General features: G+C 37.8%; 1 protein-coding gene across 2 annotated transcripts; it reads left to right on the top strand.

The window, feature by feature from the left end:
- Positions 1-46,980: 46,980 nt before the first annotated feature.
- LOC135482050 (cGMP-inhibited 3',5'-cyclic phosphodiesterase 3A-like) lies at positions 46,981-111,629 on the top strand. Of its 2 annotated transcripts, none has more exons than XM_064761879.1 (3): positions 46,981-47,151; positions 55,948-56,950; positions 111,527-111,629. In XM_064761879.1, exons 2-3 carry the CDS (start codon positions 56,081-56,083, stop codon positions 111,581-111,583), a joined length of 927 nt encoding a protein of 308 aa, XP_064617949.1. In that variant the 5' UTR covers positions 46,981-47,151; positions 55,948-56,080; the 3' UTR covers positions 111,584-111,629. The 2 variants fall into 2 exon arrangements, with proteins under 2 accessions (XP_064617949.1, XP_064617946.1); XM_064761876.1 differs by lacking the exon at positions 111,527-111,629 and adding an exon at positions 70,972-71,265.
- Positions 111,630-144,179: the final 32,550 nt, after the last annotated feature.

The following is a 144,179-nucleotide window of genomic DNA, read 5'->3' on the forward strand; positions in this document are numbered from 1 at the left end:
TTCAATCCTGAATAAAATGATTAGATACAGACTGACACGGTGTCAGGTTATATTCGCCTACGGTTTCTGTCTTTCATTCGTGTTTCAGACAAACGTACGCAACTGAGCGCGCAGGTTTGGTAATGTAAGCAAACTAGAGTCTGTTCTGTTACCTTCTTTAAGAGACAAAAAGACAAAAAATCGAAAATAAAATATAAAACACACGAAACTCTGATAACGAAAGTTCAAGCCGTTAATAACGACTTCTTCCTTTCTTCGAGCCGCACAATTATCTTGTCTATTTATTTCAAATCAATTAATTTGTCTACTTATTTCAAACCACATTCATCACGTGAATGTTTGCCTAAGCCCCCAGCAAATATCAGTCTGTTACAAGGGATTCCTGTGTCCTTGCCGTTGCGGCTATGCGCTTTTTACAGTCACAGAACTGTCTGTGGAGATGAGTAAATTGATAAGTTCCTTTCACGTCACTTTACGTCTGTTTCTCCTTACTCAGACGGGTAACGTTATGATGCTAAAAAGAAACTGACAAATACTCCACATTTGTACCGTGCCGTCAATTTTAAGGCAGAAAACTCACTCTTACCTGACGGCGAAATCATCTCCTTCATGTAGGAAGACATACATGTTGGAAATATGATGTATTACACACATTATGACATAAATCATTAACTGATAAATTCTCTGTCTCATTTCTGACCGTGGAAATTCGAAAAATCAAATCATCCTTAAGTTTTTACAAATATTGCACTTCTTGTTTCATCTTGTCAGTATCAAGCAGAAAAATATCGTAATTTATACCGAAAATAATCTTCCTCGTATGAGTACAAAACATAGGATAAATGAGGTATTACCCAAATTATGATATTAACGATTTATTACAAAACCACAATCACACGGTCATATATTATTCTCTGACTTACGACACTTTCTGACTGAAGAAAATCGGAAAACCATATAATCGTTATACCCCTGACAATCTCTCCAATGACAAACATTCAACCTTCATTGATCCTGTGTTGAATGAAAATTCTCCATTGCCATAAACATTAAATCTGACAGTTTCATCACTGTTAAAGAATAAAAAAAACTCTATTGTTAAGGCGAAAGATAGAAAATTTGTAGCCAATGGCGGACAACCCATGTCAAATGAACGACGTGATCTGATCTGAGTTTAGCTCATCTTAAATATCATTTTTGGCAATCCACCAGTTACGATGAAGTGATCGACTAATCATCACCGTGTTTAAAGTCTTTCTACAAAAAAGGTGGCCGGTAGCTATGGCGCAGTGGATAGAGTGTAGTCAGGAACCCTGATTTAATTCAGTGAGCAAGATTTTCGTAAGGAAAAAACGGCACTTTCCTTGCAAGACTCTCTCAGCCTTTGTATGAATCCATCCATCATTCATTTACAGCATGTCATCAGACTGTATAAATATGACCGTTCATTTACCACAGTTTTCTCATTAACCCTGTTTGTGTTTCCTAGAAACACCTATAAAAATCCATGGTTAAGAAGCTGACGGTCATATTCACAGATCTACAAGCAGTTACCATTGAATACCATATCAGCGACTTTCCAATCGATGACAAAAAACATTTTTTTCCTCCTTTAATTAAATCCCAAACACAAGGCCTTTCCTCACTTCGGTTTCTACTCATTTCTTATTCGTTCTAGTCAAAACTATAACTGTCATGCATAGAATACCAACTTAAATTATTTATTTATTTTATTTATTTGATTGGTATTTTACGAAGTACTGAAGAATATTTTACTTATACGACGGCCGCCAGCATTATGGTGGGATGAAACCGGGCAGAGCTTGAGGGAAACCTACAACCATCCGCAGGCTGCTGACAGACCTTCCCCCGTACGGCCGGAGAGGAAGCCAGCATGAGCTGGACTTGAACTCACAGCGACACCATTGGTGGAGGCTCCCGAGTTATTGCGCCGTGCTCGCAGAGCACATAGGCGTCTTCAGAGCACATAGGTTACGAGTCCACACAAGCAAACTCAACTGATTCGTCACGCAGAATGGCACAATGTCACATTTATTGTGCACCTATCTTAGTTAACTTATCTAGACACAAAATCCATTGTCTCCGTAAAATGGCAAACATATGTGACTTACACACTCTAAATTGTGCTCTAAACTGCTCCTAGACGAGACAAACTTAATTCATTAAACCCTAGACATGCTGTAAATGTGGTGCATCGATGAGATATTGGTGCAGACAGAAGCATAACAAATAATAAAATGACAGCATTTTTCATGTTAATCTGACACAGTATATTGACTGCAGTAAATTATGAGTGCCAATATTTTAAACTGTTACTCTGTGTAATAATGTTTTCCTCTGGCAACATCATGTTAGATTACAATAGTATGAACATAAGTGTCAGTTAGATCTAGTGCTAGATTACAACATTTTCTTGGCATTTTGTGTTAATCTAATATTATAAATGCTTCCCTTCCTTCACCACGTCTGAAATGTTTGTACACAATTCAAAAACCTTTGTTCATTCCTAGATCTTCCAAAACCACACTATCAACAGTCCACGCAGTAGAAACTTACAAGGTTGATGCCATACAAAAACGGAGACAATCTTGAGTGGTTTAAATTGGTTTTGTACAAGACAAAATGCTCTCAGAAAGTCTGGGGTCTTGCATGAGTGACTTTTCTTCACAACCCAGACGGAACAATAAAAGTGGAAAATTTCATTAATTCCTTGGCCCTTCTGACCCGTGCCTTTTGTACAGGACACAGGCAATGGCACAAACGCACTTTACATTTCTGCTTAACTCATAGCAGCTCCCGGTGGCGCTAAGACTAAGTGGTATGGACGAACGCCTTTTACAAGTAGCTCTGTCCCTCGGAAATACGGTATCGCCAATCATTTGCGTCACTCGTCCGGAATTATTGCTTTCACGGCTACTTCAGCAGCCAGTGGAGTGAATGCCGAGGACCAAAATTGAGCCTATTTGGTAAATCAAGGGAGTAGAAAACCAAGTATACCTCTAATGACGTTGACGTCACGTGTTACGCAACCAAGTAACACAGACTAACAGTGGTTTCAGGATTTCGATCTAGACAGGCTTCTACTGCCGTAGGCCGGAATAAACGACCGTTAGTGGAGGTATTGAGTCTAGTGGAAGCTAGCTGGGGAGTATCTCTTTCGTAGGAGACACACCAATATGTCAACCGTAATTGAGTTCCCATATTGCAACATACTTGGCTGCTCGCCCTTGTATCTCACTGTGAATTGTAAGCATGGTGAATTGCCATCAGAACTCAAACAGCTAATTCCCCAAATTTAGACGTCCGCCGATGATCTTTTCCTCCGATTTCATTGAGGGGAAAAATAAGTGCGAGGAGGAACAAACAGAACGGCTCATCCATAACTCCACTTTCGTGTTACGTCTAAGGAAAGAATCTACGCTGTCATGACCATGAAAAAACTATTGAGGAGGAAGACGTTCTTTCGGTTTATTTATGGGAACGTTCCGTCATCGTAATTCTTTAGAACACTCAGTTGACGTCTAGTATGGATTAGTGTAAACTGCGGAAGAGACAATTGTCTGCTCTCTGAAAAAAGGCAGTCCCAGTGGAAGTGGACAGCATTGTCGGTTTTATACACGTTATTGGAAAGCATTTTTCACAATCTGTTTCTTTCCTATCTCCCCAAAAAGAAAAATTCGCCAACAATGCCTAGTTTGTTAGTCTCGTTAAAATAAATTTCTTGTCAGAGATTTTTGGATAGTGACCGATAGGTGCCAACAAAACCAAAAGCCGTTGTTTTCCACTAATACACAAAAGAATAGTGGTAAATTAAAAGGTTAAAGGATAATGTAAGAAAACATAACTTTCCAATGTACTGATTCAGGATCTGAACGTGGGCAAATGTTCGGATGTATGGTGTGATTGTTTTAACATAATCTTGAACTGATAAGTTCATATATATCAATCTTTCCGGTTTATTTATTTATGCATTATCCTTTCTACTACTTGAAAATTTCCGCCTCGTGTGGTAATAAATATTTCTGGTTCACCACCTGTACACACATCACTTCCTCTGACCTTGGATGCAGAGAGAAATAACGCCAAGCAAATACAGGTAGCAGGTGCAAAGCAACTGGGCTACCATGCACAGGATTATTGGTTTCGTGTATACCGATCGTTTCTTGCAGTGGCGGGTGACAGCTTGTACAGCAATATGTCCATATGCATGCTCCATCTCTTCGTCCTTAGTCCATTTTTTGACATCATCTGAGGTTTACTGTCTGCTGTGGACGTAACAGGCGCCGACCTGACGTACTTTCCTCATTACAAACCAGTAAATCAACACACGGAACAAAATCGCTCCATTTACCAAGGCCATTTGTGTTTCTGAAGGGTTTTTAAAGAGAGGACATCATTTCATCTCGTTTCATATCCGTGTCATATAATCTCACACAAACTACTATTCAGGACAATTGAGTCTGAGGGTGATATTGTGTGTATATAGCATAAATAATCGTTATGTCATCACGCTAGAGCGGATGTGTTAGATCAGTGGTAAGATGCCCCCTTCGCATATTCTTACTTCAAGGTTGAGAGATCTAGCGTGACTCCTCGTAAGCCCTTTGAATGGTATCATTTCTACATGACCAAATTACACCACTGAATAAATGAGAATATCTGTGAAGTCTGCGCTAAACCTACCATAGTCGTCATAGTGTCTCCGTCTTTCAGCTAAGCAATTGTCATTTTCGTTAATTATTTGTGAACATGCTGTCTACTATCCACTTCATGCCCTGTCCAAGCTGTAAATAAGAAATTGTTACTCTTGGTTTGCTGACTGCTGCTCATTGATTTAGCGTAATATGTCATTCAGATCTATTTTGATTCGATATCTTCATACATTCTGGCATTTATAGGCATATCTGGAAGTTTTGCACCTCACAGGCTTATAGACTTCTCATGGTCAATTTGGTTTTTATTTTCTACAACATGACATTAAAAAAGTCAATTAATAAGCTTTTTAATGAGTACATTGTATATGGATTCAGTGCATTCTACTCTATCCCACGCGCCAAGACCTCTGTAATTTTTTGACTAATATTTCATACCGTTTCCTTTATGACTTAAGACATCTTCCAGACACTTGGAAACCCAAAGGTATGTAGTATCATTTAAGTTATTTTTTTTGTGTGTGTTTTTTTTCTTGTTAGGTTGAATTAACATATAAATTTCAATGCTACAATGCCAATAGCAGTTACATTACCACTGATAACGTCAGTCAAAATATCCCTGATTATACGCCAGCTGCAGTTATCATACCGCTCTCGCAGCTTTGTTCTTCCAGCTTACCACAGCTAGCGTGCTTACACATTGTGAGGAAACAGACGATATACAGAGCTTCAGATGTAGTTTTATTTCAGGCATTTCTAGATATCTGTTAAAAAAAGAGTGAAACATTAAATTTTGTACAACAAGTATATGTTGAATTTTCTTGAATTCTCCATGTATTGTTGCCAGTCGTGATTTACGTAATCGTAACCATTATAAAATGGCCCGCAGTTCGCAACTGATAAATCGTTAATTTTTGGGAAGATTCCTTTTAGATAGCTTACCAAATGTCGATGTCAAGGAAGGCTTTTCCTATCATCCATCAGGCTAACGACTTAATATAACAGTTATCTACACAGACCGTCTTCCGTAACTTTTTAGTAGTTCTTATGCCCCTGAGTTGTTACTTGCAATTAAAATACTTCACACAGACTGGCATTAAGTTATTTTTTTATCAATCAGTCCAAATGCAATGCAATTTAGATTTGTTCATACCCAACAGTCTTATAACTGCCTGGCACCTCCATTGAGGTTTTACCGTGGTTAGCCTGTTCGGTGTTTCAGCTTCATACGTTTTCGTGTTGGCCTGTTTTACCTGTGCCTTAGTCTCTGTCAAGAATATTGCACACACACCCACAAACAGATGCACACACACCCAGAAACAGATGCACACACATCCGCAAACAGATGCACACACCCACAAACAGATGCACACACACCCACAAACAGATGCACACCCACCCACAAAAATGATGCACACACATCCGCAAACAGATGCACACACCCACAAACAGATGCACACACACCCACAAACAGATGCACACCCACCCACAAAAATGATGCACACCCACCCACAAACAGATGGAGGGACATACACCCACAAACAGATGCACACATACCAGCAAACTTGCTGGCGTTTAGACTACACTTTCCGTTAGCATGCAAAACCATAAACTTCGCCCGACGTTTTCCTTGCTCAGGCAAACATGCGCAGCAGCTGTAATAGTGTATAGCAGGTAATATCAGCTATTACTTGAAGGCTAGTATGAGCTAGCTAATAAATTGAGAACGAGAAAATATCTCTTGATGCTGATTGAAAGACGCCAATCTCTTATACTGAAAAAAGTGTTGAAGCTGTTTATAACGATTTCTTCATTTTCCAGAGGTGTACAATTATAGTAACTTCTTACGTCAAATCATTACGTGACTGTCTGCATAAGACCGAAGCAAATGTCAATCAATTCAAACGGATTCCTGTGTTTTTGCAGTCATGGATTTCCGCTCTGTACGGTAACGTGCTTGCTTTTGGCAATGGCTCAATTTTTGACTTCACGTATACGTCACGTTGACGTCTGTTTGAGCTTTTGGAGATAAGCAAAATTCTAGTTCTGGATAACAATGAAAGGCTGATAAATACTGCACTTTTTGTGTAATGTCAATAGTTTTAAGGCAGAAAAATTGAAAGGCAAGGTTACCTCCCTCATAAACGTATGGTAAGAAAATAAGTGTTGAAAAAACTGGGATACATGATGTATTACACAAATTATGACATAAACGTATACTTTCTTGTCTCATTTTCTGACTGGAAATTCGGAAAATCATATTATTGTCACTGGCCTAACAAGCTGTCCAGTGGCAAAATTATATCTTTTTTTATGTTTTAAGCAACGCCCTATTTTGCCCAGTATCTTAAGAATAAGGTTGATCCCGTATTGCATGTGTCGATTTTCCAAGGCTTAAATCAGCCATGCTATTCATCTCTATTAAATACTAATTAATTTTCTACTTTATGCCAGTGCCATACAGCGCATGTTAAATGAACCAAGAAAGGTAGATCAAGCCTTTAAGCAGAACCAATGATCAGACCTGACGTCAACTCTGCTTGAAGATCATTTTCTCGCTTCATGTTGATGAAGACAACTAATCAACGCCATGTTCAAAGTGTTTCTATAAAAAGGCATTGGAGCTGTAATCGGTAGCGATGACAAAGTGTTTAGGGTGTCGCCAGGATCTCAAATATGGAACATTTTGTTGTGGGGAAAATGGCACTTATGTTTTCTTCTCACAGAAGCCAGAATAGGACCTTTCGCTACTTCGCTGTTTCGTTACCTTCATACCTTGCTACCTCGGCCTGTATTAAAAAGGTCGAGGGAGCGAGGCAGGTCGGTAGCGAGACAGCGAGGTAGCGAGGCAGCAATATAGCAAGGAAGCGAGGAAGGTAAGTATACATGTAGCTATGTCGCTTCGCCTACCTCACAGTCTCGCTATGTTACAACCTCGACGCGTGGCTATATTCGTATAATCTTTCTAATTAGAAGCAGCACTATCTAAGAGAGTAAGAGAGCACCAATTCTGCAATCTTTATTCCCCTGCTGTTACATGATATTGTCAGATAATATGATGTATATATGTATACTTGGGGTTTAACGTCGTAGTTATCAAGTTTTCAGTCATATGACGTTGAAGAGTCATTAAGTGTGTGTACATATATTGTGACATCAGACATGACAGCCCCACCCAGTCACATTACAGGCCTACTGACACCGGGTCAACCAATCCTTGCTCTAACCTCTCAGTGTTCAGTGCCAAACGAGGCAGCTGCCTGCGACAGTTTTGAAGTCTTTGGTTTGACTCGACCCAGGTTTGATCCCGGGATCTGCCGATCTCGAGCAAAAGTCGTAACAAGCAATCCTCAAGTGTTCTGGCCTAATATACCAGCAGTCCATAGACACGAGTGGATGGCAAATATGAATTCATCAAGTTGTCATCTACTTTTTGACTCATGTACAAAGAATTCTCTAAAAATCAGATAGTCCTAGCTAGACTGGAGAATTCCTTTATTTTGTCGGACAAAAAGGCTTGTGGTTTTATACCATATGTGGCAGACTCAGTTCTGCAGCTGGACACGGCAATAAATGTTTTTCTTGGGAGGACGCCCTGTAGTTCCTCTGACCCTCCCCCCCACCCTCCACCCGCCTGAGTAATGAATATCAAATACATGCGACAGGTCTGAACTATATTAACCTAATTTTTTCTCTTTTTGGGGTAAGTGGGAATGTTGATGAAACGCAATCTTGGTGCGAATAGCCTTAAAGTTGCATGTACACCAACAAACAACAAGCTCTTGTGGCATCGATCCTGTGGGTAGTATGGACGTCAACTCCAGCAATTATTAAGAGATTCCACCGAAAGCAGATATGCCTTCGGTCTTGGACATCCATCTATGAGCTTTTCTTCCGATTTGATTGAAGAAAAAATAAGTGCGAAGAGGAACAAACAGAAGAGGCCTATCGATAAATCTGCTTCGCCGAAGCATTCCTTGGGTTGTGTCTGAAGAAAGAATGTACGCTGTTGTCACCTAGCAAAAATAACAGAGGATGAAGACGTACTTTCAGCTTTAGTTATGGGTTCATTCCTTCATCTTAATTCTGTACAACATTCAGTCGACGTCTAGTACGGATTAATAGTGTAAACTGCGGAAGACACCCTTGTCTGCTGTTTGAATAAATGTAGCCAATCCCAATTGATGTGGACAGCATTGTCGGTTCTATGCTTGTTATTGGAAACTGTTTTTCTTCCGTCTCACCCAAAATAAATTTTTAGCTACAAACACGCCAATAATACTTAATTTGTCAGTCTTGTTAATTTAAAGTAATTTTTATTCCACATAGATAATTGTCAAATAAGTGCCAAACAAGGCCGTAGTTTTGAAGCTGTTGAGCCTGCGGAATATAAGCAAAATCTTACTCTCGGATAATGATCTTACTGTTTTTTGATAAACAAAAGTATTGTGGTAGATTAAAAGGTTCCATGCTGTAAATCCAAAAGCGTTCTAATTTATTAATTCAGAGCCTGAACATAGCAAAATGTTCTTATGCTCAGCCGTGATTGTTTTAATTTAACATGAGCTTGAGCTGTTAAGGTCACCTTGTCACACTGCTGTGTGTATTCGTGAAGACACATAGCAATATGATAACATCCGATAACACAATAAAGTTCCTAGTCGTGTTGTGTATGTATAAATTGTACACCTTTATTTAGTCATTATCCTTTCCAGTCCTGGGGTACTTCTATATTATGTAATCTTTCTGGTTCAATAACTGTACACACATCACTTCCTCTGACGTTGGATACAGAGAGAAATAACGTCAACCAAATTGCAACTGCAAAGCAACCTGGTGGCTTATTGCTTGCTTGTATACCGATCGTGTCTTCAAATGTCAGCTTACTACTTTTGCAGCAATATTTCCCTATATATCCTCAATCTCTTCGACCTTAGTCAGTTTTTTTTTGTTGGTTTTTTTGTTTTGTTTTGTTTTTTTCTTTTGTTATCATATCTGAGATTTATAGTCCGCTGTGGACGATACAGGCGCCGACCTGACGTACTGTCCTCATAACAAACCCGTAAATCAACACACGGAACAAAACTGCTGCATTTACCATTTGTGTTTCTGAAGCGTTTTTATTTAAAGAGAGGACATCATTTCATCTCGTTTCAAATCCGTGTCATATAATCTCACACAAACTACTATTCAGGACAATTGAGTTTGAGGCTGATATTGTGTGTATATAACATGAATAATCGTTATGTCATCACGCTATAGCGGATGTGTTAGATCAGTGGTAAGATGCCCCCTTCGCATACTCTTGCTTCAAGGTTGAGAGATCTAGCGTGACTCCTCGTAAGCCCTTTGAATGGTATCATTTCTACATGACCAAATTACACCACTGAATAAATGCGTATATCTGTGAAGTCTGCCAGAGGACATCATTCCGTCTCGTCTTATATCTGTGTCATATAATCCTACGTAAGTCATTATGTACGACAGTTACAGGTGGACAGGTGGACATCATATATTACATGAATAATGATTATATCATAATTGATAGAGTGGATAAGTGATTTGCCAATATTGAGAATGCGAGCACGACTGCTGTAGAGCCTTATAAGTGAATGCATTCATGCTTTTTATGCATTTCACGCATTCGTGTATTTCGCCGAAATTTGCAATAAAACTGTACGTTATCAGTCACAAAGCTTGGATAATCCGGTTTCTCTTTGTATCTTTCTTAACTGGTGTCGTCCAGCATAAGATGAATAAAAAAATACAAGATGCAAAGTGTAGATTGACAGAAGGCTGAAAAATAATGGGCAAAAGGGAGGTATGAAATACATAATGGTATAAATCATAGCTAAATTAAAGCAACATATTTAACAGACAAGCGAGACTAAATTAACGGCCTTATTTCTTAATACGCAGTACTTAATACGTTTAATACGGAGAACACTGGATATAATGTAAACCAAATCATCACTACCTTACAATTACCATTTCCAAGTTTTGACCACTTAAGACAGAAGAAAAAATTTAAAATGCATTACATGAATAAAGTGGAACGTCAACTTGAAACACAAGATGGCAAGATGGTCATGGGACTAACATGTTGCTGCTTAGAAATACACATCTTGTAGTCACTACTTCTAGAGCATATTGAGATCCCATAGTGGCCAAAACTTCACCCGAAGCACTCCCGAAAGGCAGCTCATGCTTGGAAACATACAATTACATCAGATTATTTGGGGTTATTCATCTGGAAGACTAGTTTTCACGGGGAATCTTCCTTCTTTTCTAATTAGTCTGTAAATATTTGTATTTCACGCGCAAATCAGACTATACCCTGCGGATTCTCTCTCCATGTGCAAATTATACACATGGATGCTGACCAGCTAATTTTCACCACACACGCAAGAGATGTTTGAAAACCAATGAAGACTAGAAGCGTACAGCGTGCGGTATAAAGTATATTAACCCTCTTCATTCAGGCTATTAGATACAGAGGGAGAGATATGAAGAAACATTTGTCGACGGGGAGAGTGTGTGACAAGATAAGATGGTTGCGAGCATCGTTTGTACTTAAGAATGTTTTCATTCTGGAATGGCGGCGGAGTCTGTCTTGCTTCAACAGAAATACCAGCTCGTCAACAAAACGGATCGCCATAAATACCAAAAAAAAAATAGATCAGATTGGGGAAATGTGACACAGACCTCTGAAAAACCACCGCACTTCGGGAGGCACCAGCAAAACCTTTCCACGCAGTGCCGCTCCCGCACCACTGCTAAGGACACTTAATTTATATAAGTGTGTATAGGCCTATAAGTGGCGTATAAATCAGCGCTACGGTCTTCAAGGCTGAAAGAACTAAATGGCCTGTTTCGTTTATTGACCAATAATTATATATATACCTTTGCCGCTTCGGAATCCAATAAACGTAATCTTTACACTTTCCACATCAGATGTAATGTGCCTCTTCCTGGGATATTACACCATACAAGGAGTGTTTATTACCGAATTGCACGTCTTATAATTGTATTATATCAAGATGCAGTGGAGAATTGTATGAACGAACACGGCAGTTTGAAGAAAGAAACGGAGTAGTATTGCCATTCGAATTATTTGGTATGTCAGTTAAGTGTAGTTTGAGGTTTGGTATAGAATATTCTTGCGCATGAACATTTCTGAACGTTTTAATAAACACACATGCACAATTAATACATAACTGAGCCTCTTTCTTATATTATTGGATCGCTGTGAGAAAGGAGTTCAACTTTGTGGTGTATAAACATGAACATTGGATTACCTAAACGAATTTGTATTTGGCACTTCTCCTTCAGCCGGAGATATATTGAATTACTTGCAAATTTCAAATTTAATGCAGTTTTTCAGATTGTAAATTGAATGCTAATTCTACTTATAACTACGGTTTACTACACCAATAATTGTTCATTAAAAGCGTTTCAAGACCTGTCTATGGACGATAACACATATAAAACGACTGTTCTGATAAATTTGCAACAGTTTGATAAGAGTCTTGAATGTCTTTGTTATAAATGACAGACATCGTCAAATACGGATTCAACCAACCCTCCCTTGCCGTTCCAGTTGACTCTATCAGCCCCGATCTCCGCTTAACTTCAAAGGACATCTTCAGACTGTCTCTTCCATTTATATCCGAAATTTAACTGACCTCCCCTTTGTTCGCGCCAATCACGAAAGCAGTCGGCGTTTGGTTTTATCAGGCACATCATGCCTTTAGCTACGTTTAACGAGGAGTGCCGAACAGTGGTTGTTCTGGTCATACGGACAAAGGCCGTCTCAGTTACCAGCATGTCAACCAGAGGCGAGTCAGGAAGTGGTCAGTTGGAGCTGAAGTATAAAGAGAATCGATGGTTGATAAATCGATGGCGGTAGGGGACGATCGGGAGCCAGACATGGAACCAGACACGTAGTGACCCTGTCTAAATTGTAATAAATTGTGACCCACTGGATTTCCCTAAGCTTCTTGGGGTTTCGCGATTGTCGGCGTATTATTGGACTCTCAAATTACCATGATAATTTAAAACCTTAAATTCACTATAATCTGCAGTAAATGAGCTCGACCGTAGTGGCATTAGCTCGTGTCGTGGAAGAACAGTTTAAGATAAAATTAGAGATAGGAAATTGGCATTTACGGTGAATCTAGCATTTACCAATTGATCCAGTTGTTCTACATTGATTGCTCTATTTTACATTGCTTTACCCACTTCCGCACTGAGTGACTGATATTCACGGACATTGATTCATAAGTTTTATTCGAAAATACCACCTTCGATTTTGGGGGATTTTTTCCTGCTCCACATATATCATGCACTTTTCTTACTATCAAAGTGGGGGGGCCTGCGTAGATGAGTGGTTTGCGAGCTTACGCAGCACAATGACTCAGCAGTCTCCCACCAGTGCAGTCGCTGAGAGTTCAAGTCCAGCTCATGCCGGCATCCGATCGGGTATTATACGTGGAAAGGTCTTCCAGGAACCTGGTTTTCCCCCGCTCTCTGTTCGGTTGCTTCCCATCATAATGCTGGCAGCCACTGAATAATAAATACTATGATACTGGTTATATTTAGTTTATTTATTTGATTTTAGTTTACGCCGTGATATAGAATTTTTCATACATCCAGTGTTGGTCAGGTTTGTTAATAGAGGAAGTCGGAACTCCCAAAGTAAACCACCGATCTTTCACAAGTTTCTGGTGACTTTTCCTAAGATTGAGGTACAGACTTGTACCTCATATTCATGTAAGACAAGTGGTCTTCAGCTGCCCATGAACCCTGAGAGCGGGAGAATCTCGAAATTCCCCGCGCATACCAGGCCATAGTCGAGTCTCGTACATGGCTCATCGTTTGTGAGCCTGACATCTTATCACTGAGGCCTGCTCAGTTCGAGAGTACTTGGGCTGTGTCGTCCGATCAAGCAGTGGTCAGCCGTGGATTTATATTGATGCTTTCTGCAAGTATATAGCAGACATAACATGAGAAAGAAAGAAATCTGTTAAATCTTTTCGAGCTTTATCTTCTTTTTCCACAATTGTTATGTTAAAAATCGTCTGACCAACGTTTTATAAACTCATTTAATTCTGACTGACTGACTGCTTCATTGATTCAGTCATTCATTTATTACTTGATTATGTTTAACCAATAGTTTCTCTTTGTAAAACCACCGACCTTCGCTAAGTACCTGGAGACCTATATGATGATGTTGGCATACTTGGCGTGAATTTGTTGTGGTATAAGGGAGAATACCTACGTGCACTCTTTACTTGGGAAGTGTATTATTCACATAGATTTTGAACCTGTTTGACGAAAAGTTATGGCGTTTTAATTAGGTGTTATATATTTTACCTTGTAGACTCTGTAAAATCTCTCATCAGTATAAGATATATCCGGTATTTGCTTTTGGCTATTCTTGGCTGTGAAGGAAGTGTTTAAGTCTTTTAGGTGGACAAGAGGATTACCAAATATCAAAGACAGTCATGGTTTTAATCGAGCGTCTTGTTATAAGTATTTTAAGAGTATCAAGTTTTGTAACTGATCAAACGGTTTTTGACATCCTCTGATGTTTAAGTAGCAAATTTACAAGTGAATAAGAGAATCATTTTCATTGCCATTGACGTCATCAGTTCTTCCCGTTGACGTCACTACAGCACGTGAGAGTCGCAGATGTCTTGCCGTTGCCGTATGTCGATTGAAACTGCTGTAGTGAAATGGTAAAGTATATTGATTATAGCTTCTGCTGTATAAACACTCGAGCCTCCGGTGCAGCAGATGAGCGCTGTCCATTTGTTCCATCATTTGCGGAATCAGGAACAGAATAATTGTTGATTTTTTGTCAGTGAGTGTTATCGAATATCCGCTTGGCCGAAAAAGCCGTAAAAATTGTGACTTTCAACATTTCGGAGTTTAGGAAGTTGAGCACTAAATTAATGATCCGTTACTGTTGCGTTGCCTTAACAACGGCACTTTCACTTTCAAGGTAGCACACTTTCGTGTAACTGCCACAGAGTTAAAGATGGGTGCTTTGGTTTTATTGTGTTGAAATCCTCCTGTTCAGGTTTAATGATGTTTTATCCCCCATGCCTAGATGTCGTGCCACCGTGGCATTTCTTGGAATGTTGTCATACTACCGTAGTACCGTGTCACGTCACTATATGCCATCTTGTGGGGCATTATTATGAATCCCTGCTACGATGTTACTTGCCCTTATGCCTCTCTCTAACGCTTAACACTATACCATTTCACTATGCCAACTTACAGTGCCTTTCATGGTTTTGTTCCCAGCCGATACCACTGTGCCAATTTAAGGTATCTTGTTTCCTTTTGTACCACGATGTCATGTCACGCTGTCTTCTTATCTTTAAGGAATGCAATATGATAAAAGACTTACAGCATAAAGAGTAAAATCAAAGCTGTGACGACAGCGTGATACTTGGCAAATGGCCACACGTATTACCGGTGAAATCTAGCCACGTCCTTTCTACAGATGTCTTATTTCTGTGTATGATGTTGATATTTATTTCTTCGTCTATTTGAGTCGAGTTTCACTCCGTACTCAAAAATACTTCACTTATACGACGAGGGATAAGATTATGTTGTTAATACTATGTCACATTAACTTTTCACAATCAAGAGTCAACTTGGAGTTAATTCATCCAGTTGCCTTTTCCTAACCATTAATATTTGCATCGATGCCTTTGATGCCCTTCCTTCAGTGGTGTCTGACGATACCATGATGACCACAGGTATTAAGAGTTGGAAATCCCATGCGGCTGAACGGCTGGGCTAATGGTCTAATGTATACACATGACCAGCAGCACAAGGGCACGGCTCTGTTTACCCCTTTCTCTCCGATAAAAATAAACAGTGGCGGATTATGGTTTTATGTATAATGGCCCATTCATCAGTTATACGATCTAGTGTAAATATTTATGCATTATCTGAGGGTTTATCGCAGCCTCTGGTCGTATAGTATGTGTGTAAAGTGCAAGAGAGACGGCGGTGTCGATGGACCTGTTAAACGACGCCCTCCTTACATCGTTTCGTGAGATTCCATTCCAAGCTCCATTTATCTTTCCCTCTTGGACACTTTGCACTGATTTTACCGAGAGGCTAAATTCGTCTGTTGGCATAAAAACAGACCAGCTTAAGTGGCCCTCCAAAATACCTCTCGTTAACTGGTGTTTGGTTTTCCATACATGTCCTCATGTGTCCTCAGACGTCACAAACATATAACATTTATTACACTGTGACTTTCACCAACACGGAAATCAAAAAACAACGGGGCTTTTAACAATGGAGTGACTAAAGGACTTTGCCCTGAAAATAGCCACGGAGTGGTCGACTTAATCCTACGCGGTCAACAGAATGTTTTGTGCATTTAAAGATCGCCTTATATATAGAGCTTATAAGCATGGATGGATGATCCACTGAGTGTCAAGTCTTGAACATTTGTAGTATTTAGGTTGTATTGAGATCCCAAACTATATTGATCACATTTCAAGTCAGAAAATATTGGGGAAAGACGAGCTTTGGACGTTTGTTACATGGAGAGTATGGTACAAGACTCCGTGGCGAATAGTTAAATTCGATTATTTGATTTCCTATAGTTTTCTTGGTTAGTGTCTTCAGTGAGTCAGATGAAGAAACCACATTATACTTCGTGGATTCTATCCATTGTCGAACAGAATACTGGCCACATCAAGAGATGTTAATTATGTAATATATTTTCTTATTTGTTTGTTTTTATTATTTCGGCTATTTCATGGCGTTATCGCCTGGTGGCAGGCCCAACATTTATATTGCTGCCTCACTACAACATAATGCAGAGGACGCCAGACAGTTTTCGATTATGCAGACAAGACGTTCGATATTCTAAGAGTAACATTCAATTCAAATTTAACACTCGTAGCCCATGAATAATGTCCAAGTTGGTTGCAAATATAGGTGTCTCAGTTGCGTTTTGACTGTAATTGTTCAAAAAAATGTCATGTTAATCTAATAATCATGGGTAGTTATACTGCCCCTAGCACCAGGTTATGTGGAATTAGACACAGCTGTGACACAGAGCGCCGGGATCCTGAACGCTCTGTCCATATTTGCCAACAAGAGTGCTATGCTCACTGTAAAAAGCATTCAGTCTCTTAATAGCATATAAGCCATAAAATTTGCAAATGTAGAAACAACTATGTGACACAGAGCATGGATTTTTCTTTTATGATAACCTTTATTTTCTTCGGAAAAATAATTATCATATCGTCAAGTACAGATAGCAATTGTGGAACGACCAGTCAAATGACACAGAACCGAAAGTATTTGACACATATATACTGAAGTGTGTACTGTCGGAAAGCAATGTATAGGTGACGAGATCTGACAATATTTAATAAGGTTGCATATCGAGGATGATGGTTCGGACTTCCGCATTTTAATTGTTCACATGGCAACAACCACAGGCTCATTTATGTTCTTTAAAATGTAAACCACATCTTACTGCCTCATGGGTTCAATTTGGATGATGGTGAATATCCTGACAAACTTGGATGATGCTGAATATCCTGACAAATTTGGATGATGCTGAATATCCTGACAAATTTGGATGATGATGAATATCCTGACAAATTTGGATGATGCTGAATATCCTGACAAATTTAGATGATGCTGAATATCCTGACAAATTTGGATGATGCTGAATATCCTGACAAATTTGGATGATGCTAAACATCCTGACAAATTTAGATGATGCTGAATATCCTGACAAATTTGGATGATGATGAATATCCTGACAAATTTGGATGATGGTGAATATCCTGACAAACTTGGATGATGCTGAATATCCTGACAAATTTGGATGATGCTAAACATCCTGACAAATTTAGATGATGGTGAATATCCTGACAAATTTGGAAGATGCTGAATATCCTGACAAATTTGGAAGATGCTGAACATCCTGACAAATTTAGATGATGGTGAATATCCTGACAAATTTGGAAGATGCTGAATATCCTGACAAATTTAGATGATGGTGAATATCCTGACAAATTTGGAAGATGGTGAATATCCTGACAAATTTAGATGATGGTGAATATCCTGACAAACTTGGATGATGCTGAATATCCTGGTAAATTTGGATGATGCTGAATATCCTGGTAAATTTGGATGATGCTGAATATCCTGACAAACTTGGATGATGCTGAATATCCTGACAAATTTGGATGATGCTAAACATCCTGACATAACGGTTTCCTAAAAACCTGTTAAATCTGAAATATCTGCCACCGAAGGACATCCGCATTATCAGCACCCAAATGTCTGCCGAGCAGATTTCGTCGTGAAAGGCATAGATCATTTTTATCACTGACAGATTCATTCCTACTCAAAGCAAATCCACAAGATAAAGACCAAAATTCACAAGAAGAAATCGTTATAAAGACAAAAAAATAGTTGAGTTCGAACAAGTTTTTTTGATATTTGAATCGTTAGAAATGAACAAGTATGGCTTCATCATGAGAGCATTGGGATCGTGTGCAATCAACTATAACTCCACCGTGACTGACACTGACATTTACTAATGTATTTGACATATCGTTTCACACAAAAAATCTTTAAAGATACCAAGTGACAGATTAATGACATTGATGGAAAGCTAGCACTGGTCAAATTGTTAATGTTCTAGGGCTTTATAAAACCTTGTTAATGTTGTGAAAGATGATTACAGATTTTTAAACTTGATAAAAAAAAACCATGAAAATGGCAAAATGTCCCAGTAAAGTAACCCAGCAAGGTTCTGTCTTGACTTATAGTCCATGTCGCTTGGTTGCATTGTGCCGACTCACAGCATTTATTTATTTATCTCTGATTGGTGTCAAAAATTGTTCACTCATAAGATAGCGGTCAATAGGAGGGAGCATCAACCTTCGGCAAAGTTACGGACGAACCACAAATGGCGTAAATATATGCAGACCATATTGGCTCTAATGAAAGTATGAAGGGCTCATTATGACTTAAGTCCACTTGGCACATTGGTGGAGGGCAAGTGGTCTTCAACTAACGCATATTGATCAAACGGCTAAATGCCAACTATGACCATGAACACTGAGTTTAGGGGAATGTGCAAATTCCCTGTCCAGAGACGGGATTTAAACCTTCGCCTGTGAACGTTAGGAGCAGTTGATTTGTTTTATCTCATTGTTCTTTAACGCCATGCATACTAAAGAACTTTTCACATATACGCTGGCGATCGCTTTTATGGGTGGAAGAAATTGGAGTGCCGGGGTAAACCTCCGACCTTTGTTACGATACTGATGAACTTATCCACATGTAATGCACAGACTATGCTGATGAACATCATACTGGCGAAGGACAAGTGGACTTCAATGGTTTCCACGGTACCAAGAATCGAGAAATTCCCTGCCCAACCGCCCACGAATGGAGACATTCCTTACCAAAGGCCGACCAATTATTGTGTACAACGTCCCACGAATCGAGAAATTCCCTACACGTGGCCCACCACTTAGTTTCTCTAAGGTTCAACAAAGGGAGAAGTTCCCTACCCAATATAATTAAAGACGCACAGCATAGGCAGTAAAACCAAAGAAACGACAATGTAATAGCTAGCACACTTAACCAGTGGAAAACGACCTCTTGTCAATTTACCTCAATCAAGGTTGTATTCTAAATGTAAATTCATAAATAGTAACAAGTTACACGCCGCCTAGCACCATGGCTTAAGCAAAATTAGGTAAAAAAAATTGCAGTGATTTCAATTTCAAGTTATTAGACGTCACTGGTCAAGAACTACTCAAAATGCTGTGTAGTGATCACATTTAGCATACAATCACATTGAAACAATGCAAAGGGATCAAGCATCGGCGATGCTTAGTCCACCAGCAGCACCAGTATTGCGTCCAACGCCCAACGGATCGAGAAGTTCTCTCCCCAGGCCAACACGTTCCTGTGTCCAACAATCCACGAATCGAGAAATTCCCTACCCAATACCAACGACTTATTGCATCCAACTTCCCACAAATCGAGGAGTTCGGTTGACGGTCGTGCATGTTATCCCGTTATAAAACAGATGATTATTCTAGACTAATAAATTGTTGTTATCATCACTGAATTTTTTTCTCACTAATTCTACTGAAGTCATGATTCAAAACAGCGCGTAAGTTGCTACATTTTGAGCATCTATATGAATAGTTAGGGCAAAACCCTAAGGTAACTGACAACAGGCCGTAATTTATTAGTTATATGTATCACCATTTTTCAACTCCCCAATCTTCACTATTCTGTTTATACTTCCCATGGTGTTGTCTGCTATATTGGTACGGTTAAGATCACTATACACATTTTCAATGTCCAGTTTGGGTTCTGGTGGGCAAAGTCTATGTTTTACTCGTTTATATGCGGAATCGGCAAACGGGATTTTCTCTTTAAGCTGTCCTGGAGCTTAAATAACGAATTAATGTATAGTATCTCAGTTGAAATGGGATTGTCTAAATCAGAAGGTGACAATTTTACGGAAATTGTTTTATTCTAGTCGTTAATTAATTAAATAAAAATGTCATTTACTGTTTTGCTCTGTAAAGTCGCCTGGGACTAGATCCCAACTTTCATCGAATTTACATCTACAGAACCAAAAATCGCCTTTCTTGAGCTAAAATCTTTATGATGGTGGATGACAGTGTTGCACCCACTCTCGCCTCGTATAGTTAATTGGAACGCAACTAGTTAATTTCGCCCAACCAAATTGTGTACATTGGGGTACGGTACTTTCCCCACTTAGTTAATTTGGATCCGAAATAAAGTGTACATCAATGAATTTATCGTATAGCGTAACCACCAACTCGAAAAAAGCGGGAATAATCAAAAGAAAATATCAACAGAGCTTGGAATATAAAAGCTTTAGACACTTCGTCAAGTTGCAAAATTTGTGGGACGTTTTAACCAATCTGAAAGGCGTGGACATAATATGAAATCGACAACTTGAATTTATGATTTACAACGTGCTAGTTTATTTTCTGTGTCTACACCTGTGACGGATGAATTCGTTTTCTTATTTCAAATGTACATATCAAATTTAACCAGAGTGTACGTTTCATTTACACCTTAGATATATATCCAACGAGATCTTCTGGATATTTTGATAAACACTTAATTTTTTTGTCCACTGACTAGGCTGTTGAAACATAAATAACTCAAACTTCCCCTACTTGACAATTTATATACCCATGTCTTGTTCTGGTTTAATAGGGAAGTTTCGAGTTTTATCGCTATAGGTTAAAAAATCCTACTGTATTGTGTAACCTGTCAAAAAAGTACAGCAACTATATTCCATTACATATACCGTACTACTGGAGTCTGCAAAAAAAAAGATTGCAAAAAGTTATTTGCTGTATTTGCGAAAACTGAGAAGCTGAACATTTGTGAATTAAGAAGTTCCCGCAGGAAAGAAGTCTCGTTTGTGTCTCCGCAACACCTAAAGACAGGTGATCAGTAAATGTCAACAAAAGTTACGTGATATAGTAAGACTTAACCTTTAGCTGCAATAGAGGTTGATCTCAAAATACCCCCAGTTAGACGGACAGAACCGTTACTCTGTAGAGGAGGGTTTCAATGTGTTAGTACAGGCCAGGTGTTGATGACGTCACCAATATGAGTAGACTTGGTTATTGTATAACACTAGACGACCACAGTATACATACCACCTTTGATATATATATCAAAGGTGGTACCTCGCATATCATCAATATCCCACGTAAGCTGCCAACGCCTTGTATAGTGGATAAAATCTTCTCTTCCCTTCCCATACTCCTCACAGTGCATACGCCGCTCCTTACGCTAGATTTAAATCACTGGCACCACTGTAAAAACATGAGGCCATGGTGATGATGTAAGAAATAATGTCACAAACATGCCACAAGGGGTCGAAAGATCAAACTGGTTACTTGTGGCTGTGGTGTGAGCCCGAGCTTGGAGCTGTGAGGAGTGTGGCAAACTAATTCAATTCCACAGCTCTCTTCCTGTGTTTCTAAATTGAAAGCAGCTTTGACCGAGCCAGACTTTTCGCCTCTTCGGGTGCAGTATTCAAACAGGGCTGTGAATTATGAGGAAAGTGCCGGGGTGATTGACGTCATACCATGATTACTGACGTCATAAGCACGTGCAAAGGTTAAGAGGTCTACCATGACGGTTCCTAGTCCAAAGCCCCAGACACAGGACTAGTGTATGACTGGGCTAACCGCAGGGCACACTGACCTACCGTATAACCGGGTACACAGGAAGTCTCTTTTAACATTTGTATTGATAACATACAACATACATGTAAGACATCATGAGATAATTAACAGGGTTTAATTCACACTGCAGGTACAGTTAGACACGCATAGGTAAATACTTAGATGTTAAAATCTATATTTTTTCATCAAATCAAATTTTCCGTATTTACCAAGAGTAATTTAAATTATTGCCTTTCAGTAAAAATCAGACTTGTACCTGAATTATTTATATTGTTACAATGATTCTGAAGTTTAAAAAAGTTGCAATGCTATCCACTTTATACATTTTAGGAGCTTTATTACTGATTCTGAACGGTGAGACTGATATTTTGTAAAAGGTAATTATTTGCGATATTCTGTATAGCAACGATTCTATTAGATTTCGCTGGCTGATTTTTTACTAAAAATCTCCGATATGCCTCTTTAACATATGATCTCACTGGAGTCTGCCTAAACATGCAAGCTGTACTCCGGGGTGGATGATCCGCGTCCTCTAACATAACTAAACTCAGTTCCTGTTAATGGTTGAATGTTTGACAACCAGCGGAAAAAGGTCAATAGAAAATGTAACTAAAAATTACAGGGAACTACATTACCGACCCGAAGGCATGAATTGTTGACTATAGGCCTACCCAAAGAGATGCGTGGTCGGCATTTCTGGAAGCAAAGTAAGACAAAGGGAAGTAAGCCAGTCATTCAAGCATAGTCCATAACGGAATCGCGATCACGTGGGGAGGTGTGTGAACTTTATTCATCCCAGACAACCTGCATTGAACTTTGTGTGTCTTCCTGTTCTTACTACAAGGTTTCCTTGATTGGCGTTTTGTCGATATCCCGCCATTTAATATCCGATTGGGTGAATATCTTTCCAGGTAACCTGAGATTAAACAAGCCATCCATGTGTTCACAGAACTCTCAAAGTAAACCTTATCATTCTTTCGGTCACGTTTTAACTACGTCTGTAACCTTTATCTGGCTGAGTGAACAGGGCGCACTGTCCACACTCAGACTGTCTCCAAAAAATATGGTCAAGAAAACAAAAAACAGGGTAACAATCGCCTTATTAACTAACAACTCATTTCACTAACAATTAGTGTGACTGTTTTCATTGATGCGCTGGAATTTAGCTTTATAGTGTAAAATCCAGACTATAAATGGTGGCATTCAAGCCTAGATCTAGCTCATATGGCCAACTGTATCAAAAGGTAGCGATTCTGAACGAATGGTATAGGGACTAAAAATGTGTAGGCCTACAGTTTACAGTATGTATAGACCTTCCCCAGCCGAACTCTGAAGATTTTCGCAAACAGCCAACTGTTTACGTCAGTATCCCGTACTTAATATCCGGTCTGATCTGTTGACACACACCAGAACGGATTTTAGTTGTCGTCTCTATCAAAATGTTCTATTTGGTTACGTCATTCACCTCTCCAGGTTACACACTTCAGGTAAACAGTTAGAGCGATGGTGTAAACAGTTGTGATGATAACGCGCGAGGGATACATTCCGTTAACCGACATTGTTTGCTGAGGTCACCAGTGGGATATAAAACGCCGCTGGATGTAGGTATTTCGTGCATTGGAGTTTAAAATTCACACGTATGATATATTAAATTATAATTTACCTGTAATTTGTGCCTCTCGTTCGTCATTCAGCTATAGCGCATTATATAAAACTAGGATTGCTAATGACACGCGTCCAAGTCCAGCATTCTCCCATGTTCAAACCAAGATGACCAAAATCAAACATTTGTAGGCCTAGAGTCCATACCGTATGCTTTCTTTTCATACCGTTACTATTATATACTCTCAGCTGTGGTCGTTCGGGATATCGCCATCAAATGTTTTCAACCGTTTTGACTTCAAATTTTTCACTTTAATGCATGTGTTTACTTCATGATGTGTATGTCGTAAGGTATTTCCCAGACTCTTCGTTGTTCCATTCCTTTGACACAAGAGAATACGAATATAAAGTTTCAATAACCACTTCTAACTGTAAGCCATCATTTGGTTTCAAGGACGAGAATAACTCCCTGATATAAGGGGTTTCAAAATGACTTTATTGTGCCCCTTACTCTACTGGGTTGAAATAAATTCAAACTGGTAGATTATCTTAATGTTACTTACCTGTCTCGCACAAGTATATCTTACCGGCGTTCTGCTTGGTTATTTTATTCAATAATGCGAATGCGAACTGGACCGTGACAATGTGGTATTTGTATGGATATTAGTATTGGTAGTGATACTTAAAAGTTTCTATTCTATTGTAGTTGTTTGTTTTTTTGTATATCTTAAAGGTCATTAATCGTTGTCTTTATTTCCTCACCCAGTCCAATAACTATTTTCTCCATTCTGTTCTCTAATAAATAAATTACTATTATATCCGAAGGGATGAAACAAGCACCTCGGGGTTTTATTGTGGTTATCTCAAGCAATACTGTAAAACTATCAAAATTGCACGCTGAAACAAACAATAATAATAACAAAAATACAACTTCCTCGATATCAGTAAGGCTTGTATACTTGCGACGATCAGTTTTAAGGGTAACGGGAAACTCGGACGGAGTCACAGCTTCTTGTCATGTACGTGACAAGTTCCTTGTCCGTAAGATGGTAGATGTGCCAATATGAGCCAGACTTGACCACTTAAGCTCATTGGTTAGCCCACGTACACTGCATGCGCGGCTAACAAGGACCCTCTTATCAGTGATCACAAATCTTAAACTCCACCGTTGCCCTCAATATTCAAATGTCCTCATCAACCGCTGACGGGCCCAGAGGATATAATCAGCACGTCTCCGTTCTCGTTGTCCAAAGTGTAAAGGCATGTACAATAGCTACTCTCTTCAAGTTGCTTGGGTGAAGGCTTGTAAGTGAAAAAACATCCCTTTCACGAAAACGCATGTCGGCATCATTAAGGAGTGCTGCTGATCTGCCTGAGACTATTCAGGCATTTTAAACTCGCCCATGCAAGGGATATTAAAAATTCATTTTAATTTCAGCGCTTTGTTTGTTTCTAACACGCTATTCGAGTAAGTGTATCCCTTGGGCATCATTTTTCGCCAGGGTTTGGTATTTTTCTGCAATGGCTACTTAGGCAATGAATGTGCGGGAAATAGTATGTATACAAACTACAAAATACTGGGAATGTTTCAAGATGGTGGTAACAATACAGCATCAACTGACGTAATTCCACATATCTACATCTATAGGAGTTTAGCTTTTCCAACATTTACATGTATACATATATGAGGATTTATATAGTTTAACCTTTCCTATATGTACATCTATATATCAAGATTTATATAATTTAACTTTTCGTGTATTTGCATCTATATTCCAGGACTTACAGTGCTGAGATCAAGGACACAACTGCTGGCTTAAGTATATAAAAATGGTCCCTGACAGGTGATGTAATGTGGGTCACCGGAATGTGCGTTTTTTGAGGTTTAGTTTTCATTTTAACCCAGTGTACAGACTACTCAAGATATGATTTTGGAAATTGGTCAGTATATTAACAAAATCATGCCATTTTAATGTCTAAAGTTTGAAGGGGTTTTAACAAAGGATAATGGAGCAATACAGCATCAAAGTACAGCCCAATTTTTATGCCCACCCGATATATCACAGATTTGTTCTGTTCGGTGGCCTGATAGTTAGAGCGTCCGCCTCGAAGTCGCGAAACCCAGGATAAAACCCGGGTCGGCTCATACTAAAGATTTTAAATATAGTACTTGTTGTTGCCTCACTATTCAGTGAGATGTTAGAGCAAGGAAACAGGACTGGTTGGCCTGAGGTCAGTATAAAGTGACCGGATGGGGTGTCATGTTTGGTATCTTGGTCATGATACTTCAGTGGCAGCAGCACTTTGGCGGCATGGACTCACAAGAAGCCACAGTATATTTACACACACCCACTGACTCCTCGTCGTCATATGACGAACAATTGTTAGGTGACGTTAAACATACATACATACAGGTTTGTTCTGTTATTCGAACAGAATATTTTTGTTGGTGTAACGGGGTACTGTGTTGTCCATGACATAATACTATAAGTTGCAATAACATAGCGCATTCCAGCATCACTCCGAAAACAAAGCATGATGTTGAATGTAATAGATTATTTTATAGTGTACTTCGATAAATCATGTATCTGGTAACATTCTGTCATTGTTACACATCATCCAGGGCGTGGGTTGCGTGTTCCAGACGAGTAAACCCAAGACGAGCTGGAAAAGATAAACCTAAGGGGTTAAAAATGCATGAATCTCTGCCTCTTGTATGGTCTACTCGGGATTCAATGTTCCGTTAATCTGTGGCCACCAAATCCTCACGGTTCTTTATCCAGAAATCAGCCTAGACATTTCCCTCCAGCAGATTAACAGCTAGTATGCACGACTTTACAAAGGACGGTACTCGAGAAATGCCTCAGTTTTGAATAGAACGGATTAGTTATTTGACATCTGTTACGTGCTTAATGCTATATACAAGGACAAAAAATCAATTGAATGTCACTGGTTATATAATCATTTCAACAACAAAGCATCTCAAAAAGCTTCAGTTCGTCGCGTTATTGAATTTCACGATACTTACTCCTTTTTTTTTCAACATTAGTTGACAATTTTTCAATCTATTCAGTGAGTCTGGTTTTCATTCATCACGATGACAGGAATCGATTTCAGCAAATAAACACTGTTTGGAAGTTTATGGCTCGTAAATACCGCAGCTTTGTCCGTCTATCCGAGTCATTCTACAAGATGCTGCGTGATTTATCCTGTTTCTGGGTAAAATCGATCGTCTGCATCAAAACAGCCGGGTCTCGCTCCAGTCTTATCGGATATAAGCTGTTTTTGATGGTTGATATTTTACCTGCGGTTTCACAAATATAGTTTTTTGTATACCAATGAATCTGAGACAAAAAAGCCCGTCTTCTGCCTTCAATGCACCCTGTATGACATAGACATATGAATATTTCATGGTTGACAGTGGCTCTTTCTCATGTCCTCTTCGTTATCGTGTTTGTTTCCTTAGGCTACACACCGATCAATGGTAACCTCAGCCGATTCTGGTGGAGTGTGGATTTTATCTCAGTCTGATTTCTTAACACGATTGTTGAGTTTACCGCAGGCTAGCAGACACTATATGAATGTCAAGGTACAGGTTTGGTCGATGGAGTGCCGGCGTGCAACATCTCTGTGTGTCAACCTGAACCACCTGGAATCTTGCAGAGTTATTACACAAACCTCTGTGCCAAGGCAAAAGTTTTATGATATATGGATGGCCGTGCACTGGAAACAAGACTGTGAGATCTGCCCAGTGAAACCTTTGATAAGGACGTCACTTTGAATTTGGCTTTAGTATGAATTTGGCTCTAGTTAACCCTCTAGTGCTTTCCTGTTAGCCCCGCCATCTTTGTCTAACAATTCTATTGCGATTTACCATAACAATTAAAAATAAATTAACAAAATTGCATTCCATTACTGAAAGAAAGGACAAAGAAAGTAGACTTGCCGGCCAGCAATGTTGCTTTTACAATATTGTAGGCAAGAGCACATCAATCTCAAATACATATACCTAGCTGCAGTAAGATGAGCGCCGTATAGTTTACCAATGTTAATCTCTCTATATCATTCCAGTCATTGAGTGCTCTATGCCACTGGGATTTAGGTACTCCGCTAGGGACATTCGATCAGATATACAAGCATGCGTACTTGAGATCGCTTTGTTAATTGCTTCTCTACATGGAATTTATCCACATAATGGATGACTGGCCACAGGTTGCAGAGCATTGCTTCATCCTTTCACAATCAACAGATTCTCTCTGTTCTGAGATCGTTTCATAATTATTTTATATACACATTTCCTTGCTTTGAAGTTTTCATATTTCATCAGTTGGACAAAGAACGATGAAAACCAGATTGAAAACATATGTGAAATTATAATCCCTTAGGATTCCTTTGGCTTACGGAGTTATTGACGTAGACATTTCCGTGTAGGGATCACCGGGACGCCTAGAATGGTACTCTAAATGGAATTAGGCGTATTTTTGACTAATTATCGCCCGTGTCTGTCATCAGCTCTTGTCAAACATTATACACATGCATACCTGATTCACTGAAACATGAATCTCGTTAAATTAGCTCAAATATTAGATTCCATTAGTGTTAAGAAAATATTTCGCTTCACACGACCGAATTTTAAGCGAATACATTTATTTGTAGATTGCCAATTTAATTCATCAAATGAAGGCTTTCTATGGAGTATGGAGAACCTGTTTTAGGATATATTCATATATCTGCTGTAAAATGTATTTTACTGAAAAACGTCATGATGACGAACATAAGCTATAAAACTGACGTCATCGCAATTCGCCCCGAAACAAGATACAACTGATCTTAAGAAAAGACGTACACTGAACCGATTTTTCACCGCAGATGTTGGAATGCAACTCGTGTGCCAATCATGTGTGGTAACTTCCAAATAAAACTTCACCTTGATCGATCACACCGTGTAATTGGAGAGAAAATCTAGAGATACTGAGAAACGTAATCAATCTTAATCAAACGCGGCCTTTAGCTCCTCGCAGATACGTCTTCAAGGTAACATCCACCGTTTCTTTCTCTGGAATCTACACAGACAGAACCAGCAAGGCTTCCGCTATCGCTTGTTAACATTAATTTCAGATCATATTGTTCTGACAAAGCCTTCCATTTTGTTGATATTTTCGATAGATAAACGTGCGCGGACTATGCAACGCAGGCAAATTCGTGTTATCATTTATCCATAACAAACTTCTAAAAACGATTGGACGATTTAATGATCAGGGCATTCTGCATGGCTTCCCCATAGTCTAGTCCTTCAGCAGAATGATGGATTTACCAATGAAGAAGAAAAAAAATTTAAAACTAAGAAAAAATCAAAATCATTAGCGTAAAGAATTGACACTGGCGACAAATGGCGAACGTAAAGCAGACGGTATATGGTGAAATCGCAAAGCCAACAAACTAGCCATTTTAAGCCTTTCACACAGGATGAAAAAAGACCTAGCATTGATGTGCAAAAGACGCGTAATTTCGCGTTGGCTCATCACCAGCAATTGTCAGTAATATTATGAACACCTTCACTGGGCAAAACGAACCGTCCAAGGCAGTTGTTTTACCTAATGATTTTGCCTCCGAAGCCCTTCTCCAGTTTTAAAGGTGTCAGTATTTCTCAACACATATAGCGCCTGAACGAGATGGTGTGAACAAAACATCTTAAAGGACGGGTCGAATCTTTCATGGCACTTTCTTTCAACATTGATAAATACAAACGTTTCATGAAATTGATTTTGAGGAAGAGAATATCGAGTTCAACTACTGCTGAAAGAGCAACTGTCTCCGTTCTGGGGTTACAATTTATTGTCATCATAGAAATGAAGTTAGAAAAAAACGAAATGTACGATCTTTGGGGTTCTAGAGGGTAATTACACTGCTTTGTTCTGATGATTATCTCAGGGAGGGACACTTCAATACTTTGTTAGAAAAAACAACAAAAGATTTTTGAAGATGTCGACTTAGTATACTTACTAAGATGACGGCCCGGAGTGAGATTTGATTCACTGCTAACGTGGCTGACTTTATCCACAGAGCACAAGACGCACGAGAGCAATGGTGAACTTGGAAAGTGAATTTGACGTTCTTCCGCAACACCTAATGACTTATCGTCGTCATATCACTGGAAAAATTATTAAGTGCGACATTAAACCCCATGTATAGATACATGCTCTCCATTACAGCTTAAAAGCAGAAAATGTCGTTCTTACACAACTTGTTTAGGCGGGAAGTAGTTCCCCGATACGAAGTACAAGCCTCTGGGTCACAAGTGGGAAAAATAATTTGCCAAATGCCGATGATTTAAAACTGAAGCTACCGTATAAGTGAAATCATTTCATGTACTGCTTTGAAAAACAATGAAATAAACAAATCAAACTATGTACTAAGGCCCTTTTTTTGATTTGGCCATTTTATACACTGACATTATCTTTCCTAAATACACATGAGACAGTCTCCATAAACTGACTGTTAAAAATCTAGTTTTATCTTTGTCAGAAACAATAAGAGATTTCCAACAAAATTGAAATCCGCATAACTTAAATCATATCCAACATTTCACCAAAAAGGCACCTGTATACCACAAAAAGCTAGAACCTTAGCACGGTTCCGGCGGCCAGGGTCAAGGGTGCAGTTACATAAAGTCATCCCAGCATTTGCCTTTGAGGACCCATGTTTATTTGGAAAGGCTACAATTCACTACGTTTTTATGGTTAACGTGGGGAGCTGTGCGCTTATAAGCTGAGTTTGTTCCTTTTAACTCCATGTTCAATTACTGCTGTATGTGCATCCCGAATGACACTTTTATATGAAGCTATTTTCATGCCTCTTAGGAACCACTATCTTTATGTCTTCAGACAGACGATTGACTTGCCAGCGGAACCTATCGTGTTATGAAGAAATCGAACATGATAATCGAGATCTCAGTAAGACAAATATGTAAGGTGTTTATCATCATTTACATCGAGTGGATGTCTATGAGAGATTGCAAGACCATTAGAGGGTAAATAAAATCTATACACTACTTCTTGGTGTCTTCATAATGGCTGGGTAACAGGAATGTGGCGTGCAGGCATCAGGAGTCGATCAGAAATCAATAGTAACAAACCACCAGGCGTGCCAGAGACAGCGAGAGAGAAAGAGAAAGAAAAGACAAATTGGAAAAGGTGGGAGAGCTGGCAGTTCAAAGGAAACCTTGTATGTCTTCATTCTACCATCAGCCCACTGTGTCGAAGGTTTGTCGCTAGGCGAACATGGCGCTGGGAAAATGGTTGAATGCATGGTGAGAGTTGATCACTATTAACAGATGCTGTCTTCCCAGTGGTACCTCACAGGCTCACACAACCAATTAGAATAGCAAGCACTCGACTGGAGACTTCGTCTTCGACCAATCTAATCATCCCATCAACCTGGCTGATTTACTAAAACCATTCAACTGTGGTTAATACATCTGTGTTATTCGCCACCAGCTGTTCCGCAAGGATTATTACCAGCCATTAGTCATATTCAATCTTACATACTTTTCGCACGCCTCTGTTCAGCTATGTAATTGGTAAATCTCACAAATGTAATTTTACATTATTCTCATCCCGTACATTTGTATCGAGCGTTCTACTCCAGTTTCCGATGGATAGGCTACGGCTTTACGCCAGGCTTATCAGATACCTGCCTTTTTTTTCTCGGGCTCTCCCCACCTTGTTCTAAACATATAACTGAGTGTATTTGCATGACTCAGAACTGTTCAAATCCACAAAAGTATGAATATATGAATGAATACATATACATTCATACCTTCCTTTCACAGGCGAAATGCTGTGTATTTGGGCAAAATCTGAATAACTGACCGAAGGCAGAATAAAAAGGTGACATTACTTTTCTTTGATGTAATGCTATAAAAATAGATGTAAGGCTAAACGCGGACAAACGTCTTGTCGTAAAGGTGGTCGGAAGAAGCTAAGCAATTGATTGGAACTTCTTTCGCATGTACCACCAACAAATTTGCAATCACTCAAGCTTTTCAGGCTGGCTAAGAAAAGAAAACAATGTCTACCGATTTAAAATGCAAAAAATTGCTGTTATTTATCCATTTGCTTGTCCTCGAAGTAGATTAAATCCAGGCAGCGAAACAGACACATCGTATAAAATTACCAGCCATCAGCTATAACACAGATCATTTCCAAAACAATGACCAACACAAACGACGAAAGAAGGTTTATACTTATTTATTTATTTATTTGAATGGTGTTTTACGCCGTACTCAAGAATATTTCACTCATACGACGGCGGCCAGCATTATGGTGGGAGGAAACCGGGCAGAGCCCGGCTAAAATCCACGACAATCTGCAGGCTGCTGACAGACCATCCCACTTACGGCCGGAGAGGAAGCCAGCATGAGCTGGAAGAAGGTTTATAAGATAAAGACTTAGCACAGATTCAACAACCATTAAGCAAAGACCATTAGCCAGTTTTAACATGCGATCTTAGCATGCACGTAACTGCCATGGCGAACCGTGATGAAGACGTGACGTCGCCAAGGTAGTTATGTGCACTTTACATTGTGAGAAGTTGAATGCCACCTGTTACGCGTTTAGTAAAATAAAATCTATTCCGGGGTGCCTACTTTATATGGTTGAATCTTATACACAAAATGCCATGGTATAGCAATGCGAACGACACAACACGAAAACAGGCTGCTCAAATTTTCTGTTCGGTGAGGCCGAGGGGGTTAACACGCGAACAGGGCGCAATGACCCAGGAGCCTCCCACCAATGCGGTCGCTGTGAGTTCAAGTCCAGCCCATGCTGGCTCCCTCTTGAGCAGTATGTGGGAAGGTCTGCCAGCAACCTCTGGCCACTTTCCTCTCACCATATTGCTGGCCACCGTATAAGTGAAATATTCTCGCGCAAGGCGTAAAACAGCAATCAAATGAATAAATAAATAAATGAATCTTTTCTGTGAAAGGGCAAAACATCAGACCCTTCGTGGACTGTACGTAGGAAGCTCTGTCAGCAACATGCCGATGATCGTGGGTTTCCCCGGGCTTTATCAGGTTTCCTCCCACCATAATGCTGGCTGCCGTCGTATAAGTGAAATATTCTTGAGTACGGCGTAAAACACCAATCAAATCAAATCTATAAAATCACTGATGTATCAGAACATTAAAAACGCTTATGGGAAAAAAGAAAATTTTCTAGTCTGACAAATAGCGTGAAAATTCATTTCTTTGAGTGCCTTTCTTGACTTCATATGCTGAAAGTCTCTTTTTGGATCTTCACAACGTTTGATATCAATTTATTCTCTTCATTTCAAACCATGATAGGCCACTTCGGTGGCCTAATGGTTAGAGCATCCTCCTCGAATTCGGGAGACCCAGGATCAAACCAGAGTCAGATCATACCAGAGACTTGTTACTTGATGCTGCCTCGCTGTGAGGTTATAGCTATGAAACAGATCTGGTTGACCCGGTCTCAGCATAATATGACTTGGTGCGGTGTCATGTCTGGTGTCTTCGACATGATACCTCAGAGCCTGCAGCGCTTTGGCGACATGTCCTGCCAAAAGGAGTCACAGTATATGTACACACACCTAATGATTCCTCATCGTTAACTACGACATAAACCCCAAACATTCATTCATTCAGTTAAACAACGGTAATCAAAATTGATACACAATATTTAAATAAATATGGTTAAGGATTGCTTGAGAATTTTCATTTCTGACGTTACATGATGGATAGACATAGACTAGCATGCTAGACTAGCAGTGACGTTAACAGGAAAGCAGAGCCAACATGCACACAAAATTATGAGCAGATAAGGCAGGCGCTAAGAGCCTGTATCTGTGCGAAGCGCACAGATGAAAAACTTCCGCAATTCAGTCCTAATTGAAAGTTATCTGCACTGTCTTTGTAGGACGAATCCCAAAACTTCGGTATAAACCATGCAGTCAGAATCAAGGGACCATTGATTTTCGCCTACATGCATACAGTACAGCATGAAGACTAGAACCCAAGCAGCGATGACAGAGTTATAGTTGGTAATGATCACACATAACAGGTGAAATCCAACCTCTTTTCAGTTGTCCTGACCTTGGTCCACACCTGTTGGACACCTGGTTGGCAACTGCTCAGCACTGTGTAAACTTATCGCACCGGTATCACACAGTATCATGTAACAGTTATGTCATAAAGTTGGCAGTTTTGAAAAGAAGTCGCACGAACGACAACGTCATTTCAGGATAAGCTTATCCTCAAAATATACTAGCTTATTTACTGTGTCCAGGCCGCCGTGGTATAAGTGAAAAATTCTTGAGCACGGCGTAAAACATCAACCAAATAAATAAATAAATAAATATGTTCATCTCGTTCCTTAATAATGTGACGGAAAAATTAGTTCTGTAGTTTCTTTCCCTGGCAACGTACTATCAAATAGCAACCATTGTAGTAACATAATGCCTTACCAAGATATCCGTCAATTTGTAGCCGCACGGTGCCGGTAAACTATATGTTATATCAATCTGGAGTAAGTTTAATTTTCCGTTACCTTCTGTCATCAACAGATTGTCAAAAGAAAGACGTCTGGTAAACTTTGCCAATCCGTTTTGATCAGATTACAATATAGAACTACTTGACGATCTGGTGGATTGGTTATGACAAGATTCCAATGCTAGACGTTGATCTGAAAGCATTAATCAAAATCTGTCCGTTAAATTTGAGGAGACCGTTCAATATATTGTTATACAGACACAGTTGGACAGACCAGTCGACTGGTTAAGCCAATGCTATTGTCCACTGACCACACACAAGGCTTTAGATCACATGAGATATTGACAGGGCTAGACCAACTTGTCAAGGCATGTCGTTTCATTATACGCCAGATTCTGATTGATCTGAAGTCTTTTCTTTTGCAAACCCACTCTCGGTAACCGTATACGATACAAAGACATATAAAGGATCAAAACAGGGCCAGCACGGAGAAACCGCCCAGGTTTACCTCCATATTAAAAACATATGATCTCAATGGAAAAATATTACAAACAGGTTTTATTTAGTGAGAGTTATATTTATGTATGAACAATGTCTTTATTTTAATGACTGAGCTGGTAGTCCCAAACCCCATGTTATTTAGCGCAACAGTGATTTGAAACGGTTTATTTTTTTTTCTTTTCATATCGCCATATACTCAAAAAATTTTCATTAATACGATGACAGTTTTATGAGAGGAGGAAGCCGCGGTACCTGGAGGTAAACCATCGACCTCTGATAAGTGAACGATGAACTTTCCGATTTGTGATATACACATATGCTTGCCATATTGATGGAAGACAAACGAACGTTGGACGGCGCAAACGGACACACGGGCGTGGTCGATCGGTTATTGTCAATATAACAGCTTCTAGTAACTAAGTACGGTTTATAGGAAAACACAGAAAGGAAGATTCAAATGTAGGTGATACCATATTGTTGATTTCTTACAGCAACAAAGTATTAATTTTACACACAGCATGCGTGGAAAACACGTACTCTCGACTGAGCTCCATACATCACTGCTTATTGACGCAGTTTTGTTTACATCGACCTTCAGGTAGCTATAATGTCTGAAGTGTTCATCCCAACCGTTCCATCTCTTCCCATCCTTCCCTTTAACACTTTAGTAGCAAAGGGCTTTGTTGTTGAATTTATGCGAAACTGTTACGTAACTCACATCGACCCCGCTGCGATGCTGCTCCATAAATTGGTCTCCTGGCAAGTCCGTGTCGTTATTGATAAAGGTGAGGTTTTTACCAATACCCGTTGAGGAAAGGAAGCTGAGCGTCAGGGCTTCTGTTCCCTGAAGCTGGGCAGCTCCAGGCTGTATTGATGGTCTATCGATCTCGCTCAGGTGTTGTCGTAGGATTGCTTTCGCCAAGGTCGGCCAAATCTTGGAGACGCAGCTCTGTTAATCTGCTTCACGTCTCTATACTGCTTCAGAATGCCCCGGGCAATGACTTCTCTGTGCTGATTACCTATACATGTTAAAACTGTCCGTATCTTATTGACTGATGCATCAAACGCCAGCAGGATAAGAGTGATCTTTAATAGTGTACCCAAGCAGTAGCGGTGCGTAACGACCCGTTCACCAACTAGGACTTGTATGTGCACCTGTCTTGACCAAAAAGACCTATTTACTTTATGACACGATGAAGCCAATAGCGTCCAATCGCTATCTCCAGTCCCATTTCTTCAGCCTCCTTCCCAGGCTATGTACTCTGTATATTAAAATATTACTTGGGTGCCCACGAGATGCTTTCACCAGCGCCATTGTTTTTACTCCCTATGGTGGAGTCTTTCATAATGGACGGGGATCTCAATGTTCTCAGGGCCTTGCTCGCAATAAGTGGACAACGACGACGATGGCGTGACCGTTGGAGCAATCAAATATTTTGTTGAAGGCCAATTGTCTTCAACCAATATCTGTAACTTGCCAAAGGTCGACGGTTCATTTCCATAATATCTGTGGTAAAGTTATATGAGTGATCGTACAATGTGTCATTCGTTTGCCAAAGGTCAAATGCTACCGAGTGAACAAATTTATTTGGCTCACACATTGACAACAGTTCATTGTCATTCGGAAGATTGTTTGCTTGATGTTGACTTTTAGTATTATAAAGTGCTACAATGAGTCACAGTATACAAACACCGGACATATGCCTATGTTCTGAGCGGTAAGACAAAATGATCATGTAAGGCTGCCGAATTTTAAGGCATGGCTTGACGACCACTTGAATTTGCACTTGTACGATCCCATTCACGAGGCTTATATGCGGATGCTCTGACCCGTAGCCAATGATTGGGAAAATTGTAGATTAAAGGTGTAAAAAAAAAAAGCTTCAAGTTCAGATGAAACAGTTCGAAAATTTTGAAAAGATCTTCAATAATTTGCTCGATTTTCCATTGAAGAGAAAAAGACACTTGAAAATAACTTTTGTGGAGTGGATATTTGGGACCAACATTTGGTATACCTTGTCTTTTCGTAATTATTTTATAAATGAGGATATAACATATGATTAATAGATATATTTGCCCTAGAATTTGGACTTTTGAGCCAACAAATGCGTTCAGCCAGTATTTTGATCGTATTTACATTTTAATACCAGATATTTAGACCATTATTATTCAAAGACGATATAAACCAAGAGGTGGTCCCAAATACCCACCATACAAAAATATTTTCAAATACCCTTTTCTCCTGGAAAAAAAAGTATTGAAGACCATATTTGCAATTGAGTTTTCACTCTCCTTCATATGATTTTGGAATCATTTTTTATGTTTTCTTCTCCTTTAAATCAATATGATTGATATTGCACACGAAGATTCCACTCTTAACAGTCATTGTGTGTTAACATCTGTTAACAAACAGGAATAAACCGGCTTAGCTCGAAACTTAAAGCCACTAAGCCACAAGACCGAAACATTTTATAGACTTACATGAGCCTTCATCACTCCAAATTATACCATAAATATAGGCGTTGAAAAATACGTCCACAAACAAACCCTCAACCATAATGAACGTTCCACGTGACTAGCCCCAAGACCAACTTCCAAAACTACGTTCAACATAGTTAAAAAAAAGAAGAAAGTATATAAGGTAAGAAATTAGGGCGGATTTATGCAAGGAAAGGCAGTTAACAGTTTACTATGATGATGAGTGCTAGTAATGTTCTGTAGGTGAATGAATTAGATTAGTCGTGTGCCGCTTTAGTTCAAACATTATCCAACATAGTGATCTTAATCTACAATATCATTATACAGCCCCAGGCCACTGTAATTTAATTTCTTTATATCGTTTGTTTCTTTGACGTATGAGCGGGACAATGTCAAATATGGCAGTTTAGGTAACTGGTCTCAACGTCCGTCAAAACTGAGTGTAGGCGATTTTGATAGAGAGTGTGACTGATTTTACAGATAGCTGAATATAGGCCACAGGCTAAATGAAATAGGCTATAGTAACAAAATGTATGCACTATAATGCACCACGTCACTTGTCGTAAGGACGACGACACGACGACTTGAAGCTATGCTAGCATCGTACAGTCGCTTAGTGCCTTCATCCGATTTTCATTGCTCGACCATTGTTTGTTTCGCACACTGGTTTCTTTATAATTATCAAGTAAGTTGAAGCATCAAGGTTCAGATTTAGAACGTCAACCAAATCAGCAATGTGATACCCAGTTCCACGACATGTTATAAAAGGCCTGTTAACGTTATTGTCTCCTTACAACCCATTGTCCGCATGCCTTTCAAACAGAAAAATGTTTATGCATCCAGAAAGCAATTTGCTTTAGAACACCATAAATGTGTTGAACCCAGAACTATTCAACAAAATTGCCATACTACAAACTGTATAATAATATTAGTAGTTTACGGTCTGTCAGCAACCTGCGGATGGTCGTGGGTTCACCGGGGCTCTGCCCGGTTTCCAAGACATTTACGGGCTGTATACAAATTTTCTACATACATATTCTTGAGTACGGCGTAAAACACCAATCAAATAAATAAATGAATATTTTGTTCAGTGTTCCAAGCCTTCTTGAAGAAAATTGTTCCACCTCGTTTTGTTAGTGGGTCTACTTTTTCTCGCGCATTGGCGACTCGGGTACAAGCTCTAGTCATTGCTCTGTATTAATACAACTTTCGTAGGAATTACTCCAGGCGGGTAAGATGTCTCATTGTCTGACTAGATTAGATGGATATGTATCAGAGTGAACAATAAACAGTGGTTTTGTAAGTATAATGCATTCGATTACTCCCATGTGATTGCTTACTTATATAGTGTCTAATATCACAGTTCAATATCACCTAATTTACAGCAGTGATATTGTCGTGATAATTGAGAATACAGAGCCGTATCATACAGTTATACACCAATCTATATAGGGTTACGAAAATCATGACACAGGTAATCTAACCTGCGTTAAAGAGTAGAATTCTATGCCCCTTTCACTGAAAACTGACTTGAATTGAGTCGTTGACGATATCAGTATCTATCTTGGGTGAATGTCAAAATTCTGAATTAAGTCTTATACCATCTCATGGTCATTTCGCTCAAATCGTACAGTTATGCTTTGGTTTTAATTACCACGCCGTATGGTGTGGCACTCTCAAAAAAAATCTGTTAAATGTAACAAACATTCTGTTGTCTGAGTGATGCTAGAATGTTTTCTGTTATTATAATACTATGTCATATTCAACATGTTATCCTGTTATTCTAATAGTCCTTGAATTAATAGAATAACTGTGCTACATTTAACAGCATTATCTGCCACATTAACAGAATACATTCTACCATCACTCACACAATAGACTTTCTGTTAAAACTAACAGATTATTTTTTTGTGACATAACAATAAATCAGGTGTGTTTAATGTGGCCTCATGTTTTTGGTCTATACACCAGTGTACAGTCTAATCCAGCCAATTATAAGGCAGTCATTAAATTTGATTGATTTCTGTATCTGCTGTTCATTTAACTTCATGGGTAGAGGGCCCGAAGTAAGTCACTTGCGCCTGGCAGGTCATTGAGGAACGGAGAAGTCTTTCACATGTTCATCTAATTTAAACTTTTGAAGAGCTTTTTTGCGGGAACTACACATATAAGACTCCTTATAAGGCTTACTGTCATAAGAATGTCGTGACGATTATTCTCTGCCCATAAACTGCCGTCATTTTAATCGATCAATCATTGGATCAGTCAGTCAGTCAATATATACTGATGCACCTGGTAAGTATACTACTCTTGCATAGTGTGTAAAACACCAGTAAATTAAAAATGAATATCTATCTTGCAAAGGTAATTATGATAATTACTATGATAATTTGGGGTGTATCCAGGGCTGTGAATATTGTCTGTAGCCTGAAAGGCCCCTAGGCACACAAGCAAAGATACTCTTTTATCTGATATGATTGCATGCTCAGTGCAGAACCTTACACATTTCCTGGTTAACACGGTTACGTAATACTAGATCCGTGTGTAGCTTTTTTCTGTACATTTCCAGGCGGCAGTAAAAACCGCAATATTCCAAAACAAAGTACCGATCCAAATTTCCCTTTTGCTTGAAGGAATTCATTGATTGTACCATCCAAATAAAGTGTGATATTTGAACAGCGGTTCCTCATCCAGGATTCGTGTGCATGGCTAGTTGAGTGTTTTGTATAGTTTAATCAGCCACATCTCCACAGTTCGGATATGCCCGGATCTGTTGCCTTGACGTAGGGCCTGTCCTGTCCACCCGTATGTGCATTATGCTTGATCATGACAGTTACGGGTATCAATTCGCCCGTGACGTCAGTGTCGGTCATACAAAACGCATTTTGTATGGATATCAATAACGGGTCCGACCACAGCCGAGCTAAACCAATACTTTAATGATCGTGGTGGGTAAAGGGGCCTCCAGATGATGCGTTACAGAGTATATTATGTGCATATCTGCAGAACGCATTGGCCTATACAGACGTTCTCGTGCTTTCCTGCCAATATTTTTCCAAATGGCTTATTTTAATTCAAAACCAGCCATTTATGACCTAAGCTGATTGCATTTCTTGACACGGGCCATGCGTCTTTGGAGTTGTCTCGTTTATCTTTAATTCATAACAATTCACAACAGGAATAAGTGTAAATATCTTATTTATGTATTGGGGGTATAACATGTATAATCATCCTAAGTTATACGAAAAGGGGAATGTATACTGCGACGAAGGAAAAAGAGGATGTGGCGATTCGTGATATTTCGCAAAAAAAAAAAACACAACTATATAAATATGAATAGGGAGACATACCGATATGTAGCACACGGTGGTGACACCAGGCGCTGAGACGAACCTCTGCTTGTGGCCTAACGTCCAGTAAAACCAGTCTAAACTGCATATTTGTAAGGATTTACTGCATACTTCTACATGTACTAATAAACATGAAATTAACATGAATCTATTGATATCAGAACACAATGATGTACAAATGAATCAATCTGAATCTATCCCTCGTCTCTTGCTGTCTCTACCCGGGGGTTCGTGTAAAACGCGTTCATCTGAAACCGTAATCTACAGAGGTTTTCACTTTATTCTTTCAGGTATGAATAACTGTAATGAAGCCAGCCGAGAGACACAAAAAATCAGTGAAAGGGTGCCACACGGCCTGTTTGTCGGAAGACAAGAGTTGAAGTCATGCAGTCCAAATCTTTCTTTTGATTATTTTCTGTTTGTTGGTGTCGGAGAGGAAAACCATTCTCTAGAAGCAACTTTCAACTCAGGCGTGTTAGTAAATAACTTTCGTCGTGGTCATTTTGTAATCACGTACATTTTTAGTCTAGTTTTATAGATACGTTTTCAGGGACATTCTTAGATCCATCCGTTAAATTCCAGTCTTGTTAGCGATTTCCCATAAGGGAGAATTCAACCAGATGTGCGAAATAAGTGCACAATATATTGCCCGACAATGGTCACCTCATGTTGAAGCATAAGGGAGAAAGATCAATGATTTGTCTCGTCGTCAGTGACCATGCAATAGCCTCTGGTCATACAAAAAACGTCAAGTAAGAAATACTTTTCGCACCCTCTGAAAGCTGAAGATCATACAAATGTAATGAATGCAATATGAATACAATGACACGATTCATAACTAAGCATTTTCCTATGCTGTCATTTTACGAGGATATTTTGTCTTTGCCCACGTCGTCTGTTACTGCTGAGATCACGTGGTTTAGCTTCCGGCCTGTCTTATAGAATCGATTGGGTCGAGGGCAGCGCCATAGTTCAGTGAGCCAGCGAGGACCTTACTAATTACTCTTTTACGTCGGTAACGACATTTCCTACACCCTTATGTCATAATCATAAACAAAGGACAAGGCTAAACGTTCAAGAAAGGAAGTTCGAATAAGCGATGACGTCAGACGGTTATTTGATGCCTGGTCACACGTTATGAATGAACAACGCTCACCTAATCAGTGGCAAAACACTTGTACATATCCATAATTCATACATAAATATCAATAGTCATTTATCGATGCTGATAAACTCGACGATATCTCGACGATTATATCAATAATTCATTTAGAAAGAGTTTATCTACATTAATAATTCAGTTGGTGATATCGACATATCAACAATTCAGCATTTGTCGCAAAACATCTGCATTATAATCACCCTGTTGTCAAATCATTAAAGACTAACCTCAAGACATATGCAGGCAGACGTTGTCCAGATTTCCACTTGCTTTGTTTTTCAAGATAAAGTGGGGGGAAAACATGCATCGTCTATGCACGAATTAATTGATAAATTGATAAATAAATTACCGCATCGATAAAATGAAACAGATATTGTAAAATATTTATGTATACCCACGTCAAATGTTGGAAGTGGGTAGTTTGCAGATCGGTTAGATAGGGTATCTACCTTTCATTCACTAAGAGGATGGGTTCTCCAGCATCCTCAGGTGAAAACTAGGGAATTTTCAAGATACCCTTGATTCCATTGTCATCGGTGACTGCATGCCTTTCGCGAATAATAACATGAGGTGTCATTTTACGTTTCCTATTGTTTATTCCGAGCACTCCGATTTCCTCCCCGAATAATATACGATCACTATCGTATGAGTGAAAAATTCTCAAATATAGCCAAAAACAACAATCAATCAAACGATCCAGATCAAAGTTAATTTGTTCCGTCTTCCAACTACTCCACAACGTTAAACACCAAGCACTCACACACTCATTCACTCCAACTACTCCATCCCAATCCTCTAGGATAAGAAATGATTTAATTCTGACCGTTCATGTCGAGATTTGACATGCAAGTGCAGCATTCAGCATATAAAAAGGAAAAGCTACTCAAACTCATATAAGGATATAAGTATTGCAGGAAACACGCCTTGGTGCCATAGAGTACTTCGCTTTCGTCGCATATCAGGGAAGTTTGTGTTACGCAACTGGTGCACAGTAGAGGCTCAAGGATTCAGTTGTGTATATCTCTAGTGCAAAAACATGACATATGCCAACGGTAAAATGTGGTATCTCTGGTCTGCAAAAGCTCAGGTCACTTTGAAGTCAACATTAATTGCGTCATCAACAATGAAAACAGTTTGCGAAGAGGTTAGGCCTTCCCGAGTCTTATTCCACTAGAATAACATTGTTGTTATTTGTGAATAACATATACCAGTACAGAATGGACAAAACGGATTGCCGATCTGTTTTATTTCTTGTTCAGACAGCTTTCAAGTTCAAAATACAATAGTTTTCTTACCATGACTGCAATGCCTATCTATTGTAACGAATGAATTTTGACCATCCTACTGTGAATCGAAGTTGTAATTTTGACACCTCATTTATTGGGGTACAAATTCTAGTTTTCTGTTTTGCTGTTCTCTTTGGTAGCCACACTGAGAGTAGGCATCCGGAATACGAAATCAAGTTATCGATATTTTTGACGATCAAACTCTAGAGTAAACTTTCACCAAACTTTTCAGTCGCAATGTCTAAACTCCCAGTTCTAAAATGGAGATAGAAAACAATCTGGTATATGTTGAGTAAAGTGAAAGAATGTAACCATGATGAAATAGTAACTCTTTACGAATAAGCCTGAAGTCCTTGTTATCTTACATGGCTAACTACCTAAGCTACCATGTTTCTATGACAAAGAATCCTTGGCTCCTAATAGCATGAATTGTATACGTATTTGGCTTATTTTTATGTATTTATTTGATTAACATTTTACGCCGTTCTCAAGAGTATTTCTCTTACATGTAAACGACAGCGGCCGGCACTATTGTGGAAGGAAACCGGGCAGGACCCGGGGGAAACCCACAAACATCCGTAGGTTGCTGTCAGATGTTCCCACGTGTGATCGGTGAGGAAGCCAGCATGAGCTTGGCCGCATTAGCGAGAGACTGCTGATATACATATTTGTATTCGCGGTTTATTAACACATAGGCAATCTGTGGTTAACGCCTGTGGCACGTTTTGCCGTTACAATGACGAAATGAATTATTCATTTCCCTTTCAGGCCTGTGATACTGCTCTGTCGTGGTATCACAGGCGCTCTAGTTTGTAACCGGCAATTCAAGAAAAATCCTTCCTAAACTGTAGTTGTGAGAGTTATAGTTGCCAAGGCGACAGACCTATTACGGAGGCTTTGTAAGTAACGAGACAATATTAACTTGGAACGTGGGTGACGTGTATACAGGCTTCATTTTACCTGGTCGTATATACATGAACAAGACAAATGTCTAAGCAAGCGAATGGAGCGGTGGGGATTATTCCTATCTGATAGATATGCGGAGTGTGGAGCCTTGTATCCATGTATGTTTCATCTAATAAATTATAATTAACATCACTGCATTTTTTTTACCTTATTCCACTTAGGCCGCGGAGATACAGGAATATATATGTTGTTACTTTTTATTCCTATGTGTTATAGAATATAACTGAGGTATATATGTAACTATGTTATCAAGTCCAGCTCAAGCTGGCTTCCTCTCCAGTCGTACGCTGGAAGGTCTGTCAGCATCCCGCGGATGGTCATGGATTTTCCCGCGCTCTGCCCAGTTTCCTCCCATCATAATTCTGGCCGCCATCGTGTAAGTGAAATATTTGAGTACAAAGTGAAACACCACTCATATAAATAAATGAATAATAATAACTGATGTAAATTAATCGTGTTTCACCTTTTATGTATGACCATTTCCCAATTGTCGTATGCATTAAAAATTAATCTGTTAATTTTAACAGAAAGTCTGTTGTCCTAATGATAAAAGAATATATTCTGTTATTATAACACTATTTTATGTCATATCAAACACAATATCCCGTTAGTCTAATAGAATCGCTATGTTGAATTAATAGAATATGTGTGTTATAACACATTAACAGAATAATCTGCCTCAATAGCAGGATATATTCTAGCATCACTCAAATAACAGACGCTCTGTTAAATTTAACAAATTATCTTTTGAGAGTACACTTTTCTTTTAAAAAGTACACTGAAGAGTCTGGGTTCAATACTGAGTCATACCTAAGGTCTTAATATCCACAATATTGGCACTTCACTGATTTGGTACTCAGGATATAAGGTCAGGCCAGGTACTGATTGGTGTAGTGTTGGAATAAATTGACTGAATGGGACATTATGTCTGGTGTCTTTGAAATGCTTCCCCAATGATGCAGCATGCACACATTGCAATTACGTCGGCTTTGGGGCGGGCTTATCTCGAACGACGCCGTGGTAAAATGACCGAAATAATGTTGTAATCGTCGTTGAATTTCACACAGGCAATCAAACAACCTATACATACGTACACAACCTTGTCACGATGCTTGTTTGGAAAATTATGTTTAACTATTTGATATATTAATGGTGTGGGTTTTGAGAGAGACTTTCATATCACAACGAATCTCTAAAAATGTGTGAGCGTAAACTAAAGTATTCACTGCAGTCTCTATCCTTGCAACTGTTAAATTGAAAAAAATACAACCACGCGGTTGCATTCATGTCGGATATAATGTGAATGACAACAGCATAGAAAGTAAAACCAGAAGAGCGACGTACATTATACGTGATATAGCTTGAAATTGGTCAAAAGTAACCTCTGAAACCCCTACGCACAATGACTTAAGCGGAATGAGGGTAAAAAAAAAAACACACGCAGTGATGTTAACTGCAATGTATTAGACATCACTGGTCTAGAATTACTCAAAATGCTGAGTTGAAACCGTTGACAATAGATCTTTTGATACAAAAGCCATATTCTACGTCATTTCAGACTTGCAGGTCGAATTTCAGAGGGACCATACAAGTAGTTTCCGCTTGGAAAATAACAAATCACGTTCATTGTATCTACTACATGTGCTTTTAAAGTCTTGTACGCAGTGCAATCGCTTAAAGCTATTATGCACAGGTAGTGAAACGGAGATAAATTGTTATTATCTATGTCTTACCTCCGAACTCAAAATGAAGTTAAGTAAAAGCTACAAATCTATTTTATCAGTGTTTTACACCCTTCTTTCTTTTACACCCATTATTTCCATTATGCGACGGCCATTAGGTTATCTGTCCCAGAGAAATTAAACGTAAATAGCCAAGTTCGTGACAACATTTCCAAGCCACCTACCAACCACTGAAAGTCGGATTCGAACTCTCTATGTTATTATAGTGTTGGCTAATAATACATAGAGAGGAAATGATGGGTGTCATATTTAAAGACCAGTGACGTCTAATGAATTGCAATTAACATCACTTTTACATGTTTTACCTAATTCTGCTTAACCGTAGTGTTAGCGTAGTCGCTATAGTAAATTGCCATCATTTATGCATTTACATGGACAGTTACAGTAAAACCCTGACTGAGGTAAACTGACAAGGGGCTGTGTTTTACCGACTACGTGTGACCATTTGCCAGCGTTGACATTGTCTTCGCTGCTCTGGTTTTACTCTCTGTGCTGTACGTCTTTAATTATATATGGTTAGAACTGCTATACAGCACTGTTACAGTAATGCATCTCATATTTCCCACATTCGTTTAGCTGAAAGCTTTCCACATGAATAAGGTTCAAAAGTGTTCCGTGATAGGACCAGGAACCCATTTGTCGTGGAAGTTCCCAGCTGAATTTGATGATAGCCCTAATATGCTGTGTACATGGTATACGTATTTGAGCTTTTATTATGTAAAAAGCTGAAATTATTATTATTCATAAAAAATACATTTACACAGGTGTATAGTGGTAATTTGGGGTCCAGGAAAAAACACTCCTCGATGTGGCTCCTTCCTTTAGGCTACAGACTGACGTCAAAAGTAATACGTAAAGACGCCTGAGTGGCAAAACAATCGAATGCCCCATAAATTGAATGCTTGCATAGAAGGTGCAATCACAGTGACTGCACCCTTTGTATTATAGTATCTTACACGACTCCTTATGATATTCAGGCGGAATATACACATTTGTACATGTATACGTAGCTATCACAGTTAGACACGCGGCTATAGGCCTACACAAGGGAACAAGGTGCTACTGACCGAGATCCCCACGGTTCGGTTGTTTAATGATTTCCCCGGCACAACTAGAGCCAAGACTTCATAGTCAGGGTACGAAACACACGATCCCGTTTTCGAGCCGATAATGCCTCATAATTGTTGTGTGTTTAACATATATGTACTTATCAACACACGCTGACGGCGGGGATTCGTTTACATTTCCTCTGGTGACGCACAATCTGACGTTACCTTTGACCCAGTTGACTGTTCAAACAGTTTTCGGGCCGGCGAAAGAATTCTAGGGTTGATATACCGAGACGGACTTGGGAGAAACATCAGCTGTAATTCGGCTGAACACGTGACTGGCCCACTGCCACGCACAGCCTGTGTCTTATACACTCTGTGCGGGAACGATAACCGTGGAATTTACCTCTTCGTTTAAGTCCACATCAAAAACTGTGCCTATTGGATATGATACCAGTTGGATCTTCACACTTAGACCATACTATGGTTAAACTCAATCTCAAGCTTTCATTTTCAGTTCCCTTGAAACACCGTTTGTGCCTGGTGGTCAAAATTGTGGAAACATTTGGTAAGTGATGACAGGCAGACTTGTCATTTCTTTTTAACGCGGAAGAAAGAGGAGCATAGCTCTGTGTGACTCAACACAACATGCGGTTGTTTAAAGTTTGCTGATAAGTGGTTTATGTTTATCTAAGCGCTCTGGGGTAGACAAAGAAACAAACTATCGGATCTTCGGTAGACTGGTTCCATCAACGTGGTAGATAGTTCATTCCCAGATACTTCTTCAGTTCTGCCCATGATGTTTATTTTGTTATCTTCCTTACTTACATTTTTATCTTGATTAACACAACTTTTTTATTACCCTGCACGGTAAAATGACGACCGATAATGGAATTTGCCGTCATTGATCGACAATATCTCTTACATAATACATGCTGGAGTATATTTTAATTTTATTTTTTAATCATTTCAGTCAGTAACTTGACCCTAAAATTGACGTTAATGTTTATTTAGTAGGCTTAGGCTTTGTGGTCGCGGGGGGACCTTGTTACCTGACATCCCGAGGACTGCATGTAGACTAAATCTGTATGCAGAATTAACCAAGAAAACCATTTTCCTGCGACAAAAACAGCCTGGAAGTGTCTGTGACGTTGACGAGACCATATGGTAGCTTCAACAATAGCTTGCGGTGCCAGTTAGGTATGTCTTCATAGAGAAATTCTGAAAGACTGAACATATATGGACTAAAACTAGTCAATACATAAGCAGCCTAGCTTTTATAATACTATTCTTTGTAACGATATATTTCTTAACATCAATAATAATGTTTCGGAGTTCTGTTGTTACGTTGGGGACAATATTATATATATTGTGTTAAGTCCCTAACGAGATAATAATCCAATCATGACGCAATTTCCCATTATTGAAAACCATTCGGTGTAAAATTTATCACTATAATGAAGTATATAAATTCCGGGAAATGAACGTTATTATATGTTGGATGTATAACGAGTGGCAAGCCCCTTAACATTATATCCCTGCTCGCCTAGCGAAACTAAAAAAAAAAATAAAAACATATAATGTATTGGTAAATCACACCACCAGGGATAATGGGTGACGGATGTAAAACATTTCATAATATACTACTATATATTTGTTCCAAAGATGGCAGACACTTAATACAGCTATATACATGAGCATGCCTGTATTTATAAACACAGGTTCATCATGTACAAAACGGAAAATGCAGGTTATAAAGCTCTGATAATCATATGAGATGAGTTCATTATAACCCTGCGGGATAAATGTCGCCATAACAAGTGATATCAGATTATATACATATGGTTAGAAAGAAAATATTATTTTTTTGTTATATATATTTACACATCAAATATAGCTTTGACTAGGTACGAAGTATAACTATTACCGCCGTATGTTTTGTTACATGTATATACGTTTTGTGGATGTCCCTTGCGAGATAGGGGACCTATCACAACAAGCCACATGAACCTGTGCCATTGTCTGATCCGCATAACGGAAAATGGAGCGTGATGTATACGCTCGTATCTCTTTGTATCGGAATATATTGTGCAAAGCATCCTGAACCATTACCCGATATACCTTCAGGTGAATTGGCACCAGCACGCTAACCGGCAGTTAAGCCGTGCAACTCAAAACGACGAAATTTCATCTGGTGCATCCCCTAAATTATCTGAATTGCCTCACAAACGTACCCGTAATTCAGCTACGCTTGGTAAATGTTTGTGTTGACATTCTAACACTGCAGCTATTTGATGTGGCATTTTTTGAAATCGACTTTTATGTTGAAACATTCTGAAAAAGAGGCACTCCCATGATTATAGTGTAGGAATATAGCATCCCATTCAAGACCGAAAGAACAGATGTGTCTCTTGCGGACATTTTGGTTCCATTCTTTGGTTGATTATGAGCTATAGTTATACCATTTCGTAGTACATATGTTTTTGTAAGGACGCGTGAACAAGAAAACGGCAAACTTCAATAAATTAGTTTAGCTATCTAGTAGCTATGGCTTACTCGATTACCAAATTTTTGGCCTGGGTTATATAATCAAAACTTTCCCGTGTAGTCATTTTAAATAAAGTAGAGATCTCTCTCTGTATATATATATATATATATATATATATATATATATATATATATATATATATACTAACAGCAAACGTTTTGTTGCCATACACCATTCGGGTCAAATCTATAGCGTGTAAATTCCCGACCTGACCACGTCCCGAGATTTGCTTTCAACTTCATTTTAAAGCGGTTCACTTGTAACTTAGCATATCTTCTCCCACGAAGTGAAGTGTGGAAGTGAGTATCTATAAGCGTAGCCACTATTGTTTGATTGCGTGAATTCTTTATTTCTGTATATGTACTTATTTGTTTGACGCTTATAGTCATGGATTTTTCACTATTACCATGTAGGGTGATCAGATTTATGGGTTGAAGAAAACGAGAAGTGGAAATCCGTCCTGCAACAAGTAGGTACATTACACGTACGTGCACTCTGAGACTCTTTCGTCGTCATATGACTGAAAAATTGCTAAGCACGACGTCAAACCCTAAGCACTCATGCACCCACTTTTTGACAGAGCTTTCGCAGTCACCAATTTTGAGAGACCGTGGTAATTTGTGACTTCTTATTTAACCCATGGTTGTATATCAAAACAAAATGAAGGCGTTACAAGTCTCCACCCTATAATTATATTGGTATTCGGTGAATTGAGAAACAGAAATGATGTTTTAAAGTATGGCCGTAGATAAACACATATTCGTTGAACAGAGACCAGATACTCCACATATAAAATCACATTTACAAATAGATGTCGTACCATGTTAATAGACTGCGATCTGCAAAAGCCACAGAATCATACCCATAACAGCGTACAATATAATGTGTTAGATTTGTGAGCTTCAATTGAAACATACTGACGCTCTACCAGTCTAGATGGCATTGGGGAGTTCTTGGATCGTTTGCCCATCTAGGCCTATTTACCATACCAAGGTTAGGGAAGCGATTTATTGCAGTTGACCACGCTTACATACGGAAAGAAAATTATTCCCCAGCTGTTGGGGAATACATTCGGCATCTATGAAAACTGAAAAGTGTCTAGTACCTTCGACGGAAGGTCTAAGCCAAGCGTTTACCAAACCGGTTTCTGTTCAGCTCTGCATGGCTTGTGCATCTGAGGGTTAATTGCAAGGCTGTTGTGAGATGTGTTCCACAGTGAAGGAGAGTCATTAAGTGGTCAGGCAGCTATGTACAGGTCGAACCCTTGCCCGTAGATTGCAGTTCCCTTGACAGTGGGCGTTTGTTCTGGTGTGTATATAGCGGTCACGCAGAGAGGTTACGTATTGATATAATGACTGTAGAGTCGTCGTATCGCGTTACAAGGGAAAAATCTCACGGCTCTGCCAGAACTGACGGAACCCGGAATAAAACATGTGGAGCGTTTCCACCAGAAAGCATGACGGATGGGAAACATGCGTCCATGGCGGATAGATGCTTACTGCTGAGTAGACTTGGCTGGATACCTTTGTGCCTGTTAGAAAAGCCGACTGGCAAGACGGAAGGCTCAGGGTCGTTATTCTCAGAGGCGTCCTAATTGAAAAGCCGTGTATAGTGCTGGGGTTCAGGTATATACCGGTTTGTGCGGTCTGCATGGTCACTGCGAAGGCGGATCGAAGCCGTATTGATATGATTGCCGACTACTTGGTTTGGACAATTAGTGAAATTCGAAGCGCTGGTCAAGCTTTGTATGAACACACCACTGCTGGATTATAACCGTGTTCTAATTTGCCTACCATCAAATTACATATATATCCCTCCGGACGCCATGCAGTAGATATAATGTACAATCCTTCCATCCGTACAACCTAATATCATATCGTGTGGGCATGTTTAGATTTCAGGAGATTTGTATAGCTTATATATATTTGACTGGTGTTTTACGCCGTACTCACACTTCACTTATACGACGGCGGCCAGCCTTATGGTGGGAGGAAACCGAGGGAAAAAAAATATATATATATATATATAGGGCCTACATATAAATCCACGCCCTTCAAAATATATCTCACGCAGTCCATGGCACTGTCCAGTCATCCTTATATAGCTGACACCTATGGTCAAGTGGTTTACCCAGTTATTAACGGATTAACCCTGCCCGTGACCAACTGCAAAGGTGAACCGTCTGAGAGCGAGATCAACCTTTTGTAACAGATTTCGGAGGGTATTTAAGCGGTAAACCTCAGTCGGATTCAGTATAAAAACGCCATGGTATTCAACTCAGCTATAGCTATATGCTTACTCCACTAAAGTTAACTATTTCCTTAGCTGCTCGCCATTGTGACAAAGCTTAGCTGTGAAGATTTTAACATTTGTATCTGTCTCCGAAAGAGAGAAAGTTTATTAGCTTTATTAACAGCAAAATAAATATATACAGGTGGTATTTTGTTTCAGTATTATTTTGTTTGACATAAAGGTCAACCCTGGCCGCATACAACCACTTTTCTGCATACTGGCATATTAAAATCACCATGCATGTTGCGCTAAACCATCCACTATCTGCCAAACACCCTCATGCATGTTGCATCAACCCATCCACTAAGTGAAGAACACCCTTATGCATGTTGCATGAACCCATCCACTAAGTGAAGAACACCCACATGCATGTTGCATCAACCCATCCACTACGTGAAGAACACCCTCATGCATGTTGCATCATCCCATTCACTAAGTAAAGAAGATCCTCATGCATGTTGCATCAAATCATCCACTATTCGAGCCCATCACCCTCATGCATGTTGCATCCACCCAATCAGTATGTGCAAACCACCACCAAGCATTCTGCTCCCAATCCTCCATCTATATATGACCCACTCTTTTGTTTATTGAACGCCACCACCAGTTATAGGCCTATTCAATTGTCATATTCAATCATCATCAAAGCACCAACCCACCCACTCTGTATACTGACTACCCCCGTGCATGTTGCATAAACCCATCCACTATGCACATAACACTTTAATAGATATTTCGTCAACCCATCCACTATGTGAAGAACACCCTCATGCATGTTACATCAATCCCTCCGCTATGTGAAGAACACCCTCATGCATGTTGCATCAAGCAACCAACTAACCAACTAAAGGAAGAACACCCTCATGCATGTTACATCAAACCATCCACTATGCGAAGAACACGCTCATATATGTTGCATCAACCCATTCACTATGTACGAAGCAAACATGCATATTGCATCAACCCATCCACTATGTGGAGAACACCCTTATGCATGTTACATCAATCCATCCACTATGTGAAGGACATCCTCATGCATGTAGCACCACCCCATTTACTATGTACGAAGCAAACTCATGCATATTGCATCAACCTAGCCACCATGTGAAGAACACCCTCATGCATGTTACATCAACCCATCCACTATGTGAAGAACACCTTTACGCATGTTACATCAACCTAACCACTATGTGAAGAACACCCTCATGCATGTTGCACCACCCCATTCACTATGTACGAAACAAACTCATGCATATTGCATCAACCTAACCAGTATGTGAAGAACACCCTCATGCATGTTGCATCAACCCATCCACTATGTGAAGAACACCCTCATGCATGTTGCATCAACCAATTCACCATGTACGAAGCAAATTCATGCATATTGCATCAACCTAACCACTATGTGAAGAACACCCTCATGCATGTTGCATCACCCCATTCACTATGTATGAAGCAAACTCATGCCTATTGCATCAACCTAACCACTATGTGAAGAACACCCTCTTGCATGTTGCATCACCCCATTCACCATGTACGAACAAACCCATGCATATTGCATCAACCTAACCACTATGTGAAGACCACCCTCATGCATGTTGCATCAACCCATCCACTATGTGAAGAACACCCTCATGCATGTTGCATCAACCAATTCACCGTGTACGAAGCAAATTCATGCATATTGCATCAACCTAACCAGTATGTGAAGAACACCCTCATGCATGTTGCATCACCCCATTCACTATGTACGAACAAACTCATGCATATTGCATCAACCTAACCACTATGTGAAGAACACCCTCATGCATGTTGCATCAACCCATCCACTATGTGAAGAATACCTCATACATGTTGCATCAACCTAGCCACTATGAGAAGAACACCCCATGCATGTTGCATCAACCTAGCCACTATGTGAAGAACGCCCTCATACATGTTGCATCAACCAATTCACTGTGTACAAAGCAAATTCATGCATATTGCATCAACCTAACCACTATGTGAAGAATACCTCATACATGTTGCATCAACCTAGCCACTATGAGAAGAACACTCTCATGCATGTTGCATCACCCCATTCACTATGTACGAACAAACCCATGCATATTGCATCAACCTAACCACTGTGTGAAGAACACCCTCATGCATGTTGCATCAACCCATCCACTATGTGAAGAATACCTCATACATGTTGCATCAACCTAGCCACTATGAGAAGAACACCCCATGCATGTTGCATCAACCTAACCAGTATGTGAAGAACACCCTCATGCATGTTACATCAACCTAACCACTATGTGAAGAACGCCCTCATGCATGTTGCATCACCCCATTCACTATGTACGAAGCAAACTCATGCATATTGCATCAACCTAACCAAAATGTAAAGAACACCCTCATGCATGTTGCATCAACCCATCCACTATGTGAAGAATACCTCATACATGTTGCATCAACCTAGCCACTATGAGAAGAACACCCTCATGCATGTTGCATCACCCCATTCACTATGTACGAACAAACCCATGCATATTGCATCAACCTAACCACTATGTGAAGAACACCCTCATGCATGTTGCATCAACCCATCCACTATGTGAAGAATACCTCATACATGTTGCATCAACCTAGCCACTATGAGAAGAACACCCCATGCATGTTGCATCAACCTAACCAGTATGTGAAGAACACCTTCATGCATGTTACATCAACCTAACCAGTATGTGAAGAACACCTTCATGCATGTTACATCAACCTAACCACTATGTGAAGAACACCCTCATGCATGTTGCATCACTCCATTCACTATGTACGAAGCAAACTCATGCATATTGCATCAACCTAACCACTATGTGAAGAACACCCTCATGCATGTTGCATCAACCCATCCACTATGTGAAGAATACCTCATACATGTTGCATCAACCTAGCCACTATGAGAAGAACACCCCATGCATGTTGCATCAACCTAACCAGTATGTGAAGAACACCTTCTGCATGTTACATCAACCTAACCACTATGTGAAGAACACCCTCATGCATGTTGCATCACCCCATTCACTATGTACGAAGCAAACTCATGCATATTGCATCAACCTAACCACTATGTAAAGAACACCCTCTTGCATGTTGCATCAAAAAGAACATCCTCGTGCATGTTGCATCACACTAACCACTACCCTTGCTATATTTCACCAACCCATTATTCACAGGACACTATTACGCTTATTACATCTGCTCCTCTATACGCAGAACGCCCCCACCTCTACTGCACCCAGTAAAATTTATTTTGACCTCACAGTGTTTATCGGCACATTGATGAATGCTCCAATATATTTATTTATTTATTTTGACCCAGTCCATGCTGACTTCTTCTCTGGTCGAATTAGGGAAGGCCTGTCAGCAACCTGCGGATGTTTGTGGGTTTCCCCGCGCTCTGCCCGGTTTCCTCCCACCATAGTGCTGGCCGCCGTCGTATAAGTGAAACATTCCTTAATATGGTGTTAGACATCAGTCAGAATAAATCATGTATTTCCTTATTTAGTTGACTGGCGTTTTACGCCGTGCTCAAGAATATTTCACCTATACAAATACTATCAGTTTTGTAGATGGAGGCGTCACCACTGACCTTGGCAAGTTACTTCTAGTGACGTAGGGCCTATGCTACTGACATTCGCGCCATAATGGTAGAAGACGTACAACTAGTCTTCAAGGATCGCCGTCACAACTGCAAACTGTTTGTAAAAAGGTCTTAAGGACAATAAGAGAGTGGGTACACAAGTTCCCTGTACACGGCCGGAACTGAACCCCATGTGCCTCTTGGTAGGGAGTTTCACGTCTACGATATCTGTCCCTGAGTGATGACGGTTTGCATTTTCGTTGATCTAACAGATTAATCCCTTCTTGATGACGAATTAATCCGTAATGAGGAACGGATTAATCCATAATGTAATATATTACTTAATCCTACAGTATTCACCATTCACCCTTATCAATGTATAAACCTTTATCTTTTAAATATAACATCTTTTATTCCTGCTTATCCTTCGTTTCAACGCAAATCTTGTACATGGTACCGATAGTGTTATTTTTTATGTAACACATGTTGTGGGAGTGTAGGAGTGGACCTACATGTTTGCTCACTGCTGTTACAGTATTGGCGTAGGCCTAGGACATATTTTTTAGGCTGTATATCTGCGTGCATTAATTTAGAACCGGTACCGTCTAGTAAATAGTCAGCGAAATCGGGCGATTAATCGTGTTCGGTAATGCTAGCTATAACAATTTATGTGTTTACATGTTGTTAAAATCACTTCACATTTCAAGATCAAACACATGGACACTTTATCACCTGCCGACGTACGTAGCCTATGTTAAAGTGGCAACACATCATAGGCCTTCGACAATTCGTATAGGCATGTTTCTCTTTGTGCTTGCCTCGAATGTCGTTCATGTGTGTACATAAGCGGGCTATAAGTCCATACAGCTTTGATCTGACGACAATCATTTTCATCTTTACAGGTTGTACCGATGCCAATTTTGTGTGGTCTTCGAATCAGTGAAGGGTGACCTTTGACCTCGTGGCTCACGACGTCGCGCGCATTACCCAGAATTCTCGCGCTAACACACACAGAGCCACAGGCTGGGAAACAAGATGGCTCAACCACGGTCTTCGGTGTCGCGGAGGGGCTCGAAAAATGATGCAGATAAAGACGACGAAGACACAGAAAACAATGGCTACGTGCAGATCTTCGTGAAACCACTGGAACAGGGCAGCTGCAATTTAATTCTAAACTGGCTCGGCGTTGGAAGCGTGAATTTCACTTCGCAGCAGGTCGGAGCATTGTACGGTCTAGGGGCTGTTGTAAGTTGTGTGTGTGTTTATCAGCTTCTGAGGTGGGATTTGGCGTTACTGTTTCAGAAGATCTGCAGTCTTGTCGTCCCCACGTTCAGCATTGTCTGTGCTTTTTATTGGCTGTCTTTATATTTTCGAAAAACGTGGAGCACCACAAGTATTTATTTGTTATTCTCCTCTTGCTATGTAGGGGAGACGGTCTCTCGGCTGTTTGTGAGCCCGCCAGCTGTCAGCGAGCTCTCGGCCAGCCTAAACTCCGAGCCGGTCGACCGTACGTTCGACCCCTCCACAAACTATGTTCTCCAACCCATAGTTTTATTCATCCTTCTCTTCGTGGTCAGCATTGCCAGTTTATTTTCATCTTTGGAAACTGCTCACAGCGCTATTGTGATACTTTTGGTGAGTGTCAGTAGATTTTTAGCTTGCACCACATTGACAGTTTTACCACAGGGTCTACGACCGTACGTTGCCTACTCGTGTGGCTTCCTCGGAATTTTAGTTTTCAAATACATGGAAACCGTTCTCAGGCCTCCCATAAACAACTTTATGACTCAGGATGGAAAAATCCCTGTCATCAAGAGACGAAGATCTAGTTCGTCAAGTGCTCATGGATTTTCCCACAGATCTGCTAGAAGGACGTCTCTGCCTGCTCTCATACAGAAGTCTCAGGTAGGTGGAATGATTGGTTTGTTTTCATCCCCAATGGTGTTGATTTCCTGTCACCATCCCTGATGGACATATACAATTGGGCTTTGAAATTCGAATGTCCCATTTGTACATTTTTCTCAAATTTCATTGTGTCCCTTCATGTCAAATTCTTAAGAATAGGCTGCTGGTGTGTCTTCTTGACACTTGAGATATCCCCCACCCTGCCCCTCCTACACATAACCTGACTAAACCTGTGCACAAGGCATTTAAACACCCAAGCTAGGTGTTATCAGATTGTTAATTTCCAAGTGTTAGTTCAGCTGATAAAACATATTAAAGGCATTTCAGAGTAGTTCCCAGTATTACATAGATTTAGCCAGAATTTGAAATCAGGCTGTTTCATTTCCAATTTTCTGCTATTTTCCCTCTCTGTCCCATGTTAATTTTGTCAGAATAAGATGTTTCAAAGACACTGAGACACCTTGCCCCTCCCCCACCTCCACCTGGCTAAAATTATGCAGTATTGGCAGTTGCATACCAATATGGAATTATGGCCATCTTGATATGCTTAAATTCATTAAACTTCAGAATCTTTAAATTGCCTTACATTCTGTAAGAAGTGACTGCGAGTCCAATAGGTTTTCCAAGATTAAAGGAACTGTCAGTTGCCAATGTGCGATTTTTTTTTTTTTTTTTTCGTGAAGAAAGTTTTGAAAGTTGATATCTGGCACATGAATATCCTGGTTGACTGCATATATATGACAAATTTCAGATATACTTGATTGCTGTTTTCTAATACATTTATATGATCAGGATCAGGATGTAATTACAATTTTGCATATGAAAGATTGCACGTGCATCTTTAATGCACGAAGCTCGTCTATTTCGTTACATACATGTAGAACAAGTACATGTACTAGTAAGTATATAGATATATCTGTGTATTTGTTAGAGTATGAAATAATTTGGATGCAGATAGGTATTACTTTTTATGCTCCAGGGACAAATCATGTGTTTTTCATTTTCAAATGTTTTGAGTATCGATCAGTATTAGGCTAGAACCTGCAGGGTTGATGACATTGTGACACCCAGGTATGAAGTGATATATTTTAATCTGTTCATTTTTTTCCTGTCTCATTGCTGGAGGCCTTTACAACATTTCGCACTGATAAACCAATGGCTGAGATGGATTTGCTGTGGTCTGTTAATGCCATGTTCTGTTTGTTTTCTAATTCTTGTCAGCTTAACAGTAGGCACATGTATGAGGATACAATTGTATGGTTTTGTAATTTATATATATATATATATATATATATATATATATATATATATATATATATATATATATATTGTCTTTTGTGACAGGTATTGATCTTGTGTAACTTCCTGCAATATACAGGGTTAGTAAATGGTTCTGTATTACCTGAGGGATGAGTGCATGGCTACCACATAAACACTGTGTTAATTGTTAATGTGGCTAGGCCATGGATTTGACATGTAAAGCACTGATCCATTTATTACACCACAACACACACAATACAGCATTGGACAGCATTATACATGTATGTGTATGTCAACTTTGGTCGAATCATTAGTCCTGTGGAAACTTACATGTATGTGCTAAATAATTATTCATTTTCATTATTTTTTTATTATTATACAATACAGCCATATTGTATTGTCTGAGCCTACCTGAGCAATACATATATTGTGACCACCCTTGTGTGTTTGTATGAACAAAAGTAATATTGAATGCTGTATGCAGTTATAGAAAGTGGAGAATCTTTTTATTCATGAAAATATTACAAAATGATGGAAGGATGGGATTGCCTGCATATAAATAAAGTAATTATCACTACCTGTATATGAACTCAAGCTGGCCCCCTAATTGATATTACCAAACTGATAATTGGCACACATTGCAGTTATTGTTACAAGTATTTCAGGGACCTGGTCCAGTGAAGTGTGAGGACCTGTCCAGAAAGCATACAACCTAAAGCATCAGTCTAGATCGACTGAAACTCACATAAGCAATTGGTCTTGCCATCACCTTTAAAGATTTGTCAACACGCATTCATGAGGACAGAATGGTCATTAATGGCTTATGGAATATGTGGTTGTCACTTTCAGTCTGTAAAAGGACCTGTCAAAAATAAAACAAAAATATCAGAAACTAACCTGAAGAGTGCATCCTAATGAATGCTCTATGCATTATCAACAAAGATTTCAATCAACAAAAGCAGTTCAAAACAAAGATTGATTTGATACATTGACAGAGTACTAATGACATGAAATTTACCGCATAAATCAGCTACCGGTAATGAGAAAATTAGAAAAAATGAGACCCACAAGCACTGATTTACCCCATGGAGTATTAACTATAATGAACTTTAAATAGAGAGGCTACATATATAGACAGATAAAGGACATTGCTACTTTATGTATCAAGAATTGCCACTTTTTCCATGACGAATGCAGCTGGATCTCAACAGCCTTAACGGCTGAAGTCCGGTCTGCCACAATTCTCCATGTTCAGTCTTTGAACAAAAAACCTGCCTTTAAAGTGAATCGATGCCGCTGGTAAATGTTCATATCTGGCAAACAAGATTTTAATTTCGTACTGTAATAAGCCATTCATCAAAATTCAGACTCCCAGAAATGAAACGAGGCAAACTGCGTGCTTGCCTTGAAAGGAGCTGAAGATATTAGCAGCACCTGACGTCACGGGGAGGAAACCAGTTAGACCGCGTGCATTCACGTGCACTCACTCGGGCTACACTAATATCAAAACCAGAACGATGGGAAGCCAAGTAGGTCAGATTATTCGTTAGGACCAATTTGATTTCATACTTCCCTCCACTTCCAAAAATTGCCTTCTTAAATCTAATCAACGCAGAGGGGATTGGTGATTTCTGTTAAAGGGAGATAACTCCTAACGCGAACAAATTGCTTTGCGGAACTTTGGCGGTATTCAAATTGAGTTTATATAAAATTTCGAATATTTCTTTGAAAAAAATAACAACCTCAAATTGAATAAATATAACAAGCCATTGAGTTTTTTTATTCAGTCGACGGACGGAATACAGGCTCGTCCGGATTACTTCTATGTATCCCTGCCTTTTTGAGACGGATTCACATTTGACTAAAGTTATGATTTATACTTTTTGTATGGAGCCTTTTTTGTATTGGTTTTACTTAAATGCATAAATGTGTAAGTGTTGGAGCAAAAAACCATGCTAAAAATGAAATGGGCATCTGGAGAAAGGACAAGGAAAACTCTCTCTGAAAAGAACTGAACTTACTCTGTTAGATTTTTTTATTGAATGCACTGCAAGTCAAATGTGTGAATTCTAAGGTGGGCTTTATGAACCGTACTGCCCGTGGCTAGGCACTCTGACGTCACATCACCTTTGTTCTTTTTATTTATCTATAGGGGAATTTTTTTAAAACAGGTAGTTTAGTGTAGATATACATGTAAAATGTCAACAACAGGAAAAAATCCCACTTCATGAATATAGACCGTAATAAAGCAACAATGAAAGTATTCCACAGATATCCCCAATTATTCAGGAGTGAAGCCCTGGAACAGAAAATATTGAGCTACATGCAGTTTGAGTGAGTGAGTGATTGCTTAGGGTTTAACGTCGTACTCATGCAATTTGAGACTGTATGTTTGACCACATTTATGTGAATACTTTGTGGTCAAATATTATTCCTTCAGGAAATAGTCTAGCATTAGGAAATCTGATCTATGCAGGATTCCATTCATTTTTGATGAGAAAATCCAGTATAACGGGAAAGCAGCGATATTGATGGCTACTGTCACGTGGGACATATTTAGTCATTACCAGTTACCACTAAACAAAGGAGAAATCACTCAGTATGTACATGTAGATGGACACCATGTTTGGAGACTGGTGTCTACCAGTGCATTTGCACACACAGCAACATATCCTATACATGTGTCCACGTTCTAGTCAGAATGTTGCTGACACTTGTCCATCACGTGACAGAGTCTGTATTAGGAAGGGCCATTTTAGTAAAATCTCCTGATTTTAAACTATGCTCTGATTGGCTAACTAAACAACAAATCAAAGTAGCATGACTATTTGTCACATTATATGCTAACCTAGGATCATGATTTTTGTTTTCAAAGTATATGTACTACAGGATTTGATAGTTTTATCATGTGTTGATCCCTGTTCTTGTTCATCACACACAAAGAAGTCTGGATATTTAATATTTTTGGTTTTATTTTATATTAACAAAATATATTATTTCTAGTTAGAAAACAGAATCACACACACAAAAATATATTTTTCATTATTAAAAATAACTGATTATGTGAATTTGAATCAAAAAATGTCTTCCTTGTTTATTAGCTGAGAAATAACTGCACCAAATCCCTTTAACTTCTAGCGTAAAATTTTACCCTTGCTATTTGTTAACATACTGTTATTCTTAATCTGTCATCATGCTGTATTGATTTAAACTTTATTTTGCCTTCCGAAAAAAGGGCTAAATTCTACCTCTTTGCAGAGGCACAGAGAAAGTTGTTAATTTCTTTTCTGATTGACTTGTTGTTCCTCTGACAGAAATTAATCCAAGATGCCATGTTTAAGAGGACTGATATGCCAGAGCCAAACAGTCTTAACACCAGATGGTGATGCATGGAACATGATACATGTAGTTGTTGACTGTAGAACAGGTATCCAAACAAAGAGGGGCAGATTATTGCTTCATCCAGCCTCTCGTTCTGTCATTAGTTATCAATCTGACTAGATATCAGACCAGCTTGTGCAGTGCCCACAGCTGTGTCAATCCAATGTGGCCATCATTCACTTTAAGCAATAATCTAACAGGATTCCAGTCCAGGGAATCTTGTAATATTGAACCAGTGGAATTGTAATCAAGATAATGACTGACAGCATTCGTTCACTAAGGAAATCCTAGTTTTCTAAAGATACATTGTACATGTAAAACTGAGATCATATGGACAGCGTGAATGCTCAAGGGTTTAAATTTATTTATTTTATTGGTGTTTTATGCTGTACTCAAGAATATTTCACTTATACAACGGTGGCCAGAATTATGGTGAAAGGAAACCGAGCAGAGCCCGGGCGAAACTCACTACCATCCACAGGTTGCTGCAAGACCTTCCCATGTATGGATGGAGAGGAAGCCAGTATAAAGTGGACTTGAACTCACAGCCACCGCATTGATGAGAAGCTCCTGGGTCATTACTCTGCACTAGCACGCTAACCAACTGAACCACAGAGGCCCCCATAGTAGAAGAAACTTAAGTAGAACTTGACAGTTTCTCCCATCATGGATAGCTCCTATACATGGAGTTGCACAACATGTAGCTACAGTAGTATACGAGATTATGTGGTCTTCTGACAAGAGAATTTTCTCTTTGCTGTGAAATTAGAAGTATGAAATTTGTTTCTATGTGTGCTGAGAATTTCATTATTCACAAAATCATAATGATACACACATATATTGTAGCCGTGCAAGAGTTATTAAAAGCACATTGGGCTACCATAAGTAAAGTACTTGAAGTTATATTAATGTATTGGTGAAATTTGCTAGGGTTTGATGCACATGTAGACAATCTTCATTTTTTTTCTTTCATTCTTTCTTGTTACCTTGCTTGCTTAGTTCTGTGCACTTGTGTGGAAGTCATTTGCCAGAGATAGCTGGTGTTGGCTGCTAGTCTGCTTAGCAAATGTAGACAATCTTAATTTTTTTCTTTCGTTCATTCTTTCTTTTCCTTTCTTGTTACCTTGCAAATTTAATTTCATGCATTTGTGTGCATTTGAGTGGACAGAGATGCTGGTCTGTCATTCCTGGTAATATGTCAACTGGAAACTCTCTCCTGGTCACTGGTCCAGAGACTAGCCAAGCCTCTCTAATTGATTTTGGGCAGATGAGATTATGCAGGAGCAGTCAGGCTGGTTATCTGATTGGCTGATTGAGCAGAAAGGTCAGCCTGGCTTGTGGTTCTAATTAATAGAAGAGCGAACAGAGAATTCTATCTGATAAACACTCTGACTCTAGGTAGGGGACAAATTTAATGTCAGGAGACAGAGCCCATGGGGATTATCTTTGTGTCAGAATGAGTGCAGATGTCAGTTATGTAATGATGCAGTTATAACACAGAATCCCACAAGTAGGCACTTAATTCATGTTTCACATGGCAATCAGACAGTGCACATTCAATGTTACAGATTGAAATTGGTACCAGGTGACTAATGGATAATTCCCTGCTTCATCTCCCTGTTTTCTGTTCTGTCCCACTATACTATATAAACATCCATGTGTACAATAATTCCATATAATAAACTACATGTATAACATATGATTGATTTATTTATTTGATTAGTATTTTACGCTGCACACAAAAATATTTCACCTATACAACGCCTACCCGCATTATGGTGGGAGGAAACTGGGCAGAGTCCGGGGAAACCCACAACCATCAGCAGGTTGCTGACAGAATTTCCAGTGGTCAACCAGAGAGGAAACCAGCATAAGCTTGATTTGAACTCACATCAACCATATTGGTGAGAGACTCTCCTGGGTCATTGTGTATAAGGTATGAAGTAGTCAGTTAGCTTCCACACTACACCATATTACATGATGTAATCAGTTTGCGTGTATGTAGTATTAATCGCTTCGGCAGAAGGTCGCATGATAGAAATATTAATAGCTGGAGTACTAGATGCCTCCTTTATAAAACTGTTTTCTGCTTTGATTGAGATTGCAAATGGGCCAAGTGATAAATGAAGAACTCAGGGAATGCATGATTAAGGGTTAACATAACATTGCAGTGCTCAAGGAAGATTGTATATACATGTGAACCAATTTAGTCTCCATTCCTTTTGCATGTCCTCTGTAAGTGAAGATTGTTAATATTAAATAAATCTGCCTTAAAATATTATGTGTTCAAAGAGATGGGATTACACCAGTAAAAATTTTGTTCAACTTTTTGTGAAATTTTCATTTATTTTCTCATTGTGTCAGTGTCTGTGAAACATGTGAAAAAATAATTTTATTGCCAGTGAAGATGCTTTATAAAATTTATTTTAAGAAAGTGGTGCACTATCCGATACGCATACATGTTGAAGTGGCTTTATGTTAATCAGTATTAAAAGTTATGAAACTTTTGTAAACTAAAATTCATGTTTTTTTTTCTTTGATTTTTATGCTTATGTTTGGAGACCCAGAGGCTTACTGGATTTAAAAATAAACCTAGGATAAACAAATTTAGCTTTCTGAAAGAACATGTTATTCCTGAAGCTTAGGGTATATTGTTATTTTTAAATTAAATGCGAAAGATTTCTGTACTATCAATAACACACTTGTCAAGAACATCAGTAAGATTTTTGCTCTTGGCAACATGTCTCTTTTAATTTTTGCCTTCTTAATGACTTAACAGATGAAAAAGGGGTCTTTTTATCTGTGAACAGAAATGTATCTAACATTTCTTTTGCACTCAAGTTTTTATGTTTCTCAGCCTGTAGGCCAGTGTGGTATTTTTTTTTTTTTTTGCCTTAACGATGCTAGGCATGACTGTTTGTATGACTACAGATTTGTTATGGGAAAAACGATTGTTGAAAACTATGAAGGCTGGTGAAAAGTGTTTTGTATTACCATTTTTTTTTCTTGCAGATTTTGTATTTGGTGAAAATGTTGGACTTTTTATTAATTTCGACTTTATTTAGAGCATATTACTTCTTGAAGTAAGTTGATATGGTTTAAAATAGCAGTGGCCTTGTGGAACATAATGCCAAAAACTAGACAGGACACTGCACCCAACCACAAGGTGCTGTCACAGTGGAATATGCCAAAAACTAGACAGGACACTGCACCCAACCACAAGGTGCTGTCCCAGTGGAATATGCCAAAAACTAGACAGGACACTGCACCCAACCACAAGGTGCTGTCACAGTGGAATATGCCAAAAACTAGACAGGACACTGCACCCAACCACAAGGTGCTGTCACAGTGGAATATGCCAAAAACTAGACAAGACGCTGCACCCAACCACAAGGTGCTGTCACAGTGGAATATGTCGAATACCAAACATGACACCTGACCCACTCACTTGGTGCTGCATTAGTGGAACATGTCAAATACTAGACATGACACTTGACTCACTCATTTTGTGCTGTCTTAGTGGAATTTACCAAAGACTAGACATAACACTTGACTCACTCAGATTGTGCTGTCTTAGTGGAATATGCCAAAGACTAGACATGACACTTGACTCACTCAGATTGTGCTGTCTTAGTGGAATATGCCAAAGACTACACTTGACTGACTCAGATTGTGCTGTCTTAGTGGGATATGCCAAAAACTAGACAGGACACTTGACTGATTCAGATTGTGCTGTCTTAGTGGGATATGCCAAAAACTAGATATGATAGTAGATTCACTCAGGTTGTGTCTGTCTCCCTGGAATAAACCAAACACTAGTGTTCAGCTGTCATCAGATGCTGACTATTGTTTTCTGTCCAAACTCACTGCGTCACATTGACAGGTAGGCAGATTATATATGTATGTGCATGTACTGGCTGTAAGTACAATGTATGAGTGTCTTATATGATGGTAGGCTGTATTTTTGCAGGCAGTCGCAGGTGCAGTGTGGCTGAGATTCTGACGCTCCTGTCAGCTGTACACTACAACATACAACACACTCATATCTATGTTCAATATGAAGAAAGTAATCAATATGGCAGCTAACACCTGAGACATTAACGTCACAAAGTTTAGTTAGAAATTAATATCGCTTGGATTACAGTAACCTAAGAATAAATATATACCTGTGCAGCAGGGCTTGAAAGGTTTTTTTTTTTTGTTTTCTGTGGGAAAATGGTTTAGCTGTTGGCAGTAGATCTTAAAGTATTGATCTTCTCTTCCTGACTGTGCCTCTGTACCTTTTAAGTTTTATTTATTCTAAGAAAGAAATTTACTCTAAGAAAGATTCTTATTTGTAGACAGATATGTCAGTCACAATAAGGGATATGTTTTCCTGTGGCAATGAAAAGTACATTCAAGAGGAATGCAGACATTATCATTTAGCTTTCGAAAATTGGAACGTACATGTGAATATGGTATAAAGAGTTAATTAATGGCATCAATTGATTTAGCAACCCACTAGATGAATTATTTGTCGTGGAACGGACTGAAAAGGCAATCCGAGCTTAACATGCTCTATGTGTTATAGGAAAGCAGAATTGTCAGTGATGTGATTGTCTGACAGGGCAGGTTAAGGGTACCAGGTTAACACCACTGGTCACCTTGGTCATGCCTGTGTGTGCACTGTATTCTGATTGCATTGGGCAGCTTATTTAATTAATATAATTTTATGAACCATCCAGTCTTTTTTCATTTTAAAATGTCCATTACATACATGTACATTTTATACGTACTGCATTACTGCAGCAAATATAATAGAGAAATGTAACATTCTTGCAGAGTAAACTCAGTCCTCCGCATGCTTTTCTTATAAATACGAGACTGAGGTTGATGCTGCAAGAAGTTAATATAATTACAGCAGAATATTGTATATGCTATTTTAGAAGCAGTAGTGTTCAAGATATTATATTTGTGCCTTGCGCATGTCAAGATTGATATTTTTAGGCATTAATATGCAGTGTTAAACAAGATGTAAGTGCAATTGTCCCCAATCCATTCCTTTTTTTCTTCTCCTGTGAAATCATAGCTGTTGATTTCAAGAATTGCTTTCTAACAGAAAATCTTCTTTAATGTATGTTTACAAAGTTTGATAGAGAGTATACATGAACTGTGCATGTATGTACATACACACCTTTCATATGATTTAATACTCTTCTGAGAGGGCCTCCGTGGCTCAGTTGGTTAGTGCGCAGCGTAATGACCCAGGAGCCATTCACCTATGCGGCCGCTGTGAGTTCAAGTCCAGCTCATGCTGGCTTCCTGTCCGGCCTTATGTGGAAAGGTCTGGCAGCAACCTGCAGATGGTCGTGGGTTTTCCCTGGGTTCTGCTGCCGTCATATAAGTGAAATATTCTTGAGTACGGTGTAAAACACCAATCAAATTATATAATTTCTGTGAAATTCATATGTTCCCAAATCTGAACAATACATTTTACGTGTCAAAATCTAATGAATTTTATTTTCAAATTGAATCAGAAGGTGTGCATGTACTTCACTGGTCGAATTTGTTGAGGATTTAGGGTATTACCCAGCTGCAGTGCTCACAAATGGCTAGCAATGTTTATTGTGACGCAAAGTTTGATACAGAGAGGTGTCAGAGAGATACAGAGAGAGATAGTTTACGGATGAATGGCCTGTGTTCTGTTGAATTTCTGCCCATCATTAACAATAACCTGTAGTTGTGGTAACTTCATATGTGAAAAATTAGATCCGCGGCATACTTTCCTGGAAGTTACAATGGGAACAGTCAATCTTTGAAATCAATAAGTCTTTGATGTGTTGTTTATAATAATCAATATTACTGCACTGTAATAGTAAACTTTTCCAACTTGATAGCGATTTATGAGTGTTGAAATGAATGATCAATTTGGAAATGTTCCATTGCTACATGCAGCTGCCTGTTTTCAAAGAGTAGAGATTTTTTTCCAGGTACAAGAAATTGAAATGAATTGTGTGATTATGACGCTACTGAAACTAAAGCTCGTTCTTAGAAAATGTATTATATGTACGCACTCAAGATGTACTTCTATTTGTTTGCACAATTGTGCAATTTCAGGACTGTGTTACTGTCATCTGTTAAACCCATAGCCAATTTCCTCTGGTAATCATCAAGCAACCCAGGTCTGTGTTGAAAAATTTTTTTTTTGTTTTCGTTCATTGTGTTTTGCTTTTGTTAATGTTTACTGCAGGGTAAAAATTTTGAGTAGAATTGTTGAAGGTTATGCTATTACTTTTGCTTTCTCTTAAGGTTTTTTTTATGTGGAAAGCAGTCTTCATACAGGATGATGTGGCGGTAAAGTTGGAATGCAGGTGAACAGTTATAATAGTTGTGAAGGGCTGCATTCTGTTGGCTGGGAACACAGTATTTTTTACTCTGATGTGACAGATAAATACTGTAAATGTAAGGGTTGTATTGTGTGGAAATTTGAGCAGATAAAACTGTCTTTCAGCTAGGCTGGGTGACAGTCGTGTCAGGTGCAGTAGTGTGTAATGGAACTTCCTGTTTGTCATTTAGCCTGTATTCATCTTAGTGTGCTACAGTAGTGTTTGGGTACTTTGTGTTTTGCCTCAAAGGTGTTTTTCTGTTCTTTTGCACTTTTTCCCTGTTGCTCATTATTTGCCAGTATTTTTGGTTGGTTGTCCTCCTGCAACCTTGTAAAAAGCTGCAATAATTTGTTGTTGAGTGCATGTAACAAGTACATGTTTGTGATACACATACATTATACTTCCATGTGTTAGCCTGCACAAGTCTTAAGAGCAGTACTGCGCAGCTGTGTTTTGCCCTTCTGCCTGGTGAGGTACTTGGCGCCAGATGTAAACTTATATGGTATGATGTGGTTTCGGGCTCATGTGAAACTGCTTGAATAGCACAACATTCGCTGAAGCGTGACATAAGCATCACCTATTTATAGTGTATGTATTACATAAATCTGTCTGGCAGTGCCTGGAATCCTTCATGTTGGGAGACACAGATTTCATAAAAGACTGAAGTGAAGCCACCATCTTACACATGTAGTTTGAGCTTAGTTTGAGGTACTCCTAACTATGCTGGATTACTTAGACTTGAGGTAAAGTCTAGAGACATTGTGCATTATATTTATGCAACAAATCTTTGACAAAAACTTTAACAGACACAATAGATGGGATAACTTTCATCCATCTCTTATACAGAATTGGTTTTCATCAGTAGCTGGCAAAACGGTTTCTCATTTCTTTTCAGCCATAAACTTGCACATGTACACCTAACCACCATCTTGATAGAGAGCTATTCTTGAGATCAGCATAAAGCTTAAATCAGTCAAATAATACAAATCTTGAAAAAAAAAAAAAGTTCCTTCACATCTTTTCCGCTGTATCTTGACCGCACATGTTCATTTCTCCCATAAGTTCCCTGTGGTTTTCCATGATTTTTTACTCATCCATGTGGAGAAGAAGGAAAGGTCTGAAGTTCTATGATTTGCATTGAATACATTTGGAAACTGTTAAGAGATACGGTAACATTGTCATACGCTGAAACTAGAGCTCTTCTTGTTGACACTATACCTTGTTATAATACCATTATTTTGTTTTCCATTTATTTTAGATGATCCATACACAACTCTATGTTGATGTATTCACCATAAAGCTCTCTGCTGTTGCATATGGGACATATTCTTGAGTACAGTGTGAAACTCCAGTCAAATAAATAAATAAGCTAAAACTATATTGGTGTACACATCACTCTTTGGTGGTGTCTTGGGCTGAGCAAGTTTTTGACAAGTGGATCAGCATGAATAAAATCAAACATTACATTAATATAGCATGAATTCTATTACATCTTTGTGTTATTTGTGGCACATGTACTACATATCATATTCTTCATTCCCAGCTTGTCTTCTGAATCTGATTATACTTTTGTGTCGTTGTTGGTTTTGTATGCTCTGTTACACTGCGCACTTTAGCTTCCGTGTGTATATTCACTACATATAAATGTGTGGTCATCACTTTTATGAGCTTGTTCTCAGCCAAGTTTCTGGTTTGGTTGCTAAAGCATCTATTTACATTGTCTTTATCACTCATTCTTATTACATGTGCTGATTATTTTCGCCTGTATACTGGATATATGTACACCAGGGTCAGTGTTCATACACAGTCATAAATGAGCATAGATACTGTCATTCACCTTCAAGTATGTTCCCATTAACTTCTGGAGTAGCTGTAAATGACATGTACATTGTACATCAGTACCAGAACAATACATAAATGCATAATATGTATACACACATAAAAACTTTAGCTGCTAAGATGTAATTATCTACTTGTAATGTGTTTATATCTTCATTTCTTCACCCCCACTGTTCTTGTTTTGCCTAATTCAGTTAACGTTCTCGTTAATGACTTGTCGTTTTTGTCTGCTTCAATTCACAGTTCAAGAGATAATACCTCATAAATTTCTAGTGTTGTAATGTTCTTGACACCTCAGCACCAATACAGATTATTCTACTTGACAGCAACTTTTGCCCAAAATAACACACCTTTCCTATGGTCCATTCTCGTCACTGATAACACTGCTCATGTACATGACAGAATGCTGGGAAAACACATTGATACAAGTAGGCTAATTGAGATCATTTAGCACCAGACTCAACGGTATGTGCAGGTAGACAGTTGTGCACACTGCATGCAGATGCTCTTTGCTGATATATCCCAATTCTTCAATCTTTTCAGCCGCGTGTGCAACGGATATTTTGAAGTGTTTTTAGAGAACTATGGGGTGTAGAGAAATAGTTTGGACAGTTTTAAGAAGCTTGCATCTTTAGTGACACAAACAAAGCATTGTAGCATCATTTTTCTTATTGCGTGTAATTATTTGTGTCAATTCCAGTTAAAACCTGCTTTAAAGGTCAAAAAGGTTGAAGATTTATAGTAACTGTACTTACGTGTTGTGTGAAATGCCCGTAGCTTACCATTTACCACCTACTTGCCATGTAAATCTGGCAGTTTGTACAATTTTAGTAATATTCAGCAAGAAAATCTAACAACATGTCTGATTTTCTGGACTGATTTCTCAGAAAATATTTATTATCCTTAGATCACATGTTAAAGCTAAATGCATGCATATATATGTACATACAACTGTGCATCTACTGTGATGGCGATATGTGTACTTACAGCTGTGCATCTACTGTAATGATGATATGTGTACATACAGCTGTGCTTTTACTGTAATGATGATATGTGTACATACAGCTGTGCATTTACTGTAATGGTGATATGTGTACTTACAGCTGTACATCTGCTGTGATGATGAAATGTGTACTTAGAGCTGTGCATCTAATGTGATGATATGTGTACTTACAGCTGTGCATCTACTGTGATGATGTGTGTACTTACAGCTGTGCATCAACTCTAATGATGATATGTGTACATACAGCTGTGCATCTACTGTGATGATGATATGTGTACATACAACTGTGCATCTACTGTGATGATGAAATGTGTACATACAACTGTGCATCTACTGTGATGGTGAAATGTGTCCATACAAGTGTGTGTCTACTGTGATGATGTGTGTTCATACAACTGTGCATCTACTGTGATGATGTGTGTTCATACAACTGTGCATCTGCTGTGATGATGAAGTGTGTACGTAGAACTGTGCATTTACTGTGATGGTGAAATGTGTCCATACAAGTGTATGTCTACTGTGATGATGTGTGTTCATACAACTGTGCATCTACTGTGATGATGATATGTGTACATACAGCTGTGCATCTACTGTGATGATGATATGTGTACATACAACTGTGCATCTACTGTGATGATGATGTGATTTGTACATACATATACATCATTCTTCAATTCCACAAATTACAGCTTACACATTTAAGGCTGGTAAAATTAATAAATGCTGGAAATTGGACACTGTAATTTATTGCTTTTTCATTTTATACATTTAGTTACTGTTTGTTAATGTCTTCATTATGTTAAGCGGTGTATATGACTAATCAAATAGCAGTCAAGCATGTTAGTGCATATATACAGTAGTACGTAAGGTTTAGTGTATCTCTTTCATGTACATAATACATGTACATGTTAGATTATACTGTAAGATGTTAAACTTCAAGAAGGAACATCCTAAAGTAAACACTCATATACATACAAGTACATGCAAGAAGTTCAACCTTAATTTATATGTATCTTCATGCAGAGTACATACATGTAGTATGTTTTATTCCCCCAGGCTCTGCCCGCTTTCCTCCCATCATAATGCTGGCCCACCTTGTATAAGTGAAATATTCGTAAGTATGGCATACAGTGCCAATCAAATAAATAAATAACTAAATGTTTTATTGCTCTGATGGTTTAAATGTACACATATGGATCAATATTTGGTAATGTCAAGTTTTTAAAGGTGCAAACATGTTTTTTTCTACTTCAAATTTGACGGGTATTTTTGGTTTCGTGATCAAGGCATAGCATTAAACTAAATGATTTTAATATTGTACACAAATTACTTACTTAATTTTAATGAATTTTTCCACCTTTAAGAGCTACTAATTGGCATAAAATGTCATCTCCATCACTAAATGGATACACATATTGTGGTCATCTGAAATCCAAATATCTTTATTCTGTGTTTTAGATATCTATGCAGTTTTATGTTTAGTTTCACTATAAACATTTGAACGTCAAATCTGGCTTCCAAAACCTAATTAAAAGTTAAAAAGTAAAACTCTGGAGATATTTTCTGTTGCAAAATGACAACAAGCTCTAAAATAATCGACTTGACTACTGACTGTCACTCCAGACATGTGCAATGATCAGCCTCATGCTTAATTTTCAAAAGCTTGCTGACATGTCCATCTGGAAAAGGTTAGATGTTGCTTTATTTGCAGAACATAGTTTTTATATCAAGAACGACAAGATGACAAACTGTGATGTCGATGAAAGTTAATAACAAATGACAGTCTCAGTAGTTATTTGAACTAGCTTTATAATACTTTGGAATGAAATTAAGTACCGGTTGCAAGAACGATGGTGGTATGAATTTCTCTTGCAGATGTATGTGGATCATAACTTTCTTAAGTGTACATATGTATGTGAAACCTCAGGAAAAGAGGCAGCGGTAATACATTGCTGTTATCAGACAACAAAATGAACATGTCCAATGGAAGTCCGTAGATGTGCTCTTTATAATCTCGTCAACCATTATGAGGTCAAGGGAGAAGTCAGAAAGAAGAAATCTGTTGTGGTTCTTTGTTTTGTTTTTGGTGTCTAGCAGCGAAGCGATCTAGTGAGGTCATATGAGGTCATTTCGGAGGAGGTGAAAACTGTCATCAGTTTACCATTGTAGTTCCAGTCTACTGTCGCAGTGTGTTTTAGCGCCCTCGTAAAGTTTTCGCCTATTTGGGAACGTATACCCATCCTAGAGCATCGTTGCTGTGAAGCACAATACTTAATTTATTAAATACCACTCAAAAGATGTTTTTCTTATAACAAAATTTTAGTGGTGTCTGTTTGCACTCAAGCTGTCTGCATGATATATATAATCTCTTTTCCATTGATTCGACCAAGCCATGATTTAGAGAAAATGTCTCTTGTGGGTAAGGTGACTTGAGTCGCTGAATTTAGGCCGACTCAATTTTTTCCCCCAGAAGTGTAAGAATTTCTTTCTTCAGGAGACAAACATTGCCTAACATGAACCACTACACTGCTCCGATTTACAGAAATTAGGTTCAGTATCAAGGGTTTGCTCTCACTGGAGTCAGAAGACAATTCATTTCATCCACTACATTACAGCACATTCTTCTTCACACCATGAATGTAGGTCCCAAAAATCTAATAATGGCATCGTTTAAAACCTAATGCTTTGCAGCCGATGGTCACAGATCCGTTGCACCTACCGTTTAATATCACTATTATTAATATCATAACAGTCAGTGCAGCTCAGTGCTTCGTTAGATCAGTTGACCCACATTCATGTGGATAATACATTATAATCCCGCTCTTGCACTGCACAATAACCGAACCTGTTTTACACCCATGGGTTCTAGGTTTTTTAAGTTGTTCTCTATCGGAAACTAAACTTTCTTCAAAAAAATTCTTTGAGATATTGATTAAAACATATCTAGTTTAAAGACGTATACTGAATATTTTTGGCAAAAATCCAATTTGCTGAAAATCAAAATCAAATCAGATTTTCTCCATTTATCAAGTACAGTGCAAATTATAGGTTTTCAGTAAGTATCAGACTTGTACCTGTACTATTTATAGTGTTAAAATCAACACGTTTTATAAATGTTAGGCACTTAAATATTACCACTTTGTAAGGGTAACATGTGCAAAATGGAGGTTGACATTTTTTGTAAGGTAATTATTTGGACTATCGGTGTTCTAATTGAAAGTTATAATTCAATAAGATTTAAACTGATTGATTTTTTCCAAAAAATTTCATGTATAGTGTGAATTCAAAATAAGGTGTCATGTATAGTGTGAATTCAAAATAAGGTGTATTGTATAGTGTGAATTCAAAATAAGGTGTCATGTATAGTGTGAATTCAAAATAAGGTGTCATGTATAGTGTGAATTCAAAATAAGGTGTATTGTATAGTGTGAATTCAAAATAAGGTGTCATGTATAGTGTGAATTCAAAATAAGGTGTCATGTATAGTGTGAATTCAAAATAAGGTGTATTGTATAGTGTGAATTCAAAATAAGGTGTATTGTATAGTGTGAATTCAAAATAAGGTGTCATGTATAGTGTGAATTCAAAATAAGGTGTCATGTATAGTGTGAATTCAAAATAAGGTGTATTGTATAGTGTGAATTCAAAATAAGGTGTATTGTATAGTGTGAATTCAAAATAAGGTGTCATGTATAGTGTGAATTCAAAAGAAGGTGTCATGTATGGTGTGAATTCAAAATAAGGTGTTGTGTATACATATACATATGACAACAAATTTTATAAACAAAAGGCAGATTTTATTCAAAAGTGTAAATATAATTGATGTTTTTTCAGTGCAGAAATAAAGTTTTTATCATAGTTCATTTCTATAAGCGCATTTTTATAATGAAATGGGCATAATCAAAATTATATCAGTGCGCAAATGACATACACGAGTTACTTTCAAGGCATAAAAAAATAATTGTTACAGTGATATTCCAATGTGTAAGTATGTATTTAGTCCTGTATCTGTATTAGCTTGTTAATCAGGTTAAAAAAATGATCCAGATCTGAATATTGACCCATGTATACATTAATATGTTATATATACTAGTACATGTATTGTAAACCACCAAATGTAGCTTGCCATTTCAGACATAAAGCAATATTGTGATGATGTGGGGACAGTTAGGCGTATACAAGATGCTTATTTCTGCATTGTATGTTGATGTGTATGATTGCATGTAATTGTTGTTTCTTGTTTTCCAGGTTAGAGGTATATCTTGAGGGCTGCGTTACTCTTTTTGTCCATCAACCTGTAAACTAGCCGTTTTTTTGTTTAGCAGATGCTATCATTTTCTGACAACTCTAACGGGCACGCTATATATCCTCAGGTTCTCATAACCCTTGTTTTTAAACAGAATATCCTGGAACATTTTGCCGAGCTGCAACCATTCATTATTTTTTCATTCAGTCCCTAGATTGGTAGGTGGAAGATACATCTGCTGTTTTCTGCGCCTCTTCCCCAATGTGCTTGTGGAAAAACAGAAATGCGATCCCAAATGTGACAGCGTGTGCTCATTATCAAAAGACGTCATGGTACTAGCTAGGTTTCCATGGTAATTACCTGTAAAAGCAAAGACGTCATAATGGTAGCACATGTGCAATTAGCTGTGGATCCATGATGACTGGCCCAGGGACTCTACCTGGCTCACAGTCTGCCCTCCCCAGGCTTTACACTGCCAACCGACAAGCATTTATTGCCATGCTATTACTATCCATTTACCCAGTGTTTGCCTTCCTGAAATTTACAACACTGCCGTATTCTCTCCACAGGCTTCCTCCGCTTACACGTTTTCCTATTTCGTCCACCTTTTGGCAAGAAAAAGGGCAGTTTAAAATGCAATATGTGCGTGGAAATTCTGCCATCAAATCGACAAGAATTCTATGTTGCGAATCTTCTGCAAGGACAGAAATATTGAGTATATTAGTGTACAGGTAATAGGTAATTGTGTCATATATATTTACATATTCGACGTAATTAACAAAGTGCACAAAGGTTAAACATGTGAAGCATTGGAGGCAAATAAACCATACTTCTGCATTTCATAATGCATGCAAAAGTATACATATACATGTATGCACATGTACAAGGGCTTATGAATTGCATGTGTCTATATCCAAACTCTTACACATGTACCTGAAGTTCAAGATCTTATAATTTCAAATGTGGAAAAGACAATGAAATATTTATACTCTCCTATATTTCTTCCTGTACCAGAATCAAAAGTCATTGAGGACTGATGATGTTTTTACTTGCTTAGTGTGCAATAATTTGGCTCTCCTGTTTTTGTTTTTTTTTTTTAATTTTTATTTTTTGTTTTTTGTGTGCATGTGTGCTGTTTTGAAATTAAATGCAAAAAAAAAGGAGAAACAACCTTGTCTTGAAACTTTTATTTCCACTTGTGTTTGTAGATTTTTGGTTAACATAATTTCTATAGTTTGAATTGGTCTGGATGATTAGTTTCTGTCGTCATCATTTGCCAAATATATTAATTTTATTACTTTTTCTAAAAGTATGATGAGTACTTTGTAGTAGTCAGTAGAAGCTCACAGGACAGGTTTGTTCTTATTGGCTCTATTCCAGATAAATAATTTTTGCTGAAGTATCATTAATATGTAAGCAATAGTCTGTGAATGGACAAAATATTGTCAAAAAAAACAAACTAGCTCTAAATCTGGGTCATGGGTTCTACTTTATTCGTCCATTATAAAGATAACAACTCTGTTGACTAAAGCCTGATAAAAAGGTCTGGAATGATTAGTATTGGCTGTTATCTGTTGAAATTGACTGAGAGATAGCAGTATTTTCTATGACTATATTAACGGCTGACTGGTCTCAAAGCCACATTTGTAATTAAATTTCTGCAGCAGCATTAATGTTGCTTGCGGATATGAGCTATTGGGCGGTGGATACCCTGTTTTTAATGACCCATGTATGGGGATAGGCAGTTTGACGGCCTGTATTTACTAAGTAGTCGGGTCATTACAACAGTCCTGGGCATTTTCTGGTTGGATATTGATGCAGGCTAAAGACACTATAATTCCCACTTGTCCCCCCTCTTCCCCCCTCTGCCGCAATGCTTACACCCATCAACAGTGTAGCCCACATAATTATTCCCAGCCTATTGAGTTGTACTCATTTTATCTTCACTTACCAAACTGTCAGTTTTAATAAATCTTCTCAATTGGTGTTACGTACATCATTAAGCAACAATCAATTAGATATATGGCTACATGTACATGTATATATGGCTTACTGTTTCTCATGCTTGTACCAGCTAGCACGTTTGTAGTGGGATGCAATAATACATCATTCACATGTCATAGCTGTACATGGATACCTGGATGTTCACACATGCATTACTGTTGTAGCCATTTTCAGCCTTGAGCTACAGGCATCTACTGCATGTATGGATGTGCATACATACCTGTATAACCTCTAACGATGCTGACACCTTATCTTGCATCAGGTAGCGTTATTTTTGATAATTGAACAACTTCTCAATGTGATGGCATCCCTGAAATACATGGTAGAAAATTACAAACTTTTCGACTATTGAGAACAGGACATAAATCACACAAGTTTCTTGCTTGTAGATTGTTTTGTTGTCACTCCATGTGTAGGTACTGTATGCACACATGCTTGAATAGATGTGTACATTTATAGATGTATTTTTCTAATAATTAACAAATCTGTCATTTGATTTACACAAAATCTGAAAGTCAGTTGAAAATCTACCTATACAGATGAGCATTGTATTGGCTATGATTTATGCCATATGTTGACTAGGTTGGCCTTGTATTGGTTTCAACTGTGTATTTTAGCGCAACATTAGCGAATGTTGAGTAGAGGATTGCCCTAATACGGTACACATACATGCGTGTTCGCCATATATGTAAGTATGTGCGCAGTATTGCAGTACATGGTGTATCGCACTGAGAGTAGGACAAGCCCAGCATGTTGCACCTGGACAGTAGATGTGGCTGCTTGCACATTGATCATCCGCGCTGCCACTTCTCTGACGTAAATTGAACATATATGGAGTATTTTATCTCCCACTAGAATTCTCGACTTGTCAGATTTTCCATGCTGAGCTGAGCCCTGACAGATTGTCTGGATTTTTGTTCAGGTGCACTGCACAGTTTTGCCTTACCGGTGATTATTTCACGTCCGCATTGTTTGGCACAGTTTCTGTGTCACCCTGCATGTATGTTGTGCGAATGTTAGCTGATGCAAGGCAGCCTGTAAATGATTCAACTCCATTCCCTGTTGCTCATTGACACAGGCGTGAATGAGGTCAAAGGTGAACGTGTTCCTTTGGGATCAGTCGCAGGACACCTTAGCTACCTGAACAAATGACCAAAACACACACTGTCATTATAATAAACACCGCTCTGGGTGCCTCATGCTGGATAATGCAGATCTACTTGTGTGTACTTACCGTGCATTTACTTTGCAATACTAGTACAGGTATGTGATTATACATCAGATACCTATACAGTAGGGCATGTGGATATGTAAATACCTTCTTGTAGTATGGATTGACTATGCATTGTACTTCACACCTTCACGCAGTTGAAGATACACAAGGGCATGCAATTCTTACTTTTACCACTGACACGTTTTGAAAGCTATGGAAAGCATAGTAATCCTGTTCAGTTGACAGTTGTGTGATACATCAACTCCATGACATTTACTACTAGATTTAGGGTGAAATACCTTAGCTTTGGTGTATCTGCCAGGTATGCATATTCTACCTGTTAAAAAAGGCCTTTTGTATACAGAAATGTACATCCCCATACATGTATATGCAAATTTATCTAGTCACTTGTTTGATGTTTAAATGTACCGGGTAATTACAAAAGAGTGTTTGGAGATACATTTCATGTCTTTTTCACATGCATATTGTAATTAATTACCTGTAATGTTTTTGTCACTAACAGTAACACTTTTTTAAAATGTATTCTCACATGGACTCGTGACATTATCATGAAAGCTTTCTTTTCTCTCTAGGCTATGCCAGCAGGGTGTTGTGCCATACCAAATAAGTACTTATGTTGATGGACTTTTTTTTTTAACCTGTGAGCTTGTGTACCCACTTCAACCATCTTTACCAATATAAAATCTATGTAAACATTTTTTTTTTACCAACACCAAAAACTGTCCTCTTCACTGTAAATGTGTGAAACCCCCCATGATTGTCATGATTTGTCTGTTGGCTGACTTATAACCTCATTACATTGATGAAATCATACCAGATAAAACATTGTTTTATTAATTTATTAGCAAAATACAAAACAACTTGTTTTGATAATTTCTATAATATCAGTGCCTTGTCCAGTGCTTGCATTTAACATCGGTCAGAAATTTTTTAAAATGTTTTACCATATGCGCATTAATTCCGCTTGTAATTGTTTTCTCTGTGACTGGAAAAATACAAGAGAGTATGGTGGGACGGTTGTCGATTTCCCCCCCAGGCTCTGCTCAGTTTCCTTCATAATGCTGGCTGCTGTCATATAATGGAAATATTCTTGAGTACTGAGTAAAACAGCAATTAAATAAATTAATCAGGGACATAAACAAATAATGTCGTGGCAAACAGCACAAGGACAGGGCTGTACATGTACATGCAGATGTTTGCGTTGTTTAGAGTTCCAGTTCAGGGATATCATTCCTTTCGGTTTACATGGATATAGTAATATTGCGTTGTTCTAGTGTGTGGAATAAAACAAAGAACCAATTCCAGTGTAATGTTGATATGCATGTGCTGTGAGCTGGAACTATATGGTATGCTGACTGCCTGTCATGCCATTGTCGGGATAAGCCTGTTGATTGTTCCATTTATCCAAATGAACATAAACATTTTTATTCATTTATAGACAGTTCAAGATTGATCATGTCCATGATTTGAATGTATGCCCTTTGAATCACCTGCCACTGAGTTTCATGTATTCCTAAGTCCAAAAAAAATTATTGGTTTTGTTTGCTGATCGTATCAGCACACTGGTTGCGTGCATATGTAAATGCACACGTATGATTTGTTATTTTAATTGACGTGCCTACATTTGCTTACGTCCATAAAAGGCGTTGATTGCATCATTAATGGTTCATCATCAGGATACCAGTGATTTGCTAATCAATTGTGTCTCAAGTTCCCACTTTACATGACTTCTATAATTTTGGCCTCAGCAGGGAAATGGAGACAGGTGATCTCGGCTTGGCTCGTCCAAATGGTTCGGAGCACTATTGACTTATTACACCTCATTGCCGCTGCTGCGCCTTGAAGTGAGTTGTCTGCCAACTTTACCAGAGGTCTCGAAATGAACAGGTTATCCCCGCATGACAAGCATCGGCTGGCTATTAATGTGTAATGAACTCTGCGGCGACCATACCAAGCCTTTCTGGCTGCCCCTCTCTTCATTCTAATTCGTTGGTTTCAGGCCATGGGCTGATAAAGAGGGCATCTCACCAGCAGAATTCCGCATACAATTAATGAAGACGTTTATGGAATTGCAGCATTAGTGAATATGGAAATTGTTCTATTTTGATACATCCAGATTTTTCCAATAAAGCTCTCAGTGTAAGATGTTTCGCAGTGGTATTTTGTACATGGAGCTGGCGTAGTATTGATTTAGCTTCAGAAAAGGTGCGATGGGCGTTTCTTGCAGGGTTTCATCCTGCAAATGAAGAACTTGAGCCTAGGAGCAGACGACACGATCTCTGTAGATCATCTGACTCGATGTTCTTCCATGATACTGACAGTAACAACCTTGTTGAGTCATCTGTACCACCCGCAGGTTAAGCTGACGTGTCTTCATTAGACAGCTTTCTGTGACACATAGACTTACAGGTGTTCAGCACAAATCATGTGGTGTCATGTCATTAGGGCATTTGGAGAACCTTTTTTCTGGGAGGGAATAAATGCTTTTAACTGACACAGTTGGCAAAACTTGTTACATGTATTTATGTTCAGTGTTGTATCAGAAAGTAAAGTGACTATGGGAAAGTACCAGTGTACACCGGTGTAGAAGAAGATGGCACCATAATTCAGTTTAGAAATACAGGTAGAGTGGAAAGTTAAAACAAGACGAAAACTCAGGAGCAAATTCGTTTTGGTAGACTGAGAACTTCTTTCCATTGTATTTAGAAGCTGAGTTGAATAACGTAACAAATTTATGGATCACAACTGTATATTCAGTGAACGACGTTTCGGTATAGATTTCATGCGTGATAACGGCTTTAGTATTTACTGTAATTCTTCAACCTTTTCGCATGTTTGCAAGTTGTTTATTCAAGCATATTCTGAAGGCATTATTCAGTGTGGAGTGATACAATTATACTTTTTGTGAAGACCTGAAATAGGCCTATCCAAACAATGTTGTTTCGTCTCCAAAATCAAATTGTAAGTGTGCATAAATTGCACTAAAGCTGGTCTTTCATGTGCAAAATGGTTCAGGAAGTAGGGTATGCTGAAACATTGCTCACTGAATGAATAGAAGTTGTAATGCATATATTTGTTATGTAGGCTGAGAAACCAGGGTTATTCGGATGAAATTAATATTCGAGATAGTGGAAATGTTAAGACTGGGCCTGTAAGTGATACATACAGATTGCAAAAGCTGACTAAATCTGTGCTTCCAGGTGATTTAAGGCCTTTTTTTATAGCAAGATAAAATAATATGGCATATGCATTAATCAAACCCCTGTATGTTTACTTCCAAGTGTGTCTTGAAGTTAAGAACTTCATTTCAGAGTTATTTTTGACTTTACCATGGTAACTGTTTGTATGGCCTTGTGGAAACATCAGTGCCAAGTATTGATGTTGTCTTGTCTGGAGGGTTGAAGGTAGCCTATAGTAGAACATTAGCAAACAAATGTACAGCCTACAGGTGGTCTGTCCTGGATTTCTCGCACATTATCACACATTATTCACCATTTACAGCATTTACCCACTTCATGTCAGTTACTGCTGAAGGTTGTGTGCTTAGTTCATGTGCACTAGATTACGTGACTTACAATATACATGCTTTAAGCAATCCAAAACACGTGTGATAATGCTTTCAGATACTTATAGGTACCCTGATTATACACTGTCTTAATGTGTTTGTATAGTTTTTGTAATGTATATGTATGATTAGCATGTGTGTAAATTTTATCTACATATAAATAAAGACTGTTTTATGTGAGTACAGTTTATTGGTTTAACACCCAGTGTGTTAATTACTGGTACAATATTGGTCATGGAAAAGGTACTTTAGTGCTATGCGATTTCAACATGTATATTTGCACTACAGGTTTGGATGTGGATATAAATTGAGTTGTGCGAAGCACTGTGACAATGGGATTTTAATTTAATTCCTCGTAGAGATAGCCTCATTTTTCTCATTTTAGATGCACTTGTTTTGACAATTTTTGAAAAGAAATCGATATCATGAAATTTTAGCACTAAGGATTCATACAGGAGCTGCATCTGATAGAATGTTGCATGTGAATATTGTTCAGCCCATAGCTGTTGATAGAATGTCTTCAGACTTTTTGAAAACAGTGAGATGACTTAAACTTCATTTCCTGTTGAAATTTGTACAGCTTCTGCTATTTCATGTGACCTCTCTTGTCAGCCATCTTGGAATTATCCATCTTCTTGACATTTTGCATTTTACAGAATATAGAATTATACGCTGGAAATTTGATATTGTTAAATACGTGAAGCGAATTATTTTTTTTTTACACACAAAGATATGTTCGCCCGTTAACTTTGGCATTTTCCATCATCTTATCATCATCCTCCCACGAGACAAGCTGAGTACTTTACTCCCTTTTCTTCATCTAACTATTTGCCCAATTTTGGTGTAATGAGTTTCCAGGTATAGGTCTGTGGCTGCCCACCGTAATGCCGTGGACTAGACTTAATTAGGCTGGATTGGCGTGAAATAATTAGACAAGTCTGATGAGACTGGCTGATAAGACGATGGGCTTTTGTCTGAGCACTGGCTGTAATTTGCTCACCTGCCAGGTGGTTATACAGCCTGCTGCTTTTTACAGCAGCTTATTTCCTTCATGGCCTTTATCATGGAGATATGAAAAGCCATACATGTTTACTGAAGTTTTTGCTACATTTGCTTCTTTGTCTGATCACCAGAAGTAATCGAGATTGATTCCTGTTAAGTTTGCACAGTGTTCCTAATCTAAGAGGGTTTTTTTCTCACTTTGCCTCATCTCTTGTACATGGTTCGATGTCATCTGAAGTATTGCTCAAATTGCCTTATTTGTTGCCATGCTTTTTTTTTTTTGTTTTTTTTTTTTTTTTTTCGTAGCTATAGGGTTGGCTCTGTGGTTTTTCCTCTGCACATTCTGCACATACTAACTTCCCCCAATTTACAGTGACCATTGTAATCAACAGCGAAATACTAGAGGTGCCATTAGGTTAATTCATCTCCAAACCCTGTGGTTACTGCCGTACCATGACGCTGACAGATTGTCAGCTTTACTGGGCAAAGACATCGTGTCATATATGACAGGAAATTGGCCTTTCAGTAAAAACATCAGGATCTGAGCAATTGCTTTTACGGTAATGCCTAGTGTGTGAGGCAATGTTTAACCCAGGGACATTCCTGTTAGCCTGTAGCACATTAAACATGGACACTTTACAACAGGGTTCTTTTGTTGTTGTTGTATTTGTTTGTTTTTTGGAAACAAAGATCTAGTAGCAGATGAATGTGATGTATCTTAACTGTTTCACCTTTTACTTTATCTATATTTATTTTGCTGTACGTATGCTTGTAGTGCCACCAAGATATGTTCATACAGGATTTAATGGATAAAACTGTGATGTCATCTCATTATTTGAGAAATTTTATAATCCAGTATAGAAGACAAGTCGTAAGCTGGCACAAATAATCTTTTTTTTCTGCCGCCATTCCTCAGTTTCCCCTCCCTACTTATGTATAATGCTGTTTACCACAACCCAGCTTTTTAAGTTTGAGAATATATTTGGAGTATTGTGTGACATTCTGCTTCTCACAAGATGACATGAAAGCATACAGATTATTATTAAATATTTAATGTACTGTGGATTTGATTTGAATTCTGAAAAGGTACAAATCCTGGTTTAATACAAATTACAAATTGAGACTGACCATAACATTTTGTGTCTGGTAAAGTTTACCAGAATTAGTTATCTGATACATATAATCTAAAAATTTTGTCTTTCTTAGTGGAATGAAAGCTTCAAATTGCTGAACTTCAACCATTTGCATGAAAGTTTTTACATTAAAATACATGTATAGGCTCATTGCATATAGAGATTACAAGTATACCGTATTTGTCCTATGCCTTTTTTATCCCACCATAATGCTGGCTGCCATCGTACAAGTGAAATATTCTTGAGTACGGCGTAAAACACAAATGAAATAAATAAAAATACATTATTGTATGAATGTCTAGCAATCTCAATACCCTATAAAAGTCGACAGCTTAGCCTTTGTGTTGTGATACACTGAGGCCTGTCTTTAAGTGAATAGCCCATGTTAAAAGATGGGGATATCAAAAATTTGACTGAATAACCAATAGAGAGTCGTAAAGAACTGCTGGGTGTAGTTAAAAATTGGGCATGTTTTTTGTTTGTACAGAATTACCTCAGACCTCACTCGGTTATCAGAATTCTCATACGAGACAGATACATGTAATAGATCAGGCAGCTAATGTATTGCTCATTTGTATAAGCTTTCAATGCCCTGTCATTATACAATATCTTTGTCCTAACTGTATCAGGTACATACATGAATGTGCTACTGTTACACATCAGTGCATCACCTGGTTCGTGTCAGCAAGAGATTTAATAGAAGCATATAAAAAAAATGCAAGCAAAACTAAGTAATTAATTACTTCTGACTCTGCATTCTATTCAGTTAAGGACGGGGCCTCTGTGGCTCAGTTGGTTAGGTAACTAGAGCAGCGTAATGACCCAGGAGCCTCAAGTCCAGTTCATCCTGTCTTCCCCTCCGGCCATACGTGGGAAGGTCTGGCATCAACATGCAGATGGTCGTGGGTTTCCTCCGGGCTCTGCCTGGTTTCCTCCCACCATAATTCTGGCTGTTGACATATATGTGAAATATTCTTGAAAGAAAAGTCCATACGCATCAGTCTGGTTGTCAAATATTTTGAGTACTTTAAAATTTTAAAACATCTTGTTATGTTCTGCCGGGGTGCATGATCTTTTCATGTATATTAGAATAAGTAACATGTATGCAAGATTTCAGGATTTCTTTACTTAAAAAATGTAGCAGACAATATGCTAAAAGGTATTTGTTGTTAAACATAAATTCACCACAACTACTTTAGTGAAAATTCTCTTAGAAAGTGTAGTATGTAAATAGCCTGAGGATGATGTAAGTTTAGAATGATACAAGCATTTACATGTGTCTGCAAGTAGAATAGGTTGTTTTCTTTTGAAAGTACATTTTGTTATGAAACTTTGGAACAAGAGAAAAAACCTGAAATCATCAAGGAATTCAACCTATAACTACATGTGTAGACTAATATCCATTGATCTTTTTATGACAAAGTATGGCAAAATATCTACCATGTAGATGGTAAAATTTGGCACAGAGTTAGAGAATCCTGTAGAAGCACTGGTTTGGCCAGCCTTCAGTGCTGATTGGCTTAGCAGTCACAAAAAGATGGCAAAACCAGCCTTACTGAATATGTCATTGTCAGTCCTATTAATTTTCATACCTTGCATGCTTTGTCAATAGCTACATGTACATATTATTTATATCTTTAGTGCTTGTATTGATTGTGTTTGTCTTTTTATTTTTTAAAACTGTTATTACATGTTTGGTAAATATACATGAAAACTGCACGCTTTTAATAATAAAGGTTGCGATGATGGTTGTCATATTTGCACTTTGGAATTTTCACATATTGTGACCATATTATTCCCGTGCTAGGGTTTACACGTGCTATAATAATGAAGCAGAAATGACTGGTATTAATACAGCATTCGCATCATCTTTATCAGTCTAAGAGGATTTCTGTGAGAAAGCTCCGTTAAAGGTAACTGAAATGAATGAAAAGGAACGTGTTAACTGGCATTCATGAGATACATGTACATGTATCTGTAGGATCCAGCTTTTACTTTGATCTTTTTTATCAGGGTTGAGGAAGTAGTAAAATAGCAAACTTGTGTGTCTTAAATTTCTGTCCAGGTAAGGTGTAAGCTTTCCTTTGTTGTGATTTTTCTACAAGAATATTGCATGTTACTTGTATGTGTATAGCTATGCTTGTTTGGCTTGCACGTCACATATGTTATGTACCACAGTCAGATGAAGTGTTTCCGTGTTTATCTTATGTTCAGAAACATCAATCACTGTTAAAAGAAGAAAAAAAAAAAAACCCTTTCAAAACATGCAATATATTTAAGCTTGCTGAAGGATGCTATAAACCAGTTTGTGTTTACGTGTACATGTGGGTTAAGCAGATAAAACTGTATGGGTTATGTTGAATGCTGATGTCATTTGATACATAATACGTGTACGCTGAATTTTGTAATGGCATATGAAATATTGATACATTCAGAATTATTAAGAAGAGAATTATGGGTTATGCTTAGAGTTGCTCTTTGATTGAGCAAAACGCATGTACATGGTAGTTGTGGAGGTTAAAATTTAGTATCATTAAGGTTTTCAAAATTCTTCACAACATGGTATGTTTTAATCAAGCCTGTACTGCTCGTAGTTCATGTACACATATTCCCTTAACAACTAAGAGCACATGTACAGTAATTGTTCAACTACCTATGCTGTTCATGTACTTGTTCACATTTGTTAGAGTGAAAGACAGCACCTGACTAATGTTTATATCCACTGAAAGATTACCATTCAAAGTATCTTAAACTGGTACTAAAGAGGTTTTTTTTTTTTAGATTTTTTTCAACCATTATGTCACGTTTACTCAAACTCTCTGACGTTGAAGGTATTTTCGGTATTATAGTCAAAGCAGTAGCCTATGGTAGATAAAGTTGTGGACTTGGGCGTCCAAATGATAAGTAGTTTTCTTGGAAATTGAACATAGTTGTCATATGTCATGGAGTGAATGGGTAATGGCTACATCACAGATTAGGCCGTGTAATCTGATAGCAACGCATTTGATTGGATAAAATTCTCAAGATGTCTGCCTGGATTCACACCAGCCATTTGTGCAGTATTGTCATTTTGTTCTACATGTTATTCAGTGAAATCTCATTAAAATAACAAAGAAAGCTTGAGTATCCTGCTTTCGATTGAAATATGTTTTATCCAGCTGCTGTCTTGCCCTTTAATACATGTACATATAAATGTATGTACGTCTTCTATGTTTACATTTATTACCACTTTCAGTCCTTCCATTGAGATGTTTTCTTTAAATGCCGATGATTCTATAAAGGCATGGAAACTTCAGTTGTCGGTGGTGCTAAGCCATTCATGCACTTGCTGTTAAAGTCAGTAAATTACCATAGTTTAGGAGGACAGCTCTGCGGGAACACGGTAGACCCTTTCAGGTTGATCTGAAGAGAGAGAAATAGAGATGGAAATTGGTTTGGGCAGTTAAGGTCTCTAAGGATAAACATGTGTTAAAACCTACATATGTTCAGCATGAAAGGTGAATACCAAAATATAGGCATTCTGTACAGGTAAAGAAGCTCGACTAGTTTTGATGAGCTGATAATGTTTGTTAGTCTATGCTGTTACAGGTGTGTGCTGAGGGACATTTTGATGCATATACAATCGCTCTTCTATTTTCTATGTAAATGCTAACAATACTATACTTGAACACAAATCTCTTGTGAAAAGAACTAGAGGTTTTTTTTTTTTAAAATGAAGTGATTTCTAGAGGAAGAGAAAATTTTCACTTTGAAGTACTCATCAAGATTGTTCCAGCTACCTATCTGATTCACAAATCTTGTCGTAACTTTCACTTGTGGATTTATTTCAGTGTTGAGAATATTTACCTTTATCTGCAAATTGTGCTAAGCATATTTACCTTCAGTGACACACGCACACAAATCTGTCAAATACATTTATTTCAGCAACGTGGCTTACAGCTGTTACAACTGTCAAGCCAATAAAAACAAACAGTTTTTTTATAACCGCAATGTTAAGTGAACAAAGAGAATGATTGACAATGGACAAAGCAAAGTACTTGAATAATACCGTAAACCATTAACCTTGCTTTAATGAATTTCAACATGAAAGGTTAAACATGTGCACACTTACAGTCCAATGTCCATTATGGTCATCACGTTTATTTTCTTCTCAACCAATCATGCAGACATTTTTCAAACAGAACAGGTTTTTCAGTGTCATGGGTTGAATGGTTCTGTTCATGGGCTTTTTTGCTGACCTTGTTTTCAGTCAAAGTTTTTAATGTCCCTTAATGACAGTTGGAATGTGAAGGGCTATAACTTCGGTTATTTTAGTTTTAGATTCAGCTCTTGATTTATTTCCATTTTCTGGAACTTTCTCCATGGCAGAAACCTGTTGTTCCACAGTCCTGTATAACGACATACCTGTGAAGTTGCAATCCGTCGCTGGTTCCTACTCTAGACACGACAAACATATAGTATCAAAGAGATTATTCATTAGACCCCTTTTGTCCAAAACTAGATGTGGATCATGGTGAGTTGCATGTTTTCTGCGATGTTCACTTAAATCACATTAAACATATCTTTTATTAAGGATTTTATAATTTACTTCAAATATAAATTAAAAAACATGTTAGTTGAGGCCAGTGTTAAATCTGACAAACCATTAGCACGCTTGCTGTCAAAAGCCGGGCTATTTAGTTTGATTTCTCGGTTCACAGAGAGATCTGGGCATCATTTGTCCAAAGAGCATGGTGTATGGAAGCAACTGCAGAGTGATGTAACAAACCATGTAGTATTGCCCAGTTTTACACCAATGCCGAGTTTGAAAGGTTCATAAATTACTAGCTGAACAGTTTTATAGATTGCTACAAAACAGCTATTGAAGAGAGGTGTCAGATAGCATAGATGGTTGATCATAATGGGCAAGCAGTGATTATTGTAATGACAGAGGGTTGAGGTATTATGACGTATGAACATGTGTGTGCTAGGTTCACTGTCTGGAGCCAGTGACACAGAAGAAACTCTGAAGGGCAGAGGAGAAATACGAGCTTTATCAGGTTAATTATTGCAATTCTTCAAGACATTCTTCAACGTGGAGACAAGACAATGCTTTGTGAATAATCCGTCGCTGTTGGCACACATCAAGTCATAAAGTAGGTCAATCTCGGCCGAAGATCTCTTGTCATTATCAGCCTTTTTGTTGGTAGTTGTATTCCCTGGGATACGCACGTGTGTTCTCACTGGCACCAGCTATCATGTCAAATACTTCACCTAATCCATTCTGTGCATTTACAGGATTTATTAAGTGTGATCATAGTCATTGCTTCTTAATGGTACAGATTTTCTGTCTGTATGAAACAAACAGATTCAGATTAGTTGGATAACTAACATTAGAGCCTTCCTCAAACCGTTGAAATACACCAATCAAATTAACTGATTTTCGGGTCACTTGGATTGGAAGAATGTTAGTTCCTTGGTGATTCCAGCCAATCGGAATAGACTTGACTGAGAAGGATTTATACTAGAAGATGTTTATCTTGCCTGGATTTACTGCTGTCAACAGATGATGAAAGGAAAGGTTTTACAATACCTCTCCAATGTCAATCAGGGAATGGAGTATATTTTAATTTTGAACTAAACATTTGGATACTGAATTTCTTATGGATGTAATCTGGAAGCATACCACATTTGGTCATTGTTGTTGTTGCAGTGCATGCTTATCAAGATGACTAAATGGTTGGGTATTTCTGCTTTATGATAGATTTTATCTCCTTGAAAAAGTTTGAAATCAAGATTTGTTTGGACTGAAACATCTACATGTCAGAAGGTTTTTCAGTGATGTCTACTCGTTGTGACTGTGGTGATCGACATTGCGATGGAAACTGTTGGCAGGTAAGGTTTTCACCAGATTTCAGCTAAACTGTACAAATTTTTTCGGCTGTTAACATGGTCAAGGATGAATTCTATGAACTTCAGTGTACAGCCTCAGTACAATTATATTTAATCCATAAACACAGGAACAAATTCTTCTGTAACATGTTGAGAGCTATTTATTACAAACATGTCTCCTTTGAGACTGTAGCATTATGTGCTCAGTCACTGTATGTCAGAAGAAGAAAATAATGATGTACTTTGAGTCTGGTGATTGAGCTAGTAGTCCACCATTACAGCCAAAATGATGACATAATGACATCACTACACCTATATTTTCGCACACCTCTATTTAGAAAGAAGTGGAAATTCATAAAATTTAACTTTACCTTGAGGGTTGGAAGACCACATGCTTTGAACTGAGTCATTTAATCAAGCAAAATTGCTCATGGCTATCTGTATAATGAGGGAATGACATCATAATGTCAACCTTTGAAAAATGAAAATTTATATTGTATTTGTGCTTCATATACCCAGCAGAAATCTATGTAAAATGTAATAACGATAATATTGTGACTTAAAAAATCCACTTTTTAAATGACATTTGCCAACCCTAATGAAGTGCTTTGTAGTCTTTCTGTGTGGGACTCTCCTGTGAAGTTGATTGGGTCTTTTTGTTTGTAGAGGTCTTCATTTTGCAAAGAAACATCTACTTTGGTCAGTCATATACGGGTATTAAAATGTGGATGTTTTCATTAAAAATATCTTTATACATGCATAGTCAAGATTTTGTTCTATTTATACCTTGGCTGTAATATAGAGAATATATTGGCCACTTTCCAGGTTTGTCTGACTAGCATATAAATCTTTGATTTAAGCTGACAGTTACTTTAACGGTCCAAAACTAAACCACAGCTGAATATTGATTACAAAACCAATTCGGCATGAGGTAGGGTATGACCAGGGAGCAGAATGAATTGTATACTGAATGCTTTGAAATATCTGACAGTTTTATAGTTGAATTGTTCTGCTGCTTACCTGTACAGGTTTTGTGACAGTCTGCACTGAGCAGTGTAAATAGGTCCACAGGTGTCATTGACAGCTCTTGACCAGCTCCTACAGTACTGCATTCTTGGTAACCTTTGAAATTTAATTCAACATGGGGAACAATTGGAGTTATTGAAGTTGGTTATAAATCATGCTGAAGCTACATGTACATTTATTTGCAGCGGAACCAAGTGCAGTAAATGTGCATTTCCTGCATATGCTTCAGTGCTCATGATTGATTATTGTTTGCGGTGTGATTGCAATTTACGTCCAGTTGTGCTTTAGCATTTGATATTTTGTCTTCTGACAGTGTTGTTTGGTACTGGCATGGGGAAATTCTGTAGAAGACTATAGAAGGCTTTAGCATGTTAGTTATTTCACCTATATATAAACATTTCTATAAACAATATTATCTGATTTTAGATGTATGTACTTCCTTTGCTGAACACTTACTAGAAATCCATGTGGGGCCTCTGTGGCTCATTTGGTTAGCCCACTAGCACAGCCTAATGACCCACGAGCCTCTCACCAAGGCAATCGCTGTCAGCTCCAAGTCTAGCTCATGCTGGCTTCCTCTCTGGCTGTACGTGGGAAGGTCTGGCGGCAACGTGCAGATGGTCATGGGTTTCCATCCGGGATCTGCCCGGTTTCCTCCCACCATAATGCTGGCCGTCGTTGTGTAAGTGAAATATTCTTGAGTACAGCATAAAACACCAATCAATTAAAATAAAGAAATCAAAGTGCCTTCTAGTTTTCCAAGTGTGCAATGTGGAGATTACAGTATAGCTTGTTAAAAAGTTGCTAATGTAAACAGCCTGTCGCACGAGGAGTACTGCGCAAAACACCAATCAAATAAATAGAATGAAGTCCATGTATCATTATATAATACTCTTGCAGGATGTGGTGTTAGTTGTCTTCATGTTGTGTCATTGGCACATTTCAGTGAGGCCTCAGTTTGAACAATATGACTTGGGGACCCTTGAGCCACAGGGTCATTCATGCACCACAATGACATGATGAAAATAATGCTTAGAGTGACACTAAAACCTAAACAATGTGCCTGTGAATCTTTTGTTTCCTAAAAACAGTGCTGAATGTTGTTCTGCCAGCTCTTTGAAAATGAAGATTTAGAATGAATCCTCCTCTTTTCACTTGTTTCAATCTTGGCTGTTTCGTTGATGCCCGTTCATTTCTGATATAGATACAATATTGATATTTCCTACATGAGATACATGTAGTTGTTTTCCTGTTCATTAGTCTGAAACGATTAATTGTCAGTGAAAGTTTACATAGTACAGGACGAATGTTGAATAATGTATCTGTGCGGCTAGATTGATGGTTGGCAGTGGCACTGGGTGAACCTGTTAGGAACAGTGCTTTTCCTGGGGGCTTATCACTTTATTTACATGATTTGTCAGCCTCAGGGTGACATGGGAGCTGTTATTGTATCAGTTCATCGGGACTATTTGGTAGCTGTTGGCAGCAAAGGCTGTGGCCAGTCTCTGATCAAATATCTCCCGAAGTTCAATATCCTTTTCCTTTACAGTCACCTTCATTTACCGTATTTCCTTACATTTCCTCTCACAAGAAAGCCCCTGACAAGCAGATCAGATCAGTGGTGGGGTGGCGGAAATGCTTAGTACAAAGGGGTAGCAGTTAGCACCTGGTCGGGGGTAAACTTATCTGTATGGTGGCTTGTTGTGCCAGGCTGAGTCAAATGGGGCACTGATCCCCTAAAGGTAAGCTGTCTGTGGCACTCTGCTCAAGGGTAATTTACTCCCATTTGTCTTCAAGTCATGTACACGTGCTCAAGAGTTTTGAGTGGGATCCCCTTCTGATCGTAGTAATAATGTGTATTGATCTCAGACTAAGCCCTAGCCACCTCACGTAGACCTGCCTCTCTAGCCCATTACAAGTGACGCCTGCTGGGAGGACAGTTTACCCAAATGGCAACAGGTAATTATCTCCCCTGACGTCATCAAGGGAGCACATCCTGTTCCTGTGCACCATAACTCAACCTGTAAAAACTTTCATTGTGGAACGAGAATCGCAAAGTGATGGAGAATGATGAATATCCATGTTATATGTAGGTCAGCTGAGAATTAGGTCTGGAAGATGTGGTAAAATTGAACCAGCATAAATTGTCACACTGTACATTGACATAGTTGTTGTTACAAAATGTTTGTACAGTCGAGAAAAACAGCCTAGAGAAACACATTTCTAAAGTCTGTTGCCAGTTGGGATGGTATAATTAATTAAGGATAATAGTTATAAAAGGAAAGCTCTTTTTATTTTTTCTGACGTAAAAATAATTGTAAAGTCTTAAACTGAGTGTTTATTTTATTTTAACTTATAGTACAGGTCTTTTTTTTTTTTTTACTCCATAGTGCTGGTCATTGTCATATAAGTGAAATATTCATGAGAACAGCATAAATCAGCAAGCAAATAAATAAATAAATTTATGTCGTGTTGTCTTGCAACAACCTGTGTATGGTCATGGTTTTCCTCTTGGCTGGCTGCCGTCGTAGAAGTGAAATATTCTTGAGTGCAGCATAAAACACCAATCAAATAAATAAATTTATACCTTGTAGATTTAGATGTAGTAAATTGTAATTAATATCAACATGATTAGCTTTTATGTGATATACCCCGAGTATCGGCATTCGATATCCACAAGAAGAGGGACAGCAGTGTTAAGGTAAATGGTACGGGTGTATCTCTAAAAGTGGTGGTACGTGCGAAGGTTTTTCAGCAGCCTGGGGATGGTCGTGTGTTTCTCACATCATCATGCTGGCCGCCGTGATGTAAGTGAAATATTCAAAAACTACTACATGTATTCAGCTGAGGTTTTGCATACATGTAAAGCATGATGTCACAAGGGCAATATTCTATCCTTGGTGCTTCTTGCACATGTTGATTACATAATAAATCACAGGAAAATGTTGAGAACGTTCCATTGTTGCATGATTCCCAGAATGTGTGCTAATTAACGTAAATTCATGATCATGTCTATTTTTTATATACATATATATATTTTTTTTTTGGCTTTAGAATTTATGTAAAGTTACTTGTTTCACTACTTCATGTATTGAGCTATAGTTTGCACTCATATGTCTCCTAGAGGTGAGCTGTTTGGTTGCAAAGTTAATACGTCTGCCCTCTACATTTAATGTTGGACTATTTTTGTGAATGTAGGTCAAAACAAAAAAGCTGGCTCAGTACTTGTACATGAATACATATATGTATATTTGCATTATGATTAGATTTAGTGCGTGACGGAGTGGGTCATGCTTTGCCAGCACAACTGTTTGATAATGTAAAGGATGCAATTATGATGATGCAGAATTTTGTGGTGTAGCTATTGCAGATGATATTAGCTGTTGGTGTATTGCATAGTAAAAGCAAGACTGATAGTTATAAAAGGCCTCTTGAAAAGAACATTACTGGTAGAGTCCTGTTAATTCTCCTCTGGGGAACCACGAAAAAACCAGTCCTACCTCCACCGGAGATGTGTGATGTGCTTCGGAGTGTATAGGAATGGAGAAACATTGCTTAGTCAATTAACCATCTCTCCAAGGGCTCACCTTCTGGCAGATCTTGTACAAAGGACATATTCTGCAAGGCAAGGTGTAGACTCCCAACATTAAATAACTCTATTGTTAGGAGGACCAGGGACTTTATGGCAAGAAAATTTGTCTGTGGTTTGATTTTATTGAGCTGATGGATTTGAAAGGGTAGCTGAATAGAAGGTGACTATTCCCTGAAGATCCCACCTCTTCAAACAGATCGATATGGGCTGCAATGGCTTCAGTTGTCTTCTCATGACACACTCCCAGCTGTAGGGGTCAACGGATAGCATCGACTGCCTAGAAGACCTGCGAATGACTTATATGTACAAATTAAAGTGCGAAGCTCGGGGGAAATTGCCTCGAAGGTGATGATGATTTGCTCTGTTGTCTGGAGCCAGTGGTTTACGGGTCAAGGTACATGTGGCTCTGTTAATTGCCACCTTGGGACGGTGTAAATGCACTTTCGTGTAACGTTACCTGTATTCAGAGACAAAAACTCGCCTTGCGTGCATCGTAAACTGTTTAAGGCTTCATTACTGCTGTGTCTGCAGGGAGTAACAGGCTGTTTCTTTTGGCTCTTCCCAATCCGTCATCATGGGCCAAAAACCTGCATTGCATTCAAATGACGCAATCCTTGACTTGCACGCTTTTTTGACAAGCATTTGCATGTATCTTGTGCATATAGGTGATATGTTTGACAGATTTACCTGACAACAGCCATGACAGGGCATTGTGAACAACTTCGTGTTGTACAGTTTTTATGCAAACGTCAAAAGCTTCTGCAAATTTTTTGGGTAGATTTTCATTGTAGCGACTGAGTTTTGTTCGTCCAGAACATTTTATGTGGCATTGATTAGGATGTTACAGATTGTCTTTTGTGTCCATGTGTATGAAGTTGGCAATGTGATGTGCATATTAATGTGTTCAATATGATAAACCATGAATAAAAGAAGAATCATAGCACAACTGGCAGGTTAAAGAAATATAAAGTAAACCACCAGTTTCATGTTATGGTTAAGACATTTGTCCTTGAAATTTGACCAGTGTATGTTGTCAGGGATTGTGTTTATATGTGTGTATATATGTCTACATGCAGGCAGGTGATGGATCACATGTCATTTATGGTTTCTGACATAGAAATATCCATCCAATTTTTCCTTATCTAAAAGCAAAAGCCTAATTGATCAGTACAAATTCTTTTTTCAGATTTGCGTGATTTTATTTCACGAGATGCATTCTGTCACTCCACTTCATCATTGCGTCTGATTCCTTTTAACCTGGGGCTAGAGGCGGTATACTCATTGTGTTGAACATGATGAACATGTTACATACATGAACATATGCAATCAAAGCACAATTCAGATACATATTTTGACAAATATATAATGACAGCTTATAAACCAGCATGGTAAATAATTTGTATACTTACTGAATTCATTCACCTGGAATATTCATTGTATCTTTCCATCATCATTTGGAACTGTTGACTGCTCCTCTTTGCATGAAACTATCCTAATTTCTTACTTCATGCAGTTTCTTGGTTCTTTGGTTTGTGTTGAACATTGTTTTAGAAATTGGTCTTCCTGGAACATCCATTTTGGTTAACACCTGGTGAACCAGTGTCTGTTCCGACACCAAGATACCTAGTTTCCTTTACCAGTATTCTTACATTTTGTAATGCTTTATTTAGACACATTTATGTCTTAATAAACTTTTGTGGAAGGTTAGGTCTGGTGTAAACTATCTTCATGGTTTATGTGATCCTGAACGTCTTACAATGGTTAAGCTTTGTGTGAGGTTATGGTTTATATACATACATGTAGAAGTACATGTATGATTGAAAACTATGACTATACATGATTGTATAATCATAATAATGAACATTGGTATTCTCATGTTTCTACATTGTTGTATTCCGAGTGTAGTTTTGAACTTGCATTCTATTCAGTAAGGCAAGAAATGTTGATTTATGGTCCAACAACACGGAGAGATTTTATTTTTGAAAATTTTACAAAATGTTCTTTAATGTTGTGTTCTTATATGCAACAAAAGAAAACGGACTCTTGTTATGCTTCTTGTAATTATATGGAAAGTTAAAGGAATTATAGTAACAGAAAATATTTTTGAAAACTGTGTAAAGTTTTAATCTCTTCATCACTCTATATTGAAAAGACAGTTGCCTTTCACGTCAAAGTATGTATATTTTCTTATTCTCCAAATTTGTCTTTCAGTGTATTACTGTTTGGAATTAGTACCAGCTATTCACATCTTTATTAATCTATATTTTATAAAAGGCAGTGTTTTGTACAGTCACTTCCAATTACTATTCTGACTCCAGCATATGCATGTTTATCCATGGTTGCCATGGTGAGCACTGTTCTCTTCACCATGGTGATGGCACTAGGTAGTATTTAAGTACTATGTGGCTGACAAATGGCTGATAGGTGTAGTTCTTTATTGAATGATCTTTTGAAGTCATTGTTGCTATTAATACTGTCACTTCTATTAATCTTGCTCTAATGGACATGTTGAAGGCAGATATTGGAATTTTTCTTGGGAGTTATTAAAACATTGCAGTGGTTGACTTCTGATATCTCTCAGGATCGTGTTCAACCATGTGAAATGTTTACTTGATCACATGTATAGTAATTTTAACACCATCCTACCAAGAGTGGACAAATATTATGTGAAGAAAAGATTTAATTTGTTAACATGGGTAGGTTATAAGTATGTGTGTTGTGCTGTTTAAATTTCTTGAACATAGTCTTCATAATATTGTCAGCTAATTTCATGTAAATTACAGCAACAGCTGTCATATTTACCACACTTTTAAGATAGTTAAATTACATTTTTTCAGGAGTATTGTAAAACTAGATTGGAGTTTTACCAGCATTGTGATATAGTTGAGGAGTGGCTGATATCATGGTTCAGAGTGATTTAATCTTTCATGGATCTATAATGTGATTAGCTACATATAACTTCATCATTTTAGTATATTTGTAGAGATTCTGTAAAAATGTTCTGAAATACACCTATAAAATTAGACACAGACTAACCTTTGTTGATGACTTAGAGTATAAAACCTAATGATGCTGACACAATATGTTCATGCCTGTGGGGCCGGTTAGTGATCCCATAAACTGTTAGTTACATTCGTGATAGGCGTTCGTAAATGTAGCCTGAAGTCCTGTAATGTTGTAAGAATGATGAACCATGCGTTCCCTCAGGCCACGGATCATCCTGGCAACACCATTGGTTTTGTTCCACTGCGGCTCTTGGCAATGCTCACATAGGTTTTAGTATCTCTTATTGCGCCGAATCAAATCACTGAGCTCAGAATCTCCCATTGTCTGCCCAGCCCAGCAGCAATCGACTCGGCACAAAAGTATATTATCTACAACCCTGAGCTTATAAACTCTTAATACCCTTTCTGTCAATGTCTGGAGGCATTACTGATTGTGCTGGCAAGCAGCAAGTAATATATTTAGTCAACCATGCTATACCCAATCTGTCTCCAGGAGGCATTCTTCTTGTATTTTTTCCGTAGACCAGATTTACATCACCCCCTGTCATTCAGTATGATACATTTAGCTGATTCATTGTAATTACATGTGAGATGTTCAGTGGGCATAGAGATGTATGCCCATTAAGAAATATTCTTTGGAAAAATAATTGTGTCTCTATGCACGTTATTGTTATTTGGGAGTTCACGTCGCAAACTGTTATGTCTACACTTTCCTGCCTTAGTAAAGCTTTTCACATATTAATAAATATGATTTACTGATATAAAAATGGATACAATTGTTCATGTAAATAAGAATATGATAATAATCCAGGTTTTGTTGTTTTGCCTTGGGGAAAGTGATAAACTTTACTTCTTACTCGTAGCATAACGTTTTGAATTTTAGTTTAATACTTTAGATCTTTTTATCTAAATATAAATGAACATTCAATGAATTGCATATGTACGTACTGTCAACCAATAGTTATTAATTTTAGTATATCTTCATACTCATCTGATAATAAATGTTAACGTGTGTTGGGCAGATTTTTTGATGTACATTTTGATGTAAATCAGTGGAAAAAATTAGCCATAGGTTGATTTCTTTTACTATGATCAAGTAACAGTTTCCTGTTGTGGACATTAAGACTGTGTGGTTAATAATATTAATCATTGAGTAGCCTTCACCTTGAGGGGAGCCCAGACTGATCAATATTGACAGTGTCTGTCATTGCTGAAATTGGTCCTGCCAAGGTCAACTTGATGACGAGATAAAATGGATGGGCAAGCAAAACCAAGACTTATTCAGTAAGATTTCAGCATTGATCTGAAGACTAAAGCCCTTCGATGCGTTATCTTGCTTGTCCTTCCACCACAGTTGAGAGTATCTGGGTACTCCCATGATGACCATTTGGGCCTTCAATCTATCACTACCTAGCTTACATCAGATGCAGAGTTGAACGGGTGCAGCATTTTGAATCTTCAGTGTTTTGTACATGGTCTTGTGGTGTGTTTTTTGGATGAGAAACTTTTTTTCTTTTTTCCAGAAATTAAAATGGTTAAAAATCAGGGGGAAATTTAACTTTTTGCAATGAAAAGTTGATCATTTGTTGCTTGGAAAAGTTTACCCCTCTCAAAGCGCATTCAGATGCAAATTTTTAACTTTTCATGCTTGGTATCATTGTGATGCTCAGAAGATAACCAAAGGATGACAATTAATAGTTTGCTGGATTTGACATGTCTGCATTTCACAGGAATGATAGGCATGGCACTGTTAAAACTACCAGAAACTGTTACCAGGTACATGATCCTGCCTCAGTATTACCTGTCCTGTTTTTGTAAATTGTACAGTTGAACCTTGACCTGCATGTGAGATAGACTTTGTGTTATAATACATGTAGTTAAAAAAAATGTGTTTTCCTCCCACTAAAATGCTGGCCAATGTTGTTTAAGTGAAATGTCATTAAGTATGATGTAAAACTTTAATCAATTAAATATTTATTTATTTATTTGATTGGTGTTTTATAATATACTCGAGAATATTTCACTTATACAATAGCAGAAGTAAATAAATAAACAAACAGTAGTCATCCAATTTATTAACATGTATGTTCATGCTTGTATTGAAAATGAAGTATACTTGATAAGCCAGAAAGTATTGTCAGGTATCTGTACCAAAGAGGTTTGTATGTCTGTCTGTCAGTCAGCAACTTAATGGAAAAGAATATGCATGGATTTGGATGCCATTTTGTGCACATTTCGGCTTAGCATCAATCAGTTACATTTTGATGTTATCCTGATGCAGAATTTTTTTTTTACTATATACAGATAGGACAAAATTCATGGTGCATAGCAGGGTATTGTAACTGTATAGAACTCATCATGAGGTCAAGGGCAGCTTTGCTGTAGTGTGGGAATTTGTACATTTAGCTATAGCACAGGTTTGTGTTCTCAGAATGGCCTTTGCAACCCGCAGAAGGTCGTGGGTTTGCCCCGAGTTCCTCCCACCATAATGCTGGCCGCCGTCGTACAAGTGAAATATTCTTAAGTATGGCATAAAACACCAATCAGATAAAATAAAGAAATCAGAGTGCCTTTTGGTTTTCCAAGTGGACATGTGGGGATTACGGTATAGCTTGTTTAAAAGCTGTTCGTGTAAACAGGCTGTTGCATGACGAGAAAGTGTCATTTTGATTTCTGTTCGATATTGATTAGTTTCCTGGCCCTTTCATAGCCACATGCCGAGAGCTTGGGAATGAATATGTTTGAGGATCTAGCATGCAAGTGAAGATAAATGTTTTAAGACCTGAAAGCTTCTTTTGAGCTCAGAAGAGAGAATGTGGTGTCATTTCAGTGGGGCACATTCGTGCTGTGAAGGAAGGCTGAAGAGCCAAGAAGATGCTCCAGTTTGACATCAAGCCGTGGATTGATTGTTGATAATCCACCCTGGCTCTCCCAACTCCCAGTCTTTTATGGAAGCACTTTGCAGTCAATAAGTGGTCCCTTAATAAATTATTTGGGATGGGCAGTTGTGTACTCTCTAGCTCTGACATAATCTCTCCACATTTACTGTCCAACTGATTGCTGAAGGCCATTTATGGAGGAGCAGATAGGGCAACAGTCTGGGAATGATGTCCATTTCAAACTGTCCTGGACGTCTGTTCTCCTCAGGCCTTTGATCAACGTGAAAGGACGTAGAGCAGATACCTTGTTATTGCCTAGCTGGTTTACCAATCCCTGGCTGTTAAATCAATAGTTTCAATGGTAGTTGATGATGAATGCCCATTCAGACACAATGCCTTTAATTAGAACCAGACTCTGTGCTCTATTCCTTTGATGTGTACAATTTCTCCGAGATGCTTAAATGTTTTCTGTGAAGACTGGTTTGCCATTTCTTCATTAAGTCTTGTCCCTTCATTTCTCCAGCCTTTACAATATTACAAGACTTCGCTTACAAAAGTACAATACAATCCCCTTCCATGTGGTGCTTGGGAGAGTTTTAATTTCATTGGTCATTCCAAGAAAAGAAATTCATGTATTAAGTTGGTGATAAAGATGTAAAATTTCCATTTCATCTCATTCTATTCCATCAGGATGGTATTTTTCTTAATGTAGCAAGTTTCTTACATGTACTGATATTAAATTTATTTATTTATTTGATTGGTGTTTTATGCCGTACTCAAGAATATTTCACTTGTACTGGTATTAAACGTTTTCAACCACCTGTGCAACCAGTATTTTGAAACATTCAAAGAGAAATAATTTGCACTGTTTTATGAAACTTGCATCTTTAGTGACACAAATAAATCATTTTTGGCTTCATTTCGGTGATAAATGTTGCAGCAACAAAAGTGCTTAAGTGGTTGAAGAGGTTGAAGATTATCAATAGCTTATTATCTAACATTGTTTGCCTTCCTGATTTCAATCAGTCTAACTATAGTCATATTTACTTTGTGCTGGCAAGAGTGTCATCAGAAATAAATCTTAAGTTAATTCAGGCATTAGTAGGATAAAGATGTGCCAGAACTGTTTATGATAAAACAATTAATATTTCTCAGTTTCTGAAGTTGTTTGTCCAATGCTTTCATCATAAGTACATAATGGTGTGGAAATAATCTTTAGATAGGGTTATATCATCCGTCACTGCAACAAACAATCTGTCAGAACTGTTTATAATCTGCAATTAATAGTGCTTATTTCCCAAGTGTGTTTGTCTTTAATAATACTTTTCACCCTAAGCATATCCGAAATGCAGTCAAGATGTTTCTCCTTGGAGGCTCTCTGCTGTTATGCACTCTCTGTAACCTATCTCTCTCTCTCTCCCCATGACAGCCCGCTTGGCAAATGGCCTGCTGTGATGTGGTCGTTGTACTGTCAGTCGACTGGGCTAGGCCCCGTAGCTGTCAGACCTGTAACATACAGCCTCAGCACACCTGGTGGGGTTCATCATTTTTAATGAGGGCTGTAGCCTACAGCACAGCCTGCCCCAGGTAGAACGAGCTGCCAACCCACCACTGATTTACCTGCCTCATCAAGCCATCGTTTAGATCTCTCATACTCTGGCCTTTACTGATATACATCAGTGTTCCAGGAAATGTTTGTGAACAGATAGGAAAATTTGATGTACATATATACATATGGGCTATGCCTTGGTGCTCAATCATTTATTTATTTATTTATTTGGTATACACAAGTGAATGTTTGCACCTACACATACATGTTCAACTCCTAGGTCCCACTGAATTATATTATCCCATGGTGGAGCTGTGTGTGACTTAGCAAACTTGTAACAGTATATAAAACAAGACCAAATACAGCTTTTTTATTTAGACACCCTTTTGAGTGCAATGATTTGGGCTAAAGTGAAGAAATTGTTTAAATATATCAGATATTAGCCTAAATATGACTTCATAGCAGACATGTTCTTTGAAGAAGAAGCAATAATCAAACATTGTTAAAATCAAATGATTCAAAATTTTGATCCCCTGTTAATTATGGCACAGTTTAGTGTAAGCTTAATTTGGACACCGATAAATGGTATGAAAAATTGTAACGTGTATATATATATATATATATATATATACGTGCAGTTTCCTTGCTTTTGATAAACACTTTACTTTTAATGAACCTTCAAACTTTTGTGGTACATTGCTCATCATACCCAGTGTTGTCATAATTAAAAATTGTATTTTTTATTAATTCTGTATTAGTACACAGCACAGGTTTCAAATACACCACCATCAGGCCAAGTATAACAAAGGAAAGTAAAAATAAATATATAGCAGTATTGGATCTCATTACATCATGGGTGAAAGGTAACAGTGCGCGCAGGTATCAATAACTTTCATGAATATTTGTGGTGATGTTGTCCCATGTTTTAGTTGAGCATCTGTACCTCATTTTCTGGACGTTAATATCAAGCTATTTATCACTCACAACACATGTCGTATGATTTATATTGCTTGCAAACTATGTAGAATTTGACACTGACTGCTTGCCAAGTGAAGGAGCAGTGAATGCCTCCTCCTAATTTGAAGGCACGGCTTCTTGATGGCTAGTCGCCAGAATCTGGATTGTTAACCATTCCACTTGAAATGGTGTTGTGTACACAGAATGTAACAGGTTTGGCCAGTGCAGGGTTGTTTATGACTGGCATTGCCGTGTGATCATCTTACGTGGCAAACATTAAACTTGCTGATGTCTGAAATTAGCCAGGCTGATCCATGATGAAGAATGTGGAGGATTTGAAGTGGGTTATTGCAACCACTAACTCTTGTACATTTAATGAGACGGTTTTCATCCCTGTGGCAAGTAAGACAAGATAACCATCATTGTTCTTCATAATAGTGTACATTTCAAGTTTGTTGCAAGTGAGTTAATTAGCATTTTCTCGTCATTTAACATGAAGTTTTCAAGACCATTTAATCCAGCCATATTTTGAATGCATAATGGCTGCCAGATATGGAACAATATCAGTTGGTATTTATGAAACAGTCATGATTATTCTGTAGAATGAGAAAATTTGGTTACAGTTGTTGTTGAAAGCGATTCCGGTATTTCTCAAACTTGAACAATTTTGCATAATATGTGAGAACGGTATCTAGTGTTAACATATTCCAGTCCTTGATTTGAATACTGGGGTGAGATAGGCATCTGAGCTGTCATCTCTAAAAGAATACTTTTTAAAAAAAAAACTTTTGATGGATAATAAGAAATATTTGAAACTTTTATTGAAGATCAAATATTTTTGTGTGGTTAAGAATGGAAACAGTTTAATTTAGACACTATATGAATATTTTATTTGATGGTATTCAACACATTAATGAATAATTCCTTCCCAGTCTATGAGTTTTAGATTCACAATTTATTTTACCAAATTTTTATGAGCTTTTATAAATTGACTATGTTTTTACCATTTTGTTTTAATGGATTACATGGGTGTGTTGCTTCTTAGAATGATGCTTTAGTTATTTTTAAGACAACTGTGCAAGACCCATATTATGATGAACTGTAATAATACTTCTTCAAAATGACTAGATAACAGAAATCTGAATTATTTACAGATATGAGCCAAAACTGATAATTAGAATCTGTCCTCTCTTCAAACAAACATTAGTTGTAAGAAGAAGAAAAAATAGATGGAGAAGAAACTTTTATGTATTCAAGCCAAAGAACCACACCGTCAAGGTTGCTGTTCCTCTATATCAGGCGTAAACTCAATGTGGAGGGCACAGCATTTTAGCGTATGGGTAAGATCAGTCTGCGGGGATCAACACCATGGAGAGGAAGTAAGCCCCACTGACAGATGTGTTAATGGAGTATGTAGTAGACTGCTGCTCAAGGTGGAGTAATGAGAGTGCTGACACCTTAAACCTGACATTGATACCTGACCACTGGATGACCAATTCTGGCCAGAGAGATCATAAGGCTATACCTGTATATGTACATGTATTAGTCCTTGCTGGTACTACCTTCATCATAGATGTAGATTTAAGATCATGTATTCTTTCTACATGACCATTTAATGCATGACCAAATCTGACAAGCAATTCATACAGCTATACATGTACATCCATGGACATACATACAGGTAGATGTAATATCATCTCGATACCTGACCGGTAAATGACCAATTTTGACCAGCGACATGTAGATCATAAGGCTATAATGTGTATGTAGTTATCTTCCTATAATGTGTATGTAGTTATCTTCCTGTGTGGCCTGTATTATAGACGTAATATCATCTTGATACCTGACCAGTGAATGCCGAATTCTGACCAGCTAATCATAAGGCTATAAATGTATATGTAGTTATCTTTCCTGTATGGCCTGTATTATAGACGTAATATCATCTTGATACCTGACCAGTAAATGCCGAATTCTGACCAGCTAATCATAAGTCTATAAATGTATATGTAGTTATCTTTCCTGTATGGCCTGTATTATAGACGTAATATCATCTTGATACCTGACCAGTGAATGTGGAATTCTGACCAGCTAATCATAAGTCTATAAATGTATATGTAGTTATCTTTCCTGTATGGCCTGTATTATAGACGTAATATCATCTTGATACCTGACCAGTGAATGCCGAATTCTGACCAGCTAATCATAAGTCTATAAATGTATATGTAGTTATCTTTCCTGTATGGCCTGTATTATAGATGTAATATCATCTTGATACCTGACCAGTGAATGTGGAATTCTGACCAGCTAATCATAAGGCTATAAATGTACATGTATATGTAGTTATCTTTCCTGTATGGCCTGTATTATAGACGTAATATCATCTTGATACCTGACCAATAAATGCCGAATTCTGACCAGCTAATCATAAGGCTATAAATGTACATGTATATGTAGTTATCTTTCCTGTATGGCCTGTATTATAGACGTAATATCATCTTGATACCTGACCAGTAAATGCCGAATTCTGACCAGCTAATCATAAGTCTATAAATGTATATGTAGTTATCTTTCCTGTATGGCCTGTATTATAGACGTAATATCATCTTGATACCTGACCAGTGAATGCCGAATTCTGACCAGCTAATCATAAGGCTATAAATATATATGTAGTTATGTTTCCTGTATGGCCTGTATTATAGACGTAATATCATCTTGATACCTGACCAGTGAATGCCGAATTCTGACCAGCTAATCATAAGTCTATAAATGTGTATGTAGTTATCTTTCCTGTATGTATTATAGACGTAATATCATCTTGATACCTGACCAGTGAATGCCGAATTCTGACCAGCTAATCATAAGTCTATAAATGTATATGTAGTTATCTTTCCTGTATGGCCTGTATTATAGATGTAATATCATCTTGATACCTGACCAGTGAATGTGGAATTCTGACCAGCTAATCATAAGGCTATAAATGTATATGTAGTTATCTTTCCTGTATGGCCTGTATTATAGACGTAATATCATCTTGATACCTGACCAGTGAATGTGGAATTCTGACCAGCTAATCATAAGGCTATAAATGTATATGTAGTTATCTTTCCTGTATGGCCTGTATTATAGACGTAATATCATCTTGATACCTGACCAGTGAATGCCGAATTCTGACCAGCTAATCATAAGTCTATAAATGTATATGTAGTTATCTTTCCTGTATGGCCTGTATTATAGACGTAATATCATCTTGATACCTGACCAGTGAATGCCGAATTCTGACCAGCTAATCATAAGTCTATAAATGTATATGTAGTTATCTTTCCTGTATGGCCTGTATTACAGATGTAATATCATCTTGATAAATGAGCACTGGATGACCAATCCTGACCAGCAAGATCACAAAGCTATATCAGTGTTTACCGGCTCAGACATACATGCAGATATAGCTGGAAAATGATATTTAGTTCTCATTCCTCATGTAAAATTTTCAGTTATCATTCATGATACATGCAGCTATTGTGGATACAGGTAATGAATTTTACTGGATTTGCCTGCTGAAAAAGTATTGTAGCAGTTGGTAGTCGTGGTTTAAAAGTGTTCAGTTAACAATGTCGGCACTTTGCTCGGCCATGTTGTAACATGTGCAAGCTTCGAAACTTCCAGACCATGTACATGTATGAAGTTTGCACTGAGTAACCCTGCTTAAAGAAAACAAAAAATGTTCTGGGATGTATACGCCTGTTACTTATAATTGGCTGAAAGCAAGGAAATTTTATAACCCTCGTGTGTAATACATGTAACGTATGGGTTATGATGCATGCAGCCACATCCAGACTTGAAGAAACCTTAAAGGTTGATGCCACGGGAAATACATGTACCTCTGCTTTACCCAAGGGAATGCCGTTAATGGAAAGCACTGAATGATCCCATGTACTCTGTAAATGCATGATCACTGTACGGCTGTCCCTGGAATTCATTTTTTTCCTTTTTTTAAGGGATGTAATTGACAAGGATGTTATGATTAGACATAAGTAATAATCAGTGAGACATTGTTAGGTTGCTGGTTTCATGAACTGGTACATACATTGTTCTCCAAGATTTAAGTCCGAGACACTTTTGACCCATGCTTTTCTCACCACTGTTATACACAAACTGACATGTTAAGAGTGCAAGTACATCCTATTTGGTTAGGTCAAATCTCTCAATGACCGGGCACCCGTGGAATTTGTTCCTGGATTTCACCTTACATATACCTGGTGTAAAGAGCCAGATAAAAACTACAATCCCTATAATCCCAGCGTAAATGCGTGTTGATGCGAAAGTTGAAGACCTGATCAACTGTCATGTCCTGTTGCCTGTTTGATACCAGACACTGGTGTAGTTCTGAGTGTGGCAGGAGGATAGAAACCTACTGGTGAGAATGTTGGCATCAGGAATTATAAACGTACATGTATTTATTCATTTATTTCATTGGTGTTTTACGCCGTACTTAAGAATATTTCACTTATGGTGGGAGGAAACTGCGCAGACCCCAGGGGAATTCCAGGACCATGTACATGTTGCTGGCAGACCTTCCTTTGTAAAGCCGAAGAGGAAGCCAGCCGAGCTGGACTTGAACTCACAGTAACCACATTGGTGAGATGCTTCTTGGTCATTGCGCCAAGCTGGCATGCGAAGCACCTCAGCCATGGAGGCCCCCACATAAATGTATATTCATGTACATGTAATGACATTTGAAAAAGCATTTTGCCTTTTCACTTGTGTTTAAAGTGAACATAAAGTCAGCCACTATATCTGAAATAATTCCTAAATTAGTATTCCATTGATGTTCAAAAAACATTTTAAAAATTCTTCACTGCTTATAAACGAAATAAATAGCAGATGATCATCATTACCTAGCCACTCATTTGGTCATGCCATTTTGCCATGTTATACATGTAGCTATCTAGAGTGACGTCACAAAACCTAGGTGCTCTTCCGTACCATTTGTATTAAACAATGTAACACTGAGAAAATACAAACAAAAATCCCCAATACCCAACCAGAGAGAATCAGCTCTGTTCCTTTCTCAAAGGGCTGATGTTTCTTTTAGTTTGGTGCTTTGTCACAGCAATCTGCGGGGGCAGAAGCGTTACGTTTTAGCAGTCCTGCTCATCCTTGTCTTCAGGTGCAAGCATTAGGTCTATCTGGCTGTATCGACATGAGAGAATTTACCAGACACAGCAGGCCCTTCTGATCTTTCATACAGATTTTGGGAAGGTATTTTTGTAATAATTTGTAATAATTTGCCAAGGAAAAATAATGCAGTGTCATATTTTTCTTGAAACACCTACTCTCCCGAAGCCAGCTCGCCCTGACAAGATACTGCAGTTTCCTGCCCTACACATATAAATTATGACATGGGCAGACGCTCTCAATTCCCTGCTCATAAATGTGTGTTCCAAAATGCATCAGTTCCAATACAAACACTTAAAGTAACTGAAAAATCCAATTTATTGTATCGATACCTGTCGATCCACTATAAGAAACCATACTGATAATCGAGAGCTAGTAGGTCTTTTGACATGACAGCCAATTATCACATGACGCTTTCAGCGCTAGTGATTGGCCGAGTTCATAACAGCTTCTACAAGATGGCCAGTCATAGTGAATTGTTTGTCAGTGTGATATCCACAGTGCTGAACATCATCTTCTCTGCTTTCAAAACTTTATAGAATTTTTTAAGATGTTTTCCTGTAATAACTGTGTCCTATATCATTTTTTCTATGTATATATAGTGGCAGACTTTACGTTCACTTTTACGTATGTAAAGGCAACGTAGTTTGTGATTTCATTTCCAAGCTGTAAACGATTTCTGTTTTTTATTGTGTCAGCATGCTCTTTGCTGGCCTTCAAGATGGTACTACCTTGGCTTAACATTATGTTATGGCAACAAGGGAACCTTCAGATGTTGCTATCCAAAACGTAAGCAGTCAGGCTTGTAAGACCTCTCTGAAAATCAAACTGTAAATGAAATGCAAGTCAAGTGTGTTTTTGAGCTCAGGGAGCCATTTCTTCGGTGAACACCGCGGGTGGATGCTAGGCTGTGGAGTGACCTTGGCCTTGAAGATCTTAGGCCAGTGGTAAGCTGTCTGGTCCTGGAGCCCAAGCATCTACTCTGCCCTGTACATGTATTTAACTGTCTCATCCCCCCACTATCTCTGCCCCAGCTCTCCAGCTGGCAGTTCAAAGCCAGCAGGTTAGCACTAGATAAAAACATTTTGAGGTGTTTATGTTTATACTATCTGTTTGCTTGCTAAGATGATAAAAAAACAAGTGATTGGGGGAATGTTGAGCAATTTGACACTGACTGTGTAGCAGGTGAAGGAGAAGATATGGGTGGTATGTGGCAGTCATCAGCGTGGGAGGAAATGCTAGAGCTTTTTCACATCTGCACACCTCTAGATGCTAACAGCTACACACAGATGCAGGATTCACCAAAATCAGGCTTTAGTGCTAAACAGTATCCCCAACAATAGAGCACATGTAAACTGGTTGGTGGCATTGTCTGTTAGCCTAAAGCTGGTAAATGATTCTTTTGAAATCAGAGAATCGATCAAGATAACTTGTTTCTTCAAAGCACACACACATGGAGTGGATGACAATAAAATGTTCATCAACTTGTTATTTTAAATTAATATTTGAAATTAAAAGAAGTACATGTAAGTTATTAGCAGATACATGTACATGTAGTTGAATTTATAGTAGGACATGCTTGATCTGGAAGCCTTGTCTGTAGACCAGTTTGACATGTATACTCACATGTGTGGTGGGAAGAGCAAGCAACTCAAAAGTTTCTTTTCATCTAAACTTCAGGTTTAATATCTACAAAAAGCAATGCATGTAAATTGTTTCAGTCTAAAAGAATAGTGGTGTAGCTTATGAGAAGACAAAATTAATATTATTAGCTTACTGCAAAAAGGATTTTACTGTGTATCTGTGATATTCATTCATTGAACCCAACTGAACCTGTCTTTCTGAATGTTTGCAAAATACATGTAACCTGTATAGAGTTTTTTTTTTATACCAGGAAGACTATTAGTTTATTCTTAAAATGCAACGTACACGTAAAGCATGCATAGTATAATTTACACTCATCTTTAAACCTTTTTTGACATTAAATATCACCAAAAAAAAAAAACGTTCTAGAAAACTCACTTGTTTAGGATAATTTGTGTCTTTTTTGAACAACTGTATTACATGTAGCTGAGTAGATTTTTCATGAAAGTTTTTTTTTTTTTCTTTCAGCTGATTATTAAAGATGGATAATAAGAAATTAGTAACATAAAACTGTGCTATAAAAGGGAAGAAAAATTTGCCACTCAGGTGGGAATGATGCATTTAAGACATTCCAAATTTACCATACATGTACATATACATAGGTCAAGACTTGGTCATCCAGGGGAAGATAACTCTAGTAACCATACTGATGTCTTGTTGAGTGTTTGTGTGTATTGAGGCTTGCAGAGCAGTCACAGAAAGTCTCCTTATGCAGTTTTTATCACGTAGGAATTGCAAATCATTCATAGAATGAGTTGAAGCAGAGAATGAAGACCTGGGCCCATATTTATTAAATGTCTTACGGCTAAAGGAAAAAATTCAAACACAACTACAATACAAATATTTGGCTCTGGGAAGTTTAAAATTTGCACGCTTATTCTTTACTGCTGAACAGTGTGCCGACTACAATTTGAGTTCTTTCCTGTTCAGGGTTTGGTTTTTGAAGAACTTGTAATTTAACAGTCTTAAATTGCTTAATAAATATGAGACCAGGAGTTTAGGGGGATTTTAATTGTCCTTCTGTGCATTGTACGTGTAAAGCATTATTTTTTGTTTGGTGGGTCTAAGCGTGGTCATTGGTGGAAACAGGGATTTCATGTAGCTTGATATTCAGCAATGCTCTCCTTGTTGTGTGTGTAAAAAACATGCAAGATTTATTTTCTCATTTTATATTCTAAGCCAGTGTCAAGCGGAGAGAAATAAAGGGCAATTCACTGATGTACCTGGTTTTTTAGTTAGCTTAAATTGTAACTTCTGGTGTGATATAAGTAAGACACTGGTGCACTCTGATTATGTTTTAGCTACAGGTTATGTCAGCGAACTTTGTCTATTCATGTAACGGGCAGTTAATCTGTCAGATGAAATGCCAGTCAACTCTGCCTTTCCCTCAGCCATAAACCGTTCAGTCAGGGACTTCATATCACTTCCTTTGTACATTTTATGTATGTTATTTTTTTTTTTCTGTGGTTTAATTGTTCTTTTGAAGCCATAAATTGAGGTTTCTACTGAATTACAAAGCTGATGTTGACATAAGATTACATGCATGTTACTTTCTGCGATGCGAGTGTATTTGCCCCCTGACACCACTGCTTTAACATAGATGTGTCAAGGGAAATGAGACATCCATTCTGTTAACATTTACGACCAGCTAGGTTTTCTTTTAAAGTAACATCTACTTGCGTTAGAAACTGTACTTTTGAACCCTTTTTTACCCCTACATGTTGTCAAACCTTCTAGTCTGACGTTTTGATTGCAATAAAATTACATGTTAACGTGTTTTATCGCATTTTGATGACTCACCACCTTTTTCTTTAACTCAAAATTTCTTTCCTTTTGTATTTTTCAGGTAAGTGAAAGATGCTTGTTCTGTGATACAGAGAGATTCTATCCAATTCTGGTTTGATAGCCTTGTCTACAGGCCCAAGTCTTCAATCATATGAATCAGCAGTAGATTTTCTTTTGCACATTTTTTCTTGTCGTCACTTTTTCTGTAACAAATGCTATGCAATGCAGCATTTTTCTTGTTAAGCTATAAAGTGTTAACTAACATGAGTAAAACTTTTAATTAATTCGAACAGGATGTGGCTCTGGTCTTGATCTTGAGACCTTTGTGACTTTCTTTCAGGCCAATCAGTTTGATCGTGTCAATACCATATTACAGGAATATAGAAAAAAAATGTTATACATGTCAGAAAAGAAACTGTTGGTCTGACAGTGCAGCCTAGCAACCATACACTTAAGTCTCTTTATAATCAAGAATGTGACCTGACAAGGCCTAGATGATCAGTATAGACCTACTACCCTCAACAACAATAGTTCACTCGAGAAATGGTTCAGTTATGCTCAATAAAATCTTCCTGAAAGGTAGCCATTTGATGCTAGATGAGGGCGAATATCTCAGTTCAAGCAAACATCTGGTTTGATTGGAATTTTCCAGTGGCATTGTAACATCTCTTGCTCATGGTTATTCATGTCAATATTTGAAAGACACTTATGACATTGACATACCAATTATGATTATTAAAGATACATCTATTATATGATCTACTAAATCTGTGATATTGTCATAAAGCTTTTTATATTATTCTGTTGCGTAGGCTTTAATAAAGGATGTACATTGTTCAGGTAATTGGGTCTAAAGACAATGAAACAAAACTCCAGTACTCTGGGATTTTACTTTTAATGATTTTTTGAAGCGGGGGGGAGGGGACTGTTGATTAATGAAGTCAGATGTAGCAATTTTTTCATTAGATTATCATCCCTTCGGTAGGACTGGATTGTGCATGTACCTTAATGCAGTAAACACTCGTTTTGTAACATGTTTTAGAGAGTTTGCATTATTGGCTCTTTTTTTTTTAAGCTGTCTAAATGGCTTTTAAAGCAGTGGTTGATTTGTGGTCAGTTTGTGGCCGGGCTAATTTCTGATGTCCACACATCGTGTTATCTTGTCGGTGATTAAGCAAAGCTTCTCTGACTGGTGGTAAACCAGCGGGATGCTCTTTCAAACACAAACCCGTTCACCAGGTCTTGAGAATGGAGTTTAATGTATACTGTAGAGGCTTCATACAATTGTTTGTTTGTCATGTTTACTTTTGTGGCCAGAGATCAAACAGGCTGCTTTTCCTTGCATTATCCATATCAAAGCCTGATAAGGAGGTATTTAATGAGTTAACAGATGTCTCTCCAGGTAAGATCAGACACATTTCATTCCTCGGGAATTCTTACCTGGATTGACGTTTCTGGGCAATTAGCCTGGAATTTTCATCTTGCAGTCTGAATACCACAGACTCCTCACCTCTATATCTGCCTCCAAGCATACACATGGGCTTTGAGCATCCTTCAGAATGTACATGTAGTCGCTCAGTTATTTTCATGCCCACTTTTTTGCCTTTTCGGCATGAAAGCAGGCCAGCAGCATGAATTTAATGGACTTGCTAATGAGTTTAAACCAGTTAGTATAATTAACTTTATGCTTAGATTTGTCCAAAAATGAAATGCCAGGTATGAAGTCAGGAGAATTGATATATGAAAAATTGTCTGAAATAAAATTGTTTATGGGTTATGCTAGTTAATTGGAAGGTCTTGTGTTTTGGGCGGAAATAGTTTTAATGAATACAGACTTACATGCACCTGTGAATTTTTGAACCTTTTCAGATTTGATAGTACCATGTCATGTGCATGAGTGTGTTGCCAACAGGAATAATTCATATAAATGAATGTTTAAGCTCCCTTGAATAGAGTCTGCCACTGAAGACAGTATACCCATGGTGATTTAGTATGGCAAACATGTTCTGAGGCCTTCATGCTCTTAAGTCTGGTGGCTAATTAGCCAGCTTGAGATGTTTTGATAAGCACCTGGCTGTCTTATGATTGAGAGATATGGATAGATTACTTGTGGTGTGTAAGCTGCTTTAAGGTTTCTGATAACAAACTGCAGTTTCACCCAGACTTTCAAGCCCTCAAGGTCACTGCCGTGTGTACATGTGTCTTTGAAGGTAGTGTGTGACAAAAAACATCCATGAGTGCTTGGAGTTTTAAAGTCGTACTTAACAATTTTTCAGTCATATGTGTGCACAGGTCACATGAATGAAAAAGTAAAGAGTGTTCTGGAACTGTGTACTTTAGTGTGCAGTTTGATGAAAATTCATTAAATCATGTCATTGTACATGGAGGTATGGTTTGGCTCATTGTCTCAGTTCTGTACCGATTTTTCACAGTACTGATCATGTAAAAGTGATTAGGCTGCCATTGTGTAAGTGAAATATTATGAACTCGAATAGAAAAAATAGAAAAAAAAATACATTTAATAAGACTTTTATCAATAAATACGAATATTCGGACATTATATATGAATTTAAGTTACGTTTTGAATTGCATTGCTCATAGTTACTCCAAGCTTTAGTCAGTTGAAGTGTGTATATATAAGTGTGTATATATATATATATATATATATATATATATATATATATATATATATATATATGTGTGTACATTCTCTCCTTACTTGTCACATTGACAGGCCATACACGTTAATATATTAGTTGTAATGGTAATTTTTCCTTTCATATATGATAGGATTCTTATCAGTTTTTTGTAATATTTGAGAAGGTAATTTGTCACATTTCTATTCACATGTACATGTTTATGCTAATGGCTGACAAGCTTCTAGACTGGGATTATTTATAACATTTACATGTACTTTTATCTTCCACACTTAGTAAATGTGCCTTTGTATTCTTTTGTCTAAGTTGTTCTTTTTTAGTGTGTCAGTCTTGTGTCAAATCTCAAATAAGATATCTTGCCAGTTTTTTCTTTTCTTTTTTTAATATCATTTTAATTTCTGTTATCTTTGTTGTGAAAATTTTCGCTAAAGATATTACATGACACAAACACAAATGGTTTGAATTCTGTGATATAGAAGGCATATGGGTTTGTATATAATTTGTATACATACATAAATGCACACATCTTATTATTCCATGAGAGTTACAGCTATTTTTCCTTTTTCTAGCTTTGTAGAGCCTTGTTTGTTTTTTTAACCAAACAAAGCTGGTTGTCATAGTTACTGAATGTAGGCAATGGATGTTAATTTTCAGTGTAAGTGGTTTGAGAGTTTTATTTTCTTTGAAGTGTAAGAAGTGTGAAGTTTCTTTTGAAACTTGCTACCAACTGAACTGATTTTAGTATTTATATGCAGAATACAAGAAGAAAGTATAATCAGCACTGTTCATAACATATATCCTCTACATTCTCTGCAGTATTCATCATAAGTTTGCTGTAAAAAGAAAACTCACTTACACACTTTGGCCAAACTTATCTCTATCAATACATCTTGGAGTATTGTTGTAGTGGTTGATGTCTGTTCGTTAATCTTGCCGTGCCATACCATCCATTTCTTTGTAAACACTTCAAGTCGTAAAGGCTTTGTAACAGTGCAGTTTGTCATAAAAATGCAATTTGTAATTATTAATACGAAAAAACTGGGAATGGCTTTTTGTAATGATTATTACAAATTGCCTAAAAGTAACTTTGGTTTGTTCATCATTAGGTGGAATTTTTTGAATGAAATTAGTTATTACACTAAGACGCTTGTAATTTATTACAAAAAAACTCGCTGGGAGTTGATTTGTTACAAATTCCCAATTTGTAATAACACAATATGTAACAAATATATTCTTAAAGGATGTTATTATCGTCATTCATGACAGATGTCAGATTAGGCTTGGTCATCTTTAAATGAAATTTTTATGTGTGTTCCTGAAAAGAATAAGTTATTACAAAAAGCCACTTTCAGAGTGGCAATTTGTAATGATTATTACAAATTGCATTTGTAATACAAATTGCCTTGTAGTTAGGTTTACAAACCTTGCATACATGCATGTATACCATATGTTGTTGTACACTTAGGCATTGAGAAGAAACCTGTTGATTTTTTGTCACCGTGCTGGGTAATTTTATTCAATGTAATTGTTGTAATCTAAGTTGTATTTTTGCACCAGGCTTGTAAACACAATAACCCTAGTCTGTATGAGCAATTTTCATAAAAAAAAACTTGTAAAAGATTATCACCGAGTCCATATAGATGAACCCTGTTTTCATTGACCTTGGCCAGTTTTACCAAGTTCATGGGATCTGCCTCCATTATTTAAAGACACTATCTGTTGCAACTGTGCTGAAGACAAAGGTGCATGTACATGTAGTACACTGGCCGATGTTTTTGAATTATCGTTTTTTAATGGATACTTTCATTCAATAAATTGTTGTTAGAGATAACGTTGTAACTAGGTTGTTTAATGTGATTGGATTGATATCAAAACATACATTTCTAGTTGTTAAAAACAGTTACCTATTAGCTAGACAACACTGTTAAAACTGATATTAGGTTGAAACTGTGACAGAAGTTCCATCACTATTCCACTACACGCCTGCCAGTAGACGTGCAAATTAATATTAATAATAACCAATATCTAAGCAGGTGATGTATAGTTTCTAAAAACAGATTATCATGTTTATACAACTCATAAAGTGTTTGTCTTTCATAATTAAAGATATTGCACGTTTACATATTTAAGATAGATGCATGCAGTTTTAAGATTTGACTGATATATAATGTGTTTGATTTTAAAGCCATTCCTCCTTTAGAGCCGGGGTGAAAATTAACTATGCTACTGAAACTGAGATGTGTTGGAGTCTTTAATACGTTTTTTGACCTGAGGGGTCAATTCTAGATAAATTCGGAAGGATTTATGATATATTGTAACGACATGTACTTTACGGTGGCTGATCTGGTTGATATGAATGTCAGACAGCTTGTGTATCAGACAGCAGATTTGAAACCTTGCCTGTATATTCTTTATATTAAGTGTGGGGCCTCCGTGGCTCAGTCGGTTAGCGCGCTAGCACAGCGCAATGACCCAGGAGCCTCTCACCAATGCGGTCGCTGTGAGTTCAAGTCTAGCTCATGCTGGCCTCCTCTCCGGCCGTACGTGGGAAGGTCTGCCAGCACCCTGCGGATCGCCGTGGGTTTCCTCCAGGCTCTATCCGGTTTCCTCCCACCATAATGCTGGCCGCCGTCGTGTAAGTGAAATATTCTTGAGTACGGCGTAAAACACCAATCTCGTCGTCATATGACTGAAAAATTGTTGATTACGACGTTAAACCCCAAGCACTCACTAAAACACCAATCAAATAAATAAATATATTAAGTGTTGTCACAGTCAGCTAGCCCCATAACTGCAGGCTGACTGATTTCTATCTGTTTTGTACCAAATGTTTCTATTGAACACTTTCTATGTAAACATTTTCTGTACTCTGAGTATTTTTTCTCATCTCATTAAGTCATACATTTATGAAGAAGTAGATTTCCTGTGCAAGATGAAACTTGCATATTTTTACACTTTTTAATAACTAGAATTGTTGTATGTATCAGTATACACATATGAAAATGGTGGTTTATCACAAGTGTAAACATATCCATCTATAAACCAAAGAATGGAAGTCTACATGTAGTTGTATCTAATTGATAATAGTACATGTACTTACACAGTGAGAAAGTGAAGTGAAATGACAATAGCATTAAAACAACAATCAAATAAATTAGTGCCAGCAAAGTATTACATGTAGCTACAAGTATACCATAAAAAAAATGTTCTTGTCTTGTATTAACAAAGTTGTTTTAGTACATGCATGTCTTACAGTAAAGAGGCCTCTGTACAACAAAATTCCCCAGCAACCATTATCTTAACTTTCCGCAAAGTGCACTGACCTTACAACAAAAGTATCTGTGCTATTAAAAGTGTACCAGGAAACCTTGGTTCTTGTCTGTTTATTAAATTGACAAAAGTCCTCAGCCTTAATTGTCATGCGTTCACGAAGGGCATCTTTGAGTGCAGTTTGTGCATCTGATATGGTTGATGTTTTGAACGGGTTGATCAAATTCAAAGCTTCACTATATTTTGTAATTGAATAATCGGTTATAACAGAAGGGAGGCATTAAAAATATGCATAAATAAACACCTGCAAACAGCTTCAAGAATGACATGTCAATAAAGCATGGTGTAAGTCTGCTGAGGTTGAGTGGTTTATCAACCTACTGTGCTTTCCTTGTAGTTTTAACATTTGTAGAAACTGCATAATGAATTCCACCCATAAATCATTGTATCTGCCGTGGATTGAAACAGAATAATCATCAGTGTTGTGTAAACAAAAAGGTGTGTTCTGTCCAAGAAGGCGTGCTATTCTGCACAAGAAACTGTGCTATCCTGCATAATAAAGTTAGCTGTTTTGCATGAGAGGGTATACTTGTTCAGTCAGAAAAGAAAGATTTGTAGCTGTTAAAGTTACCCACTCTGATAAGGAAAACCTTGCAATTGAGAGATAAAACGCATCAAAGCTTTTTTTCTTCCTCTGACAGAACAGGTTGCAGCGACAATTGACAGTGTTTCAGCTTTCTTGATCCATTAGCTTCAAATTTATGGCCTCAAGGTTCGGGTTTGTGTTCACTCTAAATTACAAACCTAAATTAACACTCAACTCAAGGATTAAATTTCTTTCATTGTATTTAATGCTAGGATAATTTCTTAGTCCACATTTTGCAATGCTCTGCTATTTAAATAGAATTTAACTCCTAAATTGGCAAAAATTTCTCATTGAATTGTGAAGATTGGCCTGGCACAAAATGAAGAGGTCTTGAAAATGAAAATGATAATTTTTATGTTTCAATTTATGATTATCTTACCCTTATCTGCTTAATATATCTGTCAAATTGTTCACCTTGGTAGTTATTTTTGACTTCAGATAACAGCAAATGATTACATCATAACTCCTACTGTTAATAAGCTACCCTAAATGACCTAAAATTTGATCACAAAGGAGCATTTTTGGAGACAAATAAATTTCGTAAGATATGACTTCTGGTACCAAAATGTACATTTTCGCCGTAGGATATCTTATATCTTACCTTCCAAACACCTCTCAAAGCACCTTTCTCAAATCAGTAGAACTACCAGAATCTGGAAAATTGAGCAACTTAGTCATGGACGAAAGTTTAAGTCATGTAGATTACTTGTGTTATCATGGATTGTGGACAGTGGTTAGAACAAAGCTATCTGACATCTAAATATCTTAAGGGCTTATGTATCATGTCCAAAATGCTGTCAAGAAAGTCGGGTGCTCTGATGGCATTTTATAACTTTATTTTTTCCTTTGTATTAAGATGCTTTGATAATGTAAAAGGAACTGTATTTAAACTGTTCATATCATCTTTTTTTGTTATTTTTTTCTTATTTGTTCTTTTTTTTGTATGTGTACATGCAATTGTATTAGTATTGCATTTATATACTCTGTAAATACATGACACTAGAAAAACAGGACAGATTTTGTGCATTATACTCTGTGCTCATTTGCCCTTCAGACAGACAGACGTAGGTCAGCTTATAATCAAAGGCAACAGGACAAAATCCAATAAGCCTAACTGTTATGTGGAAAAGTTTGACAAAACATTGTAATAGTGAGCAACTGAAACCACCTTGAACACAAGTACACATACATGTACATGTAGATCTATGGAACTGGATACAAATGTATGCCTTGAATTCGACTCTGAGAGTCAGCCATGTTGGTTTCAGGTGCCAAAAAACCCAGTTGGTTCCAGTTGCAAGGTTGATCTAAGCCTGGCTTTAAACAGAAATCAGGTAAACTAAATCTGAACGTAGGTCAGCTTGCCATTCTAAGAAGTTGGGTACAGCTTGACCTAAGCATAACGCTTTTGTCAAACAGTTTGGCAAGTTTGATCTACGCTGGGCTTTAGACACCTGATCAAGGTTTTGTCATACTCCATTGATCTGTTCGATAGTGGCTTGTGTTAAATTTAAGAAACTGTATTTTTAACAATTTAACATTTTAAATCTACTTTAGTTATTTATTATTTTGTCACACACTAATGCTTGTTTAAGGTATATGTGTGTGGATTTTTCTTCAGTATTTGAGATAAACATCATTGTTTACCTGTGACTGTTACAAACATATGTAAATTATGTTACACTTAGTTATGCATATCGTGCACATTTTGTGCAATTATATTTTTTATGTCATTTTCTGTTAATTAACAAGTATCCATTTAATTCTGCATTTAATTAGAACATTAAATCTGTATTAAGGATTCTGTTATTAGAAATAGAATGGTTTTGAGCAGGAGGTATTTTTGGGATGGTTTTTATGTTTGGAGTTTGCCCTCACAGTTCCTACAGTAGTATTCCCACAATGACGTGTTCTTTCCTGTGATTATATATCTGTGCAGACATGCTTTTATGTATCCTGCTGCCTCATGAGAACATCGTCCTTCATGCACAAGACTAGATGAGCCACCAAGTGTCCGTATACACACACATGCCTTGAGACCATCATTATGTGGCCTAACTACTAAGTTCCAAGGCAGAAAACACCAAGATTGCTAAGGTGTAGGCCGAAATGGACACTTGATTGAACAGGGGTGTCTAGCTGTCAGGATGGACACTCTAATTGGTAAAGTTCTGCTTAAAGGGATACAGAATTGATGCTTACTGGGAGTGAAGATAAGTTTCCTGGGTTTAACTCTGCCATACTTAAAATTCATCTAGGCATACTCTGGACTTGCCTGTCTTTCACACCAGCCACTCACATTCGATTCTGCATCCCTTTAATATAACCTTAGATTTATGTATTTATTTACTGAGGTTTAACGCTATACTGTCATCTTCAGCCTCAGGGCAGTACGGCTATACTCTTCATCAGGAACGTAAATCAATCCTCTTCTGGAGGAGTACACTTTGATGTCCCATAGATTAAAATTAATTTTCAATGTTTCATCTTCATTTTCTTCATCATATATGGCCTGAAGCATGCATAAGTATGCAAGGGTGCTCTGTTTACCTCTCTTCTTGAGTTTTGTACACAAAGGGTGTCACTTGCATGTAAGCTCGCCTAAAATTTAATTATGCAACTCTCAGCGGAGATGATAGAAAACAAGCGTCACAGAATTTTTGTGGCTGTCTTAATTATTTCAGCTATGCATGTTGTTGTTTGTGTTCAGCACGGAAAAGAATTGATCTAATTATCAGCTGACGAGTTATTTTAAGATTAAGTGAAGTTTGACTCATGAAACTGTTAGGTTGTTAAGATGAACCAAAATGAGGTCATTGTTGTTTTGCTCTAACCAAGTTTCTGCTGACCAATCTGAAGCCTGGGCGTTGTGGTCCTAAAGATATTCGTGTAATTTGGGGAAAGTTATAGGAGGAGTTGAACTATTAACATTGTGTACATCACGTGCTTATTGTTGTTTACAATTGTGTGGAAACACTTGTCACCAATCCTGTGTGACTTTCCTCCATGTTTCTGCCATGATTAATCAACCAACACCAGTGATATCAGCCTTTCCAGATAGTCGTATACACTACCCTTAAGCCACTATCGAAAGTTTGAAAATGTTACGTGTCCAACCATATAGCTTCTTTAACAGTGTATTTTTGTTTCTTTACAGCCCCTTGAAGATTCTCTTATCAGTTGAAACTGATAGTGAAACACTATTTAAACCCTCAAAATGATATGTAGTATTAAAAGAGACTGTGCTGGAGATTTTGGCAAAAATCATAGAATTAATTCCCATCAGATTTTTGGCAATTACATGTATTTTAAAGTAGCCAAAATAATTACCTTTCACAAAACAGTCTCGTCTGTGCAAGTGGTATGGTTCAAAATTGACGAAAAATGATGTGAGCCGCTTTATAAATTTTCAAACTTTTTACTTTAACTTTTCAGTTTACTACTACAAATAGTAGAGCTACCTGTGTGAGAGTTTCTAAAAGGCAATAATTTGAGTTGTTCTTTGACGTTTAACGTTATTAGCAAAATAGAATTTTTGCCAAATAAAGGCAGCTTTATCTGATCTCTCCGCTGTATCTCTCTCCGAACCATGTTTGTGGATACAGTGCAGACTTTCTGTTGAGATCAAAAGAATTAATAGTGAGTGCAAATCAATGAACAGACAGTTTGGAAAGACTGCTTAAAATATGTAATGATTCCTTTTGTTCACGACAGCGATGCATGACCCATCGTAGACCATTCATTATTGTTTTATGATATACTGGAAATCTGAACTTAATGATCAGTACTACTTTGACTATTCCTTAATCGCGAAACAGGTATATTGTGGGTCATGGTGCCCTTTAAGGTCAGAAAACTCTTTTAAAATATGAGTCAAAAGGTTTATTAGAGTGGGCATGATGGTAGAGATTAAAAAAATCATTAAATGTGGGGCTTAATGTTGTTTTTTAGCCGCTGATTGGTGGTTTTCTGGGTCATTCTTGTTATGGGATTTGCCAAGCTTTCATAATTTGATTTTAAAAGTAAATGAAGTCTTGTTCTAAATTTGGGTGATTGATGCCTTGGGCCATGTTTCTGATAGGTATCAGAAGAGTTTAGTTGGTTTATAAGTTCAGCCTGTTGACTTGATAAGGTGTATTCATGCTCTTCAGGGGAGAGGCAGATAAATTGTTTTATTTATGTAAGAAGTCCACCTTTACTTCTGTGGCTGGCAGGAGCCTGATTTCTGTGATACTTCGGCTCCCGCACAGGTTTGTGTTTATTTGTTAATATCTGCCCTTGGCGCAGGGTTTCTTCTGGGTGGGTTTTATCAGTGGGACACCTTCCTTCTCCTGTGGTTAATATCCCTCTCTCCACCAGTGTATCCCCTGTTAATGAAAAGTGCCAAACTGTTTGGATGAACCGCTTTATAAAAGTACGTAGATTATGTGAGAGAGTCTGTTCGATACAGTTGAAAGGTGAAGGTCGGTGTAAGATGGCTTTGCAATTCTCATGCTTCCTTGACCTACAAGATTTTCGCTGATTGCAGAAGGTCTGAGCATGGTGTAAATCCATTCCTTATTTTATCAGACTGTGCCCTGGCTAGTGGTGATGAATTTGTGGGAAAATTTATGAGTATCTTGCCCTACGTGCATGTATTTTATAGAATGCACTTAAAATCTCGGTCAGTTCTTCACCAAATGAAGGAAATGTAGGTCTCTTCAGTATCAATCTGTTAAAGGTGTATTTTTGGTGCCAGAGAGAATCCGATGCAAATGCTTCAGTTTGCTGGCAATAAAACTTTTGCTGCATGATCTTTATTGTATATATATACAAGTACCTGAATTTTGTATGGGAGCTATATCTATGAACAGATGTATTTTGGAACCGTTTTTCTCAAGACCTGTGCATTTTTAGAATTGTTGTGCCATTTACATATATATGTAATGTGGTTTTATTTTACTTGGTATTTTTATCACAGTTGACCTGTCTCCTCTGTATAGAATTGCATACCAACATATCAAAGCCTTTAAACTAAGATGTCCTTTTATTGCCTCAAGGTAAAAATTTGACAAACTGTTTGACTTGGGAAAGTAAAGTGGTCAGTTTCCCATGTACTGGTCATTACTGTAAATATGTAAGGGATGGTTAGTTGACCTTGTAATGTCTCTGTCACACAGGTACATGCATATCATTCCTGACTCAGTAAACTGGTTTTACTGTTTCACTGCTGATTCGGCTTTAATCCAGTAAGAAACTCGCATCTACGTCTTTGACCCAATTTTTCATAGACAAGCTGGAGCCACCAAGAATTTATCAGCTCATTTATATAAACTTAACATCTTGACACGTCTGTGAGGTTTAATTGATAGCAATGTGCCAAACTGTTGGACAGTCTTTTTTCTTTTTTTTTTTTTCCACTTGAATTTTGTGACCAGTCTAAATGTCCCTGAGTTTGGCAGAATGTATGTGTTGTGTGTGTTGATCCAACCATTGATACTGGGTACTTGTTCTTTGGCGCTGTAATGATGAAGTCGGTATGACTTTCTGGCAATTGTTATTTGATGACCTGTACATATTATTGTACCTTAATAACATAACGGTCTGACAGCAACCTGCGGATGGTCGTGGGTTTCCCCCGGGCTTTGCCCGGTTTCCTCCCACCAAACTGCTGGCCACCGTCGTATAAGTGAAATATTCTTGAGCACGGCGTAAAACACCAATCAAATAAATAAATAAATAAACAAACAATAACATAACAAAGGCTAAGAGGTTTGTTCTTGGTGCCTTGTCTCCTTTAATCATTTCATTTGTGCTATACTTCAGACCTCTTTGGTGGCTGAGTGGTTAAACCGTCCACCCCGAAGCTGGGAGACTTTATTGACGCTCAGCACTGAGATGACGTTTATAGAGCAAGGGAACTAGACTGGTTAGCCCGGTGAAGTCTGGGCAAAAGGTTTTCAAATACCATCAACCCTTAAAGAAGAGAAAAGTCATTGAAAGTACTTACATGTTTTTCTTTTTTTTTGTATGTTAAATATAATTCTCCTTATGTTCAAAAGGGGACTCTAAAACAGTATCCATAATATCCGCATGAAGGATTGTAACGGTACCTAGATAAATAGTAGTTGTACGTAACAGAAAACACCTGATATTAGGACTTTGAAAGGGCTTGAAAACATTTTCATTCATGGGAACCTTTTTTTAAGACTTTTTTTTTTAAATTTAGCACCGTGATCAATTTCTCAGGCATATTGTGTATTAGAGCATGTAATCGTGGTAAATTATATCCTGTCAAAATTCATAAATTGTCATCAGGTTTCAGTCTTGGCAGCCTTGCTCTTGGAACGCCTTGCTATGTTTACATTTACAGATATATTTTAAGCATTTTTATCTGTGGGTCTAACTCAGTGTCGCTGGCTTGAGCAGGGAGTTCTGTCAAATTGAATTACTCTCCTTACATTTTTAGTTGTGTTTAAACAGGGAATTGTTCGCTGGCAAGTGCATGTGTACGTGAAATATTTGATCCTCAGGTAGTAGTGAAGTGCAAGTATATGTAACAACCTTAACCTTCACTAAAATGACTGCCGTAACATAATCCTAATCAACTTAATGATTAATAGGTGTAGATCCAGTACTGTTGCACTCGACATGCTGACTTGTATTTATCTAGAGAAGTGACTCTTTGTTGCTTCACATGATCTCTTGAGCCTACACTTAAAAGTCACTAGGACATAATTATTCGTCTTTGAACCCAAAAAAAATCATTTTTCTAAAGCTTATAGAATAGAAAAAAAAAACCCTGATTTTCCCAGCCCTTGGATTACATGTGTATGTGTTCTATCAGATGTGATCAGTGCAGCGTGCACAAAATTTGTGCATATCACCTGAAAAATTTGGGTGCGGAAATCACGACATGGGATATAGCTGTCAAGATGCCATTAACCTTATATTGGCAGGTAGCCCGGGTTTTGATAGTTACAAACTTTTAATTACTTTACAAAAAGTCTGCCTTTTTTTCGTATTTAGAATATATATGTTGTGGTGCCAAGTACTTGGGACAATTAGTGATTTGGCTATATATAATAATTATGTATGCCTTCTTTATTACCTGAAATTGATCTAATAATATGTATTTCTGGGGAGTAGACAAGGAAGTCTGTGCAAGGCTTCATTCGAGAAGTTTTAAACTGCAACTAGTCAGCCTCGTTGACATACTATTGTACTTGATCTGCAGGCATGAAGTATGCACACCTGGCTCATATATCTGTACTTCATTTTACTTGACTACGTTGAAAGATTAATCTGCAGCAGTTGTCCGTTTGTATGAGCTTATTTGAATGAAATATAACATTTGCACCTGTAAAACTGGCCGTTGGTTTCTGATTTTACATACATATGTGTTCCATATTCATGTTTGTCGTTAAAATGTTAGATTCAAGTGAAAACATTCCTCTTAAATCACTTATTGTATTCTTATTAACTGTAAAAAAAATCAAGGCCTGTGTGTGTATTGCAAAAATGTGTTAAAGAGGTACGGCTCTTAGATCCGAGACGTGCTGTTCCGTGTACACCTGAATATCGGGCGATCACAGTCCCTTTGATCATGCAGTGTCAGCTGTAGAAATCAAGATGTACTCAAGATGAGCTTGTGATATGGTCAACTGGGATCAGCCAATGACAGCCTGTATTACAAGATTCTGAGCCAATCAGCAGAAATTTGTTGGACCCAGATCCAGTGATTGCACACCTGATGTTATCCATAATGGGATCAAGACATGTGTTGCTGAATGACGTCATCTATATCCACACTTCAGTGTTTGTTGCAAACCTGTGCTCAGATAACATTTCACAGTCGCAGTGCACATTCATATGCATATGTAGACACAATGACTTCTTCAGAAGATGTATTTGTTGTTACAAAGTACGGGTGACACTCACACAAATTTGCAAAATGATGTTGAAAAGGCAAAGTTTTGCTGTTGTTTTTTTTTAAATTGTCATTTTTTTTTTTTCAGTCATGTTAATTACATCAGAATTCAGTGTATCTCAAGACACTGAAACAAACACCGACAACCCCTCCACACCACCCCACACACCCACCCTACCCCACACACCCACTCTACCCCACACACCCACTCTACCTTCGCTTAATTTTTGTTAAGCCAAGTACATGTGAGCCTCTAATGTAATTCCACAGCCATTCCGTTGTGAGGTTAAGTGTGAGATTAAACCCCTAGCTTGTGGTAATTTGGACCTTGAGCTTTAAATTTTCCTTTGTTTTATGTGAACTGGGTTACCTGTTAGAGGAATTGCTTTGTACATGATACAGGTATGTCTTTAAGTTCATATTATAAGAAAGACAGTTGAATTTATCTTTGACAAATAAAGAACTTCTAATCAGTCACTAATCAGCAATCAATTTTCTGCAAAAAGAACTAGTAATGTATGGGAAATTGTGAGAATTGACTTCATCAAAGAAATGTAATTATATATTTTTGAAATCATTGTGAAATTAGTGGGCTGTCACATTATAGAATTTAAATGTGAATATGTTGCCACCGAAAGAGACCTAGATTTACAGTCTCCAAAAATATATTATCTCTAATGTAATTTACACTTGATTTGCTTTGCTTAATTAAGCTATTAAAATGTCAGCCATGAAAATGACAATTATTGATTGCTCTGTATGTAGATAAAAATCAACCCATGCATGTACATGTATTTTTGGCCAGAGTAATCCTAACCTGAATATGAGTTTATAAATGTCTTAAAGGACGTGCTCCTCTTATTGCTGGGAGTTTTTGTATTCTGTCTGGTAACTACAACATTATTCAGACATGTAGGTTTACTAGTCACAGGTGCAAATAAAAAGAAGAAATAAAAATATGTCCAGGCTAAATAAGAAAAAAAAAGATCAATGTCCTAACTGTTTACGGTTGATTGGTTTTCGTGTAGAACTGCAGTTTTAGAAAGGTTCATCGGTATGCGCACACTTTCCTACTGATCTACAGTCGCGTCCAGATCATTAAGAGCGAAGAAAAAACACTACATGTCAAACTGGATATTATGGGCTGTTACGGAGTAGTTGATTAGACTTGATAGCGATAGACCTCGGAAGAGGAAGTGTTAGACAGACACATTTCCAAAACACTGTTTGAGTAAGGGTTCCAGGGTTGGTAGTTTCAGGCAAAAGACGTGTGCTTAGGCGAATAATTAACCTTGTCTACCGCCAGACTGCGTTTATGATACTGGTGGTGTGGATGTAGAGTTAGATGCAGTAGTATCATTGGTTCCTCAATGATCGAGCGTGACTTGGACATTCATAGCTCATCGTAACAAGTGTGAATAGGCTTGTGTGTAGTCTGAGCAGTGTGTAGCTTACATGTATGAGCGACAGAGGTATCTACCCAGTCCAGCCCCTGTGCTGCTGTCACTGTCAGTGGCCTCAAGCCTTTTCAGTCTTGGTAGAAGTGGTAAGACATGCAGACAGACTCTCTTTGTGATGAGGCAATGTAGCTAGAGCCAGTGGCTAGCATGTAGACAGACCTGAGGCAGTTCTCCATCTCTGTTGTCGCCTCCCCACACCCGCCTAGATTTAAACCTCACAGGGCAGGGTACGACCCCCACACCTCTGCCCAACCCCGGCGCTCTGTCCCCCAGGAATACCTTATGTTGGCCCCCATCATGCATAGTAAGTCCAAGAGTTTGGAACTGGAAGACCTGCTTGACGCGGTGCAGGAGATACTGGTGAGTGCTTGGTTGAACTTCAGCTAACCTGTATTTTTAGTAGTTTTTTCTGGTGTATATATATGTCAAGACAATGCGTTTGAGGGAGAGACAAACTAAATTTAATCAGGCCTGGTGTCTTATTGCAGAGTGCAGTCAGTTTTTATACATGCAGGTATAAAGAAATCAATGGGACCTCTTCATAGTTTAATTAATTGTTATAGTAATTCTATGAGTTTCGTAAGGCATCTTATGATTCTGTAGTATGCTACGTCTGTAATAGATATAGACAGATACAGGTAGTTATTAGTTTGTGTTTGTGCAACCTAGTAATGCTGAGTTGTGACATTCACTAATGTATGGGGAACCATCTCTGTGTGAAAATCATGGTTAAAGAAGTCATTGTATTGCTCCAGTCATGATACTGACCACACTTACATATGTGGGAGCTACCAGTTCTTGCTGTTGCAAATTCAGTTTGTAACACAGATACATGTACCATAGCCTTAATTTAGACATGTTTGAAATAAAGTGTGAGTGAGTGGATGTTTGAATGAGGGTGCCTCAGGATAAATCAACCGTTGGTTAACTGAGTTTATCAGTCCTCTGTATTAAGTAAAGTACTGTATATCAATGAATCAGTCTTGCGATCCAAATGAGTAAAATCCAATCCCACCATAAACTTACGATTTATAACTTTAGTTATTGTCATAAACTTAATTATCACAGTTGTGCTAAAGGTGTTTCAACTACGAATTAAACTGTGTACTTATTTAGGTTGGTCTTTACCCAGTTGCCCTTTAACTTGTATCTCCTAATTCTTGCTGCTGCCGTATAACTGAAATATTACGGCGTATAAGTGAAATAAAAACACCAATCAAAGAAAAAGAAATAAACCAATGCAGAGTCAGATTGCTAGTCCATTCTCCACCCTATCATAATCACCCTGCTTACACAAAATGGGTAAAAGGAAACATAAAAAATGTCCAAAATTTGTTACAGGTTGTTTTGTTGGAATATTGAGGTCTTCCCAGAGTGATGTGAAAAATACTTATGCTAGGTTAGTTTACCTGCTGTTCATTATGCTGCCATTGATCAACTTTATCAAACGACACAAAGTATAAATTATGATTGTCTACATATATGCGTATACCTGTACATGGTTTTGCCCATTTGGTTTGTTATACATTGATAATTCTCGCGAGCAGGGTTATACACCAGTCTGATAAATAAACAAAAGAAATTGTGTTTTTGTGCAAAACCTTTTATGTGGCGTGTAGTACATCTATATTGCATTCATGCTCCCTTAAATTGTAGAATATAGATGCCAGATAAGCATTATAATATTATATCCATGATGCTTGTGTTTCTATGTTTCTACTTGATGGTAGTGGGGCATGCTACTCATATGACTGTTTGCCTCACAACAGGCAGAAATTGGACAGGTACACGTATATTTCTGTATGAATGTTTTTGCCTGAGCCACATGTACTAGCCTTGTCCTAATTGCATTTCTATTAATACTGAGAAATTCATCATATAGTTCTTGATGAATTATCATGTTGACGGATATCCTCTTTATTGCACCAGTCTGGAAAATTATCTTACCTTGCAGGATGAAAAGATCAAGGCTGAAATACTAGTATCTCAAATGTTCTCAGGCAAACTTTAATATTGTTTTTACCAAAAAGTAGTGCAATTAGCAAATGACACTTGTATTTTGCAACCACCACACAGAAGAAATAAAATTCACTTCTTGAATGTGACATATACATTTTTGCATGAAGCTGTTAATGTGATCTGTTTTGTACAGTATCTTCAGCATCAGTGTATGAAAGACACGAAATTATCTATAGGTTGACAGCTTGATACATGCACCATCTACTTTAGAAACATATATGTGAAGCTTTTTAAGCTTTTTGCACTGAATACTTTTTGCCTCATTTAATTACATACACAAAAATGTAATGAACTGGTCAAAAGATCAGTCTTCTCTGCACACTTTTTTTTATTACATCTTCCTATATCTTATGTTTATTCTTATGTTTATTACAGAAGATGTTGAGGTGTGATTCTGACTAAAGACATGCAGTCATGTACAAACCTACGCCTTTGATTATATCAGATTTTTTTGCTTTAGTTAATAAGCAATAAAGATTAAATAGTGAGATTTCAACTTTTTAAAGACCAATTTGTTTACTTTTAAGCATGTTGGTATTTGATCATGCTAAAAATGACATCAACTGAGTTTAAGCAGATAGAAATCTTAGAAATTTGTATGTGCTGAATTATTACAAGATGTTGATGTGTTTTACACTTACCTACATGCTTTGTTTACTTCAGGTGTTCACTTTCAGTGCAACTGGTCAACATGTTGTAATATATTTTATAATAAACGTTTAATATAATGAGAAATTTGTTAAGCTAATTTTTTGTTTGTTGAGTTAATTATATCGATGTTCTTATAAGGGGGAGCAAACTGTTCACTTGAGCTCTCCAATCACTTATGAATATTCATGACTACAGTCATGCGTAAACCTTTCTGCTTGAATGTCTGACACACTGGCCTGCTTGTGTTTGCTTTAATGTAGCATTTTTTCACCAGGACACAAGTTTGCACTGCCATTTCTTCATGCAATCACTGCAGATGTCAAGATGTGGTTGTTGACCTCATAAACATCTTCAGAGACAGAGATGAACTTGTGTGAACTGTCAAAGTTTCTTTCGTCTCTCTCATTTTTCTGCCTGCAATGCTTGCACACTTTTGTTTTATGCGCAGAGCTTTCATCGTGGCAATTTGCTGCTTGTTTTCCGTAATCGCCGGATCTTTCAAGGCTGTTTTGTGTGCAGGTTTGTCGAGGCACAATCTGTATTCAGTTGTAGTTAGCCTCTTTTGAAAAACACATGTAACTTGTTGCATTCAGATTACCATGCACACTACAGTTGCATGACATGGTTATAGAAATTTAACGCAAGTCGTTACAGATGGAACTCTCTAGTCTACCAAATTTTATCTAGTACAGCAGAATTTTTGAGTAGTAACACTTTGATGAAATGAAAAAGTTGGATGCATTCGTGTTTGGACTAAAATTAGTCACTTTAGCAGTAAAGCCTACTGTAAAGTTTTACTTATCATGGTGTGAACACGTCCTAATTTACCCTGAAGGTATATTAAGCTGACGGCTGGAAATGATGGCTCTATAAATCTAAGTGTTCTTAGGGCAACTTATCCTTAGCCTTGGTCTACCTGTGGCTTAAGCATTTTGGAGCAGTGTACATATATGTCACCCCCTGCGCAGTGCGTTTCTTGCCACTTTTCAAACACTGTGAGGTCTTGGAAATGGTCTGTAGAGGAAACATTTGGTTTGTGACTGTTTTTGATATTAATTTTATGATAGAGCATGTAATGGGCTACACGAATAAATCCCGTCTCACCCAGGCGATATTCTTGGCATTTATACGTAGCGTTTATATGAGATATATTATCGCATATTATCGCAGCTGATGATCACGGTGTATATCAGTGGTTGGGCTAGGTATCGTGAAGGCGTGTGATATACAGATGGTGTTGCAATAGTTTTATTCATGTTCAGAGAAGTTATTTTATCTCAAATAGTTGCAAAAATAATGGCAGTTATTGTGATTATTATCACATGCATGCACACTATATCACTCGTAGTCACAGTTCTTGCGACTGTCTATGTGATGAAACACAGTTTAATCCCCATTTTTGCAGCATTTATCTCATTCAGTGAAATAACAGTAGCACAATATGCGATAAATGTTGCAAAAAATGACAATGCCTATCGTTTAAAATAAGATTGATATCTCAAGTACTGCATCATTATACAAGATAACTATCTTATTTTTAGAGAATACTAGTAGTATCGCATTTAAGTGCGATAATTACCCACAATTAATGTAACTATGACGTCACTCTTTCTGAATTTACATAAAGTGGGCGATCTCAACCACTCATCATCCTCATTTGTATGTTGGGTGTGAAGAAGGGAACAACTGTAGAATAATGTGAACGGTAGCACATGCAATGGACGCCTCTAGGATTTACTGCCAAAATTTGACGCCGAAACTTATTATTGCAGTATTATTGCATACATTGCGATAATTATTGCATATTATCGCAATATATGCAAGGATCAACTAAATCGCTATACAATTGCACAAAACTGTATCGCAACTAAATATCGCGAAATAAAATGCGCGTATGAGAGAGGCTTAACTTCAACTGGTGAAGGTTCCTCATTAAGAATGATGCGTAACTCTTACAGTACTTCTCTGTGAAAAGGTTGATGTTTAGTTGCAGTACATGTATCTGTGTTACCTGTATAGTGGATTTTTAAAACCGACTCTTTATTGCCAGTGTTACTTGGTTTATTGTTAAGAATATTTATTTATTGCTTTCTGCAGGGATTTAAAAGTCTACATGAACGTTCATTAAATGGTTGTCTATCCAACTATGCTCTTCTATCAGTTGCTAATCTGAAGAACTGTTGACTTCAGTAATGTTTGATCTATTACACTGTATCTCGACAGTGTCAAGGAGATGATGTACTTGTGTATACATTGTGCATCATAACAGGCCTCTGATAAACTCTGTCATCAGATGAGATTATTAATAATGAGCAAGTTGTCAGTAGACATTAAAAATTGGAAAAGGCAGCTATTAATAGTTGAATGGTTCATGTGAACTGGACAGATAAAATAAAACAACCTTGCTAGAAGCGTGCTCACATGGATGTGCATTTACGTGTAGATAAAAGTGTATATGTATGAATTATATTGTCAATTCAGACAGAAGTGCACTGTTTATCAGGATGTTTTTCTTTAAAACTTAACAAAATAATAATGTGTCTGTCTTAAATCTTCTCTCAACCATGAATAAAAACTCCATTGTTTTCAGTGTGTCACATGAGAGAACCTACATGTTGTTAACTTTTGCCTTGTAAACAATAGTCATAGTAGCTTTGGGTTATGTTTCTTTTTTCCCCCCTGTTCTTAAGACTGGTTCTCCAAGACTACCTCATCACCTGACATTGCTATGTTAATAACAAGCTCTGACTTTCCCAGATGAGAGATGTTTAATCGGTGCTGATTTGACAAGCTGTGATCATCTACTTGTTAATCTTTGGATAGATAGTCAAGCTCATGTCACAACTACATGAACATGGCTATACATATATTTAAACTCCTTTAGTTCCTTAACATATATTTTGAAATAGTGATCACATCCTGTCCAACAGACAACATTCAAGTACATGTATACATCTGCTATCCGATCAGAAGAATAGAGATTGCGGGAAATTCTTCTGTATCTAATACAAACCATGGACTTTTAGCATAAAATCCTCCTTTTTTATGCTCTTTTTTTTGCAGTTTTTGTTTGGCATTAATGATCTTGTTAGGTTCATACTGGTTGGTTGCTAGATTCTAGATTTTCCAATGCAACATCTTCATATACAGGAATGTAGATACTGTGTGCCATACACCCTTTTGCACTCAGTTGAGAACACATTTTTGGTATGCTAAGGTCTTAGCTCATAGAAATCTCATAAAATGTAAAATCTGTGTGACAACTTTCTCCGCCATTACTGATATTACTTTGACTTCTTATGGCCTGTGACACACATGGCCCTCCTGGTACTTAAAACCTGGCATTCATAGATTGGCAGGTTATCTTTGTAAAATAAAGTATTTTATAAAATAAAATGAAATGAAAAAGACATTGTTAATTCTAAATGTCCATCAGTGACGCATGTAGGATGCATGGTTGATGCAACTTTGGGTTGTTCAGACTTGGACATCAGTACCATATGCTTGACTTCCCAAGGATACCACCCACATCTTCTTGTAGGATTTCCTGTTGGCAGAAAGCCACCTGCACAATTCAGGGAAGAAGACAGTTGCATTCAAAGAAGATAAGGTCAACTTGCCGTGAGGAGATATGCTCTTTTGCTAACCCTGTAGTTAATGTCTCCCATAGAAAGACCTCCACAGTTTTCTTTAATCTTAATAAGAGAGGAAATATGTGAGCAATGATCATAATTAGCTTTCATTCATGACAGGACAAAACATCCTCGAAAAGGTCAAGGTTTGAGAATCAGTGTTTGGGTGTTGTGGAGCTTTGACATGTGAGAAATAGAAATGGACTCAATGCATATGTATCGTATTAAGAATATAGTTAACTTTCTTCCTTGCACTGCATTCTAATAACATTAGGACAGACAAGCTAAGCCATAGCTAGCAGGAGGAGTCATATTGGTAAAGTGGGAGGTAGGCCAATCGTTTTAGTGGCAGAGTGAGAGCATGTAAATATTGGATTACTTACATAGAGATAATATCTCCTTTGCAAAGATCATTATAAGGTGAAAGTGGTCCTAACTGCGTGTCCATGCAGTGTTGGACACACCTGAGCTTGTCTCGAAAAATCTGCAGAGCAGCTTGGTGGAACTTAAAGTTGGTTTCAGGCCTTTTTTTCTGAGAAACGTGAAGATACTTGTCTTGCATCAATTCATTTATGAGTTTGATTATGTTAGTCATTTTGATTGGCTACTGCTTGATTGCAAGATATCTCCTGAATTACTTCAACAAATTTTATCAGTTTCTTTTTTTAAATTTGTCAGGCATACATTTTATTTGTTCAGATGATTGTGATGGCAAATATTTAATAATGATGAAAGTTATTTATTTATTTTTTGTTTGCTTTTTTTTAAAAACTGTTTTAAAACCCCCTGAAAGTATATCAGATGAGCATTTAAGTGGCCGGAAAAGTAATTGTTTTAATAGCACAAGGTCATGTCATTGAGAACTTATCGCAGAGCCATTTGCGTGTAAGAGTCCATATGTGTAAATTTGTGATTATGTCAGCAAAGTCTGTTTCAGTGGTAAATCTCACATGACATGTGATGTAATGAACAGCGGGTTCATAGGAATAGTTAGTTGAAGATTCAGCTTTTAGATAATGGTAATATTTAAATGAGGTTAACTTGCTGAACTGGTGATACATAATATTTCACGTAAGTGGAATCAGGTATAGATTTTATCATGGCTTGATATATGAGGAAGAAAACTAGCGTAAGTGTACAAAGTAGGTGTAGGTCAAAGGTTAAAGGCTGTTTGAAAAACCAGGAGAAGATTGTCTTGAGTATACATGGTACAATTAAAGGAGCCAAATGCTGTACCTCCAGGAAAGCTGGCCTCTTATTTATTTATAAGTTAACTTTACAAGTGGTTTCTACATTTGTCTGATGTTGTAAATCAGCTGTCTGCTAGAGACTTAAGATGTGAACGCCCAGTGAAATATGGCTCTCTAGTCTGGGAAGGTGGACCAGACTGCTTCATTAAACACATTTTCAGCTGGGGGAAGAAAAAAAATCTATGAATGTAAATCATTCTTGACTAACTTGTTCCTAGCTGTATCAAAGATCTTTACTCTAACACTCTACAATCACTTCTTTGTGAGACCTTGATTTATGGTATGACTCCAGTTCTTAGTAAGGGGTGTGATTTCAAATGCATGTCTGCCTGAGTTCAGGGGAAAAAACATCAAACTACACTGATTCTTGAATGATTCTAGAGACTGATTCAGCTTTATAGTGTTGTTTGAGCATTATTACTGTGTCCTATTGTAATAGCTGTCATGATTTCAGTAATGTCGTTCAGGTCGTGAGGATGATAGTAAACCTCAGAATGGACTTTCTGTTTGAATTGCATGCGAAGAAATGTAAAGGTTGTACCTTATTAAACAAGTAATAAGGTACAAACCACTCACACAACACCTTGATATCCATATATACAGTATATGACCTAAGGATTGAGTTTCGTCAGTTAGAAAATTTCATGCATATTTTCTTTTGGGCACAATTTTAGGTCATTTACCTTAGTTTATCAGTTGTTCATCTTCACTCTCCTTCAGTGCGTGACATTAATGTACTTGCAGTGCTAAATTCAGCATCTCCATCACCACAGTATTTGTGTTCAGTGACCTGGATTTGCATTTATTTTGTACCTGTCCAAAAGTTTTCATTTTCTCAAGATTTGCCATTACACAGATGGTGATGTTGTCACAAATGCATATTATAATAGTGCTGCCTCATTAAAATGCCATGTTGAACACACCAGAAATTATGCCCCATGTATAGCAGTATATTCACACGCAGCCAATAAAGTTTTGTCCCTACACCCCCTTTTAATATTTTGATAACTAAGTGGTTGAGCCAGACCAATTTGGGTCTTTAATGATCAAGGTCATCTCAGATTTGATTATATATGTATATATATATCCTGAGCCCTAGGTAAATGTTGCATACACCATATCACCTCATAATTGCACATTGTTTTGAGCAGTTGATTCAGTTCACTCACTCAGACTTCTTTGTAAGTACAATAATGTTTACAGCAGCACATAAACTATTGATAAACCACGTCAAGAATTCGATTCCATCAAGAGCCGGGTTTGAGTGATGTATCCTTCAACTTTCTCACACACTGGGGTAGTCTGCTGGACCCTTCTTTATGGTGCACACCCTGACAGTGTGAGCCATAGACCATGACGTCCTGGCAACCAGAGGGCCAAAGTTTTTATGGACTTGTATAGCTGCAGGTGTTGGCCTAGTGACAAGTTGTGAGCTTGTTATCTGTCAATCAGTCAGTGTTCATGAGTGAAATACAGACTCTCAGCATCATAATCTTCAGAGGTAGGTACATGTATGTGGCAGTTCTTGCTAAAAAAAAAAGAGGAGAAAATGTAGGTGATGACATGAATAATCACATTGCTTCAAGGGCCAAGGGGTTTACATAATCTCAAAAGAAGGTCAAGTGGGGGATTAGATGTGCCATTGATGATCAGCACAGAGTGCTGTGAATCATAAATCTCTTCACTTAACCTTGGGGTGAGATTGTTTGTGATTTTCGAGCTGGAAGCGTTGATATATGCAGGTTTTAACATCTTCATTTGTGCATTGACCTGCAGCCTGAGGCTGTGAAGCAGTAAGGATATGCTACACATAAGAGAGACCTGGCTAAGTCAGATACACCTTGATTAGCATTACAGGTGAACGGGGGGATTAAGGGGAGGGGGGAACTTGATGGCGCCAATGGTACCCATGATTAATTACTGGTTCAGAGCTGAACTGCTTTTATCTCCACTCTAAACTGGCCATGCTGAAGTGTCTGACTACTTTTTTTCCTCATCTGTCTCTCAATCGCCTCATCAGTCACTCGGAAAACTGACAGAAATGAATTTATAAAGACATGTCGGCATGCTGGCCCCATGAGCCCAGCTGACATGCACACCTTTTATGGGAGAAACCTTGGAGGTAGCTGGCAACGAGGTTCCTGGCCGTGTGACTCACATCCCAAACATTTTCATCTTCATCATTGTACAAGATCTGTCCCTTAAACGAGGCCAGAATGTCCATTATCCAGATTTTATGTAAATCTCAACACTGATCCATTTATTTTAAAGCATGTACTTTTGTAGCACGTACTGTTCCTTTTAAATGTCAGTTCTTTGATCATTTAATACAGTTTTTGACCTTTTATCACGTGCATATTTGTTCATAAGAGGAAAAGATGCTAAGGCTGATAATATTTCCACAGATTTTGACCTGTGATTAGTTTTGTGTGTTAACATTTTTAATTGGTGCAAGATATTTGTTGCAATGATACATCATGAAAGTATACATTGTTCTTTTACCAAACTGCTCAACAATGGAACATTGTGTTGTAGGTCTTTCTGGAAAAACTGGTGACTTCTTTTGCCCTCTCATTTACCTTTTGTCATTTGTTCTTTGTCCAACTCCTTTCACTGTCACATTTTTTTTTACTCTTTTTTTCACTACACACACTGGCTGACACCTAGCCCTTTTCTATTTGGCACTGGTGCCTTGTACTACTTTTTACCTTGTCCATTACATTTTTTGCCACGTGGCCAGTTAAGAATTTCTAACCTATATTGACAAATGTACAAGGTACAATATGGCTTCTGGCTTTGAACAACATCAAGGTGCTAAAGGTATAACTTGTCTGGACTGTCACTTTGTGGCCACTGTTTAGCTGCAACCAAGCTGCTTTATAAATCATTTATTATACTGACATGAGGTGAGTGCTTAGGGTGTAAAGCTGTACTTAACAATTTTTCGGTCATATGACGACGAAGGAGTCCTTAGAGTGCATGTATGTGTAATGTGCATCCTTGTTGCAGGCCGTATTTCCACTGCTTTTTTATCTAGTGCAGCTTAACTGAGATGACTTAACAAAGACAAGTAAACCGCCCCGCCCAAGGCATTATAGTGATGCGGGTTAACCAGTCGTTGCACTATCCCGTAATGCCTAAAGCCAAGGAAGAAAGATACAACTTCCTCTTTTTTAAGGTCTTAGGTATGACCCGACCCAGGATTGACCCTGGATCAACTGCCCCTGAAGTGTACGCTCTACCATCTGACCCATCAGGGCTGGTATTACTGACATTATGTGATGATTTCCTATCCTATCCTCACCAGTGCAGTCAAGCTCATGATGGCTTCCTCTCGAGGAAGGTCTGCCAGCAACTTGCAGATGGTCGTGGGTTTCCCCAGGCTCTGCCCAGTTTCCTCCCATCACAATGTTGGCCGTCGCCGTACAAGTAAAATATTTTTGAGTACAGCGTAAAACACGAATGAAATAAATAAATAAATAAATTTTGTCCGATGCTATTCCTTCCTGTTGAGCTCCTATTCTAGCCATGGAAATACATGAACCAAAAAAATACAATTTTATGAAGGCTGAAGGCATGATCTGATTTAGACCTGAACTTTGGACTCTGTCGTGGAAAATACGCAGGCATCAAGAGAATCCTATGATCTTGGACTATTCCCAGTAGGATTGATTTGTATTTACATATAGATAAATTTTTGTTAATTTTATTGAATGACAAACAGGTTCACATTTTGAGGATGGTCTTTTTCTTCTATCAGCCACACAGTCCAGAAGTACATCTCTAGTATAGTTGATATTGGTTTGTATAGTTTATACTGGTTTGTAAAGTTGATATTGGTTTGTATAGTTTATACTGGTTTGTATAGTTGATATTGGTTTGTATGGTTTATACTAGTTGGTATAGTTTATACTGGTTTGTATAGTTTATACTGGTTTGTACAGTTGATATTGGTTTGTATAATTGATATTGGTTTGTATAGTTTATACTGGTTTGTATAGTTTATACTGGTTTGTACAGTTGATATTGGTTGGTATAGTTGATATTGGTTTGTATAGTTTATACTGTTTTGTATAGTTGATATTGGTTTATATAGTCAATATTGGTTTGTATGGTTTATACTAGTTGGTATAGTTTATACTGGTTTGTATAGTTTATACTGGTTTGTATAGTTGATACTGGTTTGTATAGTTTATACCAGTTTGTATAGTTTATACCGGTTTGTATAGTTTATACCTGCTGTGCACATACATACTATGTACATATGGATGAGGACGCACATGTGAATGACATGTAATGTTTATTTATATGACACATTTTACCTGTTGTACCTCGGGAGCTTGGACCGTTGGGTCGGTTTTGATCTCCGGACGTGATCGTTATCATCAGGCACATGTACGCGGAGGAATGTGACAAGTGGATTACAAGTCAGGTATCCTTCATATAGTCAACGGAGGACATCAGATATGAATGGTCAGGTAGAGACGTATTGAATGGCCCTAATTGACTTCATTCAGGTATAGGTGTGAAATGGAGCGTGGTGAGGTGAATGGTCAGACGCAGCTGGAAATGTCAGAAATAACACATCTGTACCTGTTTCTCCTGCGTATTAAATTTGTATGTCATTCACCCACTTTCAGAGCGTAGTGAAAAAATAAATGTCTGGTCTTCTGGTCCGGCGTGAGATTTATAGATACATGTGGGTCCTTTGATGGCTGTTTGTATCACGATCGTATGAAAAATACTGCCTTTTTATGAATGCTGTCTATATTCATGTGTATACCTCTGTAAGTAACTTTATGTTTCAATTCATTTTTCAGCTGTTCCCAGTTTTTGTGGCCAAAAAATCACTGGACTTGTACAACTAATGTTTCTATAATTAAACCTCTTCCACATGATCGTATTCTTGTTAACTGAAGTGTATATTATGAAGAGTGAAATCCGTGCCGGTAAAGCGAGCGAGTGTTCGGTGGACCTGAAACACAAGGTGCTGTTAACTTGTGTTATGATGACATCAGGAAGGTTACAACAAGTTCAACTCTGCATAAATATGCATATTGATCACCGCATTTGGTCCAAAAGTTTGAAGTGTGATAGGTCTTCTGATGCGGCTTGTACAACGAATCATGCACATGTGTATGTGGCTCTTCACCAATGTGTAGATTTGCGATGTTAACTGCTGTACAATAATCACATGATCAGATTTAATTCTGACATTCTTAGTATGATTTAGTTTATGATGTCAGAAGTTTAAAATTGTAGGAGATTGAAAGAAAAGGTCAGGTGTTCACAACTTAATATCTTATCTAAATGCTATCTGCTGTTATGTCAGAAATAACACATCTGTTATGAGGTCCCATGTTTGCTTTACTGGCAGTTGAAAGCCTTAAACAGGGGATGTTCTTTTGTTTTGTTGGCTGTATGGGCTACCCTAATTCCTCAATCTTTTCACATATGAAAGAGCTACTTTCAGTGCGATTTATGCACCTTTTTCCTTTCATTTTGAAGACAAAACTCTATTGGTTATGTTGTCTGCATGCTTTCAGGGCTTCACAGAAAGTATAATTTTATCAGTCTACACAGAATAATGTCATGAGAATATGCTGAAATATAACTTGTTAACATATGAAAAAGTTGAAGATTTACAATACAGGTGTTTTGTTCTTTTCTGGTTTTTTATTTTCTGTTTCATGCATAAAATGCCTTGCAATACATTGAGCTGGAGATGATAGATTTTTGTCTATCTGCTTGTTGACTGATATGCATGTAAGTTGAACATCGTTTGTTTAAGAAAGATGTTTTACCTTTTAAAATGACCTGCTTTTTTTTGACTGTGGTGAATTGGATTTCCTCTGGACTTTACAAGTTGGAATAAAGTGGGACAGGTGTGATCTTTGGCTTAGAAACACTCTGTTAATGTTATGGGAGCCAGAAGACTTTTGATTATGTCATTTGTCAGGCCTGCTAAGCCTGTCTTCATCATACTTTGCTACGAGACAGCGTGATAAGAGTCTTCTGCACGTATCTGCATGAGAACAGAACGTTTTACTGGGACAGTCTGTCAGGCCGCCTGATTTATTGCTTTACCTGAAGATATTTGTGACAAGTTATTGTATTAGCTCATGATGGATTAGTCTGTAGACACTGGTAATACCTGAACACACACCCGTAGATGAGAGCCTCCAATAGGGCTCACTGGTGCAGTTTGCTTGAGCGGTGACAGTGTCAGTCTGTGGCCATGGCTGATGTCACCTAGATGGCAGGTACCAACACCATGACAAGTGGAACCGCGCCACACTGCGTCAAGATGGATCACATCAACGCGTCATCAAACCACATCATTGTTCTTTAATTACTCCCAAAACTGAACCACTCTGACACTGAACGTCTAGATGGCCGGCGAAAATCTGGCAGAAAACTTGAAAAATTAGGTATTTACGTGGTAGAAAGAAAAACACCGGTACCAAAAAAAGAAAGACAAATAAATAATGTATGTATTGTTTAAAAGGACCACCATGTCCAAAAAGATCACAGTTCTCAAATTTGTTGATGACTTTCGCCACTAATCCTGTCAAAAAAGCCCATTGTTTTGCACCATCTTAATGATGTCGGAACAAGTTTTGCTGCTTGTGTATAACATAATACCCAGATGAGGGGAAAAAACAGTGCACAAGTACCAAACACTTGTTACTGTCATTCGTTAATTGTCTTTTAGTACAACTTGTACAGTCTAAATAACACCATCAATGGAGAAAGAGAGGTGTCAATGTATTCAGGCTACTCCTTAGGGGGAAACTAGTCATGATTTATTGGAGAATAATTGACCCGGTTTATTTACCTGTCTTCATGAGACCTTAGAGCACTTGAGCACGTATTACATCTGTGTTAGCCTGTTGTGTTTATGTGCCAATTGCATGACCAGTTCGGTTTTATTTCCTGATAATTTGACTAAGCCTTGAATCTAGAAATTTCTCAAGAATTTGTAGATTTGCTTTGAGAAGCTTGATGATCTTGAAGACCTTAGCCATCCCATTTGTTCCTTAACCCAAAACCTGACCATCACTGTCAAAAAATTGTTAAGTACCGTTAAGACATTAAAACCCAAGCATACATACATATCTACATACATACATATCTACATACATATACAAAACCAGATCACATGAAAATGATCTATCAGATCATGGTTACCTTTTCAGTTGTTGGGGATTTTAATGTTATAATTGACTACATTTGATATTTAAAAAAAGTAAAAAAGCACACGTTTGTGTAGAATTTTGTTTAAATTCAAGGCCTTTTGCCCCTTTCATCAAGGCTATTGACTCTCAAGTTTGTATGTTTAAAAATATTAACATTTCTGAGTCTTTTCATTGTTCAGTTCAGCATAGACTTACTTTTCTTTGTAAATTTGCATTGCATGTGTATTTAAGTTTTCTTCCACAAAGGATTTCACATTGAATGGTCTATCTAAGTTGTATTTTTTTTCTTTTGATACTTGAAAGCTTAAATAATTAAGTTATTTGCTTCTACATGTTTGATACACGTCAGCTCTTGTGTAATATTTGATCTGAACCAATTGAATGACAACAGTAATTATCATAAAGCATACGATAATTTTGTTTTATGTTCTTTTTTTTATTATTATTCTTTTTTGTTATTATTATTATTTTTTTTATATATTATTTAATCATTTTGTACTTGTAAGGGCTTTAATTACTGCATGCATTGATTATACATGTACTTTAATTGCATTGCGAATATTGTTGTATATGTATTTTTTGCTGCTTATACAATTATATTTTTGCTGATACGTACGTGGGGTTAATTGTTAAGCTTGCTAGCCTATAAATCTTTTAGTTTTTTTATCTGTTCTATTACCTTTTTTGAAGTGTGGAGTTAACATTTTTTGAGCAGATTAGTAACGATTTGCTGTCACCTCATGACAAAACATACTGATGTGCTTCCACATGTTGTTTTATATAATTATATATCATCCGTGTAAGTACCTTGACAGACCCATGTAGATGATAGTGGACTTGGAGATAGCTGTGCAAATTGTGTAATGTAAGGGGGGTAACTCTAGCAGAGATCTGAATTGGCTATTGCAGTCCAGTTGTGGACAAAGAGCAGTGATAACAGGAGTACTGTACATGTGTCACTCCAGGATTAGATTACTTCCGTATAAATTTAATATGAAATGGTTTGACAGTTAATCAAACAATCAGTGATGATTTTAGTGATTACTAAATTACCTAATTACTGGAGAACCCTCATTGATCAAGGGGCATCATAATGGCAGAGTTCAGTGGTCTCTGAGCAGTGAGGTTTGGAGTTCAAATCTAGATCTGGTTAGGTTGGCTGTGACTTCACGAGGATTTCAGTGTGTTGTGGCTCCCTGGGGGCTATGTTTGATTTACTCCCCAAAACCTGCTCACGGCCACATAAGAGCAAAAACTCTTTTCCACTCTAATCAAATACACAGATCTACATGTACATGAATTGTTCATGGTTTGATTTGTCAAGTATAAAATGGGGTTGCATCAGAGGAAATTATCCCTCCCAACAACACGCATACACTCACTTCTTTTTTTCTGTGGGCTAATTTATAGATAATCTCTGCTCAAAATTTCATTTAGACGACCTTATAAAACATGTAAGCGAAAAAAAGCACAGCTGAATGGAACAAGGTAAATTCTTTGACCACATAGATGACATCTGTGGTGTTTTGGATTAACATGAGTGTGTAAACTTCTTCTTGCCTAGAATCCTGAATCCTGAAGAAAAAGAAGCCAATTGCCCCACTCTTGAGGCCATGTATGTCTCCAGGGACCATTGAACTTTAGGCAAGGATTAGCAATATTCTCTAGTTTATCTGTCAAGTTTGAATTAATGTGGGTGGGGATAATTCATCTTGTCTAGTTCCTCAACTCGGAGAAAAGAGATTGAAGTCAAAGCTTGTCTGATCGGATCTGATGTTGCCTTGCAACCACCTCTCCCCCCCTCCCTCCCTCCCTCCCTCCCTCCCCCATTTCTTTCTCTCCTCTCCCCCCCCCCCCACCCCCGGCCATGTACATATATGTCACCAAAGACTGTTGAACTTTAAGGAAGGATTAGCGATAGACTGTATTTAAGCTGTCAGAAATTTGGATAATGAAACTCTGAACATATGTTTCACTTATGGGAGTTTTAAGGTGTTGGGCTGTTGCCTTAGGGTGGGAAT

This window comes from Liolophura sinensis, chromosome 1 (genome assembly GCF_032854445.1).
Source record: "Liolophura sinensis isolate JHLJ2023 chromosome 1, CUHK_Ljap_v2, whole genome shotgun sequence".
Lineage (NCBI taxonomy): Eukaryota > Metazoa > Mollusca > Polyplacophora > Chitonida > Chitonidae > Liolophura > Liolophura sinensis.

What these genes read in the sequence shown, in the direction of transcription:
- LOC135482050 (XM_064761876.1), top strand. Translation starts at nt 56,081, where the DNA reads ATGGCTCAACCACGGTCTTCGGTGTCGCGGAGGGGCTCGAAAAATGAT. An exon ending in CTCTCATACAGAAGTCTCAG is followed by an intron (nt 56,951 to 70,971) that starts GTAGGTGGAATG and finishes GTGTACTTACAG; the next exon opens with CTGTGCATCTACTGTGATGA.